This window comes from Stenella coeruleoalba (assembly GCF_951394435.1).
Source record: "Stenella coeruleoalba genome assembly, chromosome: 12".
NCBI lineage: Eukaryota > Metazoa > Chordata > Mammalia > Artiodactyla > Delphinidae > Stenella > Stenella coeruleoalba.
The window spans coordinates 75,730,811-75,874,989 of NC_137158.1; the positions used below are offsets into that span (position 1 = coordinate 75,730,811).

Sequence of the window (144,179 nt, forward strand, 5' to 3'; positions counted from 1 at the left end):
TTAAACCCTAAGTGCCCCCTCCTGTTCTTTCTTTAACTGATCTTTTTTATCTTTCTTTATCTTATAGCTGATATAATATTGCTGGATGCCTATGAGTATTTTGCTAACTAAAGCCATGCTAAATGCTGGTGATGAGAGAAGCAGAAAAGGGAGGGACCTTCGCAGAAACTGTTCTTGAGTCTGAGATGTTCCTTGCTTCATTTCTTGTTTGATCTGGTTCCTTTGAGGCCCTTCAGGAGCAGGAGAATTTGGAAATGATATTGGCCAGGATAATTATAGGTGGGTCCACAAGTACATTGGCAGATGGAGCTAAGGAGTTAAAAGAGTGTATTTACACAGCAGGGCAGAGTCAGGAAATCTATTGTTTCTGTATTTTATCAAGTCTGATTGTTTCAGAGTTAACAAGCTTAGAAGCAAAACAAAATACTAACACTGAGTTGACATCTAATTTGGCTTAGTTTTCATTTTAAAGGGCATTTCAAGGATGCTGGAAAGTTGAGGAGACTGTAAATTGAATAAAAACAGGTATCTTAGACCTTTATTTTAGCCCATCCAAGAATATATATTTTATTGTTCTTTTTTTAAAAAAATTGAATCTTTTTTCTTTTTTTCTTTGCGGTACGCGGGCCTGTCACTGTTGTGGCCTCTCCAGGACTGGGGCACGAACCCGTGTCCCCTGCATAGGCAGGCAGACTCTCAACCACTGAGCCACCAGGGAAGCCCAAACTTTTTTTTTTTTAAGTTAATTGTAGACACAGCAGTTGTAAGAAATAGTACAGGAGAGAGCCCATATACCTTTCACCCAGTTTCCCCCATGGTAACATCTTGCAAAACTGTAGTCTATATCACTCGGGATATTGACATTGATACAGTCAAAGTACAGAACATTCCCAACCCACAAGCACCCCTCTTGTTGCAGTTTTATGGCCATACCCACTCTCTCCTCCCTCACCCCTCCCTAACCCTTGGCTACCGCCAAGCTCTTCTCCATTTCTACAGTTTTGCATTTCAAGACTGTTATATAAATGGAGTCATACAGTATATAACTTTGGGGATTGCTGGTTTTCTTTCAGTATAATTCTCTGGAGATTTGTCCAGATTGCTGCACATATGGGGAGTTTATTTCTTTATACTGTTGGGCAGCGTTTCATGGTGTAGACGTACCACAGTTTATTTAACCATTGAATGTGTTAAAGGATGTCTGGGTTGTTTTTCCTTTGGGGCTATTACAAATAAAGCTGCTATAAACACTCATGTACAGGTTTTGGTGTTAACATAAGTCTGTAAAGGTCCAAGGTGCAGTTGCTGCACCATGTGGTAGTTGCCTGTTTCTTTTTTTTTGTTTTTAATTTATTTTTGGCTGTGTTGGGTCTTTGTTGCTGCGCGCAGCCTTTCTCTAGTTGTGGCGAGCGGGGGCTACTCCTCATTGCAGTGCACAGGCTTCTCAATGCGGTGGCTTCTCTTGTTGCGGAGCACCAGCTCTAGGCACGCAGGCTTCAGTGGTTGTGGCGCGTGGGCTCAGTAGTTGTGTCTTGCAGGGTCTAGAGCGCAGGCTCAGTAGTTATGGTGCACGGGCTTAGTTGCTCCGCAGCATGTGGGATCTTCACGGACCAGGGCTCCAACCCGTGTCCCCTGCACTGGCAGGCGGATTCTTAACCACTGCACCACCAGGGAAGCCTGCAAGTTGCACACTTTTTAATGTATTTATTTGCCATCTTTATATCTTCTTTGGTGAAGTCTCTTCAATTCTTTTGCCCATTTTCTAATTGGATTGTTTGTTTTTTTGTGTGTTGGGTTTTGAGAATTCCTTATACAGGTCTTCCTCAACTCACAATAAACTTACATCCCAATAAACCCATGGTAACTTGAAAATATCATTAGTCAAAAGTGCATTTAGGGCTTCCCTGGTGGTGCAATGGTTGAGAGTTCGCCTGCCGTTGCAGGAGACACGGGTTCGTGCCCCGGTCTGGGAAGATCCCACATGCCGCGGAGCGGCTGGGCCCGCGAGCCATGGCCACTGAGCCCGAGCGCCCGGAGCCTGTGCTCCGCAACGGGAGAGGCCACAACAGTGAGAGGCCCACATACAGCAAAAAAAATAAGTGCATTTAATACACTTTACCTACAGAATATCATAGTTTAGTTCTACTCTAGTCAGTGCAGCTTCCTGCCACTGCCCAGCATCACAAGAGAGGCAGGTACTACGTATTGCTAGCCTGGGAAAATATTAAAATTCAAAATTTGAAGTACAATTTGTACTGAATGCGTGTCACTTTCGCGCTATCATAGAGTCCAAAAATTGTAAGTCGAACCATCATAAGTTGGTGATATCTGTACATCCATATGCTAGTTCTTTATTGGATACGTGGTTTGCAACTATTTTCCCCCAGTCGGTAGCTTATCTTTTCATTCTCTAACTGGGTTTTATGCAGAGCAAAATTTTTAATTTTGAAGAAACATAAATTTATCAGTTTTTCTTCTCATGGATCATGCTTTTTGCGGAGCCCTATGTCCCTAAGATTTTCTCCTATTTTGTTTTCTAAAAGTATTACAGTGTTATGTTTTACATTTACGTCCCCGATCCATTTTGAGTTAATTTTTTTAAGTAAGATATGAGCTTTAGGTCAAGGTTAATACTTTTACCTGTGAATGTCCAATCGTTCCAGCATCATTTGTTGAAAAGGGTATTTTCCCTTCACTGAATTGCTTTTGGACCTTTGTAAAAAGTAGGTTGTTCATATTTGGATGGGTTTACTGAAATTGTTACAAAATTATTTTACATTTATTTTAAAAGCATATTATAGCAAGTCAACTTAAAAGAATACAAAAGAAATGTTAGATGAACTTAGCTGCCTTTCTTCAATTTATTCCTAGTTAAGATGTTTATCAGTTCACACTCTGATTATTTTCATGACTAAAGGCATGTGGGTTTTGGCTGACCAAATATTTTTCTATAGTGATTAAATTCTATATTTAAGAGAAAATATTCAACATTTCATAACCTAATGGTTTTCTCCCTAGGAATATGATAAGTAGTATATAATTGAATATAGATAATTTTATATTTATCTGTAACTATATACTGGAATAACCATCTTCTTTGACATGATTTTAAAAAATAAAGTCTCACTATAAGATATTCCCACTGTAAAACAAAATTCATTATGCCGTGAAACCCTACGTTGGACCCATTCCAGGTGGATTGATTTTCTTGGAAGGATTAGATTGAATATATGTAATTATGATGATTCCAGAGCATAGACCTTCGCCTTCCGTAATGTCATTTAAAAACTGTGCTAAAAGGAACTTGCTTTTCTCCCACATCCTTGCTTATTACAGTTGACTATTAATTCCCATCAGGAAGCCAGGTGGCATCAAGAAAATCGGTTCAATTTCAAGGCCCTGGAGCAGTGGTTCTCAACCTCTGGCTACACATTAGCATCACCTGGGGAGATTTTTACAATCCCAATACCCATGCTGCACCCTGGACCAATTAAATCAGAATCTCTGGGGTTAGGATGCAGGTATTAGTATTTGTTAAAGCTCCCAGGTTATTCCCGTATGCAGCCAAGTCTGAGAATACTGCTCAATTGTTAGGTCTCTTCTTTTGTTTATTTCTTTATGAAACTTTATATTACTATAATTTATCACTCAATACTGTGAATACAGTGTACTGGGTTGTCATAATATACTATGTGAACTTATATCTTTCAGGTTTCACTCTTCCTTGGATAATTTAAAAATTTCTAACATTCTTTTTATTCTGTTGGCAAGAGTAATACATATTCAATGAAGAAAATTTGGGGAAAAAACAGGCAAGCATAATGAAGGGGTAAAAAATCATTTTAAATTCTATCATCCAGAAAGAATTATTGTAACATTCTAGTTTTTTTTATTAGGCATATACACATACATTAACATATATATATATATATATATATATATATATATATACACATTCACCTTTTATTCTTTCAACGTTGAGATGATATTGAAAATATAGCTTTATATGTTATTTTAGAAATCTCATAAATAAATGCAAAAATTAGTATCAATAGCAGAAAGTGTGAAATCAGTATTGGTTTGCAACTGTCATAATTTTTACACTTTCACACACCTTGATCTGTGTCATGGATATAAGCAGGTAAGTCATACCCTTTAATAAGTCATTTTACATTGCTACAAAACAACATTTAAGGCGTATGACTATACTTCCCATAATATTTTCCCCCTAAGTTGACAAAGTACTGCTATCATATGTAGTTTTGGAATTATGCCAAAAATGCATCATTACCAGCCAAACTGATGACTATTGTGTAAAGATAATAAAGTTAATTTTTCTTTCTAAATCCTTCAACTACTCAGACTAGAATAAGAATATGAACCAGGAAAAGCATATAAAGTGAATATGTTTATTAAATGTGACTTATTAAATACAGAATGGAATTGCGTTCCTCTAACTCAGACTCAAATGCCAGTTGAATTTTTATTCTCTAGATTTCAGTGGGAGGAGATATGTATGCATATATCATGAGCATATGCCTAAATCTTTGCATTACAAGGGAAAAAACTGATACATATTCACTATTAAATATTTAGGAAAGTCATAAACAACAAAAAAATTTTTTTTCTTTTTGGCCGCACTGCATGGCATGTGGGATCTTAGTTCCCCGATCAGGGATGGAACCCGTGGAAACGAGTTCCACACTTCCCCCTGCAGTGGAAGCGCGGAGTCTTAACCACTGGACTGCCAGGGAAGTAACCCCCTCAACATTTTTTAAAAATAAAAATCGCCTGTAACTACTGTTAGATGCAACAACTCTATATAATTATGAATGCATCTCAGTATAATTATGCTGAGTAACAGAAGTCAGACAAAGAAGAGCATATAGTAGATTATTCCATTTCTATGAATTCCTATAAAATTGTGGAAAATGCAAATTATTCTATAGTGACGGAAAGCAAGTAAACGGCTGCCTGGAAAGGTGTAGGGCGCGGTCAGCTAACTGCCAGGCAGCAGGAAGCTGAAGTAAGCTGAGTCATCCTTCCTGTGGCCACTGCGCTTGCGCTAAGTATACTAATGAGGTTTTAAAGTAGCGACCTATCCGATGCTGGCTCACAAGTCGCACCATCCGCGAAAGCCAATCACAGAGCGACACATGTTCTTAATCCCTATATAAGCAGACTGCTATAGGATTGCGGGGTCTTCCTTCCATCTTTTCTTTAACCAAGCTGTGCTCCAATAAAGTGTGATACGAGAAGAATCTTGCGTGTGGCGACTCGTCATTCTGCTGGTCGGAGGCGGCTCGCCGCAGAAAGGCAAGATGGGGAATGGGAGGGGCTGAACAGAGGGATTACAAGGACGCACAGAGATGTTTTTGGGTGAATGGTTAGGCCTATTAACTTGATTGTGGTGACGATTTCAAGGATGTATACATTTGTCCTAAAACCCATCAAATTGTACACTTTAAATGTGTGCAGTTCCTTCTATGGCAATTATTCCTCCATAAAGCTGTCAAAACAATAAGGGACTGTTGGCAACTTCCAGTCATGGAATTTGTTCTGTAAAGTTTTGCTTGAAATCCTGGATATTGCAGTCACTTACTGGAGATATTATTTTCACTAACCCATCATTTTTACTCAGGAAAACACCCCATAATTTCACACTCTGAAATAATGAGTGTTTCAAGTTCTCCAACAGAAAGGAAAATTCAAATATTTTACTCATGATTTCTTCCATAGAATTGTCAAAGAGCATAATAACATTCAAAACAACATATCAAGTGATTGTTTCACTTTTCAAAGTTACCATTGACTCTACTACCTCTCCTATAAATACTGCATTTGTAGGAGTGACAGAAGTCATTAAAAGACAAACAAACAAACAAAAAGCAGCTGATAGACTTGAGATCAATCCCAATACAACTGAGATCAATTCAAATACAGAATCTCAGGACAACATCTGAGATTTGGATGGGAGCTCTATAACATGGGATAAGATAGTCAACCTCTCTTCTATACAATTTTAGTAATTCTTTAGATCAAGCATTGGTCTTTTCATTGGGTTCTTAATCACACGCAAAAAATAACTGAAGTATTTTTTAATGTCAGAGACAACATATAACAGATCTAAGATTAAAAATTCATAAAGGTATTCAAGTTAATAGGGGAACATAAAAATCTCTCAATGATTTAAAATGTATGTCTCTATAATGTCTATTTTTCCAGTAAGCAATGTTGACTTATGAAACCAGTTTCCAGCTTTGAAAACCCCCAAGCATTTTTCCTGGCACTTAACTCAATAAAAGTTTGTCGAATTAATAAGTCAAAATATTTTTTTAAATGTTGGATATTTACAGGACCCTTTGAAGAATTTGTGAAGGGATTTGAATTTGTTGCATTATGGTAACTTGATCTGCCCTGGAGTGCAGAAACCTTCCAGATAACTTCAGGCACCTTCCATAAATGTATCCTGAGAAACTCTTCCTCCATATTGGGCACATCATTTACTGTATCTGCGTTCTAGTCACTCCATAATAGGTGGAGAGCAGCCCAACTCTAGAAAAATGAGAAGCCAAAGCTCTATGGGCTTACTGGGGACTACATTTCAATAGTATTCATTTATTTGTTTACATTTAGACACATTTTGAACAAAGTGGTGGGAGCTATGTTAAATCAGTTTTCTGTAAATAATTGCTTCTGGAAAGCCTTCCACAGTGGCTGGAGGGGGAACAAAGGTATATGTATATATACATGACATGAATGAAAGAACTAACTGTCCCCTTCCAACACCCCACCTCCGCAACCCTCAACTCGGCTCCCTCGCTTTGTTACCTTAGAGTAATCTTAGATTTGAGTCAGGAGCCAATTTTCAATCTTGGTAAATGAAATAGATATATGAATAGCAGGCTTTATACTTAAACCCAAAGCAATACATTCCTTAAAAGTTAGAAGAATAATGGTCTTCCCTGGTGGGTGCAGTGGTTGAGAGTCTGCTCGCCGGTGCAGGAGATGCGGGTTTGAGCCCCGGTCTGGGAGGATCCCACATGCCACGGAGCGCCTGGGCCCGTGAGCCATGGCCGCTGAGCCTGCGCGTCCGGAGCCTGTGCTCCGCAACTGGAGAGGCCACAGCAGTGAGAGGCCCGCGTACGACAAAAAAAAAAAAAAAGTTAGAAGAATAATATTTGCCTATATACATAATGTATACTTACCGGAAGATGACCTTTGAACTTAATCTGTATGTTGAACTTTTTCTGTAGTTTCTATACAAATATTGGATTATTAGCTACTCATGAATTGAATAAAGTTGTTAATTTTTCTGGTGTTCTAGTTAATAATCAGCAAATACAGGAGAGGAGAGTAAGAGTTGGGCTCTTAGATAACTTGATGTAAGTAATTGCTTCAGAAAAAAAGTAGACTTTTTATTTAGGGAAAACAAGTGATAAGTGGTAGTTTCAAGGGTGAAGAGTTGCCAGTTTTAAGTGAAATTGTCTGAAGGTAATCGAGAGAATGAATCCGTGGGAGAGTGTTGGTTTTAGATTCTGTTTTAATCACTATAGTTATTATTGTGCTTTCAAGGGGTTGTATTAACATATGTGAATTATTTTCAAACATATTTGAAAATGCTTTGTATGCACAAGATGCCCAGCTATGACTCTAAATTTTATTGGCAAATCTCACGTGACCTGCCTTTCTGGAGAAGTAAGCATTAGACATATAAGTTCAGCCTGCTATATGGGCAATGTGTATTTGTTTCTGAGAAATCTCTGTTTTTATGAGAGCATTAACTCTCTCAGGGAAACGACTCTACCACTAACTGCCCCATGGGAGAAGATGTGCGGGGACACCTGCGTCCTGCTATTTGGAAGAGAAAGGGCTGCTGGTGAGAAATCGGGATAACTGACAGCCTTGGACTGAGAAGTGGAAAACAGAGAACAGCTGCCTTCCTCTCCATCGCTGACACTGATGCAAGCAATTCTGAAGGTGTCTCTAAAACTCTGGAAAAGAAAACCTTGATCAGACTTCCCTGGTGGCGCAGTGGTTAAGAATCCACCTGCCAAACCAGGGGACATGGGTTCGAGCCCTGGTCTGGGAAGATCTCACATGTTGCGGAGCAACTAAGCCCGTGTGCCACAACTACTGAGCTCGTGAGCCACAACTACTGAAGCCTGTGTTCCATAACAAGAGAAGCCACCACAATGAGGAGCCTGCACACAGCAATGAAGACCCAAGGCAGCCAAAAATAAATAAATGAATTTATTTTTTTAAAAATCTTGTAATAACTTATAATGGAAAAGAATCTAAAAAAGTATATATATACATATCTGAATCACTTTGCTGTACACCTGAAACTAACGTATCACAACATTGTAAATCAACTATATTTCAATAAAAATTAAAAAACAACAAAGCTGAATGCATGATCTGATAAAGAAATATTTTTAAGAAAGAATGAAGCATCTTAAAAAAATAAAGAGTAATTCCACAGTCTCTGAGTAAGATGGAAAGGATTCTTTGGTCAGTCTAAAAATCAAAGATACTTAATGTGTGTGTTTGTGTGAATCTACAAAGCAGCCTGTTATCCTTAATACCTCCTTATCATGGTGCTGTTTCAGGAAGAATAGGGAGTACTAGAACATGCACATTTCTTTTTTTTTTTAAATTTAGTTTTAATTTATTTTATTTTTGGCTGCATTGGGTCTTCGTTGCTGCGTGCAGGCTTTCTCTAGTTGCAGCGAGCAGGGGTTACTCTTTGTTGCAGTGCGCAGGCTTCTCATTTCCGTGGCTTCTCCTATTGCCGAGCAGGGCTCTAGGTGCACAGGTTTCAGTAGCTGTGGCATGTGGGCTCAGTAGTTGTGGCTCACAGGCTCTAGAGCTCAGGCTCAGTAGTTGTGGTACACGGGCTTAGTTGCTCCACGGCACGTGGGATCTTCCCGGACCAGGGCTCGAACCCGTGTCCCCTGCATTGGCAGGCAGATTCTTAACCACTGTGCCACCAGGGAAGCCCACATGCACATTTCTTAAAGTAAGACTTTGCAATTAAAAAATAAGTATCTGAGCATTTCACACTGAAAAATAAACACAAAGCAAGCAATTGCTAATCTAATCAGACATTGGCACTGTCTTCTTCAGCATGCGAGTGTACACTGCCAGCTTGAAATCTTTGACCTTGCAATCTCTTCTGAAAATTCAAAGGCTAGTGTGATGTGAAAAGCTTTAAGAATTTCCCAAGAACTGAATAAATATAATCTCACAGAATGGGGAATTTTGAAAGTATTTGTACTACTTAATGGTACATTTTCATATGTGCTGAGGTTAGTCATTCTCAAATAGGTTTTTTTTTGTTTTTTTTTTTAGCGCTACGCGGGCCTCTCACTGTTGTGGCCTCTCCCGTTGCGGAGCACAGGCTCCGGACGCGCAGGCTCAGCGGTCATGGCTCACACGCCCAGCCGCTCCGCGGCATGTGGGATCTTTCCGGACCGGGGCACGAACCCGTGTCCCCTGCATCGGCAGGTGGACTCTCAACCACTGCGCCACCAGGGAAGCCCCTCAAATAGGTTTTAACAGCGTTGTTTTGCTCTTAACATCCCAGGTGAGGTCTAAACGCCACTTTTCACTGACATCCCTGAGAAGAAGAGAGAACATATTCCAAGCTTCCCACAGAATGGGAGTGAAATGTTGCCCAGTGGTTGGCCAGGGAGGAATCTGTCTTCCGTGTACCGGCTCTGAAGCCTTGAAGGCCTGATTTAACCTCTCCGGGCCTACTTTCCCCCACTCCATTGGTAAAATGAGAACAATAGGATCAGCATGGCAGTATTGCTGTAAGGATGAAATGGGATTATACACACAAAGTGTATTCACAATGTCTGGTACTGAGTAAGTACTCAAATGTTTCCGAAATATTTAAGTCAAAATGGGGGAAATGCTTAAAACTTCGGAAAACCAACCATTTTCCAAATATACTGCTTCTTAAGGGATAGATTCCAGAGAAGGTGGCCGTTCTGTACTCCTTTCAAATAAAAATGATAAATTCAGAAAAATTTTATGCTGGATAACTAAGCTATGGTTGCCAAGGAGCCCTTTTACTACATGCAATTAGTTGGGCACAAATATCCTGGTGCTGAACTATTGTTTACATCAGTTCTCTACTAGATTGTCCTAAATCTGGGTATGGGATATTTATCTGGCATCTAGTGGCAATATTCCAAAAGTTTCTTCATTTTTAATGAGCTTCTGTTTGTGAAAACTAAGGCGCTTAGTTGTCGGTTAAAACTGGGATAATTTTTCTTTCAGCCCCACTACCTTCATGCTTACGTCCAGATAATTCAGCTAACATTTTAATTTAGTTCGAATATATAGTGACTGCCTGCTATGTTCATATGACAAGTATTATATTCAAGAGTATGAAGGGACAGAATGCAAGCCACTTAGGCAGTTATTATTGAAAGCCCTTATCTATGGAGAAATACTGACAGCAAACGACGAGCAGATCCATGTCATCCTGTTTCAGCGGTGGCGTGAGGGAGAGGTGGCCTGGACCTCCAGCATCAGGCCCTTAAGGACAGGCACATTTCCAGTAACAGGCTCCATTCCCCAGGTTCCCCGGGGAATGAGGGCAGCCGGTGTTGCCCACGGCATCGCCTGATATCACTTGTTCCGGGTGATAGGAGAGCGTGGGGCTGCCTGGGCCACCTCATCCGTGGTCTGACTGCATTAACCTCTCGGTTCCCGGCTCCTGCCACGTGAGGTGTCCTAATATGGTCAGACTCCGCAGGAGCCCAGGAGCGCTTGCCTTTCTCCTGCTAATGGGGAGGAAGCAAACACTCTGAAGGTAAGCAAACGGGGATCTGGGTTCGCCTCTGGGCCAGCTGAAAGTGGGCTGCAGCAGAAGCCCTGCCTCGGGTCATCAATCATTTAATAAACCCCCAGCGAATCCGATCTCCTCGGGGGGCTTTCTGCCCTGCCCTCTTTCTCGCCCTCCCCTCCCCTTCGTGGAGGCAGCCCTGGGTGGTGGTCCCCCAGCTCCTGTCCCCGTACAGGAACGGGAGGGGTCCTAGGGGTCGGGGTGGGCGGCTCGCCTGGCCCTTGGCTCGAGGCTCTGGCCGCTCCTCGGGTCCTAGCAGCCTAGCAGGAGATGCTGCTGCAAGGCGTGTCTGGGGCTGTGCTCATGTGATGAAGCGAGGGAAAAACAAGGGGGAGGAGGAGGAGGCAAAGAGGTGGCTTTTTTTTTTTTCTTTTAAGGAGTTTGCAGCGAGCGCGTCTCCTTCATTCGCTGTCTGGGCGGGTTCGGAGGAGGACGACGGGAGAGGAAGGCGCTCCTGAGACCTCGCGGGCGCACGGCTCTTGGCTCTTCTCCCCGTCCCTGCTATTTGGGGAAGGCGTAACCCGGCTGCTGGGCGCGGGAGAACCGCAGACAAGCCATGGGCGCCGGGAGCTCCACCGAACAGAGGAGCCCGGAGCAGCCGGAGGCGGGGAGCGCGACGCCGGCCGAGCCCGAGCCCGAGCCCAGCGGCGGAGGCTCTGCGGCGGAGGCGGCGCCCGGATCGTCGGCGGACGCGACCATCGCCGCTGCGGACCCCGCCACCAAGGTACCGGCGCGCGGAGCCACCTGCCCCGGGGTGGCGGAGGGTGGGGTGTGTGTGTGGGTGTGTGTGTGGGAGTCCCTTGATCTCCGCCTGCGATAACTTCCCGGCCGGTCCAGCCCATCTGCAAACTCGGGAGCATGAATCCCTCTTTCTAGGCTTTTCAGGGTCCTTAGCTCCGGGGCGGGACCACAGCAGCGGCGAGCGCGGCGAGGGGCTTGCATCTTTGTAGTGGGTCTCCAGGGGTGGCGACTGCGCCATCCGCAGTAATAAAACCCGCCGGCTGCCCGCCGCTAACTGAGCCTTTCTCCACGCTCTTCCGGTGGGAGCGACCCAGCCCGATACCGGCGAGCTGCTTGGGGGAGTCCGCGGAGAACTGACCCCCGAGCCGAGCGTGTCGAGCCCCCGCCCCGCTATCTCCCCAAGCGGAAAGTCCGCTGTTGGGCCCTGACGCGTGTTGCAGCCTGGCGAGCCCTCCACCCATGGGTTCCCCGCAGCGCACCGTCCGTGATATCAGCTGTGTCTGGAGAGACCCGGGTTTGGTACCCAGTCCTCCTGAGGCAGCGGCTCGAGCAGACACCGCCTTCCTGATGCAGAGAAAGCCTGGGGTGTAGCTCGCTCGGAGCCAAAGAAAATCTGAGCCGACGCTGCATTTCCAAAAGGAATGACAGGTTTCGCAAACACGGCGGCGTCCTCCTTTTTGCTCAGTTCATTGCACTCAGTTGGATAAACAAATACTGGAGGAGTAGTTAGAAGTTCTCAAATGCGGTCAGAGGCGTAAGCCAGCATTCCCTCTACTCTGGTCTCTGGAGGCAGTGCTGAACCTCCTAGACATTTTGCATTTTATAGTCGTAGTCTTCAAGGCTGAAATATTTCTTCTTGGCGACTACAGTCGCCAAGATTGTGACTTGTTCAGATCGTTGTCTTTTAGATCTATTTTCCAGCATCTATGTTCCTTAGCCAGGCTTCACCCAACCCTTTTTGTGATATTTTTATAGAAGATGTGGATAACCACATTTAATACTTAAAAGGAAAAAAGAAAACCCGTTGTGTCAAATTTGAGGGTATACGGAGTACATGAGGACCTTTAGGAGTTATCTCAGGAAGTATAGATGTTTACAGTGCAGGGGGGAAAAAAACAACCCTGAAATCTAGGTAAAAATCACAGAATTATATGACCTAATCGCCTTGACCTTTTAGCTGTCTTAGTTTAGTTTGGGCTGAGAGACCGCTCTTAACTAGATTACCTCTAGTCGTTAACATAACTACTTGTACTAGAGCTGTAGGTGCTCACAGGTACCAACTGTGCCTGGAATGCTTAGATTTTCTGAGATGCCTAAGAAATGTACTATCCTTTTGAGATCTCAGTTAGGTTTTAATATTTACTGTACATCACTTTTTGATGCCAACTACTGTCAAAATGGCTGTATAACCAGTATTTAGAGTCCAGTAATGAAAGCAATTTTAAGGTGTCGTTGCTAAAAGCTTGCAGTTGGGGAATATCTTTTTCCCTGGCTTTTACCAGTCCTTCAGGTCTTATCAACAGTTCACCCTGAGATATGGTACTGATTCCCTTCGCAATAACTTCAGTGTGTTCATTTAAAATATTCCCTCCTTTCTGTTCTCTTTATCTTTCTTCCATAACCTTATCCTCCCTTTTTCTTAGTCACCACCATCTTGAAACAGCCAGATGACCTCCTTTAAAAAATTACCTAAATGACATCCGGAATATCATTGAACTTTTTGGCCTACGGCCCAGTTATCAATTTGGAGACAAATCAATAAACTTACATGTATCCTTAGAAAGTATGTAGTTTTTCATTTCAACTAGCAACATTTATTTCTCAGGTTTTGAAGACCTAAGTCTTTTCACAAAGATGGTCTAATTAAGAACGATTCCGCACATAGCTTTTGCCTCCCCTCCTTGCCCTGTTCAGCCCCAGTTCTTGACCTCTGAGTAATCTCATCTGCCATTCTAGGTTCCCACAGCACCACGGACCCTTCTTTCCAGCAGTTTCCATATTTGTGGGTTTAGTGACTTGTGTTCTTCTGGCTGTTCTGAATGCTCCACAAGGGCAGGGACCATATCTGGTTTGGCTCATAACAGGTGTTGCCCCATGTGTGACATGTGTGGCTGGCCGGGAGGATGAGGCTGGCTCCCTGATTTTGATCGCAGACGGTCAAGTTGGGGAACACCTTGGCCCATCTAGTTGTTCTTTGACTTTCTGATCATCATGGTCTGTGTCACTTATCAGATAGTGACTAAGTCAAAGTGAGTCTGGTTATTCACAGACCAGGTGAATATCTAGCAAGAAACTAAGATTTGGGGACTCTGATTTCTGTTTCTTTAGGAGGGCTTTTTACCGTTGCAATTTCAAATTGCCTTTAATCTCAGATAGACAAATGCATTATAAATGCAGGTTACTCAGAGGAGACCACTTCATACATTGGATTAGTGATGAATTACATCTTGAGCTTTTTTGATTGGGTCTGTGGACATTTGGGGAGGTTTAGACTAATGCTTCCCTCCTCCCCCCAGTAGAATGCTGATCATTAATTAAAGGCTGTTAGATTTTTTTTCTCCATTGGTAAAACTTGATTACTGAAGCCTCACAGTTTAGATGCACTGAGACAAGTCCTGGTTTTATCTGTGATGTATTTTAATGGAAATGGAAGGAGTCTTATCTTCCAGTCAATCTTTTACAATCTTTGTATGTAAATTCTGAAGGGAAATGGTTTGATCAGTTATTTTCCAGGTTTAATTTTGAGAGTTTTCCATTTTGGCCACTGCAGGGTGCAGGAAGATTAGAGCACCTGAACACAGGTGGTAAGCAAAGCCTCGTGCTATTCCTCAGTCATCTGCTTTTAAACATTTGAAGTCATCTGCTTTTAAAAGCTGAAAAGCCTGTTTTCACTCAGGTAGCAGTGTAGGGTGGGGTGGCCAGTGACAAACTTCCCTATCTCTGGCAAATCTTGATTTCTGGAGCCAAGCTTCAGGCTAAATCTGAACAATCCCAATCCTCTAAATTAGCCTTTCTGTCTTTTCTGTTCAGTGACTCAGAGCTAGAAATGGAACAGTTCTCAGTTGCAGCAGTGTGAGGCCTGGGTCCCCGGCAGGTGGGGAGACTGGGACCCTTGTCAGTCTTTCAAGCTGTGATTCCATTTGGTTATAAGAGCTGTGACTCAAACAGATGTGTTCATATAGAAGAATCCACCGTCCCGATGAATAAAGTTGAGGACGCCCTTACCTTTTGTGCATTAAAAGACAATTGATTTGGCCAGCTGCATTTCATAATTCCTCTCCCAACACAAGGTATGTGCTGTTTCCCATTTACCCTGTGTTTACAAAATAGGAATGGAGATGGCTGTAATGTGATTGTCACCAGTTTTACACTAGAAGGGCCAGAATTTAAGATGATTTCGAGAGAATTATATGTTAACAGAGTGGGTTTTTGTGTGTGTGACTACCTGTATTCATATGGATTTCCCTCAGATTATAAGAGGTACTACTTTCTGATTAGAACACAGTCTAGAAATTGGAGCTGTGGGTGTGAAGATGGTCGTTTAGGGTACCGATAACCTGTGGGGACTGCAGTGCCTTCCCTTTAATCCATTATAGCCTTTTAAGCTCTTAGATTTGTGAGATCAGTGAAGATTTCCACTTAAAATACTTCCCTTGGTGAGGAAAAGGCCCCAAACATGCGTCCTCTTTGAATTTGCTGGGCATTGACTAATCTCTGTGCCGGGATAGCTTTAAACTACATTAAAAGGATGATTCCAGCTTGGTATCTTACAGGATAATTAATAAAATGGAAATAAAATGTTTTGTTTTAAAAGGTACAAAGGGGACTTCCCTGGTGGTCCAGTGGTCAAGAATCCACCTTCCAATGCAGGGGACGCCAGTTCGATCCCTGGTTGGAGAACTAAGATCCCACATGCCGCAGGGCAACTAAGCCCACACACTGCAACTAAGACCCTACACAGCCAAATAAATAAATAAATGTTTTTTTTAAATGAAAGAAAAATAAAATAAAAGGCACTAAGAAATGGTTTCTTTTTCTTTACCAGTTTTAACACCTGTTCAGTGTTACAGGAATATCAATGAAAAGAAAATCCAGCTAAATGGTGCTCGTCCTTGGCCTCTATAATTTTTACTGCTGTAGTCATTCATGAAGTGAGAAATTAGAATTTACAGCACTTAGCATTGTGAGAAAAATATATCAGTACTTTTATCACATGAAAAATATAAAACTAAGGGCTTCCCAGGTGGTGCAGTGGTTGAGAGTCCACCTGCCGATGCAGGGGACATGGGTTCGTGTCCTGGTCCGGGAAGATACCACATGCTGCGGAGTGGCTGGGCCCGTGAGCCATGGCTGCTGAGCCTGTGCTCCGCAACGGGAGAGGCTACAACAGTGAGAGGCCGGCATACCGCCAAAAAAAAAAAAAAAAAAAAAAAAATATATATATATATATATATATATATAAAACTAAAACTTCTTGAAGCCAATTCTTAGTTCTCTTATAACCTAAAAAATTATAATTTAGAAGAAGTTTCATTTTAAAATAATACAATAGAAAAATATGGAAAAAGCTGGGTTTGGGAGGGAGATGCATTATGTCTTGTAAATAGGCGAGCTTACTTTCCTTTTTTAAAAATTTATTCTATTTACATTTATTTTTGTCTGCATTGGGTCTTCGTTGCTGCACGCGGGCGGGTGGCCGGGGGCTACTCTTCGTTGTGGTGCGCGGGCTTCTCATTGCAGTGGCTTCTCTTGTTGCGGAGCACGGGCTCTAGGCGCGCGGGCTTCAGTAGTTGTGCCATGCGGGCTCAGTAGTTGTGGCTCGCGGGCTCTAGAGCGCAGGCTCCGTAGTTGTGGCGCTCGGGCTTAGTTGCTCCGCAGTATGTGGTATCTTGCCGGACCAGGGCTGGAACCCCTGTCCCTTGCATTGACAGGTGGGTTCTTAACCACTGCGCCACCAGGGAAGCCCAGCAAGCTTATTTTCAATAAATTCTTTAAAAATCTATAATTATAATTATTTGTCTTGTCTGTTTAGATTTGGGGCTATTTTCCTGTAAGTTAGCACCTTATTAGAGAATGGGTATGGGTTTTATACCTATGTTCTTACTTGTTAGTACATCTAATAAAAGGATTAAGGTGAAGATATTAATCTGTAATAATTTTGATTATATATACATTTTTATTTCTTATCGTGAATAATTAAGTTTACTTATTTAAACCTGACTGTAGACCTGACATCATCATTCTTGAATAATAAAGGCTTTATAAAAGGATGATCAAAAGCACTTGCTTACTCTTATTAAAATGATTTTTATTTAAAGTCATAGCAAACAGGATTCATTTAATGTTTATTTTTCTAAAAACGTTAATGGTTGAGAACCTTAATTTGTAGAGTATGGTAAAAAGGGAAAGCCTCGTGTTCCTCCCCACCCCTTAAAGTACTCACTGTTAACAATAGTTTGAAATCAATGTTGGTTGTTTCTAGCATATTCTTTTAAAACCTTTATGCATGTGCAAGTATATAGATAAGAATAGCTCTATCTTTTGCTTTCAACAAATAAGATCATAACATATATTCTGAAACTTTAGAGTTTGGATATCTTTTCGTATCAGGACATAAAGATCTACCCTCATTCTTATTGGCTACATAAATTTCTCATTTATGGATTGAAGTACCATAATGATTTAAGCAATCCCCCTGTGTTTATATTTAGGTTTTCCTAGTCTTTTGTTATATTAAATTGGCACAGGGAATATCCTAGTTCAGACATCTTTGTATGTGTGCGAATGTATCTCTAGGATATATTTCCGGAAGTGGAATTGCTGGATCACAGGATTTACATGCATTTAAAATTTTGATAGTCCTTGCTAAATTTACTTTCCAAAGAGATTCATCCACTTTGTATCCCTACCCTGTGGAGAGCAGCGCTCACTTTCCCTTGCCCTTGCCTCAGTGGATAGAAGATTTTTCTAGTATTTGCCAATCTGTACCTCAGTTGGCACCTCAGTTTCCTCGATGCATTTTTAATTATGAAGTTGGGTGCCCTGTCAGGTATATTGACCATATGTTTTTTTTCTGTGCACCACTCCATCAGGAACTGGACTGGCTTTTAGAGCATTAAAGGGTATAGTTTATTTTATTGTTAGTTAACTTTAAAAGACTTTTTCCCCTCCAGACATTAATCAAAATTGGGGAAAAGCAAGTTTAGAGTAAAAAGGGGGCTGAGGTATTTTTCCCTTTCCTTCCCAAATTAGCAAACTGTCTTTAATTTTATTTGCTTGGATTGACTTTGCAATGACCTACTTCTTTAGCTATCAGTTTAAAAATTTCTCCTCTGGGAACAATCTAAAATCATCCAGTTGCCAGAAATTTCTTCATACATCTGATCCATGAAATGTTGGAATCAGGGATTGTGGGCAGAAATCCACCTCCTGGGAAAACAGTAGTCCCCTCCCCTGGGTGCTGTTCTCAGTTCTCATAACAAATGACAGCCTGGCTCTGTTAACTGGAATAAATGTGTTTTCCCAGGAAAACGTAGGTGTTCAAAGCACTGGAAACTACAGGGTCTTTCCCAGAAACTGTTAGGCTTCTCTTAATACAAGTATTCATTCAAGTTCAAAGATTTTCATCTTCCCTACAGTTTCTTCATGATGTTATGTAAATGAGATAAGCCAACTTTTAAGAAGGGGAGATAACTATAAATCATTGGCAGATCTTCTGTCCGTCATATGCAGACATTGCAAATTGTGGAGTTTGGAGAGATTAGATTTTCTGTGGTTCCCAAACCTGGTTGTGCAGTTGAGTCACCTGGGGAGCTTTTTAAAGACACCGCTGGGCCCCCTTCTAGATTATTCAGTCAGAATCCCAGGCCACCCCAGCGTCTGAGATTCTGTAGCCTTGATGCTCATCAGGGATCCTAATTTGCCTAGTTAGGCCACTATTGCCTGGAGGAAGCGGTTTGGGGTGTAGACTTGGGCGAGGCATTCAGAGGTAACAGCAGCACAGACTGATTGACATTGGTGCTTGTGTGGGTGGGAGGGAGGGTTTCAGATGATGCTAGAAGAATTAGGTGTTTCCCCTCCTCACAACAGAGGAGAAAATAAACGGAAACATTTCCTACATAATTTCCCTCCTTTATTCTACTGTCTTTTTTTTTTTTTGGCTACACTGGCTCTTCGTTGCTGCACGCGGGCTTTCTCTAGTTGAGGAGAGCAGGGGCTACTCTTCGTTCTGGTGCGCCGGCTTCTCACTGCGGTGGCTTCTCTTGTTGCGGAGCACGGGCTCTAGGTGTGAGGGCTTCAGTAGCTGTGGCTCACGGGCTCAGTAGTTGTGGCACATGGGTGTAGTTGCTCCGCGGCATGTGGGATCTTCCCGGACCAGGACTCGAACCCATGTCCCCTGCATTGGCAGGCGGATTCTTAACCACTGCGCCACCAGAGAAGTCCCTATTCTACTCTCTTGAAACCAAGTGTGCTGCTAGTAGAGGCTTTTTCTTGATGGAATGTGCTCTTCAGGGTAAATAGGTGTGGAATCAAATGCTCTCATCGTTTCTGAGCCAGGAGCTACTTGTCAAAGTTCACTTTTCGTTCCCACCTGATTGCCTCTTAATCCTCAACCCTCATTTATCAATTTAAAACGTCACTTGTGTTGGGTAAGTAGACAGTAGCTGATGGCTTAGTTTATGGCCTTTGGCTGGTCCGAAAATCCGTGAAGAAATCTTAACACCTAACCAAGTTGCTGAAGGTCAGAAGAGGGGGCTGTCTAAAAAAAATTTTTTTTAATTAAAAAAAAAAAGAGGAAGAGGGCTGTGTGGCTTTCCCCACCACTTGATTTCATTCACATTTCTTTACTGGCTCCTGTACTCCAGGAACTGGGGATTGAAGAAGAGAGAAATCCAAGAGCTCGGTGCTAAAAAGAAGGTTAAAGTGTTCCCAGTGCACTAAAATGTATTATTTTCTGTCTAGAGGGAGAAATTTAATTCATTTTCCATACTGGTTGCCTGTTCCAGTACCATTGACTAAATAGTCCCTCCGGTTAAAACTCAAGTTTCCGTATGCATATATGTTTATTGATTTCTTTTTACTTAAAAAGTTTTTCCTACTCTTTATTTGTACACGTAGTTAAAAGCATTAAGAGAGTGGCTAAAAATGTAATCGATTCTAATGGCAGACCCTTGGTTTAAAATACTTTTATATTCACATCTCTGGACTCACCTCTGTCTTGTGGCTATCGTAAGTTTATACACACATAAATATAAAAAAGTGGGGAGCCTGTGTTGTCTTCAGAAGTGAATTTATTTTCTTGGCATGTGATAACATTATGCATTAAAAATAGTCACTCAAGTATTTCCTAACCACTTAGCCTATGAAAGGCCCTGGTCTAGATGCTTCCTGAGGTAAATTACACACAGCATTATCCTTGAGCACCTCAGGATCTAGCTGAAGTATTGGATCCCTCTAGAGGAAAAGATTCAATAAGAAAGATTCAAATAAGTTGGGTAGACAATAGAAGAATTGCCATTAGTTGGTACATGTCTATTCAGTGAATTGTCCAGATAACTGATGTACAAAGAAAAGAAGATCTTGGCAAGTGTTGCAGGCAGATAAAGACCGTTAGTCGGGAGGCCAGGAGGTACAGGGCATATGAAAGAGCTGAATGTTGTAAGAGGATAATGGGAAGATGCCGATAGAATTGCAGCCAATCATGGTAAGAGCTGCACAGGCAGCAGAGAGCCAGTGAAGTGAAGACTTCCGATAAAAAACAAAGCAAAGAGGCAGACCCTCTCACACTCGGCAGAGAGGACACCCCTAGGAGCTTGGGGGGCAGATATTAGCCCATGCGGTGGGATGGGTGTAGGGTGTAGGCTCGGCACGGGGGCAGCCAAAAACAATTGAGGTTTCAAGACTTGGAATACGGAGTGCCTCAGTTTCTCCAGTAGGCAAGGACGTTCCCCTCAGGATGTCGGTTTCAGTTGTCTATTGCTGTGTAACCAACTGTGCCAACCAACTGCTCAAACCGATAGTATCTTTAGAAGAGAGAACATCACTTGATAGTAACAGCTTGGGATTTTTTTTTTTTTAATGTAAAGAAGAGGTTTGCAGCAGAGTCTAGGGAATGACAGAGGGCATCCATGAGATCAATAGGGTTTCTCTAAGTAGTGATGTGCTCAGAGCCCAGATCACTGGCACTGTGAGCAATCCAGGCTTGCAGAGTCGGGGGCACAGGGAAAGATTAAATATCACAGGATAAGAGATGATGACACCGAAGGGGCTGAGAGTGGCGGCTGGGGAGAAGGTGGAACCAACAGTGAATATTAATAGAGGAGAAGACAGATGGCACTGGCTCCACCAGCCATTGGGTCACCGCTTCATCATGCAACAGTGACTGGTTTACCCCAGCACATCTGGGTCCACCTGCAAATGAAAGAGACTGATGGTTGACTAGCATTTCTTCCATTTGTAGGCAAAGAATCTAGGTGGCTTGGGGAAGGTTTATCTTCACTTTCAAAGCAGATACTTCTTCTTCGCAATTTTTTCCATCTCCAGTGTATGCCCTTTGGTGTGTCGTTCGGAGGACGATTTATGGTTTGCTATTTTTCTTCATGTCTGAGCGTATGATTTCTTACTGAATTGAACCATTACATAAGGCTCTGGCTTTTGTCTGCTTCATGATCAATTTTCTGTCCTTGCTCAGATATTGACCACCCTTATTGAAGCCATGCTCCATCATGTCCTTGATGGTTTTCCTTACTCTTTGAAATACATATTGTCGTGATGCATAAAACAAGATTGTTGATGTATGTTATAGTTGTTAGCTTTTTTTTACATTTTCAGTTCTGGGTGTTAATTTTTCACTAAGGTAACAAACTGCTTGCATAATGCTTTTTAAGAAACTTTTGTTTGAAATTATCCTTCACTTGGGTATGTATGTAAAACAGTCTATTCCACACCAGTAACGTTGAATGCTATGCAAACTTCAACCTTAGATGTGGTTGAATTTACAATTGATATACACTGCAGTACCAACTGGGGCGGGATGGGGGAGGTGGAGAAGGGATTGAAATCTACAGGAAATTGCTAAAAATTAGACAGTCTCTCTATGACGAATTTTTCTTAATTATTTCAGAAATGACACGTTTAACCAATATTTAGACATGAGTTCCTGACTCCTATAATGTTAATCTAAATATTTGAGTGGAAATTTTTGTTCTTGTTCTGCTCTGTTTTATATGAAGTAGGTTACTGAAAAGCAGTGGAAAATGTCACCACTAAAGTTTACTAAATCAGTCCTGATTATTAAGATCCTTTCTCCAATCCTGACAAAAGTGTATAAAATTTAAACAAAAAATTCTTGACAGTACCGGGAGCAAAACTCAAATTGATTTGATTTTATATCTGATTTTTTTTTAAACCTTCAGGAGTTTAAGTTTCCTTTAAATTCAGTGTGATGGCAGTGTTAGATCTGTTCGTTTTGTTTGCAATATAGGAAATTTGTTTTACTTCAATTACAATGCAGATTGGTTGTTCTTTTGTTATTAATTAAAGGCACACTAAGGTCTTTTGAATGCTGAAAGAATGCTGAAAAGATTTTTGTCCTAAATGGAGCTAAGAGAACCTACAATGTTATCTAGAATTGCAACAGTGACAGAGATTTCAAGTCACTTCTGGAACTGTGCCTGATAAACAGTCCTCCAGGACAGGGAGGAATGCGAAGAATGCATTCTACTTCAGGGAAGTAGGTCATGGTTTAAAGCCTTACATTTGTCAGAGAACTTTTCTCAAGCAGTCCTTATGATTGCTGGGTCCCCGCTAACTCCGTACTCAGGGTTCTTTAGTCTTAGGCAAATTAGGTGGCTAAATTAACTTGTTAGTTTCTGGGAGGGCTGGACTAAAAGTAACAGATTCACCACATGCGCCTGTACTTCTAACACCAAAAAGAGTTAGGGCTATAGACTAGTGACTGGAAAACCACAGACGTGGGCTTCCCTTGTGGCACAGTGGTTAAGAATCTGCCTGCCAATGCAGGGGACACGGGTTCGAGCTCTGGTCCGGGAAGATCCCACACGCCACGGAGCAGCTGGGCCCGTGAGCCATGGCCGCTGAGGCTGCGCGTCCGGAGCCTCTGCTCCGCAACGGGAGAGGCCACAACAGTGAGAGGCCCGCGTACCGCAAAAAAAAAAAAAAAAAAAAATTTTTTTAAATAGTAAATAGGCAGATGATGTGTAAGTTTACTTAGGAAAATTAGAGAGTACCTTTTAAGTGAACTGGGGGTGTTTCTTTGCTGCCAAGATTAAGCGCTGCAGGAACCAGCTGAGTCCGCTCTACCTAAGTGTGACCATAGTGCCCACAGTTTATTGTGGACTTAAGCCTGTGGAAACCATATCTTGCCCTGGATTGTAGCTGAGTGCTGGACAAAGAGACACTAACATGACAGGGTTCAAAGGCAAGAGAGAGAGCACATACTGGGGTAGCAGGAAAGGTGGCATGGAGGATGGTATGGACTGAGTGTTTGTGTCCTTCAAAATTCATATGTTGAAACTCTAATCCCCAGTGTGATGATATTAGGAGATGGAGTCTTTGGGAGGTAATTAAGTCATGAGGGTGGAACCCTCATTAAGGAATTAGTGCCCTTATAAGAGGAGACACCAGAGAGCTTGCTGCCCTCCCCACCCGCCAAAAGATACCCTCTCCAAAGCAGGAGGAGAACTCTCACTAAGAACTAAATCAGCTTGCACCTTCATCTTGGACTTTCAGTCTCCAGGACTGTGAGAAATAAATGTTAGTTGTCTTGGCTGTCCAGTCTATGGTAATTTGTCATAGCAGTCTGAACTAAGACAGAGGAAATGGAATTTATGGTGAATTGCTGAAGAGTGGAGATGCTTGAGAGAAGGAGGCAAGAAAATAATTAAGTAATTTTTTAAAATAATAAAAATAAATAATGAAATAAGGAGGCAAGAGAGAACCTCATCATGTTGGGACAAATACTGAGTGAAAAATAGTCTAGGAAAAATTGGGTTAAAGATTTTGGTTATTAATTGCAGGACTTTTGCAGAACGTTTATTTATTTAATTAATTAATTTATTTATTATTTTATTTTTTGTGGTATGCGGGCCTCTCACCGCTGTGGCCTCTCCCGTTGCGGAGCAACAGGCTCCGGATGCACAGGCTCAGTGGCCATGGCTCATGGGCCCAGCCGCTCCGCGGCACGTGGGATCCTCCCGGACCGGGGCACGAACCCGTGTCCCCTGCATCAGCAGGCGGACTCTCAACCCCTGCGCCACCAGGGAAGCCCCCAGAACCTTTATTATATTTAATTTTATTTTCTTACAGTTTTTTTTTGATGTGGACCACTTTTAAAGTCTTTATTGAATTTGTTACAATATTGCTTCTGTTTTATGTTTTAGTTTTTTGGCCGTGATGCACGTGGGATCTTAGCTCCCTGACCAGGGATCGAACCCACATCCCCTGCATTGGAAGGCAAAATCTTAACCACTGGACCACCAGGGAAGTCCCAGAACCTTTAATACGTTACTATTGATTATGCTTCTCCCAAAGGAGACATATAGTATGCATCTTTACCCAAATACAACTGGGGAATGCCAGGCTAGTGAAGAGAGCACAATTAGAGAGTGGTGACTGAGAAGCCAGGAGAGGTATCTTGTGGCTCTGCCGTGGAGAATCTGAATACCAGAGTGTGACTTCTACATTTATTGTAATTGGCAGTGTGAAGCCGATAATTAATTGGGATCTACGTCTGTTAGGGTGGAGGCGGGGACTTAACTTTCTGTTTTGAATCTGAGACAAAGAATAATTCTGAGATATTAAGGAAATTTGTTCTCTTTTGGAGGAGGGGAGCAAGGAGGATGGATTTTCATTTCTTTCATATAAAAATGATAGCATTTTCATATCTAATTTTTAAATGAACCACATGTAGAGAGATTCTTACTCTCAGATTAAAATGGAAAAATATGGAATATAGCCCTGCTTTTAAATGTACATTATTGGGAAATGCCTCAGATTATCCTGAGATGAAATATTTCATATTTTTACATCCTCATTAAGTTATGTTTAGAGTTTCTGATGTATTTTGGGGGGTTGTGTGGAGCAACAATAAGGATGATTAAAAATTTGGAAATTGAATATACTTTGGATTTATTTCATTGTTCAGATAATCCAGATAATTGCATATCAGGTTTAGTTTTCATTTTCGCTGTACATTGAGTCCAATAACTTTATTGACTCAGTTTCTATGGCACTTAATTAATTGCACGTAGAGCTGAGCATCCTGGGACAAGCCACATTATGTCCTGAAACTTTCCCTTAACCAGATTTTCTGGGGCCAAAGACAATCGGACTACTGTGGAGTTAAATGCTGTAAATTATTGTGTTCCTCAAACCCTTTCCAGCTCCTGCAGTGAATACTGGAGGTATTGTAACTGTATGTGAACTTGAACGAAGATCAGGGGAAGGTCAAAGCAGAGCCTTCTTGAATGGAGTTGCAAATTCTTCCTCTGGCAAATAAGAGTAAAGGGAAATGTCACCCATTTGTTGCTTTTTATGGTCATGAAGAAGGAAAAAATCCCAAAGCTTCTGATTCCTTTGCTATGAGCTGACCAGCTGGCTTATTTTGGCTTTGGATAAGAAGCTGGGACGCACACTGATTTCTTTTTTCCTTGAGTCTCATCAAAGCAAATCAAAGCAAATAACTGTTTTCTGGGATTGTTAACGAAGCTAAATTTTTAAGTAAGTCGCTCCTTTGGAAAACCTAAAAATCAATGTAGGGCTGTTCTTGTAAGATTGCTTTAGGCCATTTTTAAGTGGGAGTGACTCAATCTAGGCATAAAGTAATGATTCCTGCTTTTTAGTAAACATTTAGTAAGACTGCATTTACTTTAAAAATTAGCTCATATAGAAACATGTTTAATATACCCACGCATTGACCCTTTTCTTCAGTGTAACTTTCTGTGCTTATTCTCAAACAAAGCACGAACTTTCTGTGAGTGGAAGAGGAGCCTGGCTGTGCCAGTTTTGTGTGCTCTGCCCATGTCCGAGGCTCCTCACACAGTTATTTTACTGTGTGTTTCTGGGTTGATTACATGGGTGAAAGCTGTAGGGGGTGAACTAATGCCAAAGCCTTAAGGGTCAGGTACATGTAGAAATATTAAAAAATATAGTCCCTTCTCTCACTGACTATCAGCTCATTTGTCGGGTTGAGTATCTACCAGGTACCAGACAGTTTTGGGGGCACGTGTACATGCTTTTTCCTACCTTACCAGTCACTTATAACTTCTATGAGCTAAGTGGTGGCATCCCCATTTAAAAAAGGAGCCAACAGGGCTTCCCTGGTGGCGCAGTGGTTGAGAGTCCGCCTGCCGATGCAGGGGACGCGGGTTCGTGCCCCGGTCCGGGAAGATCCCACATGCCGCGGAGCGGCTGGGCCCGTGAGCCATGGCCGCTGAGCCTGCACATCTGGAGCCTGTGCTCCGCAACGGGAGAGGCTGCAACAGTGAGAGGCCCGCGTACCGTAAAAAAAAAAAAAAAAAAAAAAGGAGCCAACAAAGTGAATACTTATGGAGCTTCTGATTCATTAGCTCTTCTTTTGTTGTTTTGTTTTGAATTTTATTTATTTATTTATTTATACAGCAGGTTCTTTTTTTTAACATCTTTATTGGAGTATAATTGCTTTACAATGGTGTGTTAGCTTCTGCTGTATAGCAAAGTGAATCAGCTATGTGTACGCATATATCCCCATATCTCCTCCCTCTTGCTTCTCCCTCCCACCCTCCCTATCCCACCCCTCTAGGTGGTCACAAAGCACCGAGCTGATCTCCCTGTGCTATGCGGCTGCTTCCCACTAGCTATCTAGTTTACATTTGGGAGGATTCACTAGCTCTTGAGGGTACCCGCCTCCCCGCACTCCCCCGGTTTGGTCAGCTCCCGGGCTGGGACTGCTGGGTATGAGACCACTGCAATGTGAAATGGGCCTTGGCTGTGATGCTGAGAAGACGGCTCCTAATAACTTCTGACACACTAGACCCTCCTCAGGTCCCAGGACTCTCTGCCTCTCTAGGTATTTTAGGATGTATCACTCCATCTGCTGTCAAGTAAATGGCAAACGATTCATCTTTGTGGGCCAACCGGTTATTTCAGACCCTGTCCGCACTCTTCCCATCCCATCTGAGAGGGGAGATAGCTGATGCCAGGCTGTAAGGGCTTCTTGGGCTTGGAGGCAAGTCACAGGACCTAAAGAATCGATACCACTCATTCCTCTCTTTCATTTGGGTTTAACTGAATGCCAGGCACTTACAATCACCGTTTTCTCCCTTCCCATTTTGCTCTGCCAACCAGACCTCCCAGGGCATCATCCATCCTACTGTACCCGTGTAAACCCCATTCTATTTCCTCTCTAAGGATATGCCAGCCCAGATCAAGGCTTTGTCCTTCGGGGATACTGTGCTCTCCCAGGGTTTTTTTGTTTTGTTTTGTTTTTTAAAATATTAATTTAATTTTATTTTGATTCTTTTCTCTCTCTCTTTTTAAAAAATATTTATTTATTTATTTTTGGCTGCATTGGGTCTTCGTTGCTGCACGCGGGCTTTCTCTAGTTGCAGCGAGCGGGGGCTATTCTTCGTTGTGGTGCACAGGCTTCTCATTACGGTGGCTTCTCTTGTTGCGGTGCACAGGCTTCAGTAGTTGTAGTTGTGGTGCGCGGGCTCAGTAGTTGTGGCGCACGGGCTTAGTTGCTCCGTGGCATGTGGGATCTTCCCGGACCAGGGCTCGAACCCATGTCCCCTGCATTGGCAGGCAGATTCTTAACCACTGTGCCACCGGGGAAGCCCTCTCCCAGGGTTTTAATACTCAATTATATCCACCAAGTTTCAGTCCCACATATGCACTTATGTACTGGACAAGTTTACCTCAAGAACAGTGTTCTCTTCTGTCCCCTTTGCCTGCCTCCTCTTCTCATAAAACAGTGGTCTCCAACCTTTTTGGTCCCAGGGACCAGTTTCGTGGAAGACAGTTTTTGCATGGACCCAGCGGAGGGGGATGGTTTTGGGATGATTCAAGCATATTACATTTATTGTGCACTTTATATCTATTATTATTACACTGTAATGTATAATGAAATAATTATACAACTCACCATAATGCAGAATCAGTGGGAGCCCTGAGCTTGTTTTCACTTGCCACTCACTGATAGGGTTGTTTTCTCTTTTTTTAAAAAAAATTAATGTATTAATTTATTTTTGGCTGCGTTGGGTCTTTGTTGTTGCATGTGGGCTTTCTCTAGTTGCGGCGAGCGGGGGCTACTCTTTTTTGCAGTGCGCGGGCTTCTCATTGCGGTGGCTTCTCTTGTTGCGGAGCACAGGCTCTAGGCATACGGGCTTCAGTAGTTGTGGCGCACAGGCTTAGTTGCTCCATGGCACTTGGGATCTTCCCGGACCAGGAATCGAACTGGTGTCCCTTGCATTGGCAGGTGGATTCTTAACCACTGTCCCTTAACCAGGGAAGTCCACTGATAGGGTTTTGATATGAGTCTGCAAGCAATCGATTTATTATGGTCTCTGTGCAGTCAAACCTCTCGGCTAATGATAATCTGTATTTGCAGCTGCTCCCCAGCACTAGCATCACCTCAGCTCCACCTCAGATCATCAGGCATTAGATTCTCATAAGGAGCACGCAACCTAGATCCCTCACATGCTCAGTTCACAGTGGGGTTCGAGCTCCTGTGAGAGTCTAATGCCGCCACTGATCTGACAGGAGGTGGAGCTCAGGCGGTAATGTGAGCGATGGGGAGCGGCTGTGAATACAGATGAAGTTTTGCTCGATCACCCGCCGCTCACCTCCAGGACTGGTACCAGTCCGTGGCCCAGGGGTTGGGGACCCCTGCCATAAGAGAGCTCTCTTCTGGTGCCTTTAGCATCTTATAGAATGGTTTTGTCTTACTGGCTTTTCCTTTCACTTGCTTCCTCAGATGTTTTTCTCATTCCCAAATTTTAATTATCTCATGCAATATACTGCAACATTAGTCTTCAAACTAGTCTTCCTGCTTCTAGCCATTTTTCTCTGTGTATGACTGCTTTATAGACGTAGATAGTTAGGTGGTAGAAGTACCTGGAACCCTGCGATCTGAGAGGGTTCTCCAGACTTTTCCTCTTTGCCTCCAGTCACGCACTTATGTATTTGTTATCCTTCATTCCCCAGGTTGCACCTTGAGGGTTGGGAGAGAAGATAAAAACCGGTGGTTGGTTAGATGCTTTCTTTTGCTCTTCTATATATTTTTTTCCCATTCAGTCAGTGAATGTAGCAATAAATGGAAGCTCTTTTCATTGCCTTTGTTTGATTTTAAATACTCTTCCATGTACTGCAGTAACATGGCCTCCGAGAAATGTCTACATAACTGAAGTCAATTTTCTACCACCGCGGGCATCTTAAGATAAATGAAAACTATGGTATCTTCATCATATTTGTATAGAAACATAGTTTGGGCTATAAATTTCTTCCATTCTTGGGTTGGTTTTTATTTTTGGAATTCTATCTGAAGCAGAAACGTGGCCAATTGACTTAAAATGTTCCAGCATTTGGTTTACTGGCATTTTCATTTTCAACGAGCAGGTATCTGGTATGAATTAAATAAAGTTTAGAAATTCTTTGTTTTCCTTCTCCTCTTCCCACCTCCAAAAAAGAGAAAATTCCTAAAGCTTTTTATAATTTTTGTCATAAAACAGTTGAAGCCATTCTTTATCAGGACTATTTCCCAGGAGGACACTATTAACAGTTCTTTTTTTTTTAAGCTAAAGAGACATTTCACAACTTCAAGTCTAAGGCTTTAACAAGTTTTTTGGGTCTTAATTTCCTTTTTCTTCAGAGCTTAAGCCCATTTTCTTTGCCTGGATATAAAAGATAGTTTATTAATTGAAGTTGTTAGCCTTTAGATTTCTTCCTTACAGGTGAAAAATGTGACTTTTTCAGAGTCTTCTCTTAAATTTTCTCTTTGATTCACATGGTGATTCGCTGAGAGTCTGGATAACTTAATGGCAGGAGAATTATCATTACTTCCTGAACTAGTATCACCACTTACTTAATGGGCTTTCTCTAACTCAGTTCTTTTTTAGCTGTATCCATGCAAAACTGGTCACTGGGGCATCCATTCAACACATACTAAACTCCTGTTGCTATTTCTTCAGTTGTTTTTGCTCCACAAGCTCTCGGGAGATATCTTGTGCACCATCTTGGCTTTTGATACAACTACATGCTGTCGAATCCGAATCCTGAAACTAGCCATCTCTCTGCCAAGAACACCTCTAGTTTGTTGTCTTTTGCCCCTTCAAGCTGAGCCCACCTACCCCAAGTCTGTAGCTTCCCTGCTCTCTTCCCTGATGGTCCATGCAGTCTCCAGCTTGGGGCAGGTGGAGAGGAGACTTCTGGGAGAAAAGCCAGTGGTACGCAGAAGGGATTGAGTGACAGAGAGGAAGGGAACAGAGAACATCAGCTTGGCAGATGGCCCAACAGTCTAAGTGCACCAAGAAGAAAGCTCGAGCAAAGTGTGGTCCTGCAAGGAGGCTTGAATGCCTTAAGGACAATAGACAAGAACCTATTAGCTCTAAAATACGTGTTGAAAGCAGTTTACTAGTTTTGCTTGCTAACATCATAAAGGAATAAGATCTATATTGAATGCAAAATTCTAGGTGGTTCTTTTGCCAACAAATTCTACATCAAGATAGTAGGGATCACAAATGCCTGTTAAAGATAGATTTTTATATAATATAAATATGTATGTAATATTTCTGGTAAAAAAAAGTAAATTCAGACTCAAAAATCTCATTTATTTGGATGATACAGACCGAATTTGTCTGTAGTAAATAGAATTTGTGGTAAAAGCTTACGTTTTTAAGGACAAAGTTAAATTTATACATGTAAATGAAAGCATTTTTTTCTTTCTGCAACAGTTTTATTAATATATAATTCACCTAACATACATTTCACCCATTTAAAGTGTTACAGGTCAGGGGAATTCCCTGGTGGTCCAGTGGTTAGGCTTGGCCAAAAAAAAAAGTGTACAATTCAATGGTTTTTAGTAATCAAAACATTCTTTACTGAAGAAATGTTATTGCTGAATGACTAAAAGGAAGTGATATTTGTTAACTGATCTGACTTAGGTCCTTACGACTGTTTAGTACTTTCCTTCATAGGAATCCAGTTGGCCCCTGCTAAAAAATTTTTCAAAAATCGAAGTAGAGGAAGGGAACTCCTATTTACTGTCTGAACTTTAGTCACTGTAGGGATTTCATGACCCATTAAATCAGTTAGCTAAAACAACTTCAACCCAGTAGCTTTCAAGTTCATTTTCTTCTGCTGTATTTTAAATCTAGTAGAGGACTATAGCAGAAGACAAACATTTGAATATATTACCTTTCTGGAGAAAGGCCCACTTAAATTCATGTTTTTAAAATTCAAGAATAATAGTGCTTTTAAAAATCTGATAGTACATACATAACTATATAAAAGCCCTTCTTTCTCCTTACCCATCCATCCCCCCCATCAGTCAGTCTTCCTTATCAGAAGGAACCACAGATAATGGCGATTATAACATCCTTCCCAGCCTAGAATGGATTGCTCAACAGTTGTGTGAGAAAAAGTTGGTGATCATTAGGGGTCAGCTTGGGTTCACTTAATAAAGAATAAACCTAATAATCAAATTAATTTAATTTTTTTTCCTTCCTTTCTTGGTCTTTTATTGTTGTTCAGGTTCCTGAACTATAAGATTTCAGGGGAATGGACTGATGGTGATTCTGGATTTCACGAGAGAGGTCTGACAAAACTGAGTTGTTATAAATGTGGTCTAGTCACACATACAGTTGAATAAACATAATCGATTGATCATCCTGGTAAGAGTTGCCTGCTATTTCATCACCTTGCAGCAGAACTGAAGGCAGATGTCTCAAATTGACAAAAGATTTTTTTAAAAGTTAGGATAGAAAGCAAACGCTGGATGACGTCTTTTTTCAAACATAGGTATGGTGACAGTGTTATGGGATCAAGAAGAGAGCCAGTTTAGCTCAGTGCACTGGAGCAGGCAGACCCAGGACATCCAGTAGAGACAGAGGAGGGCACTGGATCTGTGGAAGAATGGGGAGCAAGGAGGGCCTCTAATACGACAGAAGGAAAACATCTTTGAAACATCCACGAAATGCATCCATTCCCGTGCTTAAAAAGAAAAAATTATAGAGCAATTTGGCAATGCATTGAACCATGTAAGTGTTCACATCCTTTTTGCCAGTGCACCTGGTTCTGGAAATTCAGCAAATAAATAATATAAAGGAAGGTAAACTATGTTACATAAAATGTGTTACAAATGTTTATCGGTTTTGAAAGACCTGTTAAGTGAATTATGTGTGGTACATACACCTGATCCTTTGTCGTTAAAGGATACGTGAAGAGAATTGGTAGCAACTTGGGAAAACGGTTATGGTTTCAAATTGGGGAAAATATGCGGAACTGTATATAATCCAAGTGTATGTATGTGGCTAAAAATTGAAGGGAGCACATGAAAATGAAGAGGTGTTAGGACGACAGTGTTTTAGGTCAACTTTTAAAAACTTTCTTTAATATTTTCCCTTTTTAAGCTTATTGAATAACCAGCAGATAGATCAACATGGGAGAGAATTTAGGATGAAAGAGGATCTAGTTTAAAAACAGAAGGAGGGACTTCCCTGACATCGCAGTGGTTAAGAATCCGCCTGCCAATGCAGGGGACACGGGTTCAATTCCTGGTCCAGGAAGATCCCACATGCCATGGAGCAGCTAAGCCCGTGCACCACAACTACTGAGCCAGCACTCTAAAGCCCACGAGCCACAACTACTGAGCCCATGTGCTGCAACTACTGAAGCCCACGTGCCTAGAGCCCGTGCTCCGCAAAAAGAAAAGCCACTGCAATGAGAAGCCCACGCACTGCAATGAAGAGTAGGCCCCGCTCACTGTAACTAGAGAAAGCCTGCGTGCAGCATCGAAGACCCAATGCAGCCAAAAATTTTTTTTAAAAAACCCCAAAACAGAAGGGAAGTAAAACACTGGGGGTTTAATTGATTTTCTGTTAACTATAGTATTAAATGAGAGCGGGTGGCTAATAAATACCAAATATACTCTTATGCTATATATATATATATAGTAATTAATTAATTAACTTATTTATTTTTTTTTGGCTGCACTGGGTCTTCGTTGCTGGGTGTGGGCTTTCTGTAGTTGTGGCCAGAGGGGGCTACTCTTCGTTGCGGCGCGCGGGCTTCTCATTGAGGTAGCTTCTCTTGTTGCCGAGCACAGGCTCTAGGTGTGCCGGCTTCAGTAGTTGTGGCGCATGGGCTACAGAGAATAGGTTCGGTAGTTGTGGTGCGTGGGCCCAGCCACTCCGCGGCATGTGGAATCTTCCTGGACCAGGGATTGAACCCACATCCCCTGCACTGGCAGGCGGATTCTTAACCACTGCACCACCAGGGAAGTCCCTCTTATGCTATATAAATAGAAATAGTGTACCGTGGTTTGCACTGGTCAGTGTCTACTTGGAGTATAGCACTTAGTCCTCAGAGTCCCATTTTCGTGCCAGATATGCTACATTAAAGCCAGAAGTGTAGGTTTTGGTCCTTAAAAGACTCATGAATATTTTCAGGGCCTTGAGAGACAGTTGTCGCAGCAGAATCCACAAAACCCTGGTGAACAGAGAGCACGCAGGGTTGGGAGCAGGGTTATTTTGAAAAGAGTGTTCTTCAGAGTGCCAGCTTTGTTTCCTGTGATAAGTTTTGCAAGTAAGTTATAGATTTGCAGAACAAGGGCCCTGCTATTGCATCTGTAGTCACTGTATACCATTGTTGATTCCTGTTATCAGGGCCTATTAAACGTCCAGAATGCAACCATGGAAAGACGCCATAACTGTTCTCACAGGTTGGCAAGGTAACATGTCACTGTTAATTTAATAAGGCTTTTGCACAGGCAAACATAACAGGGATAATGGCAGGAACAGAGTGTGACAAGTTCCAGGAAGGTGTGGGATGTGGTTTCTTTTTAGTGGCAGCTGAGATAGTTCAAAGGCAAGGTCTCCAGGCTGCCAGTTTTTTCCATTGCCAATAGGGAGACATCCATTCTTTGGGCTCTCTGAAACTTTCTCTTCAGGTATTGCTGATGGAGAGAGCTAAGTGATCATCCTTTAGGCCTCCCCAGGTACTCTGATTCCTACCCACACTCACTGGGCATCACCTTTCTGCCTGACTGATGCCACCCACTCCTATCCCCCTGCAAGACCCCCACTTTATCTTTTTCTTTTCTACTAAGTGAGATCCAGGAATCTTCATATGGGACCAAGCAAGTAGCCATTATTAAAACAATGGGGCATGTTCTCAAATATGTGTATTTAAAACAAAACTAAAACTTTGGCAGCTATACATATATCTAACTAAATTTAATGTGAATCTGTCAATATTGTTCTTTTTGCTTTACAAGAGAGGGTGTGACATCTAATCAAATACCTACATTATATGGAAACTTACAATTTTGGAACAGACCCATGTTTATAATTTGCAGGGTATTTGACCAGCTTTCAAATCCTTGTTTTAATATTACAGAAAGAAAATTAGAACTTGGGGCATATCGAAGTTTAGTGTAATATGAGTTCTGTGTTAAGAATGCTGGAAGGAAGCTGTCCCCAGTACTAGGTGTGGAAAATATTTAATGTCTAATAACTAAATCTCATGGTCAGGATGAAGGATGTTCGATCTTAAGTGGAAAGATTTCTGGAGGCGTACGAATATAGACGCCACAGGTGGCTTTCTTCAGATTTCACTGTCGTTTTAAAGACACCTATGGCCTGTCAGACAGCCCACTCAAAGATGGATGATAATCCCAAAATGTCACCAGAGTTTTAAGGGTTTTTTTTTGTTTTATATATCCTTCCTAAATTTTTAAAATTTAGTGCAGAATATCTTTCAATGGCACTTTAGACTCATTTGTCATCCTATTCAGTCTTCCCCTCCAAATGTAGTGGAAAAGGAGCTTATTTCTACCCTAAGAACTGGCCAAAACATCTGGGGAGGCTTACATAATTAAAAGGATGTATTTTATTTCCTTCAGGAATCAACACCACTTAACTCTGATTTGTCATGACATTTTACTGTTGCTCAAGAAACATTGTAGATCTTAGCTTGTGATTCATAGGAAATGAACAGATATATTTACCCCAGGAAGACATCCATGGGTAACTTGCCCTCTGAAATATTTCCTAGTCTCAATTGCTGGAAGAATTTATTAAGATATAATTCACATACCCTACAATTTACCATTTATTTATTTATTTATTATTATTTTTGGCTGCGTTGGGTCTTCGTTGCTGCGCGCGGGCTTTCTCTAGTTGTGGCGAGCGGAGGCTACTCTTCATTGCGGTGCACGGGCTTCTCATTGTCGTGGCTTCTCTTGTTGCGGAGCACGGGCTCTAGGCGCACGGGCCTCAGTAGTTGCGGCATGTGGGCTTCAGTAGTTGTGGCTTGCGGGCTCTAGAACGCAGGCTCAATAGTTGTGGCACACGGACTTAGTTGCTCCGCAGCATGTGGGATCTTCCTGGATCTCACGGATCAAACCCATGTCCCCTGCGCTGGCAGGTGGATTCTTAACCACTACGCCTCCAAGGAAGTCCCCAGTTTACCATTTAAAGTGTACCATTCAGTGGTTTTTAGTACATTCACTGTGTTGTGTACACTTACCATCACAACAGTCCATTTTAGAACATTTTGACCCCCCAAATGAACCTCATAGCCATTAGCAATCATTCCCCATTTCCCTTCCCTCCAGTCCCTGGTAACCACTAACCTCCTTTCTATCTGTAAAGATTTTCTTATTCTGGACATTTCTTATAAATGGAATCACATAGTATGTGGCCTTTTGTTTCTGACTTTTTTCACTTACTTTAATGTTTGCCAGGTTCGTCCGTGTTGCAGCGTGTAGCAGTACTTCATTTCTTTTTATTGCCCAATAGTTTTGTACTGTGTGGCTCTACCCCACATTTTATTTATCCACGCATCCATCCACGTTGATGGACATTGGGTTGTTTCCACTTTTTGCTAAGAACATTAGCGTACAAGTTTTTGCTTAGACGTATGTGTTCATTTCTCTTGGGTATTTATCTAGGAGTAGAATCGCTGGGTTATATGTTAACTAGCAGACTGGTTTCCAAGGCAGCGTTTACCTTCCCCCTGGAAATATAAGAGGGTTCCAGTTTCTCCACATCCTCTCCAGTAACTTGTAATCTGTGAAGTGGGATCTCACTGCGGCTTTGATTTGCATTTCCCTGATGGCCAATCATGTTGATCCCATTTGTTTTTAGTGAAATAAATATCTGGTATTCTTTTTTTTTTTTTTTTTGCGGTACGCGGGCCTCTCACTGTTGTGGCCTCTCCCGTTGCGGAGCACAGGCTCCAGACGCGCAGGCTCAGCGGCCATGGCTCACGGGCCCAGCCGCTCTGCGGCATGTGGGATCTTCCCGGACCGGGGCACGAACCCGCGTCCCCTGCATCGGCAGGCGGACTCTCAACCACTGCGCCACCAGGGAAGCCCAATATCTGGTATTCTTATACAGCCAAGTAAAGCTAAAAATTAAAGATGCCTTCTGAAATCAATGTTTGTACAGCAAACAGCACAGCGGATCCAAGGGAACAGTATGCATTGTGCATCCTTGGCAGTTAAAGCACGTTCTGGCTTCTGAAAAATGGTTCTTACGGTCCTGACTTAATAGATAAGAAATACTGTTTCTAGATGGGGGAGTTGATGGAATAATTAAATGTTTCCATGGTGAGAAGGTGGTGAGAATTTCTGTTGGTTAAATATGTTTCTCACCAAATAACGTAGTAGCAGTTACTTGTGTAAATTCACCAGTCATCAACATTTGCCACATTTGCTTGCCCTTGTCTTGTTTGTATACTTTTGTGTGTATGTGTGGTTCCTGAACTCTTTTACACATCAAAATACTTCTAAAGAGTCTAGCCCTGCCTCCTAAGAATAAATCCTTGCATTCTTCTACTTAACCACAGTAGCATGATCACACTTGAGAAATTTAACATAAAATTGATGATATCATCTAATATAGAGTCCGTATTCAAACTTCTGCTATTCCTTAAACATATTTTATACCTGCATTTCAAAAAATTGGATCCGGGATCTAATCAAAAGTCCCATATTGCATTCAGTTATGTTTCTTTTAGTCTCTTAAACTAGAATACTTCTCCTGCCTTTTTGTTTTTTGTGGGATTTTTTTTTTATAAAGAGCCCAGGCCAGTTTATTGGATAGTGGGCTCATTGGATTTGTTTTTCTATGATTAGATTGAGGCTGAACAGTCTTAGCAAGAATACACCTAGGTGTTACTGAGTACCTACTATTACATCACCCCGGGAGTCATATAACGCCTGGCTGCCCGATTATATCAATAGGTGATGCTGAGTTTGATGATTTGATTAATGGTTCCCACCAGATTTCTTCATTAGGAAGGTATGCTTTTCCCTGTGGGACAATATGAGAGCTCGATGCTGATTATTCTGTTGCCAAACAGTGTTTTAGCATCCGTTGATGATCCTCGACTGAATCACATTGGGAGATACAAAATGGTAACGTTCTCATCCATCATTCTTTCTACATTTCTCCATCTGGCGTTCTTCTGTAGAGAAGAGCTTTTCCTTTGTATCCTCTTCTCTCCCTTCGTTTTCCTCTTAAAGGTAAAAAAATTTTTCCCCGTAGAAACGTTATGAGCATATTTATTTAACAGAACAAGAGAATGGTTAGATAGTTATTGCTTAGACTGGTTAAAAAAATGGGATCAAGATGGTCGTTACCCTCAGTTCCTGACGATCACCTGGGTGTGAGTGGTGGTTATGGAAGACGAGGGAGGGGTAGCGTAGCAGGGAAGCAAGGCAGTTGACTAGAATAATAGGCCTTAATTTCATTAAAATGAATTAGAAATATTTTGTCAGAAGTGTTCTTTTTTTTTTTTTTCTTTTCCGGAGGAAGTTGTCAATTATAAAACAAAACAAAAAATTTCTGTCCCGGGCCTCCCTGGTGGTGCAGTGATTGAGAGTCCGCCTGCCGATGCAGGAGACATGGGTTCGTGCCCCGGTCCGGGAAGATCCCACATGCCGCGGAGAGCTGGGCCCGTGAACCATGGCCGCTGAGCCTGCGTGTCCGGAGCCTGTGCTCCGCAACGGGAGAGGCCACAACAGTGAGAGGCCCGCGTACCGCAAAAAAAAAAAAGTTCTGTCCCTGACCAGGTAATGGTCTTTCCGTATTATAAATAAGGAAATTAGAAACTGTAGAAAGATTAAAAAGTAGCAGAGGGGAAAAAAGTGGAAATTCCAAGTTAACACAACCGTTATCTCTTTTGCATATTCTTAGAAAAAAGGAATATTTGTGACTGGGTGCCATTTCACAATTTTATAGTTTCTAACTTCAAAAGCCTTAAAAATACACACACACACACAAACTCAGGTTCATAGAGACAATGTACGAAAGCAGAGGTTAGAATTCCAAGCCAGTTCTCACAAACCTGTTTGACCCAAACGTGGTCCAGCAGTGTTGCGGATGGATCACCCTGACGGCCATTTTGAGCTTCGCAGCAAGGGTGCCTGAACCGTCATCTTCCTAGCTCCTTAGCGTGCTGTGTTTGGAAGGCGTTGGAAAGGGCAGAGGTTTTGCATCTGAGAGAACCTAGAACTGGGTAGTGTCCCTTGTGTCAAGTTTGAGGTCTCCTATGTTATTTGCATTTTGGATGTTGAACCCTCAGAGTAATCCTTGAAGAATGCGTGTACATTTTACATCTAGAAAAGGGGAAACCCTGTTGAAGACTAGATGTTTGCAAAATGAATCTACCCTCCAACAAGGTGATCCAAAAAACTGCCTGACTGAGACCTTCCCTTAGAAACTCCATTATAGGAGATGCCACATTTCCTAGGCTTGTATTTTTGTTGTAGGAGACATTTGAATGAATCAGTAACAGTCTTTTTTAAAAAATCAGAACATTTATACATTTATACGTTTTATATTGATTTAGTACTTTGAATGTTAAAAACAAGAAATCTTATACTATGACTATCGCTGGAAGGAGTAAGATTTTAAATATTTTCCTGGCATCTGTCTCAAAAAACCACCTGCATTTCATTGTCTGCCTGCAAGTTGTGCATTTGTATTTTTCACTCCACTGTGGGGATTGCAGGACTGTTTCTAGTCTTATTTTTGTTGAATGACTTTATGCAGGTTAAACCATCAGAATGCCTCATTGACTTGGAAAACTGTTCTATTTATCTAGATATCTAGACTGGTTTTAAGTGTTTATTAGCATTCACCTTTTCAGGAAGAAAATAGCTACTAAAGGATAAAAATTAGATTGACCATAATATTAATCGATGACACCCCTGACAATTTTTCTTGGTCTAACAATTGTTGGGTAACAAATTGATCAGACTGAAATTTTGTGTATAAACGTCATTAGGGTAGTGGTGAGCTTAAAGAGACCTTGAAATACAATTTTCAGTGTAGAACAATGAATCTCCTATTTTTTTTATCTTTCCATGTTCCTGGAACACTTTTTTTTTTTTTTTTTGGAGTGTAATTGCTTTACATTGTTGTGTTAGTTTCTGCTGTACAACGAAGTGAATCAGCTATATGTACACGTATATCCCCTCCCTCTTGGACCTCCCGAACACTTTTTAAATCTTGCACAGAATTTAAATGTAGCAAAGCTATAGCTGTAAAAGTTCAGTTTAATAGCATGGTGTTCTGCTGGTTAGTCATTGTTGCAAAGTCTTGCTAGCAGAGCCAGGAAGGAATTGAAAATGTAGATTTCTTCCTCCAAATGTTCGCTACACATTGCAAAGTGATGAAGACATTTTCATAGGTGCCAATGCCTTGGATTGCTGTTTCTGTTTTTGCTCAGGGCGTTAGTGGAACTGAGAAAGGATGGCTAATGAAACCAAGTTAGCTTTTTTTTTTTTTGTTTTTACATCTTTATTGGAGTATAATTGCTTTACAATGGTGTGTTAGTTTCTGCTTTATAACAAAGTGAATCAGTTATACATACACATATGTTCCCATATCTCTTCCCTCTTGTGTCTCCCTCCCTCCCACCCTCCCTATCCCACCCCTCTAGGTGGTCACAAAGCACCGAGCTGATCTCCCTGTACTATGCAGCTGTTTCCCACTAGCTATCTATTTTACATTTGGTAGTGTATATATGTCCATGTCACTCTCTCACTTCAACCCATCTTACCCTTCCCCCTCCCCATATCCTCAAGTCCGTTCTCTAGTAGGTCTGTGTCTTTATTCCTGTCTTACCCCTAGGTTCTTCATGACATTTTTTTTTCTTAAATTCCATATATATGTGTTAGCATACGGTATTTGTCTTTCTCTTTCTGACTTACTTCACTTTGTATGACAGACTCTGTGTCCATCCACCTCATTACAAATAGCTCAATTTCGTTTCTTTTCATGGCTGAGTAATGTTCTATTGTATATATGTGCCACATCTTCTTTATCCATTCATCCGATGATGGACACTTAGGTTGTTTCCATCTCCTGGCTATTGTAAATAGAGCTGCAATGAACATTGTGGTACATGACTCCTTTTGAATTATGGTTTTCTCAGGGTATATGCCCAGTAGTGGGATTGCTGGGTCATATGGTGGTTCTATTTGTAGTTTTTTAAGGAACCTCCATACTGTTCTCCACAGTGGCTGTACACATTCCCACCAACAGTGCAAGAGGGTTCCCTTTTCTCCACACCCTCTCCAGCATTTATTGCTTATAGATTTTTTGATGATGGCCATTCTGACTGGTGTGAGATGATATCTCATTGTAGTTTTGATTTGCATTTCTCTAATGATTAATGATGTTGAGCATTCTTTCAAGTTAACTTTGTCAGCGGTCCGGGCAGCTGAAGGGATACGGTTCCCTCCCAGCGCTGAACCTGCCTCACACTCACTGCGTCGCCTCTCCCTGTGGACAGAGCTTCCCGGTGGCTCACACAAAGGGAAGCCAGCGGGGCTGGGAGTGGTTCCAGGAGCACAGTACACCGGGAGATCCGAAGATTTGGAGGAACTTATTTTATTTACTTATCGTTTATTTTACCTTTTCCTCCTAGGAAGTCTCTGATTGTGTTTGATCACAATCTTATCTTTTTGTGAAAGATTTAGATAGCCCTTTTTGTTGATTTATCCAATTAGTAAGAATACAAGGGCACCTGCTGTTTAAAAGACTATCCTTCGTGGATTGATATGGAAGGACTGCCTTTTTCTTGGCGGTTTTGAGGTGGAATTCCTTGTGTGTGCATTTCTACAGGCACATACTCAGTTTAAGCCATTTTAAGCAAATCTTGCTTGTGGTCATTCAGTGAACACGAAAACAAACCTAAAAACAAATACAGCGACTTATAAAATCTCGAAGATACAGAAGAAAATGCATCCGTCCTTTCCTAGGGGTAATTGCTTCTGCAGCTGTTTCAAGGTGGGTTCTGTACGCTGGGGCTCCCGATTTCCGTTGGAGCAGATGGGGATCACTTATTAATCCACGGAGCTACAAGAATCATTTGTCAATTGTAAATGTTACATAGACTGGAGTGCTTTCCTCAGCAATGTGTATGTTCCTAAGTTAAGGGAAAGCCTTGAGTTTTTCTTTGGGGGTGGAATCCTCCTAAGATAACCACACCCAGACAGATAAAACTCATTTTCTGGATCTACTCCTTGAAGAAGGAGAGTTTTTAAAATGCAAAATGGGTGGAAAGAGGACACATATAGTTTCTAAGCATCTAGAGTTTTACAACGAGAGAACTTTGTAGAACTGAAATACTTTGAAAATATTCCCGTTACATTTCTTTAACTGAAAATTTATGCTTGATAAGTAATGGACACTCAGTAGGTATTTATTGAATGAGTTTAATTCTTAGGTCTTAAAAATAACCTGTTTCCTTAATAAAATGAGCAAGCTTAACCTGCAAGTAGACTATTGCCTCCTATTTAAGTATTTTCTTTAGTATACTGTATTTTAACAGGGCTATAAATCCTACTTTTTTAACATTTCCCTTCTGTTCTTTTTGAACAGAGATAAAAGTCATTTTCAATGCTAATAAGAATATACATAGGAACAGATTTTAGGAGTAATGTGTGGACTTTGTAAGAATTTATTCTTCAATTGCATTGGTTTGCCTGGTACTGGTATTTTTGGTAATGTTAAATAAAGCATTAATCACTGGAATATATGAGACTTGCTAAGACTTCCCTTTCAGATCCTTAGGGAACAGCTAATAGGTGTGTGTGTGAGTGTGTGTCTGTGTGTGTGTGTTCCTAGTAGAGAAGAAGCATTTCTTTTTTCTTACTACTGTGAAAGGGGGATAGTAAACACTGTTCATCTTCTCTTTCAGATTTTCATATTTTACTTAACACCTACAATGATGAAAATGAAATGTATCACTTCAGATAGTATTTGAAAAGTTCATGAGTTAGTTGTATGTTAATTTCTTTTTGTTGTTGTTGGCCACGCCACATGGCTTGTGGGATCTTAGTTCCCTGACCAGGGATTGAACCCGGGCCCTCAGCAGTAAAAGTTCAGAGTCCTAACCACTGGACTTCCCGGGAATTCCAATTTCATATTAATTTCTATGTGGAAGGAAATCTTTGGGTCTGTAATGTATGAATGTGGATAGACTCACAATAAGGGAGAATCCAAGAGCCATTTATTATTTTCTTTTTTTTTAAATTTATTTATTTACTTATTTATTTTAATTAATTAATTTATTTTATTTATTGATTTTTGGCTGCGTTGGGTCTTCGTTGCTGCGTGGGCTTTCTCTAGTTGTGGTGAGCGGGGCCTCCTCTTCATTGCGGTGCACGTGGCTTCTCTTGCTGCGGAGCACAGGCTCTAGGCCCGTGGGCTTCAGTAGTTGTGACTCGCGGGCTCTAGAGCGCAGGCTCAGTAGTTGAGGCGCACAGGCTTAGTTGCTCCGTGGCATATGGGATCTTCCCGGACCAGGGCTTGAACCCGTGTCCCCTGCACTGGCAGGCGGATTCTTAACCACTGCGCCATCAGGGAAGCCCAGTGTTACCTTTTTAAAAGAAAGGTAGAGACAGAGAAGGAGATGGGAACAGTGGCCTTGAAGCCGAGAGTGTTTTAGTGTGGTTTCTATTCCTCATGAGGTCTGTGACCTTGGACAAATAGCGTTCTTTCAGGGCTGGGTTCTCAGCAGTGTAATGGAGAGACTGTTCTGGATGGTCTCGAAGATGAACACGTCAAGCTCTAATGTTTCATAATCGTATTCTGTCTCCCTCCTTCTTAAAGATATTATAATATTAGATACTTTAAAAATACTCAGAACACTCCCTCCCTTCTGGCATAAGAATTTTAAATTTATATGTATTCAATATATTTAATCCATAATTTGTGATTCATAAGCATATGAATTTTTATTGCGTTGCAGTTAGCTTGAAAACACTCCCATTTTGCATTCACTTATAGAATTTCCTGTGTTTCCATGTCATTTTAAAAAATACATTACAGCTAACGAAGTCATTCTTTTTATTTGCCAGGGAACACACTGACAGCTGATTTCCATTCTGCAGGGAGTGTCTTTGTTTCTGTGACCTTCTTCTCTTATTTCCTGAGGGTAAACTTCCCAGGTTTCACGAATGGTAGAAACAGCAAATGTTTTGTCATCAAGATATGGATTTGAATCCTCGGTCTGCCACTTACCCAAGATAAGTGGCTTACCTTGTGAGCCTTCCTCTACAAATTGGTGGTTAAGGGCATGCTTTCACAAGTGATGCTAATTTTGATGCCGCTGGGAACAAATAAGTGTTCAGATTTTGCTGCCATGTCACTGATACTGGTAGAGTTTACTTAGACAGGTGAAGGATGGCATCTTAAGTTTGCTTTGGTTTTTGCATTCTTTTACTTGATTAGAGCAGGTGAATATATTTCCATGTGTTGATTTACTGATTTAGTTTCATGTTACGAACGGTATTCTTTGCCCATTTTATCTATTGGGGTCTTATTATATGCTTCAAAACTCACGGTTTCTATTTTCACATCTGTGGGCAGTCCCTCGGCAAACAATTTTTTCTAATATTTTTGGTGAGTTGAATTGCTGGAAGTGTCTTCCCTTAGAAGTTTCCTATACATAAGGATTGGGTTTACAGGCCAAGCCCCCAATCCTGAACTTAACCCTTTGTTATCTAATGATACCATGGATTTTTAAGTCTTGGGTTTTGTGGTTAATGCATTCTTTGTGAGGTTGGGACCTGATTTCCTGTGGCTCCTTTTCTCCACATACGTTTTGTTTCTTTAACAAACTCTTACATAGTGCTGACTATGTCCCAGGGGTTGTTTCAGGAGCTTTACAAATACTAACTCATGTAATCCTTTCAACAACCTTTTGAGATGTAGGTACTATTAGATCCATTTTACAGATGAGGAAACTGAGGCACAGGCTGACTGGTGAAGCAGCTTAGCTAAGGTCACCCAGCTCCAGGAAGCAGAGCCTGAGCAGAATCCTGGAGGTTGGCTCTTCACTCCTCTGGGCTGACTCTAATGGATGGTGCTGGGTTTTTCGCTTTAGGCCTTGGGCTGCTCGTAACCCGGATTTGGTTCTCATAGCTCATCCCTCCTGTTTGCAGGGCCCAGGACAAGAATACAAATGAAGACACATGTACTACATGTCAAAATATTTAAAAACTATTAATCAAGCTAACACATTGTTAAATGAAATGCTATTGTCTTATCTTGAAAAACATACCTTCATAATGACCTGGAAGGCCAGATCTGAGTTTAGAACTCTTAGACCCCTAGACCTTCCCTACCAGACAGGAGGCAGGCTGGAGGGAGGGCCAGCCTCCAGCTTGCCTTCTTCCCACTCCTGGCCGCCCCGAGAGGCCTCAGCACATGGATGTGATTAACCAGCCCACTGTCCAAGCTTTGTCCCTACCCCCCAAACTCCATCATAACAAACAGCCTTTGGCAGGCCCCTGGCCTTGGGGTGCCCTGGGAACTCCACAGTCTTGGGTCCCCGGGCGGGTGGGATGGTAACTTCAGGTAGGTTTGCCCTCTTGCTTCCTGTAGGGGAGGGAAGGGCCAGAGGACTGCCAGAATGGACTGTCCAAAGTGAGAGGCTCTTTGGCCTGGGTCTAATGGTGTTATCGCTCGTAGGGATTCTTTGATGTAATTGCTTTTTCCCTTTTGCCTCTTGTCTGTTGACTAGATTTGTTCCCTGCTGTCTACCTCCAGTTTCTGTTCAAGCTAGTCACACTTGAATTCAATAACTATTTACCTAAAGCGTATCATGTGGAAGGTGCTGGGTGTGTCCCCCATCCTCACGGAGTAGATTTTTTATCTTAGCTTAGCCCTTGAAGCTTCCCACAGCATAGCCTGCATTGTATAAAAATTCAGAGGTGACTGGTGAAGAACGTTGAGAATTTCTTCCTGATTAGCTCAGGGCGGAGCCTTTAAGAAAGAGGGTAGTAGGAAATCATGGAAAGGCAGAGGCTCTTAGATAAGGAGGCTGGGCCTCTGTAGTTGATGGTGGGGAATTACGGTTAGGAACTAAAGGAGGCTGGCGTGACAGATTGAGTTGGAGAACTAACCAGAGTCAGGGAGATCAGCTTTTAAGAGATTAAATCAGACATTGATTCAATGAAACGTTGAAGCCTGAGCCAGGGCAGAGATCAAGGAATGGGCATAGACAGCACTGAAGACATAAGAAATGATGGCAGCTGGTGGAATGGCACTTGGGGATGAAAGAGAAGCAGAAAAGCCCAAGGTGATCCCCAAGTGTCTAGGCTCTTGCATCTGAGATGTTATTCCTCTCCTAGAGAGCAGTGTCGAGAAAAGACATGAATGAACTGTTGGCTAGCAAAACAGAGGGAAGGGGTGACAAATGCATGATTTGTCATTTGTGTAATACTAATAGCTAACATTAATTGAGTGTGTACTACGTGTCAGGTGTTGTCTTAAGTGCTTTGTACAAGTAAACTTGTAAATCCTCTTTCTACCAATGAGGAAACAGGCACTATGTAGAGATTAAGGAACCATGCAGCTAGGGTCTCTTGTCAGGAATAGACATTCTGGCTCAGAGAATGTGTGTGTGTGTAAGAGAGAAAGAGAGAGAAATTCAGTATAAAGACTAAAAGCTCAGGGTTTTAAGCAGTGAACAGGGACAAGTTTTTTTTTCTAAACTTAGGAACTGTCACTGACATAACCCAGCCTCAAGTCCGGGAGTCCTTCTTTTTCCATTGGCAGGTCCTGCTGGCTTCATGTCCATTAGTTCAGGTTGATCCTTCCTGTCCCCAGGGTCTCCTCCCTGCTTCTAGCTCTGCACTGGACGCAGCAGCAGCAGTCTCCCTGCCTCTATTCTTGGCCTCCTTCTTTCCATTGTCCACTGGGCAGCCAGATTGATGGTCTGAGGGTTTTTTTTTTTAACATCTTTATTGAAGTATAATTGCTTTACAATGTGTGTTAGTTTCTGCTTTATAACAAAGTGAATCAGCTATACGTATACATATATCCCCATATCTCCTCCCTCTTGTGTCTCCCTCCCACTCTCCCTATCCCACCCCTCTAGGTGGTCACAAAGCATTGAGCTGATCTCCCTGTGCTATGCAGCTGCTTCCCACTAGCTATCTATTTTACATTGGTAGTATATATATGTCCATGCCACTCTCTCGCTTTGTCCCAGCTCACCCTTCCCCCTCCCCATATCCTCAAGTCCATTCTCTACGTCTGCATCTTTATTCCTGTCCTGCGGTTTGAGGGGGTTTTAGGTTTGTTTGCTTATGGTCCACTTACATCCAGTGAAGCCTACAAACCTTAAGTGTATAGCTTGATGCCTTCTTACAAAATGAACACACGTGTGTAAAGAGCTTCCACGTCAGTTTGTAGACCATTCCCAGCGTCCCAGAAATCTCCCTGTGGCCCCTTCTAGTGATTACTTCCTGCTGTGGACAGACTGCATCCTCCTAAAATTCACGTGTTGAAGGCCTGACCCACGGTGTGACTGTATTTGGAGGTAATTAAGGCTAAATGAGGTCATAGAGTAGGGCCTGAAAGGATTTGTGTCGTTATAAGGAGAGATACCAGGGAGTGCTCTCCCTTCGCCGTGTGAGCGCATGGTGAGAAGGTGGCCACCTACAAGCTAAGAAGCAGGCCCTCACCAGAAATCAAATTGGCTAGGACCTTTATCTTAGACTTCCCAGCCTCCAAAACCATGAGAAATAAATTTCTGTTGTTTAAACCACCCAGTCTGTGGTATTTTGTTATAGCAGCTCAAGAAGACTCATACAATTGACTTTGGAGAGTGAACTTAGAAGGTCAGTCAGGAGACTGCAGTGCAAGATGTGAGTGTGTAGTGGTCTAAGTTATGAGATTCTGTGACCTTAAGAATAATTACTGTGGGACTTCCCTGGTGGCTCAATGGCTGAGAATCCACCTACCAATGCAAGGGACATGGCTTCCAACCCTGGTCCAGGAAGATCCCACATGCTGTGGAGCAACTAAGCCCGTGCGCCACAACTACTGAACCTGTGCTCTAGAGCCCACGAGCCACAACTACTGAGCCCACGAACCACAACTACTGAAGCCCACGTGCCTAGATCCCCTGCTCCACAACAAGAGAAGCCACCACCATAAGAAGCCCGTGCACCACAACCAAGAGTCGCCCCAACTCGCCCCAACTAGAGAAAGCCCGCGTGCAAAAACGAAGACCCAACACAACTAAAAATAAATAAATAAAATAAATAAATTTATATTAAAGAAAGAATAATTACTGTGAAGAACATAATTTATGAAGCAAGAGTGGGGAGTCTACTGAGTTCAAGTAATACTATTCCATCGTAAAAACTTACATATTAAAGCAAAATGTCGTCCCCTATTTCCCAGAGGCAGTAACTAGAGACAGTTTTATAGGATATTTGCTAACCTAATTGATATAAAAACTTTTCAATCTCAAAACAATTCCCCATTATTATATGAATGGATACCAAATAATTTCCCATCCTGGCAATGATTCACATTATTGTTTGCTATTGAACTATTTTTTCCTTGCCAGGAGGTAATAGTACCCATCAGAGAAAACTGCATTTCATTTTCTGTGTGTGTCTTTTTCAAACTACTGATTACCAGAAAGCTTCTGATCCTCAATGGAGAGTTTATGGAAAAGGTGAAAAGGGGATTTTTTTAGAAGAACAATGCACAAGTTTGAGACAAATGAGTCAATCATTTGAGGACAATCAAAAGTGTTTTTTTAATACTAACTTCTCCAGTAGCAATTTACTCTTTTTTAGGGAAAAAAAAAAAGTTTCATGCCAAAAGGGAGGAGTCGATTATGTAAAGAAAACAGAAAAATATTCAAAGTATTACTGTTTACTGTTTGGGTGAGTTGTAGAGGGAAAGGGAAATTGTTTGGACAGTCTATATGGTGAAGAAAGCCATATATATTTTCCAGTTTCTAGTAATTTTTTTTTTTGTTTTTTTTTTTTTGCGGTACGCGGGCCTCTCACTATTGTGGCCTCTCCCGTTGCGGAGCACAGGCTCCGGACGCGCAGGCTCAGCGGCCATGGCTCACGGGCCCAGCCGCTCCGCGGCATGTGGGATCTTCCCGGACCGGGGCACGAACCCGTGTCCCCTGCATCGGCAGGCAGACTCTCAACCACTGCACCACCAGGGAAGCCCTCTAGTAATTTTTGCATGCTGTGAATTTAAAGCAAATTGTTTCATTTAAGTCAGCATTTAGTCCAAAAAGAGCAAAGCCTTTGTGATCATTGACATGTATAATACGATCATCTTTTGTAGGCTGTAATTTAGAAACAATGAAGGCAATTTTGAGAGAGGGCCGCTGATAGGACACTGTTTAGACACAGCTCTCTTCCCTGGGGAAGCAAACTTGTGGAAGAATAGCATCAAGTTGAAAGGATTTTGTTCGTATTTCAAATAAAGTCAGCAGGGAGGGCTGGCACCTGTCTGCCCAGCTCTGTGTCCTGATAGCCAGGTAGTTTCTCCCTTGCTTGCTTTCAAGATTCAAGATCAATGGCACGGTGGGCAAGGCATTTCCCAGAAGCCCTCACTGCTTCATGAGGAGTCCCCACCCTAGTTAGACAAGGTGTTGCTTGCATTCTAAAAAAGCAAAAACAAAGGAGCTTTCCCTCTCTAGTCACTCAGATGGGAGTATTGGAGACTATTTCACCAGCAGTTAAAAGTCTGTACTTCTGGAAACCATTTACTTTGCTTACACATCTTTTGCCAAGTGGTAAAAGAATCAGCCATCTCCACTTAGATGCTCATTTTTATTTATTGAAGCACTTGTGGAGGAAACAAGCCCTTTCCTACTCTTTGTCTATCCAGGTCTCAAAACAGAGTAATTTGCTCCTTTTGACTGAGTCCTGAATAAGATCGGATTCGAATAAGGTTAGAGCTCAGAGCTCAAAGGAGGTCAGGGCTTATATATTTTATAGAACAAAACAATCAAACAAGAACCAGAACTGCAGCTGTTGACTTGATCAAGACACCACCGTTGTTGGGATGGACAGGCTAGCTGAGTTGGGGGTAAATATATTTTCCTAGGTTAAAAGAATCAGGAGCACATTCTTCAAACTGACTTTTCAACAGTAGCTGCTGTGATAAGCTAATTGCTATTCTGAATTTGGAAGTTATAACTCAGGATGACAGAGATCTCCTGAAATAGTTAATTCATATTTTTGTTGCCTTTGCGTTGCACCTGAATTGCCTCTCACTGTTCCCACCCCTCATTCAGAATGGAGAATAGAGTGGTTTCTCCCAAATGAATACCTTCTGCTTCCTGAATTAGGACAGATTCCTTGAGTGTGTTTATGTGCAAAATTAAGCCCACTCTGTGTTCCCCTGTATTACTGATAAAGCAAAAAAAAAAAAAAGAAGAAGAAGAAGAAGAAGTATTAATGGCATTACTAGATGTTCTCTGTAATAACTGGCAGCTCTAAAAGCTATTTTGACAGGTATAACATGAATTATAAATTAGGTTAATGGAATATTTTTTAATGGGAAATGCACTTGTATAAGATCACTTATTCAAGTAGTAGTAAGTACCTACTGCAAGTGCTTTCCCCTCTTAGGCTTGTATTATTCTGGAGGACTTTTTTTTTTTTACTAGGCATGGGGCATTTTTTTTTTCTTCTCTTTGAGTGCAGGTTAAGAGATTCAAGCTGATCTTCTCCACCCCAAATGCTGAGAGAGAGCGTTATACAGCTTTAAGTTCCTCTGCAAATTCACCATGATGCTTGGTTAGACTGTGAATGCATTTTTCATTACGTGATGCTTTTTAGAGTGTTTGTATATTCGTGAATGTGCTGACCACCTGTATGTGTCAGAAGCAGAAGCGTGAGGGAATAGATTTGGTAGCAAAAACCAGTCAAACCAATGCAAAACTCTCCAAATACCTTGTAGTTGATGTGGTATTTACAGGGCTTTGCCAGTGGAAAGGCTCTGTGCGATGCCTACTTCTTTAGAAACACCCTCCCCTTTCCCTTGGGTAGAGTTTGATCCTGATAAGAAAGTTGGTGTTCTGTGCAGTGTAAATAACATACATTTATTGAGTAATTTTTTTTTTTTTTTTTTTTTTTGCGGTACGCGGGCCTCTCACTGTTGTGGCCTCTCCCATTGCGGAGCACAGGCTCCGGATGCGCAGCCTCAGCGGCCATGGCTCACGGGCCCAGCCACTCCGCGGCATGTGGGATCTTCCCGGACCGGGGCACGAACCCGTGTCCCCCGCATTGGCAGGCGGACTCTCAACCACTGCGCCACCAGGGAAGCCCCATATTGAGTAATTTTTAAAACCCAGGAAAATAAGAAAGAAAAGAAACCAGAGCTGCCATTTTTCAGTCTCGGCATTGTCTCTCAAATGACTTCCTTAGTACAGCCTTGGCCAGCCTAGGTTTCCCTGGAGAAAGGGGGCACAAGGGCTGTTGAATGTAGATGCTGCAGCCGGGCCAGTTTTGTAAGTGAGGGCAGTGGGGCTGCCCCCGTCACCTTCCCTCCCGAGGTTTTAGTAACAGGCTTGACACTTAGCTCATTCAGGGTAAAGGCTGAGGGGCTTCCCTGGTGGTGCAGTGGTTAAGAATCCACCTGCCAATGCAGGGGACACAGGGGTTCAAGACCTGGTCCGGGAAGATCCCACATGCTGCCGAGCAACCAAGCCTGTGCGCCACAACTACTGAGCCCATGTGCTGCAACTACTGGGCCCGCGTGCCTAGAGCCCGTGCTCCGCAACAAGAGAAGCCACCACAGTGAGAAGCCTGCGCACCGCAACAAAGAATAGTCCCCGCACGTTGCAACTAGAGAAAGCCTGCGCGCAGCACCGAAGACCCAACGCAGCCAAAAGTAAAAATAAATGAAAAAAATAAATTTACAAAGTAAAGGCTGAGAGATGCTTAACTTGCAGAGACATTGGTTGTGACTCTTTATTCCTTAGGGAGCATGATGACTAGCGTGTTTAGGGTTTGCGTCAGTTTGGGTTTGGTTTTGCTTTGTCTGGTTTGAAGATGCTTTTATTTGTCCAGGAGGCATGGCTGGGGAAGAGGCATCTGAACAAGATGGTTTGAAAGCCTACCACTGAGACCGAAGAAGCGTATGGACCAGCATCAACCTGTTCTTAGAATAGTCACTGTTTCTTTTCTCTTTTTTTTTTGTCTTTACATTTTTTTTTTTTTTTTTTTTTTTTTGCGGTACGCGGGCCTCTCACCGCTGCGGCCCCTCCCGCTGCGGATCACAGGCTCCGGACGCGCAGGCTCAGCGGCCATGGCTCACGGGCCCAGCCGCTCCGCGGCATGTGGGATCTTCCCGGACCGGGGCACGAACCCGTGTCCCCTGCATCGGCAGGCGGACTCTCAACCACTGTGCCACCAAGGAAACCCCTGTCTTTACTTTTTTAATTGAAGTATAGTTGATTCACAATGTTGTGTTAGTTTCTGGTGTCCAGCAAAGGGAATCAGTAATATATACATATTCTTTTTCATATTCTTTTCCATTATGGTCTGTTACAGGATATTGACTATATATAGTTCCCTGTGCTATACAGTAGGACCTTGTTGTTTATCTGTTTTATATATAGTAGTGTGTATCTGCTAATATCCCTCACCCCTTGTTTTCCTTTTGAGAGCTGGGTTCCAGTCTCTGCCAGTGACTGAACCCGGTATCCCCATTCACCAATGATCAGTTTCCTTTGTCAATATTATACTCCCGCGTCCCATTCCCAGAGATGCTGGCCTAACTGAGTTGGGGTGTGGCCACAATGACAACTCTGCATAGTGTTATCGCCATTGTATAGGTGAAGAAACAGAGGCTCAGAGGATGGCAAATGTGCTCAAAGCTCTTACAACTAATAAGCAACGGATCTGGGCACCCCTCCCCATCTGTCTGCTTGTAATGTCCGCTTTTCATTTGCTGCACTGTGCTATGTGGTTCCAGGGAAGCTTTGTAGCATTTCTACCGGTTAAGGAAGGGTTCTGCCGTTAACTGCCTTTATGAATCCGTGGGCCTAGACAAAGGCCTTGTTTCAGTCCGACCAGACTTACTGATAAACAGTAGCCATGCTGCAGTTGCTGCAGGACTGGATCGCGTCACTTCTTCTGGTATGCAGCAGGCCATTTGAATTCCGGGGAGTACAGGGCCAAGCACACACGTCAGAGAAACCCATTTCAATTTATCATTTTAATTCTGCTGTTAACCATCACAGACCCTAAATGGATTCCTCCAGAATGGCATCTGCAAGCCCATTATCAGAGCTAAATGTTTAATAACTTTGTGAAATAATCCATGCCACGGAGTATAGGAAACTTTCTTTAGTGTCTTTCACATAGAAGGAGGCATTTCTGGACGTCCCTGGGGACGGCTTCACATAGCTCTCACTGGCCGCTGGCTGGCCCCCTCCCCTTCCTTCCTTGCTGGGTTGCCTTCTCTCCTAAAAGCTTCAGGCAGGAGAGGTTCTAGCAGTGAAACCCCCTGCTTAGCAGGCTTCAAAAAGAAGCAGATGTGAGGCAGACATTTAATCAATCAAAAAGCAGTTTCGAATTCAGGCCAGGAAGCAATAGATGCTTTTTAGCAAACGCAGCGCGGCTCTTTGTGGAGTAGCAATTGGCAGGTTTGCTATTCTGTATCTTAGCTTTTCCAGTGATTGTGCTAGAAATATTTAGGGTAGAACATTATAGGATAGCAATTGTTGATTCTAAATCATATTATCTTAGATGGGCCATCTTTGCAAATTAAGTTCATTTTACTGAAAATAAGACAAGCAACTTTGCCTGTTTTCTTTTTCAGTCTAATGGATCACAAGCTTAGAACTGAAGTAGCAACGAGATGATCAATATGTTCTCTCTAACTGGATTTTTTTTTTTTAAATCAGCAGTCATTTTAAGCAATGTGGTTCAAAAGCAGTATGGCCACTAAATTTGCATACTGATAAAGTATGCTATTTAACTTTGACGGTGGTCTCAATTATATTCCTAATTAAATGATGTGTCGCTGGGAGTTCCCTGGTGCTTTCACTGCTGAGGGCTTGGGTTCAATCCCTGGTCGGGGAACTAAGATCCTGCAAGCCGCGCGGCGTGGCCAAAAAAAAAAAAAGTATGTTGTTTGTGTTGGGCAAAATTTGGAGTAAACATCTGTTCCATCTCTCTCTACCACAATAACATGGTGTAGAAGTACCTGCCAACGGAGGTGATGCATGCTCCCTTGGGCTACTTAAACGAGCAAATAAACATCTCAGAACAGGAGAAGAGCTTCTTTTTGCGTTACGCGGGCCTCTCACTGTTGTGGCCTCTCCGGTTGCAGAGCACAGGCTCCGGACATGCAGGCTCAGCGGCCATGGCTCACGGAACCAGCCGCTCCGCGGCATGTGGGATCCTTGCGGACCGGGACACGAACCCGTGTCCCCTGCATTGGCAGGCGGGCTCTCAACCACTGCGCCACCAGGGAAGCCCTGAGAAGAGCTTCTTTTAAGAGACTTTCTTGTGTTTCCCCTTTTCTCATCTCTGCCTTCTCTCCTATAACCAGGTAATGATGAGCCTCTACCACTGGACCCGTACTCAATCCCAGATGTGCATCTTGTATTGGCGATTGGAGTTTATTGTGCAAAGTTTGGGCACTGTGTATTTTTGGGACTCCCTCCGTGGTGAAGTTTCTGACGCTTGTGTCTTAGGGACAAGTCTTTCATCAGAAGAAGTAGTATTAGGGAATTCCCTGGCAGTTCAGTGGTTAGGACTTCTCGCTCTCACTGTGGAGGGCTTGGGTTCAATCCCTGGTCGGGGAACTAAGATCCCACAAGCCGTGGGGCGTGGCCAAAAAGAAAAAAGAGAAGTAATATTAGCATCTACAATTTTTTGAACCTTAAAATCTAAACTTTACTTGAGATAACGCTGGTTTCCTCCTTTGTCAAAATTGTTTATCTGTCAGGCTCAGAAACTATTTAGCCTTCCTATGGCATGTGGTGGATTTCAGAACATTTTGTATTATCGAATTCCTAAGCAAGGATGTGACGTCATTATTTTACTACCGAACGCACATCCTTTGAAAGAAGCAGCCATTTAACAAGAGAGTAATTCCCGGAATATGACATGGTGTGTAGGGATTAGGTGGGAATTGGGATCGTGACTTCTAAATCTACAAGAATGAAACTCCGGTGCAAGGGCTCAAAAGGAACTAGACATGCGACAATTGTCAGAAGAGTTTCAAAACACCAATCTTGTGTTTTTAGGCTACTCATTTTCATCGTTCTCTTCACAGTAATATTTTTCTTACTTTGCATTTGGGATTTGTGGAGGCAGGTGCTTTGCCCTGTACATCTTACAGGTGCAACAGGTCAAAAGGGAAGAAAGTAACTTGACATTTGTGCTCTGTCATAACACGAGCATATAAGCTTTCCGGGTCTGTATCCTGAGATGTCTAACTTGACAAGAGCCGTAGAGCCTCATCCTACTGGGGCCACAGTCAAATAACCAACCAACAGATGGTAGGTGCTCACTTTTCTGTAAAACCGGGAACTTCAGCAGGTTTGGGAGCTTACGGAGTAACCCGAGTGGGACGTGTTCCCTGTCCTAACACAAGAATCTTTCGAGTTGGGCTGCTTGTGCTTCGTCTTTTCCCCCAGTTGGACACCTCAGTTCAGCCGTAGTTCACTCAAGTAAGATGGATCGTATCCTTGATCCAACATAATAGAAGAAGGATTGTGTTTTCTTAGTTCAGGACAAGTTGGTGGAGGGAAAAAAAAACAGTTCTTCAAGTTCAATGCTTAGAGTTCATTCCTGATTCTATGAGGCTGAGGACTGGCTGGTTCTTAACGAGTGTTAGCACTACCCCCTGAGGAGAGATGGCACACGTGAGTGTGCTGTGGGGACCATCAGGGAAGCCTCATGTCCTACTTCCTCTGCATAGTTTCCACATAGAGGAGGACGCTGGTGATTCAGAGACTTGGCCTAGGATTCCCAGGTTTCTTTCTTTCTTTTTTTTTTTTCTCATTGCATTTAACAACTTCACTGAGAAATAATTGACAGTGTGCAGTTGGATAAATTTCGACACATATCTACCTCTGTCTAACCATCGTCACCATCAAGATAGTGAGCATATCAAACACATCCCCAAATTGCATGCCTCTTTGTAATCTCCCCCTCCTTTCTGTAACTTCTGATCTTCTTTCTGTTACTGTGATCAGTTTGGATTTTCTAGAAATGTATATAAATGGAATATACCACATGTATAATTTTCTCTTGCTTTTTTCACTCAGCATAATTATTTTAAAATTAATCTATGTTGGGACTTCCCTGATGGTCCAGTGGTTAAGACTTCGCCTTCCAGTGTAGGGGGTGCAGGTTTGATCCCTGGTTGGGGAGCTAAGATTGCACATGCCTCCGGGCCAAAAAACCAAAACATAAAACAGAGACGACGTTGTAACAAATTCAGTAAAGACTTTAAAAATGGTCTACATGAAAAAAAAAAAAACTTAAGAAAAAGTAAATAAAATAAAATTAATCCACGTTGTTCAGTTTGGAAGTTGTTTTTTTTTTTTAATTTATTAAATTTATTTTTGGCTGCGTCGGGTCTTTGATGCTGCGTGTGGGCTTTCTCTAGTTGCAGGCAAGCAGAGGTTACTCTTTGTTGCGGTGCGCAGGCTTCTCATTGTGGTGGCTTTTTTTTTTTTTTTTTTTTTTTTTGTGGTACGCGGGCCTCTCACTGTTGTGGCCTCTCCCGTTGCGGAGCACAGGCTCCGGACGCGCGGGCTCGGCGGCCATGGCTCACACGCCCAGCCGCTCCGCAGCATGTGGGATCTTTCCGGACCGGGGCACGAACCTGCCTCCCCTGCATCGGCAGGTGGACTCTCAACCACTGCGCCGCCAGGGAAGCCCGCGGTGGCTTCTCTTATTGGGGAGCACGGGCTCTAGGCTTGTGGGCTTCAGTAGTTGTGGTACGTGGGCTCAGTATTTGTGGCTTGCAGGCTCTAGAGTGCAGGATCAGTAGTTGTGGCTCACGAGTTTAGTTGCTCTGTGACATGTGGGATCTTCCCTGTCCAGGGCTCGAACCCATGTCCCCTGCATTGGCAGGCGGATTCTTAACCACTGTGCCACCAGGGAAGCTCCGAGTTTGGAAGTTTTTTAACAAGTTGTACATATACCGACAATATAACCTAGGTATATAAATATATAAATACCTAGGAAATACACCTAGGTATTTATCCAGGAGGAATGAAAGCATGTATCTAAACAAAGACTTGTACATGAATGTCCACACAGCTTTATTTGCAAGGGGACATCAGGATTTTCCAGGATCATTTGTTGAGAAGACTCTCCTTTCTCCATTAAGTTGCCTCCGTTGTCAAAGATTAGAATTATATCTGTGTGTGTCTATTTTTGGGCAATTTATTCTGTTCCCATGATTTGTTTGTCTATTCTTTCACCAGTACCATACTGTCTTTTGATTACTGTAGTTTTATATTAAGTTAGGTAGTATCAGTCCTCCGACTTAGCTGTCCACACAGGTTTCTTAAGTTGTGTTTATCAAGCACCTCTCTGTCCTAAGTATGATACAGACCTCAATTGTGTGAGGACTCCAAACAATGCAGGTAGGCGTTTCACGTAATGGAATTGTGGTGACCTATCTTCACTCAGTGAATTGCTATCTTGGGTCGGTGGTGCTTTTCATTTCCTTCATCTCAAGCAGAGATCTTATAAATTCCCTTTGCTTGAAATCAGCATGGCTGATCTCCTACCTCACCAGATTTAGAGCTCTTTGTTTTCTTTTACATACTTTCCCAGAGAACCCAGGAGTTTTAATACTTTTTAAAACAACTATAACTTTTTAATGTAGGGGAATATTTGACTGAAATGTTGTGTGTTAAAACATATTGCATTTATCTTTGTGTCTTTACTTATGGCAGATGTTAATGGATGTGGTTCAAAAAGGGTTCTGTGGGCAAGTCACTTGAGAAAATGCTGTAATGATTTGTTCCTTAGAGGTTCAGAATGCACATTCAAGAGTCTCTAAATTCTAATTAAATCTGCTTAACTGTCTAGGTCAGAGTTTCGCAAGCTGATTTTGAGCCCAGAACGCTTCTGAGAGAAGCCTGCTAATACACAGGTGTTGATATACCTCGTATACTGATATTCTTGGATACCAGTTTGAAAAATGCTGATCTTTGAGATTTACAGGCCTAAATTGTAGACACCATTCCTCATAAAATGACTTCACCTGTAGTGGCCAAGTCCCTTGGGATTTAAATAAATAATATGAGAGATATTACTTTCTAAGACACTCAACAATTTGAATATTTGAGTAGAAACATTCAATTGAATTGAAATTTAATTTCGCAGGCTAAAAGCAAACTAGGGACTTTAATGGATATCTCCTAGTTTTCATTCTTTCTCATGTCTAGGGGTGAGCCTGTGTTATTCCTCCTAAAACTATATTAAGTAATTTTCACAAATTTTACTGAAAACTACGAGAAACAGGAAAATTAGTGATTTGGAGACAATGACCAGAGACTGTCTATCTGGTATGTACACCCTTCACCAAGTGGCATTTAAGGACCCTCATGTGCTGTGCAGATAATGTTCCAGAAACTTTCCATAAATAGGGAGCAATGCAATTTCAAAAGCAAAATAAGATTAATCTTTGTATTCTGAACATCAGAATTTTTTCCACTTTGATTAAATTAAATTAATAAAATAAACAGCAGCACAACAAAACTGCTCTCAGCCAGTTAGGTATAAACTTGGTTAAATGTGGCTTTCTGGCCAATAGTTTTACTTCTGGCCGTGGGTTGGGGGATGTTGTCTAGTTGAACAGCACTGTACAGTCAGATTTCTAAGTAAAGACCAGCAGGATAAATTGGTGGTATGTGCAGGGTCAGACAGCTGGACCACTGTTTTCATTGGGTGAGGCTGGAAGGAAGGGGGCCACACTGACTCTGGGTGATGGTGATGAGATGCCGCCCCCTTTTCTGGTCCTTCAAATTAACTCACTCATGTTTAAAGCAAAGTTACCAGCCAGTAAGGTGGTATTTTTGTTTGTCGGTTTTGTTTTGCTGAATATACGAGTGGAAAAAATGTAGCATGAAATTAAAAATAAACAGAGGTTTTCTTTAAAGATCAGAGGCTTCAGGGCACCAGGATTTTAAGATGTGGGGCAGCTGCCACACTGACCGGAGGGTCTGTCCTCCTTTTCAGGAGGAAAACTGGCATCAGAAAGAGATCTCTAAAGGCCAGTTTCTTGGAGACAAGGACTTCTCCGTTTTAGAGGTTGCTAGAAGCACCCCTGACCTGGGGTACATGCTCTTCTCAATTTCATGTGGTTTGAGAGAGCTTTTGGCCCGATGTTTTGACAATACCTCTGAAACTTGATAAGTAGTTCATATTCTGTCTCTCTGAAAAGTTTTGCAAGTTAAAAGTTCTCAATTTTCTTTTATAGATTGCCTAAAATCTTTTTTCAAATTCATAGACTAGAAATATATCTTTCTTAATATTTAAGAATTGCCTTAGCCCTGCTTACTGTATATCTTGAGCTAATTAGAAATTAGATGATTACCAAGGGGTGAAGCATTTTACTGTTTAAAATATAAAAATTTTGAAATTTTCTCGACTGCACTGAGGTTTTCTTGAGTCTACAGATTTCATCGGCTACACCCCAAAATTTAACTCTGTGAGAAGGTTCACGAAAGAAAATTTTATTTTTTCTTTTAATTTTGGAAGATTTCAAAATGTATGCAAGAGTAGAGAATAACAAGTACCCGTCACCTAGCTGCAACTGTAATCAACATTTTGCCAGTCTTATTTTGTCTAACTTCAATTTTTAAATTTTATTTGCCTATTTTAAGACAAATACAAGATATGTCATCTATAGATCCATTATTATATATCTCTAACAGTTGAGGACCTTTTTTTTAATAAATTTATTTTATTTATTTATTTATTTTTGGCTGCGTTGGGTCGTCGTTGCTGCATGCAGGCTTTCTCTAGTTGCGGCGAGCGGGGGCTACTCTTCCTTGTGGTGGGCGTGCTTCTCATTGTGGTGGCTTCTCTTGTTGCAGAGCATGGGCTCTAGGTGCGTGGGCTTCAGTAGTTGTGGCTCGCAGGGTCTAGAGCGCAGGCTCAGTAGTTGTGGTGCACGGACTTAGCTGCTCTGAGGCCTGTGGGATCTTCCCGGACCACGGGTCGAACCCATGTGCCCTGCATTGGCAGGCAGATTCTTAACCACTGCGCCACCAGGGAAGTCCCCAGTTGAGGACTTTATAAAAACCTAACCACGTTATTGTCACTCTTTATAGAATTAACAATAATTTTTTAGAATCTTAAAGAAAATCTTTAAAAAATTATTTTAACAACTGATGTTTTCATACGGTTTTATTTCTGCATCTCAGAGGAGACGTGTCCTTGTGGTAGAGAGGTTTCATATCAAGACACAGCATCTTAAAGCTAACTCGTTGGATAGCATGGCTGTGTAGGGGAAGGCATAGAGGGATTAAAGAATTCAATCCAGTTTGCTCACAACAGTTAGGACTGTTGCCCCTCTAAAATTCTTATAAACACGGACTGCTGATGGAGTCATCAGTTTCCGCCTTTAGCCTCTTATTTTCAGCCTATTTCTAGAAATTTTAAAATACATTGGAAAATGCTTTGCGTGCCTGTGTTTAAATAAAAGGGGGAATGAAATGCTTTCACCATGGTCCTCATGTTTGCCGTTTGGACAGCGTGGCTCTAGAGTGAATATACTGTTTGGAGCTGTGGCTATTGAACATAGTGAGTCTTCAGCCAAAAGGATGGTCAGCTTTTTAGTCGGTGTTGATGGATGGGCTCCCTCACAGCTCCCACGCAGCTCTGGGTGTGGAGGTGTGGATGCGTGGTATGTCATTTACAGCCCCATTCCCACAGCAGCATAAGTTGCTTTTGCTACCTGAGGGTCAAACCAAGCAGGAATCCTAGGCAGAAAAGGCTACCTCTCTCCAGCCATTGTTTTCTCTTCTTGTGACCAAGCAAGGCTACAGCCATTTTACTGTAGGGCTGCCTGAGTCTTGCGCTACAACCCTGTTCAAGTGCCCGTGAGTGGGTGTAGTGAGATGCGGTCCCTGTACACAGATGTCTCATTTTGTTGGATTTCTTATCGTCTCACATCTAATGCTGCCTCCTTCCAAACCCTCCTTGCGGCGGGGGTTGTCGGGGGGGAATAAATCAGGAGTTTGGGATTAACATACACACACTACCAACAAGGACCTACTGTATAGCACAGGGAATTCGACTCAATATTCTGTGATAACCTATATGAGAAAAGAATCTGAAAAAGCTGTATGAGAAAAGAATCTGAAAATGGAATCACTTTGCTGTACACCTGAAACTAACACAACATTGTAAATCAGCTATAATCCAATCACATTAAAAAAAAGAAAGAAAGAAAGAAACCTTCTTTAACACAAACATGAGGACAATTTTTAAAAGGCATCCTTAGTGTGATATAAGGGCTGGAAAAATACTGGAGTCCAAGCTTTGCCTTGATTTGATCAAGTGGACAGACATAAAATGGCTTCTGAGAGCTTTTCCATTTAGAGAGAGAACTTTCCCAAATATTTCATTTGAATCTCAACCAACCTGAAAATAGAGATGGTATTAGTTTCAATTTATAATTGGGAAAATGAGCTCAGAGATAAGGTTCCATGGCTGACAGGAGCCTGACTGTGCTCTGTCTGCTGCTTCCCCTGTACCTTCTAGGGTTAAGAAAAGAACAAAGAAAAGAAAAAACTCAGGTGGCTCCCCTCCATTTAGACCTTTGTATAAACTGCATTGCTTCTCTTCTCCCACCCAGACCATTAGAAAATTAGAAGAAGTCTAATTAGGAGTCTTCACACCAGATGTTCTATTGGGTGCAGAGCTTGGAGGCAACAGGAAGGAAGTCTTGGAGGTTTCATTTTAGAGGGGAAATGGGCACAGGACAATTCATTCCCATTAGATCGCAGTTGTTGACCAAATGGTAGAACAAAAACTGCTAAAACTTACGTTAGTAGTTGACTTATTAGCCACTTAACATGTGTGGGATGAAGCTGCAGTTATTCATTATGGTAGGTGAAAATGAATTCTTACCCCAGCTTACAGAAGAAGAGAGGAGGCTGTGAGAAGCTAAATAATGTTCCCAAGGCCAAAGATCAAGTAGATGGCAGATCAGACCCTGCTCTCCCAGCCGCCTTCTGTTTGCTGACCTGGAATTACCAAGTTTCAGCCTACGACAGTGATAAAACACCAGATGTGAAGTATTTCATCTTGCCCCAGAGCACCCAGCCCTCCGCTCTGCTTCTGAGTCCACCATGTCCTCCACGGTGGAAGAGTGAGTTTGTATGAAAAGTTAGTTTGTATGAAAAGCCTCCTGAAATATGATCTCAGTGTCAAGTTCCTGTCTTAAAGCAGTTCTCGTTTCCCATGAAAATCCATGTGACTGGCAATCGGTGAAGCAGAATTTTCTGAACTCCCAGCCATACTAACAATAAGCAAACTAAGACAGGATAATGTGTGAAGGAAAAGCTTCTCTCCCACCACCCAGTTATAAAAGTAATCAGGTGTATTAGACAAGGAACAGGACACAGAAAAGTAGAAAAACAAAGGATATGAAAAATTCATAGTTCCCTCCCCGACGATTATTTGGTATACTGTGATACTAACAATTTGGTAATATTGTTATCACCACTTATTTAGCTATTTGGGGTATGTTCTTATATATATTTGTAATCATATTGTACCTATAACTGTTTAGTTTGCCTTTTTTTTTCGGTACGCGGGCCTCTCACTGTTGTGGCCTCTCCCGTTGCAGAGCACAGGCTCTGGACGCACAGGCCCAGCGGCCATGGCTCACAGGCCCAGGCGCTCCGCGGCATGTGGGATCTTCCTGGACCGGGGCACGAACCCGTGTCCCCTGCATCGGCAGGCGGACTCTCAACCACTGCGCCACCAGGGAAGCCCCTAGTTTGCTTTTTAAATTTAATATTACAACATAAAATACATCTGTACACTATTACATGTGCTTTGTTGATACCATTTTTTAAAATTAATTAATTAATTTATTTATTGGCTGCGTTGGGTCTTTGTTGCTGTGCACGGGCTTTCTCTAGTTGCAGAGAGTGGGGGCTACTCTTTGTTGCACTGCGCAGGCTTCTCATTGCAGTGGCTTCTCTTGTTGCGGAGCACGGGCTCTAGGTGCACGGACTTCAGTAGTTGTGGCATGCAGCCTCAGTAGTTGTGACTTGCAGGCTCAGTAGTTGTGGCGCACAGGCTTAGTTGCTCCACAGCATGTGGGATCTTCCTGGACCAGGGCTTGAACCCGTGGCCCCTGTACTGGCAGGCGGATTCTTAACCACTGTGCCACCAGGGAAGTCCCTGAAGAGTCTTCTTTATAAGTTCTGTCATGGGATTTAAAATCATTTCCAGATTATCTTTTTTATTCTCATCATTTGTGCATGTGTTCTCCTTATATTGACAAGGTTCTGGTTCCTTCCTGGTTACAGCCACGTAATAGTTCTGCTTCTTGGGTTTTGCTGTTATTGTTGGGACCAGTGGCACTGCTCAGAGCCTCATCTGCTGTGTGGACTGCAGGGCTCTGGCCGCTCCCACCCGTGCTGGTCCTGCAGTGAGATGGTGGAGCCGGGAGCATCACTCTGTGAGGAAATGGTTCGCAGGCTCACCTCCTTTTCCCCCAGCATCCTGACACATGTCAGGAGCTCACCCGTTTTGTTCATGGTTTAGCATGTTCATTAAAGAACTTGATACCCCTACAGCTTACTCTGCAAAGGGGTTCAGAGCAAGTTGTGGGCCGTCCTGTGGAGAAGGAAAGGGGACAGAGACATCGGGTGGCTTTTCTGCCGTGCCTTAGCTACTATTTTGATGTTTTCTGTTGTTGTCCTTAGAGGAATGAGAGGACAACACTGTTGCTGGAAGCATTCAAGATTTTTTTTTTAAAGCTTGTTTAGTTGTAATGTGGTAATGCTTTACGGGAATAAACTCTGGCTGACCCACTCAAGGGAGATAAGCTTGAAAACATTAGGGTTTTGATTTGCTCAAAGGGGGCGTTTACCGTTTTTGAAGCAGAAATCCAGTGGGAAAATAAGTTTCCCGGTGCTAGCTGTGTTTCAGTGCAAAAAGCATGCCTTTGAAGTCTAGTTCTCATCTCAAAAGACCTAACTGTTCATAAAAGTAAGAACAAGGTGGATGGATAAAGCTATGTGACAGGGCTTCCCTGGTGGCGCAGTGGTTGGGAGTCCGCCTGCCGATGCAGGGGACACGGGTTCGTGCCCTGGTCCGGGAAGATCCCACATGCCACAGAGCGACTGGGCCCGTGAGCCATGGCCGCTGAGCCTGCGTGTCCGGAGCCTGTGCTCCGCAACGGGAGAGGCCACAACAGTGAGAGGCCCAAGTACCGCAAAAAAAAAAAAAAAAAAAAGAAGTTATGTGAGGAAGCTTCAGCATGAACGCGTTTGGAAACTTCAATCCTATACCGATTTCCTCCCCTCGCATCTCATCTGGCTCCAGCCCTTCCCACCCCGTGTGTCACTGAGTTGTGTCTGTACATCTTTCAGGGTCTATCTGGGCTTAACTGAAATCCTTGTCTTCTGTGGGTGTCTGAGTTACAGAAAAAAGAGAGAAAGACTGAGGACGAGCCAGATGTGTGTTTAGTGACAAAGAAATGCATCCACAGTGTACGAAGCAATCAGATTATAAAAGCATGTATTCTCCTTTTTTTTTTAATTAATTAATTTATTTTTGGCCGCATTGGTTCTTCGTTGCTGCACGCAGGTTTTCTCTAGTTGCGGCGAGCGGGGGCTACTCTTCGTTGCGGTGCACAGGCCTCTCACTGTGGTGGCTTCTCTTGTTGCGGAGCACGGGCTCTAGGCACGCAGGTTTCAGTAGTTGTGGCACATGGGCTCAGTAGTTGTGGCTCGTGGGCTCTAGAGCGCAGGCTTAGTAGCTGTGGCGCACGGGCTCAGTGGCTCTGCAGCATGTGGGATCTTCCTGCAGGGCTCAAACCCGTGTCCCCTGCACTGGCAGGCAGATTCTGAACCACTGTGCCACCAGGGAAGCCCCCATTTTTGTTTTTTAAAAAAAGAAAGCTTGTGTGCGTGTAAACACATAGAAAAGACAGAAAGAACGTAAACGTTAAGGAACTGCGGGTTAGGTTCCTTGCCATTTGAGGTGACTTTAACGTGCTGATAACTCTCAGAAGCACCTGAACCCTTAACAATAGTATGAATTATTTAGATGGTTGGGAATGGGAGAAAAGGAAAACAAAAACACCATAGATCGGGTTGGCCAAAAAGTGAATTATCCATGTACAAGAACACGTGAGATTTTGTAAAAAGCATCTCTAAGTGAAACACAGAATGGTGGAAGTGTCTGAGGATGGCTGAAAGGAATGACGTCCCATTGTTGTGTGGAGGGCTGGTGTGTCACGGGCTTTGAGTGCTCAAGACATCACTCATGGGTCAGAGCTTGGGCACGCTTGCTGGACCCAGGCTACACATATAATAAAATAAGCTCAAAACTCAGTTTCAGTAATGTCGCTGTCATAAATTGTCACCAAAGCTAAGTCAGTAAGTGCCTTTCTGAGGTAAAAAGACAGTTGCCCTGTGGTCACGGGGAATAACTAACCCACAATTTACTTATCACGCTGACTCTAAAGGGGGCTGGCAGGTGATCTCAAAGACTCATTTTATTTTATATCATCTAATGTAATACATCATTGTATACGTGTAACAATTCTAAAAGAGTAGATGAAAATTTGTGCCGTGTCCTATAGATCCCTCAAGTTTGAAAATACTCAATTTGACTCCTGCTAAAGATGTCTTGGATTTGACAATTCACGAAGAATTGTGAGAAATAGCTCAAGAATTATAGAAACTCTGTAGAACTCTAGACTCTATAATAAAGTTCAGAGTTCTGGGTCCTAAACTAGGAGCACAGTTGACCAACGTTTTTTGACTTGAAATCGAGGTATTAGAATGGCTGTCTTTCATTCCCCTGCTTAGGTTGCCATGCCATGCTATCTGTGTTAAATTTTTTAGGTTTAAGGTTCATTGGTTGACCATGTAGCCCACAAGAATATGCGTTTCCTGCTTTCCCCCACTAGCTCTTCATCACATTATTAATGAAATCTCAGTCTAACTCGTGCGTAAGACTAGTGGAATTTAGTTAAAATACTCCTAAACGTTGACATTTTTGCGGATGAGCATTGTGGGGATATCCCCCTGCCCCATCTCCTGTGCTTTCGTCTTTAGGTTTCATTTAAAACTCCCATCTTTCGTATTTTGGTAAGAGAAGACTTTAAGTGGAAGTGTAATCTGAGCGTCCTTTCTAATACACTGACTCAGCATGGGCATTTTGAATCTGGCTCTCCCATCTGTAGTGAGAGTATTAGACTACAGTGACTGGTATTTCAGAAGGCAGCTTTTGCAGTTGCAGGGCATCTTTGCTGGGAGCAGGGAACAGCCAGGTGAAATCCATTTCAGCACCGTTCGAACCTTCTGGATTGATCGTCTTGAATTGGATCTACTCCCTTCAAGGCTCTGATGGAAGCCTATGGTTTGGCCAGCATGTTCCATTGGCCTGTAAACGGCATGGAATGATGCCAAACAGAGTGTGCAGCTTTGAGATTACTTTGGCATGATCGGGTCTGCGTACTGTGGGATACTATTTAAGGCATTTTGTCATTGTGCGTAGTAACAGGTCCTCCAACACTTTGTTGTGTTGTGGAAAAATCTCCGGGGGCTTCCCTGGTGGTCCAGTGGTTAAGACTCTGCATTCCCAATGGAGGGTGCCCAGGTTCCATCCCTGGTCAGGGAACTAGATCCCGTATGCCTCAGCTAAAGATCCCGCGTGCCGCAAATAAGACCCAGTGCAGCCAAATAAATAAATACTAAGAAAGAAAGAAAGGAAGAAAGGAAGAAGGGAACCATCTGTGTATTAAAAAAAAAAAGAAGAAAAAGAAAAATCTCTGGAAGTAGTTGGTGGTGAGCCCTGGCCTTCAGGCCATGGCTGAGCTGTGGGACCCGTGGCCGGCCAGCCTTCCCCTCTGTAATCACTTTGAGTCTCAGTGTCTTCATCTGTAAAATGGAAACAGTAGCACCTCGCTAAGTTGGTTTTAAGGAAAATGAGAAATGTATGTGGACCATAAAGCATTGTTGAAATCCTTAGGTTCCTAGCGGTTATTATACGATTTTTTTTTTTTTTTTTTTTTGCGGTACGCGGGCCTCTCACTGTTGTGGCCTCTCCCGTTGCGGAGCACAGGCTCCGCACGCGCAGGCTCAGCGGCCATGGCTCACGGGTCCAGCCGCTCTGAGGCATGTGGGATCTTCCCAGACCGGGGCACGAACCCATGTCCCCTGCATCGGCAGGCGGACTCTCAACCACTGCGCCACCAGGGAAGCCCTATTGTACGATTTTTATTTGGTTTAAAACTTTTAACCTATATTCTCAGGATTTAAAAAATTAGGGCATGTCTTAGGAATTCCTTGGCAGTCCAGTGGTTAGGACTCACGCTTTCACTGCTGTGGGCCCGGGGTTCAATCCCTGGTTGGGGAACTAAGATCCTGCAAGCCCTGGGGCGGAAAAAAAAAAAAGACTGGGCATGTCTATGTGTCTACTGTTTTTGCATCTGATGACGTCAATTGCATGGGCTACCCTATGGGGACGATTGTAAACCACCGTTTTAGTAATATTTTTAAGGAAAATACAATGAGTCATGAACACACATGTTAGGCGTCTCTTCTTTGTTCACTGGGCTCTGGATCCACTGGCGTTTGAACCATGGGGCCTTCTCACTTGCTTCCCCTTTACCTTTTGCTCACATACCCCTTGCTGGCATCTTAGATCTTAGCTTTACCTTTCCTTCCTCCGAGAAGCCTTCACGACACCCTGGCCTAGGTCATGGCCCTCTGTTGTCATTTGCTGTATGTATTCCTTCTTCGTGACCGTTTCCATAGCTGCAATTCAGTAATTATTTATTTAAATGTCTGCCCTCTTCCCCGAGAAGGACACATTGTCGCTTAGATATATATTCCAGCCAAATATGCATATCTTGTGTCTAATCACAAGGAAACATTATTTTAAAGTAAAAAATATTTTTCAGAGGGCTGTCTGCCTTCCACAGTAGTTTGTAAGCTCAAAGTGTCTGGGACCACACCTGACTTAGTCGTTGTGAAATCTCAAACAGGCCTGGAATGATGGGTGTTGTGTGTCAGGCCTATGTCTGGTTTTTCAGAAGAGTGAACGAATGCATGAATGGTGGGTACCTTTATCCAGATACAGAGTCCTATCTGCTTGTTCATAGCTCCTTGTATCTTTTGTAAGATAGCTGGATCATTCACACACACACACACACACACACAAGACTTAACTCTTCACTGTTACTAGCCCTCCAGTTCTCTGTATTTCTCCTCTAAATGATTTATATTCTCGAACTTACAGTATCGTTTCTAACTTGGTTGTGAAGATTGAAATTAAGTTTACATGGTTCTGTCTTCCCCGTAGCTACTACAGAAGAATGGTCAGCTGTCCACTGTGAACGGCTTAGCCGAGCAAGGCCTCCAGGAGGGAGCCCTGAATGGCCAGGAGGAGGAAACTGTCACAGATGGTAAGTCGCCTTGCGGGGGAGTGGGCAGAACCAGGGGCTGGAGGACAAACAACACCTGCAACGGATCCCTGCAGAACAATAAAAACAGGCCTGGATAGAATGGGCGCTGTCATCCTACCTGGGGGTGGGTGATGTTGACAACAAAAGCAGTCAATTGATTGCAAAAAGAAGTATTTATCTGGCCATTTGCATAGCCCCTGGGAGCTTATAGTAACACTTGAGCATGGAAGTGAAGTTGTTTTTCCTTTTTGTTAGGCATCCTTACCTGAAACTTCATGATCTTTTTGTTGTTGTTGTTATTGTTGCCTTATTCCAACTACTTGTCTGATGTCGAACGTGAATTCTTGTTGGAAATGCTTAAGTCTTGGTTGCTTTCAGAGTCAGTATCTCTCACTCTAGAGTAGCCTACTGGCCTTGCGAAGCTTTTTCTGGTAGCGTACATTTCAAGGTGCATACCTCTTTGCCCAAACTATGATATGCGCATGTGTTATAGCTCTTGAGCCCAGAGATCCTTCAGAGGTGTTTACTGGAAAGCAAATCTGTGACCACGCTATCACTGGTCAGCCCGTGGAGGGGCTGGGGACCACACCTGGGGGTCAGAATCAAGCACCTTGACAAGTAGGTCTCTTGCGAAGGCCACGTGTTGGAGAAGAACCTTCCTCTGTTCCTGTTTCTTGTCTCATTGTTCCATTTAGTCATAAAGAAATCATTTAGCCACTGCTGTTGACGAGGCACAGAATGATCATTTTCCATAAGTGAACTCACGCTTACATGTAATGTGAATAAGACAAATGAAGGGAAAGTCTTGTGAAAGGAGACTGGCCATTGCCTCGGTGAGATGAGATTCTTCTAACATGTGGAACCTGTTTCTCCTCGTGTTCAATGCCCCTGTGGAGCTGCTGCAAGCAGGGGGCTGCTTTTGAAGTTGGTGGGAATCCTGATCTTTCTATAGCACCACAGGCACCATATAAAGCTAGAAGTACATACAGCCTCACAGAAAGAGGATCTGCACGACCTAGTGCGAGAGTTTCAAATAATTTCTACCAAAGTAATTGGAACGGCCCCAACCCAAATTCCAGAGTCCCACGCTCTGTCCTTCCCATGATAACGTTTGAATCAAATCAAGCCACAGCCGATTTGGAGCCTTCCCTGGATGGGCAAGCCACCGTGCCCTGTGCTTTGGGGAGGGTGAAGAAAGCTAAGAAACGGTCCACCAGGGGAGACAAGCTAGTCTATGGAAGGCTCCCTAAGATGAAACTAAGGGGGACTTCCCTGGTGGTCCAGTGGTTAAGACTCCAGGCTTCCAACGCAGGGGGCACGGGTTTGATCCTCGGTCGGTTTGATCCCACATGCCGCATGGCCAAAAAGAAAAAAAAGGTTAAGACAAGGCAACGTGTTGATTATCTAATGAATTTTGCAAGAGATGAGAGCTGCTCAGAGTTCTGGAGGAGCCCTCGTTTGAGGTCAGGGTGTGGGGTAAGGTCTGGGGAACTGAGGGGAGGTTAGGTTTAGATTTGTTGGGACAGGGGCTGCCAGCCGGAAGGGAGGATAAGAACAGCCAACACTTCACAAGCTTTTATTGTGGGTCTTGGAACTGTGCTTTTTGTGCATTATGGCCTCTAGCAGTAACCCTGTGAGACAGGTCCTATCTCGATTCAAACCCAGATCAGCAGATTTCCAAGCTCGAGCTCTCACCCGCTGTGCGGGCCATGTCCACAGGCTTGCCCACCGGGATGGCATCTTCTGAGCAAGGGTAGAATGAAAACCCAGAAGGGAAAGTGCGCTGGGTTGGAGGGCTCTTCTGAAAGGCGAGTGGCTTCGGAAAGTATTTTGGCAACGTGGGATCACTGAAATATGCCCCCAAGGGAGTGTCGGGCCAGGCCTTTTCATCTGATCTGGTGTGGAGTGTTGATAAGAGAAGGGAGGGGCTTCAGTGACGCCCTTGTTTCCATACAATCCTAGGTAGCGTGAAAATCCTGTCTAATCTGTGGCCTGTTTACTGGAGATCCGCTGGCTGTCTTCCTTTAGTCCAGATGTAATTTCTTTCACTTTTCAGCCATGTGTTTAAACACTGATTTTTATGGAAAGTGATTCTGTTCCCACCCTGTGATTATTCCATTGTCTCCCTGAGCCTACCATGGCCTTGGGGGTCTGAGCAAATACAGATGCCTCTTGCAGGAAGAGTGGTGATTAATATACCTTGTCCTTCACAAGATCCTGAAAAGGCCTGCGGGCCTAGAAAGGACCCCCGTGTGGCCCAGGGCTGCAGAGGCCACCCCTCCCCCCGGAGGCATTTCCGGAGGCTCTGCCTTTGGGATGAGCTTTTACTGTTTTAAGCAGAACTGTTGTTGCTTTGGCTTGTTAGGGTGTTTCTGAGGCAGCCTGGTACACTTGTTTTTATTATGTTTTCTTTTCCTATTTTGTCTGCAATGCAAATGCAGAAAATTCTCTATGTTAAATTATTAAACAGTATTTTTTCATGCTTTTATTTTGACATAGGTTAGATTTTATGTGTTTCCAGGAATCCGTGTCCTACATGGCGGCTTACTGTAATGTAAATGAAGGCATAATTTGGTATGTGATGCTTATTTGTAGGATTTGGTGGGCCTTGGTTTCTACTCTTGCCCACTTCAGTAAGGAAAGACCTGAGCCACCCTGGTCCCTGGGAGGATTGGCCAGCAGTGGAACTTGGTCCTGCCATAGGTGGATCGTTGGATGGGAGAAAACTACAAATGAGGGGCATTCCTGCATGAGGGGTTTTAATTTAAAGTGACAGACAGGGCTTCCCTGGTAGCGCAGTGGTTGAGAGTCCGCCTGCCGGTGCAGGGGACACGGGTTTGTGCCCCGGTCCGGGAAGACTCCACGTGCTGCGGAGCGGCTCGGCCCGTGAGCCATGGCCGCTGAGCCTGCGTGTCTGGAGCCTGTGCTGTGCAACGGGAGAGGCCACAACGGTGAGAGGCCCGCGTACCGCAAAAGAAAAAAATAAATAAAGTGACAGACAATATTTAGACAAATGTAGAATATGCAAAATGTGCTTCTACCTTGACTTACTCTCTTTCTGAAACCAGAAATCCTGGTAATTCAGAACCAGTCCTCTTCCTATAATGAAAATGAAATCCTATTTCCTTGTAAACTTTCTTTCAATGATAGAAAAAGGGATCTGCTTACTAAATATTTTCAAAACTATGCAGGTAGGGTTCAGATATACACACACACACATATATATCTATATCTATATGTATATATATACACACATATATAGATATAGATGATATAGATACACACACACGTGTGCGTGTGTGTGTGTTTTGGAGGGAGCTTGAAGATTGATTATATAATTTCAGGGACCATCTTTTAGAGAGTATACAGTCAGGCATGAAAACAAATATTTATTAAAATGAAAAAAAAAAGAATTCACAACAAATTACTTTAGCCTTGGAGTTAGTCCCTTTTCTCTGAGCTCTTTTTAGGCGATTTAGCATTTATCACAATGCTTATACAGAAATACAGCCTTTTCCGAACCAGAAGGTTCTATCCAGCCACGCCACGCCTAACACTCACAGGGGCCGCACGAAGTGCGGTTAGTTTTGTGGAAAATCTGCTTCTGCTGATTTTAATCTCTTCTGCTGGAAAGATTAAAGAAAAGGAAGACCCCTCCCAACCCAGATTGTCATTTGTTCTATAGTCTATCGTTTATATGGTTTTCTATGAGTTTCTATGGGTGCCTGAACAAGAATGATTTTAAAAACATTATATCTCAGTCCGGGTCCAACTTTAGATTTCAAATTTTTGCAAATTAAAACTTTTAGATTTTTCTTTTTTTGATTCAGTCTTAGTATCTGTTGGGCAGATTATTTTCTTTCCAAACAGATGGGGAAATTAAGGATTACAAAATCAAAAAACTTAAGACCTCTTTTTTTAAAAAATTAATTAATTTATTTATTTTTGGCTGCGTTGGGTCTTCGTTGCTGCACACGGGCTTTCTCTAGTTGGGGCGAGCTGGGGCTACTCTTCATTGTGTTGCGTGGGCTTCTCATTGAGGTGACTTCTCTTGTTGTGGAGCATGGGCTCTAGGAGCACGGGCTTCAGTAGTTGTGGCATGCGGGCTCAGTAGTTGTGGCTTGCAGGCTCTAGAGCACAGGCTCAGTAGTTGTGGTGCACAGGCTTAGTTGCTTGCGGCATGTGGGATCTTCCTGGACCAGGGCTTGAACCCCTGTCCCTTGCATTGGCAGGTGGATTCTTAACCACTGCACCACCAGGGAAGTCCCAAGACCTCTTTATTTTGATAATAACATATTTGTTAAAGTGCCTACTGAACTCATTGCCATATACGAGTTAATCATGTGACTGTGATCTTAGTACATTTGAATGTATCATTTACAAGACAGTTACTTTTGGGGTTCTTTGAGATTTGTCTTTCTGCAGAGTAGCTACAGCGAACATTGTAAAACCATGAATGTTATGTTTTCTCCATCCGTCACAGGTCACATTTGCTTGTATGAAAGAATAAACACACAATGGTGGTCCTCTCCTTGGTGTTTGAATTTTTGCACACATATGCCTTATACTATTTGCATACCCTGAGTGAGGGCATTTACACCAGCAGCGATGGAGCTGCAGCTGAGAGCTCTGCCCTTGGCATTTGCTACTCTGGGGCCAGCCGCAAGTATCAGCCGGCAAACCGGGGGAACAGGCTTTGCTATGCTGAGCACAACTGTGCGGAGGCTGCTTAAGGAACTGTGCACGTGAATCACTGCACGTGATTTCTCTGACCTGGGAGGCGAGCCTGGAAAACATCCTCTCACCCCCAAGAAAAAATACCCCCCGCGCCAAAAAATTCTTGTCACTTAAAGCAGAAGTCTTTAAGAGAGTGTGTTCCTTATCCTTCTCAAGGTTCTACTTTTCTACATCCTGATATTTTCCCTGCAGATACAGTAACAAAAATGGAGGATCCGTTGCTCAGTTATCTAGAAGCTGAGTCTGCAGCACTGTGGAGAATTTCATGTTTCTAACGGTGCTGAATGTCCTTGTCTTGGCCTTTATTGAATTTGCTGGTGTACAGTGCCTTTGGGATATGATCACAGCCCTCCCCGTGAATCTTGTTACCTTACAGAAAATCCATCTGGGAGTTAAAAGTTGTTCTTCTTTGCTTTTTGATCATTTAAAAACTTGATGTGAAGAATGAGTACCCCAAGTGCTGCTCTAGGATGCTGTTAAAAGATGACCCTCCAAAACACTTGTTTCTCTGTGATACAGTTTTCCCAACTGGGAAGAAATGTTTTTATGAGTCAATCCCTTTTCTCCTTCAATTTGTGACATAATTGGCACCTTGTTAGTATTCTCATGAAGACATGTGTGTTGCACAAATACTACCCTCCGTGCCTCCTTCATTTTTCTCTACATCAGTTGTCAACATCTGGCGTTCAGTCTGCCTGTCTCTTACCTCCCACCTCTGCTAAAATATAAGAACCAAGAGAGCAGAGATTTCTTGGGATGGGGGGGTCAGGGTGGGATCTATATGTTTCAGTGTTGAATCCCCTGAGCCTGGAACAGTGTCTGACACATAGTAAGTGCTCAAAAAAATTTTGAATAAGTGAAGACACAGTTTTAAATTAGAGTTCACAATATTACATTTTCACTCATATGGGAGAGGAGGATCTGTTTGCTTTTCCCTTTATATCAGTTCATTCCCTACGTAAATACCAGAGCTTTCTAGATGTATCCGAGGCTCCCTTTCCTTTGCTGCATCAGCACTGACAAAGCTGGTACTTTCCGGTGCTGGGCTGTCACAGGTGCCCACCATTGGTTATCCAGGTGTTGTTGCCTGGAAACATGAAATCAGACCCTGACCTGCCTGCAATTAAATAAGAACGCCCAGTGATGCTACCAAATACGAGGGCTGGATAGACAGAGAGGGGTCTCCCTTCCAACACTTTGGTACTTCAAATACAATATTAATACATGACATTGTCTCAAGCTGTATCCTGTTTTGTAATGTTTTGAAACACTCACAAAATAGGCCTTGAACTTAGGCAAAAGCCCTACAGTCTGCACTTTCTGGGAACTGGTTTTAATTCAGTCCTCTGCTCCACAGCAATATTTTTAGCGTGCTTCTCTGAAATTAGTTATGTCATTGACAAATTTCTGGTACAAATACTCTACTGCTTTCATCTTTAAAGAAACACAGATTTATTTTTCAGTAACTAACATCCAAGCTATATAGAGCTTTTTTCCCTCTGAAGTCTGTTTAAGTCTGACAGTGCAATGAACCTTTATTTTTGTTCTAACTTGAAAATTTGGGGTGGGGTGGGTGAAGGAAGAAGGAGTAAGACTTCTATCCATCCTCCCTCCCTTTTATAATCAGTTCATTCCAGGAGAGTAAAACACTGGTGAGACTGCTTTTCTCAGTGGTTTTCTGTCTGACCTTGAATACATCCCTTTATCTCATTGAGCAGCAGTTTTCATCTGTAAAATGAACATCCTTGTCCGTCTCTGAAATTCTGTGACTGAGTCACATCAGCAGTACTGGTAATATAGGCATTAAAAAAAAACAATGATGGTTTAACTGTTGAAGATATGCAAGTGACTTTAGGCAGGTGGGAATCTACTTGTCAATTTCATTATGCCTTTTTATAAAAACACTTTTACATTTTTTCGTTTTAGTTTGATCTTAAAAGCCATCTTCTAGATTTGAAGTTTTTACTTTAACGAACAAAAAATTCAAAAGAGGGGCTTCCCTGGTGGCGCAGTGGTTAAGAATCCACCTGCCAATGCAGGGGACATGGGTTCGAGCCCTGGTCCGGGAAGATCCCACATGCCACGGAGCAACTAAGCCCGTGCGCCACAACTACTGAGCCTGCGCTCTAGAGCCCGCGAGTCACAACTACTGAAGCCCACGTGCCACAACTACTGAAGCTCACGCGCCTAGAGCCCGTGCTCCGCAATAAGAGAAGCCACCGCGACGAGAAGCCTGCACGCCGCAGCGAAGAGTAGCCCCCGCTCGCCACAACTAGAGAAAGCTCGCGCACAGCAACGAAGACCCAACGCAGCCAAAAATAAGTACATTAAAACACAAAAAAAAGTTCAGGAGGGGAAAACATTCAAGAATGTCTCCATATGTAATTATTTAGGTATGAAAGAAAGATAAGGAGCTTCATAAATGTGGCCACAAAGTAACGTTTTTCTCTGCCTACATGGGAGGAGATCAGAATCATGTAATAGGGGTTGGTTCTGGCCCAGAATGAGTGCAAGATGTTGATAAGTGCCGTAAAGACTGTCAGTCAATCTTAAATTACTGCAAAGACTTACCTATAAACGGCTGTAATTTTGAGGCTACTCCAGGGCACCCATGAATAGGATGGATGGCCCCCTTGAGGAGCATAGGTAAGAGGGCCTATAGCTTGTCCAAGTAACATACCAAGATTCAGACCCTTTCCCTTGGAGGGATCGAGGCAGTTAATGGTTTTCTAATGGTAACTAAGCCAAGAAAGGAAACATTAAATTTAGCATTTTATTTATTTAATAAAAATCCTTTAGGGGACTTCCCAGGCGGTCCAATGGTTAAGACTCCATGCTTCCACTGCAGGACATACGGGTTCGATCCCTGTTGGGGGAAATAAGATTCCGCATGCTGCGCAGCGCAGCCAAAAAAAAATTTAGGTTTTTGACATTTAGGTCTGAAGGACGTTCTTAAAACAGCTCCAGTTTCACCTAATACAGCAACCCCCAAATGGTCCTGGCAATGTATATTCTAGAGCACAATGTCCCTATATTATATGGAAGGATGCTTTGATAACATAAATCCTCTGATCTATATTTGTGTATATCTCTGGAACGTGTATTCTCTGAGCTTAAGTTCTACAACTTTTTAGCCTATCAATTGAGTCTTATTCTTGAGCACCATACTTTGAATTTTTACAAACTGTTTTCGTAATTAATGTGTCGGTACAATGTGATATCAAGTAGACCCCCCTGCCCCCCAGTTAACAATGCATGCATTAGTTATTTTGGTATATGCTAGATTGAATTAATTGAATGAACTGGTTGCTTTAATGTGTCTTAAACCGGACATGCAGTATTTAGACTGACACCAAGTACCAGGCAGTTATCCTGCTGTATTAGTTTGGTCGGGCTGCCATAATAATATATCACAGAATGGGTGGCTTGAATATCAGAAATTTATTTTCTCACCAAGATCAAGGTGCCCTCAGGTTTAGTTTCTCTGAGGCCTCTTCTTGGCTTGTGGATGCCGGCTTCTCTCTGTGTCCTCATTGTGTCCTCACCACTGGGCCGCCAGGGAATTCCCATGACCTTGGAGTTTATGCAATAAATTTTGGTGAGCAGGACTATGTTTTCTGGAGGGATTAGAAGTAAATTCTGTCATCCAGAATTTGGTCTTTCCTCTGTGTGTGCCCATCCCTGGTGTCTCTATGTGTCCTAATCCCCTTCTATAAGGCACCAGGCAGAGTGGATTCGGGTCCACCCTTACAGTCTCATTTTAACTTAGTCACCTCTTTAGAAACTTTCTCTCCAAATACAGCTACGTTCTTATGTGCTGGGGCTTAAAGCGTCAACATCCAAATTTGGAGAGGATGCAGTTCAGCCCGGGACACCTGCCTTTATGATTGTCAGCTGGAAAGCCAGGTTTGGGACCAGGAAGCCTCCGTGGGAAGGCAGTCTGAGGCTGTCTACGCCAGGCTCCTGCCCCCAGTCAGAAGGCTCTTCTGCTTAAACACGGGAAGGTTTGGGGAGTTTCTCCATAAAAGGAAACCAGTTATTCCACTGGAGTGAGAATATGCCTCCTCCAGCTGCTCCCTGCTTCTGGTGCTGCCTTCTGGGGCTACATAGAACAAACTCACCTCCCTTTTCCACATCGCGGCCCTCTGAGTATTTGAAAACATTTATCGTGTCTTTCCTTTAATCTTTTCTCTTCTAGGCAGCACCTCCCCAGAGAAGACAAGCTGTCTCACATTCAAAGAAAAATGCCAGGGCTGATATATATATTTCAGATATGGATGTGCTTGATGGAAGCTTGCCAAGCATAACGGGGTATTAATTTCAATATTCCCACTTTTAAAGAAGAGTTTATTTCTCAGACTCTTTAAAACACGAGAACAGCTTAGTTTGCTTTAAACCAAGGATTACGTACTGGAGGAATTGATTGGAGGCCAGAAGTAAATTGATTCAGAAGTATATAAAGGAGTTCCCCTATCAAGGATGTTGCTAAAGGAGCTACTGCCACATAGAATGAAGACAATAGAAGAAAATACTCATACACGTGGGTATTTCTAACGCTGGAATCCTTAGTCACCCTTTCGGTACTTCACCCAGCATGATCATAAGCAGACAGCCTTTACATGATAACAGTAGCTAGAGATAAGAATAAGAGAAACCCCACTTTTCAAGTCATTGTTAGCTGTAAATAAAGTGGAAGGTCGAAAAGGTCCCCTTAGCAGAGCCACGGTTTGCCCCTAAGCAGCCTCTTGCAGAGAGCCCCCGGGATTCATCCCAAGCTCTGTGGCCTCACTTAGTAAAGCTCAGTGTATGGAAATGTGATGCCTTCCTCACGCTTGTCAAATCTTGGCCCTGACCGTTCCCCCAGTTGTGTTAATTTCTGATCAGTGTTCTAACACAGTAGGATTCTATCAGTGTCATCTTGATAAATGTATTACTATTGACATCTGATGCTATTCTGATCTTAATCCCTTGGATAGCCCATTATCTCACGGAGTCCTTTTTGTCCTCCGTGTTCGGAAGATCTAACAATGATGGATCTTCACGTGAATCCACTTATTCAACATGCTGGGTTCGTGTGACCTCTTTCCGTCTAGAAACTCAAGCACTTCATTTGTAGGAAGTTATGTCTTCCATTTCCCCCTTTTTCTTTGCTCTCTTTTCGAGATTACTATTGCTCAGATTTTAGAACTTCTAGAATGATTCTAAGTAGAACTTTTTTTTCCTCTAGTTTGTATCTCTTTATTCTTGGAGAACGTCCTCGAGAATAGATTTCATCTTGTCACTATATTTTTAATTTCTAAGAACTGATTTTTTTGTTCTAAACATTCATTCCTTTTTTTTTTTTTGGACTATGCTGAGTAGCTTGCGGGATCTTAGTTCCCCGACCAGGGAGATTGAACCTGGGCCCTCAGCAGTGAAAGCTGGGAGTTCTAACCACTGGACCGCCAGGGAATTCCCATGACCTTGGGGTTTATGCAATAAATTTTGGTGAGCAGGACTATGTTTTCTGGAGGGATTAGAAGTAAATTCTGTCATCCAGAATTTACTCTTTGTCTAGGCAGTGAATTCCACCTTGACTTTAAAAAAAGATATACTTTTAAAGATCACACTCTAGATTTGCAGAAAAGTTGTCTTTACAAGTAAATTTTAATTCATGTGACTACAGGTTAAATAAATGTATTACTCTTGCAAGTGTAAATTTTTGCTTTGCAATTATTTTTGAAGCCAGTCTAAATATACTAGCTGACCTTTTAAGTTAAAAAAAAGAAAGTCATTTTAAGCACTTTATCATTGTGTATGATTACAGTAAAAGTTGCTGGGAAAATAATAGATTCAAATATATTCACTCAAATTAAGAGATAATGAAAGAGACAGATGTACCAATTAAATCTATCAATGGCAATTTAATTCCTTGCCGCTTAGAGACCAGCAGGAACTCATGTGTAGTCAAACCAAGTTAGGTTTATTTAGCCTCTGCTGCACCGAGGGAGGATTCTAGGCATGGGTGGCTCAGTAATGGAGTAATGTGGGAGGTGGGAGGACTTTTATTATAGGATTTGGGCTTATGCTGGATGATTCTGAGAAAACAAAGGAGTCATCTCTAGATTGGATGCTGAAGTAAGGGCAATTCTGTGATTGGATAGCTTGGTTGTTTCTGTCCAGGAGGCAAGGAGATGGAAGCAGGGCTAGAATTGTCATTGTGGGGGACTTCCCTGGTGGTCCAGTAGTTAAGACTCCACGCTTCCAGTGCAGGGGGTGCAGGTTGCACCCCTGGTCGGGGAACTAAGATCCCACATGAATTGTCATTGGGAAATGAGTTAGCCTAAAGGAGGGATGTTCAGTTATTTCTGTAGTTTTAGAAGTTGTGCCCTGGCCATATGTGGCTGTTGAACCCTTGGAATGTGGCTGATCCTATTTGAGATGTGTTCTACATGTGAAATAGTACAGAAAAGGAAAGGAAAGTATTTCCCTAATAATTTTTCTTATTGAGTACCTATTGACGTAACCGGACATACTGGGTTTGATAAAATATATTAAAATTAACCTCAAGTGTTTATTTTTATTCTTTTTAATGTGACTACCGGAAAATTTAAAGTCAGGAATTCCCTGGCAGTCCAGTGGTTAGGACTTGGCGCTTTCACTGCCCGGGCGGCAACTAAGATCCTGCAAGTCATGCTGGGCGCCCAAAAAAAGAAAGAAAATTTAAAGCCTTGCATGTGGCTCGCTGACGGGCTCACATCACAATTCAGATGGACAGCTGTGGAATGTCAGTGGGTCTTGGGTAGGTAATTATCATTATTTCTTCCCAGTGTGAACCTTCAGCTGGCCCCTCGCTCCCACTCCTTTTGAGAAAGACTTCAGGCAAATCAAAGATTGTCTCATTCTCTTCTGAAAAATCGAGAGGGAGCCTCAGGTTAATTACTTTTAGTGCAAGATGATGCTTCTCTTATTAGGATGCATTTCTGAGAAATTGATGATAAAGGGTATTCTTGCTTTTTATAGAAGTATTTTTCAAAGGACTTTTTAAAATGAGACTTAACTATATTTAAAGCAGTATTTCTCAACCTTCTTTTCGTTACCGCTGCCCTGCCCTGCTGAGTCTTTTCAGACATTTTTTTCCCTAACGGTCCCTGCCCCCCACCTAAAATTTTAATAGAAGAGATATACTGTATATCAGTTTATGTAATATCTATATCTATATCTATCTAAATATGTATGTATGTATATATATACATATACACGCACATACACATATATACATATATATATATATATATATATATAAAATCTGTGCTTCATATATAAAGAGTAAGATGAACTATGAACTAATTTTTACCCCATGGGAGAATGTATAGTTTAAAGTAAGCACAATAGCTAACATTTATTATGCTTTTAGAATACACTCAGTAGTGCTGAGGCTAAACTTCATTTGCACCTCAGAATAACATTAACATGGGTGGTGTATTTATTCCCCCGTCAGTTGAAGCCCAGAGCCCAGAGATTTAAAAGAATATTTTACCCCGGCCACATTGCTATCAGAAGAACCAGAACTACAATTAGTTTCTCAACACTTTGGAATCTTCTTTAGACTAAACCAAAGATGAGAGTTCAGAGTCCTAAGAGGAATAGAAGAGTTGAACACAAAGCACTCAGGAAAGAATTTGAAATCTGTGCAGTTACTTGACCAAATTTGGTAGTGAAACATCTTTTTGCTTATTTCCTAATTTTTAAAAGATCACACTTTGACTTTAATCTGCTTGCTAATTTATATATTCCATGATCGGGAGTTGATCATGGTTTAGACTGCCTTGCATTTTTAATGGAAAATCGGAGGTATTGCTCTAAGGTTCAAAGTCCAGCAGTGCTGGACCACCCCGTGCAACCCCATGCTGGATGTCAAAGGTGCCTGCATTCTAACCGTGAAAGTAACAGAGGTTGTTGTAGAAGATGTGTAAAGTGTTGGAGGATATCAGGGCAGAAATTACCCATAATTCCACTGTGGTTGGCTTTTGTTAGTCTTCCTTCTGGGCTCTTTTCTTCCTCACCCTCGCTTATGTGCAGATATATATGCATTTTAGAAAGCAAAGATTCTATTGAATATATAGTTTATATACTGAACAAAGAGGTGTGTGGCTTTCAATATCCATGTAAGCATTTCTCCTTGTCATTAACTGCTTCAAACATGTTGCTTTGCCAGATAGTCCACTGAAGAGTTAAATGTGCTATTTTCCTAGTATTGGGACACTTAGGTTCTTTAAATATTATATGTCCCAAGCAGTTAAATTTTCATACATAAATCTATACTTTCATTTGGTATAGCTAATAAAAGCAGAATTGCCAAAGCAAAAAATATAAAAACATGTGAACTCAGTAAGAGGAGAAATAAACTTATTCTGCATCACTTTTATTACTTGGATTGAGTTTTTTAATAATTTTCCCCTTGACTCGTTTTTTTTCTTCTTTTTTCTTTTTTTTGGGTAAATTATCTTAAGTGACTTTTAAATCCCCCTTAGCTTTTCTATTGTATTACAATAGTCCCTTTGAGGAGCTAGTCTTCAGATTATTTGTCTTGAGGATTTTGAATCAAAATAACCATGTCTACACAAACATGTCCAACTCAACTGGACCGTAAAATCCAATTAGCTGGTATTTGTCTGTGTTCATAGCAGAGCAGCAGAGACTTGAAAATACACTGAGCCCAGGAGAGCCTGCCCAGTGCATGTAATTCAGTGTATATATTCATCTTCTTCATGGTTATTAGTTTGCAGCGGCTTCTAACTCAACCTGAGATTATCTCTGAAGCATTTTAAAGGGGTAACAGTGCATAGATGCTCCTTTAGATCTCGCCTGCCCTTTGCAGCCAGAGGAAAAGTGACCTCACTGGGTTTGGGTTTATCTTCCTCCGAGTGTAAAACTGGGGTGAAAAGAAAACGGAAGGATGGGGTGATGGGCGGGGGCTGGATTTGGTGTGAGTCCAAGTCAACAGTTCCCGATGATGCTCAGTTTTGGGTTAAGTACTCACGCCTCCTTGGAAGAAGTTAATGAACATAGTGTCAGTGCTAATCCTGGTGTCTTGGTCCTTGTCTTTATTGCAGCGTTTTGTCCACTAGTCCAGCCTCCCCTGACTGCGAGGCTTCCTCAGCTCTCATCCTGAGTCACCACTTTGTGAGTTGTGTCCGAATGTTTCCACTATTTCCATCTCCTAATCCTCTCCACTCCGGGCTTCTGATGCCATTTTCTCCTTGATGGCCACTAATCTCTGTCCATTCTCAGAGCCCTTCTTCAGATTCCTCTTCCTCAGGGTTCCAGACCTTTGATTTCACCTGCCTCATACCATTCCGATGATCTCAGAGATGCACGTGGCTGCTGCTGCCTTCCTGCATCCAACAGTGGGTGATGTAACTTTTGACTCCTTCCTCTCCTTGGTCACCACGGTTTCCATCAATTTTATTTCTAGAGCATCTTCCTCCTTGTCATTACTGCCTGCTTACTTTTTCTAAATCACAGTTCAAATTTTGTGCCACCAACTCTACTCTAAAACCTCCAATGATTCCCTGCAGCCTCCAGAACTCATACAAAATTCTTTTTTTTTTCTTAAAAAGACAGCTTTAATGGAATATTCACATACCATGCAATTGATCCATTTAAAGTATAATGTCTGGAACTTCCCTGGTGCACAGTGGTTAAGAATCCGCCTGCCAGTGCAGGGGACACGGGTTCAAGCCCTGGTCCGGGAAGATCCCACATGCTGCGGAGCAATTAAGCCCGTGCGCCACAACTAATGAGCCTGCAAGCCACAACTATTGAGCCCACGTGTCACAACTACTGACGCCTGCGCACCTAGAGCCCGTGTTTCACGACAAAAGAAGCCACCACAATGAGAAGCCTGCGCACCGCATCGAAGAGTAACCCCTGCTCGCCGCAACTAGAAAAAGCCTGCATGCATCAATGAAGACCCAAGGCGGCCAAAAAAAAAAAGAAGTATACATGTCAGTGGTTTTTAGTATATTCACAGAATTGTATCACCATCACCACAATCAATTTTAGCACATTTTCATTTCCTCGTAAAGAGCCCCCTTACCTGTTAGCAGTCTTTCCAACTCTTTGGTTCTGAGTAACTGATACTCCACTTTATGTCTTTATAGATTTGCCTGTTTCTAATGGAATTAAATAATATGACACTGTGTGCTCTTTTGTGACTAGCTTCTTTCACTTAGCAATATTTTTTCAGTGGTTCTCCATGTTACAACATGTATAAATAGTCCATTTCTTTTTGTTACTGAATAATGTTCCATTGGAAAGATAAACCAGATTTTATTCTTCATGCATCAGTTGATGGACATTTGGGTTGCTTCTACTTTTATGCCTGCTATAAATAATGCTGCTACCAATATTCTTGTACAAGTTTTTGTGTGGACGTAGGTTTTCACTTTTCTTGGGTATATATCTAGGAGTAGAATTGCTGGGTCATACGGTAAATCTATGTTTAACATTTTGAGGAATTGCCAGACTGTTTTCCAAAGCAGCTGCACCTTTCACCTTCCCACTACCAATGTATGAGGGTCCAGTTTCTCCTTTCTTTGTTATATTGTCTGTCTTTCTGATTACAGCCATCCTAGTGAGTGTGAATCGGTATCTCATTGTGGGGTTTGATTTGCATTTCCCTAATGGCTCACGATGTTGAGCATCTTTTCACGTGCTCATCAGTCATTTGTGTTATCTACCTTAGAGGAACATCAGCTCAGATCCTTCATCCTTTCTTTTTTTGGCCACGCCGCACAGCTTGTGGGATTTTAGTTCTCTGACCAGGGATTGAACCCGGGCCACAGGAGTGAAAGCGCTGAGTCCTAACCACTGGACCACTGAGGAATTCCTGATCCATTTTTTAATTTGGTTATTTGTTACAAAGTTCTTAAGATGTCATTCAAAGCCCTTCATAATCTGGCCTCCAATGTAATCTTTCTTGTCTCATTTCCGGTTATCACCTCGGTCCCTCCCTTCTCCTGGTCTCCCCAAGTAGACTCTGAGCCTGTAGCTATAAAGAACTCACTTATATTCCCTAAATGTTGTGTTCCGTCGTGCCTTTCCGCATGCTGTTCGTTCCCTCTGTGGGACTGCCTTCCTCTGTGCCTCAGGTAGGGCTATCCCCTCACATCCCCCATCCTTTCAGAGGCTAGCAGAGATGATACCTGAGGTGGGTTAAACTGGAGCGCGCGTGCTTCATCCTTTGGTGTGTCTACCACCCAAGACTGAGCTCCCCGAGGTCAAGGACAGTATCCAATTGTATCCCTAGGGGCTTAGCATAATTAACATGGAGTAAGAACTTGGTAAATATTTGTTGAATGAACCATGAAGTTTTGGGAAAACACGTTTTTTGTCATCCACCTATTTATGATATTGGTAAACATTTTCCCATCATTTTTGCTTTGGGTGATGACGTCTTCCTCTAAAAATTCTGATATAACAAAAACAAGCAAATAAGGAATGAAAGTAGTAACCAGAGAAAGTTGCCTGCATTGTACACTGACCTCACGTCTGATCTTTACTCCAGCTTTTATCCTGATTGATGACCTTTCTTTGTAAATCCAAGACACACAGCGGCTTATCGGGCAGCCTGCCACATGCCCTGTCCTTGATTACTCTTCAAGGTGGATGGAGGTCAAAGGAGGACTGTCTGCTAAGAGAGGCAACAACTTGCCACGTGATCCCTTGCTCTGCTTTCTGGTTTAAACCACCACTCCAAGAATATCAAACGGGCTGTGTCACTGTCTTCACCAATGTCTTGAAAAGAAACAGAAAGTTTATGCACCAAAGCTGAATAGTGATACATTTACCTTTTTAAATGTTGTTGTTGTTTTTTAATTTTATTTTTTATTTATTTATTTTTGGCTGCGTTGGGTCTTCGTTGCTGCACACGGGCTTTCTCTAGTTGTGGCGAGCAGGGACTACTCTTCATTGTGGCGAGCGGGGGCTACTCTTCATTGCGGTGTGCGGGCTTCTCATTGCAGTGGCTTCTCTTGTTGCGGAGCATGGGCTCTAGGTGTGCGGGCTTCAGTAGTTGTGGCTCACAGGCTCTGGGCACGCAGGCTCAGTAGTTGTGGCGCACGGGCTTAGTTGCTCCGCAGCACGTGTGATCTTCCGGGACCAGGGCTCAAACCCATGTCCCCTGCATTGGCAGGCAGATTCTTAACCACTGTGCCACCAGGGAAGCCCTGGACCTTGCATTTGTAACTAGTGATGTTTCTTCCATTCAGCTCAGGCGAACAGCTGATGCCTGTCCTATTGTTAGAATTTGGACTTTTTAGAAAGGAAAGGAGCTGGTGGCACAGCCAAGCAAGGGGAGAATCAACAGATGCACCCAGAACTTGAATATGTGTATTTCAGGCGGCGCCGGATGATAGCCATCTGTGGTCCCCAACTGCTGGTGCTGAGAAATGATGCAGAGCTGGGAGGTCAGATCCTGGAGGTAGCCCAGGCCGATACACGCGCTTGGGAAGGCTGTAGACCACTCATTTAATGTACAGTGGTCTACATTAAATGCAGCCTTCAGGGTCGGCTTTATCCGTGATTTGCACAGCTAGGACTCTCGAGAGTTGGGGGTGGGGTGGCGGAGAGAGGAATGTGGAGCTGCCCAGACCCCTTAACTCTGTGGACTGCACAGGGACCATTAACACCAGCAATGTTTCAGCTAGGGAAGATAAAGGTTAGGAAACTGCTAAGTGGCTCACTCTGGGAATCAGCTCCCAGGCCTCAGGACAAGGCGCATCACTCCCTGTTCCCACTTGGACGTATGGCCAGGCTGGGCGTTCGCCAGAACATGAGGGAAATCCAATCTATGGAGGCTGAACTGATTTCTGTAACAAGGTCTGGTTGCCAGAAACGGTGCCGCCTTAACCTTGCTCGGTGTAGGCCTGATAGGGGGTGCGTAGCGGCCCCTGGTGGCCAGAGGGAGCAACTACGTGCCATGCCAGCCAACAAGTCTGTCCTCATTAGCATTTTCTTTTCTTTTCTTTTCTTTTCTTTTCTTTTCTTTTCTTTTCTTTTCTTTTTCTTTTAATTCTTGACCGCGTTGGGTCTTCATTGCTGCACGCGGGCCTTTTCTAGTTGCAGCAAGTGGGGACTACTCTTCGTTGCGGTGCACAGGCTTCTCATTGCGGTGGCTTCTCTTGTTGCGGAGCATGGGCTCTAGGCACACAGGCTTCAGTAGTTGTGGCACGTGGGAGTAGTGTGGCTCGCGGGCTCTAGAGTGCAGGCTCAGTAATTGTGGCGCACGGGCTTAGTTGCTCCACGGCATGTGGGATCTTCCCGGATCAGGGCTTGAACCCGTGTCCCCTGCATTGGCAGGCGGATTCCTAACCACTGCACCACCAGGGAAGCCCTTATTAGCCTTTCTTGATAATTCTGTTCCCCTCCCCCCTCCTCTTTCCTGTGCCCACTCTGGTCCACTCCAAGCTCCCCACCTTCCTCCCTGCCCCCGAGCAATGATGAACAAAATCTTCACTGCCTGAAGAAAAAAAGCAATAGTAAACCTTTCTTTTGTTTACTTAGGGGGAGAGCCTGTGCTAATGGGGTCAGACAGGTAAAGCATGAAGAGATAAAGAGAAAAAGGATGAAAAAAGAAACAAACCCAGGAGGGCCTACATGGAAATAGTGTGTCAAAATCGTAAGAACCCCCCAACTTATCCTGTGTCTTTATATAGAACAAATCTGAAGTTTTAGTGAAAAAAAGATTTTACAAATTTAGGGCTGCTTGAAAATTTCTGAACTTTAAATGTCGGCTCTGACTGATTTTCATGCTGTGTGCCTGTACGTTAGAGATGCCATAGTGTCTCTAAGTTGGAATACGGCGTAGTTTGAAAGTTAACTAACTTCTACCATGGCTTGGCGTGGGGCGGGGAGGGGCGGGGAACAGACGTAATGCTCATGTATTTGGACTTCGAAAAAGTTGCCTGGACCAAGTGTTGAAGACACATGTTCGCCTTGTAACAGCCCTTCTCAGAGTTCAGGAAACAGGGCAGCTGAGGGTTGCCAACCCCGGATCAGCGCAGTGTGTGTGCCTGTGTGAGAAGCAGGTGGTGAAAATATAAAAAGCTATAGGTACTAAAAAGGAAAGAGCATTTTTCCACCTCATCAGCCTCTAAACAAACATAAGGGTACGGAACACAGTCTTTTTTTTAATGGCAGTGGGATTTAATATCTGTGTGGTTATTTCCTTTAAGTAATGTTAAGAGCTAAGAGACAAGTAAGTCGGTGCCAGGAATGAAGTAACGGTTTAGATAACATGCCGCTGACTCTGGTCTTATTCATCCCAGCAACTCGGAAACCCTCCCTGGGTCTCTCTGCAGAGCCTTACTGACCACGAACAGAGGCCGGCTACAGGGAGGGCTCCTCTCCTTTAAAGCGAAACACATGACTGGAGAGCGCCGAGCCCAGTCCCGGAGCGCAGGGAGGGCGGGCCAGCCCCGGGCCCCCAGCCCGCCGGCCCGGATGGGTGGGTGAGTCCTTGCATAATTAGCCAGGGAAATGCAGCCTCAGTCCGCTTCCGGCTGCAGCTCCGCAGGCACCTCTGGCTCTCCCAGGTCTTCCGAAGGTGGCCTGGCGCTTCGTTCTTGCGGATCACAGCGTAGACCGCCGGGGGAGGGGGAGGGGCGCCGGCAAGACCCCGTGCGGCCCCAGCCAACCGCCCGAAGAGGCCGAGAGCGGCCGCTCTTCCCGCTCGGAGTGCGCCGTCCAGGATGCTGGGGATCATCACCATCACAGGTAAGGCGGAAGCCGGGTCAGCTGTGTCCTGCCTCCGTGGCAGGTGGAGGAACCTGCATTTGGACACGGGCGGGTCGGGGGCCGCAGGGCAGCGGCTGGACATCCTGATGGGCGTTTAACGCTCTCACTGTGCTGACTTTTTGATCAGAAGATCATTCTCTTTTGGGCTGAGCAGGCAGCAAGCAAACCCAACGTTTTCTTTTTGCCTCTGCAGGAATCTTCCTGACCCGGGCCCAAGGGAGACCTGGAATGCATTTTGGGAGGGGTTGCACCTCTTCCCCTGGTGGAGGGGAACGACAACCCCACCCCAACAGATGCATGTTAGATTGGGGTGAATTTGAAAACAGGTTGTGAAAGCCTAATTGCTTGCTATAGTCATTTAAAAAAGGTAAATTCCTGCAGTATTTGACATTTTGACCTGCTTATTAGGAACTGGCAACGAAGGTACACTTGGCCATTTAGGGGATGAAAATGTTCTCTCTGGTTTGTGTGGTGGGTGTTTTTTTTGGGGGGGGGGAGTAGAAAGGGATAGCTTTATTGCTTTGGTAGGCAAAAGGGGACACATCAGGTCTTGCCTTGAAAAACTGTGTCCCAACCCGGGACAGAATTTAATGAGGAGCTTCATGGATACTTCACGAGCGGGGCTGCTGACAAGATGAGGGTGTGCGCAGGGTCTCGGGTGGCTGGTTTCCTAATCTTGAGGAGCTTCTCTGGTTCCTTCAATCTGGCCTCGGATGGTTTCTTGGCTGTGCTGATCAGCAACTGTTCGAATCCACCCTTTGGAACTCAGGGAAGGTCATGGAGGCTGGAGTCTTGCCTGGTCTCAGGACTTAATGAAGCCCAGGTTCTTGATGTCTCATCGCAGAACGAATTCAGTGAGAGACAAAGTGATAGGTAAGAAGCGGATTTATTTAGAGGGAAACACACTCCACAGGACAGAGTGTGGCCCATCTCAGAAGGTGAGAAAGGCCTGTGTGGTGGTTCTCATAAAGAAAGCCATAGTTACTGTAAAATAGGTGACTAACAGGCCACAGTATTTGGGCAGTGAATAATAAAATGTGTGTTTCTTAAGCTTGCTTTCTAGAAATCTGGCTGTTGAGTGTGAATGATAATATTTAATACCTACCTCCAGCAAATAAGTTACAGACATCAAACTTGTGGCACGTACTCAGAGCCCCTCTTGCTTGTCATGTGATCTTCTCATGCTGATGTACTGTAGCCTGAATCCTTAGGAACCTGCCTGTTTTCTCCTCCTTTCTGCCTTTTGCCCTCATCAAAATTCAACTCCATTTGCTAATTTAGGTTTATAAGACCAGCTCTTCTCTAAATATTTGAAATCTTTGTTCTCCAAATACATGTTTTCTTAAAAGGGCAGCATAGAATTTCTAGGACTTAAAATTTTTCTCCGTATCTCTCACGTCCTATAGATGAGCTTGTTTACTTGGAAATTTCCTTAAAATTCCTTCCCCAAGTTAACTCAACTTGCCTTTCTACCCTGTACGTAGCATGAAAATTTACACGATACCTAGAAAGTATTATTAGACTACACAAAACTTAAAAATTAAAAACACAAAACTCATTTTTTCCCCAGATCATTAATTTTTCTATGAGTGAGATACATAAATGCTCAACCCTGAGATAACCTGCCTGGGGGCGTGGTTTGTGCGGTGTCACAGCTGGGGGTGGGGCTTCTATGATCATGACTTTTTCCAGGTGCTTTTTGTGTACAGTATAATCTTTATTATATTCACTATTTGATGAGTTTAGCACATGCTCAGTTTCTTATGGGAAAGGAAGGTGATCCTTTTTAAGCAGAAGTTAACAAACTTGAGATACTTGGGGGCTTTAAAAAATTGGTTCAGATAATCCTAATGGGATGCTACATGAATGGAAACAGTTGCAAGGGCTGTCTGATTTTTAAGGCAGCTTTAAATAATTGGGTCAATTGCCTTCTGAGTTTTATTACAATGTTGGTATGAAGGATGTGGCAAAATATTGCGTTTTTTCCTGGTAAAAAGAACGTGTGCAGAAAATCTTAAACTCCAAAAGGTTCATAGCAAATAAACATTTCATAATGGAAGAAGTAAAAATTAAAAAGGAGTTTCAACCATCTTTTTTTTTTTTCCTCTGCAAGTTATTCTGATGAGGAAGATTTACAATCAATAGTCTTTAAATAACTGGTCAGAATCTTGAAAAGCAATGAAGGCTTTTAAAATTGGCATTCAGGATTAATTGAATAGCAAAGGTTTTTGTAACTTCGGGATTGCTCATTTAAATAATGTAGGAGAGGGACTTCCCTGACGGTTCAGTGGTTAGAACCCCTCGCTGCCAATGCAGGGGGCCTGGGTTCCATCCCTGGTAGGGGAACTAGATCCCCCCATGCTGCAACTAAGAGCCTGAATGCCACAACTAAAGATCCCGCATGCAGCAACTAAGATCCAGCATAGCCTAAATAAATAAATAAAAATATTTTTTAAATAATATAGGAGAAAGTTATTCTCGGCTGCTTTAGTAGGACTGCCTTACGTGAGAATGTGTTTCAGTTTCACAATTAATAGGAAGGGAGCAGGATTGATGACATTTTTGTAGAACTGCTTAGGAATGAGTTTTCATTTTGTGAAGCACGGAAAGCTGTCACCTAATACTGACCATTATTCTCCCCTCCTCAGACCCTGTGCGCACAACCCCCTGAAGTGAACACAGCAGACCTTCAAGTAGGAGATGGTCGATTATTCACATCACATTCTGTTGCCTTTACTGAAGTCTTTCCCTCACATCATGTTAGCAGTAGCTTAGTTTAAGAACTAGAAAATAAGTGATTGGACACGATGATGAAAGAGGTATCCCCCCCCACCCCTGTATCAGTGGCATGCCAGCAAAAAAAACCAAAAAAACGCCACCTTTTTGAATTAGGAAAATCTCTTTCCTGTTTTCCCTAACTCACACAGTATTGAGACAAATATAGAGTTATCATGAGGAATCAGGGCAACAGTATTCTTTATCTCTAAAGTAAACTGGGAAGAAAGAATCCTCCAATATTCACAAAAGTTCTAGATGATTGATAATGCACTTCTTTATGCAAATCACTTTACAAGATTAAAAATATCCCCCCCCACATGGCTGCTTCTCTCTGCTGTGCAGGCAGACTAGTTATCAAGGGATTTGTGAGACCTGAAATTAATACCCTCACAACTCTGGCCCAGTAACTGCCGTGTACTGAGTGCCCACTCTGAGGTGGCCATTATCATGATTTCCCACAAAAATCCTGCAAAAAGTGGTTTTTGTAACCCTCTTTTTAACATGAAAACTAAGTTTCTCTGTGTTCCACAGCTACTAAGAAGCACAGCTGTGGGCTTCCCTGGTGGCGCAGTGGTTGAGAGTCCGCCTGCCAATGCAGGCGACACGGGTTCGTGCCCCGGTCCGGGAAGATCCCACCTGCCGCGGAGCGGCTGGGCCCATGAGCCATGGCCCCTGAGCCTGTGCGTCCGGAGCCTGTGCTCCGCAACGGGAGAGGCCACAACAGTGAGAGGCCCGCGTACCGCAAAAAAAAAAAAAAAGCACAGCTGTAGAATAGCTTGTAAAGGACCTCTTTCTCGTTGTGTAACGGATGCTGATTTGACTTCGTGGTGCCCACAGTTTTACGTGCCTACCCAGGTGTATAAGCGACCACGGGACGTCACTGTCAAGGCCAGGGCCGACGATGAGCATCACCTGTATGCTCCTGTGTGGGGTTCTGCTTCTCTGAGTTTCAACCCCAGTTACACATCTCCCCTTGGAGGTTTCGTGGTTGATCAGAATGAGAATAGTTGGTTGGGTGTGTAAGATATAGAGATGGATTTAGAATGTGGAGAATTCCTGGAAAAATTTCAGGGCAACGCTGCAAATCATGGGGGAAAGTTAACCAGTTCCAGATGTCACAGCAAGCAGCCCCAATTTGCGTGGGGAACGGAGAGCATGGGTTATACTAAACTGAAAAAAAGAATCAATGTTATAGCTGTTTACAATATTGCACTTTTTATTTGACAAACATATCTAAGTTTGGATAAAAACATTAACATTTTGTAATCTATAATATGACATGTTCCTTAAAGGTTTTTTTTTTCTTTTAAACCTCTAAAGTAAAAGAAAACAAGTCATACTTTTATCTCTTAATCTCTGAGTATTTGGAAGAGTGAGAAAAGAATGCTGATCTTGCAGCTTTTGGACCCACAAATGGTTGTTGCATTTTGTGGAGCTTGGGAGCAGGGTGTCTGCATGGGAAGCAGGGTTCAGTACAGGACCTTTAACCTCTTGTGATCATGGACCCTTTGGGACTTGGAAGGTGGAGGATTATGAAATTATTCACAGGGAAAATGTATATTCGCCCATACTCATAGATCTCCTGTGCTTGATTTTATAAATTGGCATTGACTGGACATTTATCTGCAGATAAGCATAGTTTAGTAGACGATAACACCGAAAAAGGAAAAGCTTTGACAATTCTCTTCCAAAGTGGAATTTCTGTCCACGAAATGCTTTCAAGTTTTGGTTTCTTTCGACGCTGCTGAAGGTATAACTATTCGTATATTTTCACAGTTATTTGTCTTCATTAATGTTCGGTAGTTTTTTTTAGCCTTGGAAGGGCTTGTTAAGCTGTTCAAAACATTAAACAACTCATAGGTTATTACTGTTACAGATATGCTATAAGTTTTCCTATTATGTAGTACCTAAGGATAGTTTATACTTTTAAAAGTAAAAATATAGGGGCAGAAAGTATGTACTACCAGCTGTCATTTTTCTTCTCCGTTTCACTTTCCACACTTTTTACTTTAAGGAGACCTTTCGGGACTTCCCTGGCGGTCCAGTGGTTAAGACTCCGCACTTCCACTGCCTGGGGCCAGGGTTCGATCCCTGGTTGGGGAACTAAGATCCCACAAGCGGCGCAGTGTGACTAAAAAAAGAAAAGAAAAGGAGACCTTTCATTTGTCTTAGAAAAACATAAAGACAAACAAAAAGCTTATTCAAAGTCTTTGATAAAACTTCAGAAGCTGCACCATCGCTTCACCCGTCACTCGCCTTTATCTTTTCTGCATCTATAAAGCTCTATGTCCACCCTAAAGAGGCTCCTTCTGGGGCATATGCAGAAAATTAAGTGAGTGAAAGCACTTCCTATGTCATTTTTAAATCATCTTTTTCTTTTCCAAGTAATGTTTCCAACGTAGTAACACTCACTCACAAAGGCATATGACTAGAATCTCCTCCCAGAAAAAGGGACTAGAAATATTTGGTTTCTATGTTGATGTTTATTTACGAAGCAAGACTTATGATGTTGATGCCACTAACGGTTTTAGTGGAAAACCATGCTGACACAAATCACGTGTCCAGGTAAGACTATGTTTAGGGTGCTGCCGATGAGTGTGGGGATCCTTGCAAGAACTGTAGTATTTTCTTGCCCTTTGAAGTGTCTGCGGGGTGGGGAGAGGACCAGTGACGAGCAGGACTGCATGGAGATGAAGCATTTGCTGGTTCCGCCTCCTAGAGCTTTCCCAGTTGACACATTGACCGACTCCCTTTCCCAACCTTTTGGCCATCTTTGATGACTGGCGAGAACGTGGAGTTTCTAGGTAAACCGCAGCATCACTGAATATGTGAGCACTGTGTTTGGACTTTATGGGTATCTGAGAAACTTGCAGGATTAATAGCAGCGTTCTGCAAAATGGCTGGATAATTCAAAGCCCCACATGCGGGATAATTATACATTGTATCAGAAAGGCCCACCCTAAACCAGTTATTTTGTGGAAGGTCTTTTTGGATGCCAAGAAAGTGCATCCCCAAATCAGTGATGCTTAGATGATGAAGCTTTTTGATTTTCCTCTTCCTATCCACCTGGACAAATCTAAGGCAAACAGCAATTCCATAGGGAGCTGATGTGTCAGATTAGAGCAGAGGAGGTTTTAAAGTCATTTAAAAGTAAACGTATTAATGAAATGCTTGTAAGTGTGGTTGTGAGTAGATTCTGCTATGCTAAGTCTGAACAGGTGAACACTGGACTATCTTCCCCGAAAGCCGTCTCCACCATTATTATCTGCTTCCTGTCACTCATCTGCTTCTTCCACTCCCAACAGCTGGACCTGCTGGCGTGGTCCGCCCCTCCCTACCACCCCACGTTTTTTTTTTTTTTTTTTTTGCGCTACGCGGGCCTCTCACTGTTGGTAGCCTCTCCCGTTGCGGAGCACAGGCTCCGGATGCGCAGGCTCAGCGGCCATGGCTCACGGGCCCAGCCGCTCCGCGGCAGGTGGGATCTTCCCGGACCGGGGCACGAACCCGCGTCCCCTGCATCGGCAGGCGGACTCTCAACCACTGCGCCAGCAGGGAAGCCCCACCCCACATTTTTTGGCTGTTATTCTTTTTTCTTTTTTTTTTTTTTTTTGATAAGTTGATTATAATTTCATGGATTATAAGCTGTATTGTTACATTTTTACACTGATATTTATTTATTTATCTGTTCTTTTATGCGTTTAACAGCCTCCTTGTTTGCTCACCAAGCTGAGATCTTTGAACTCACTTAGAACCTGCATGCAGACAGCTCATAGAAACACCTTTAAAGAGCTTTCTGCTAACCACAAACTGGAACGTGGGTGGGACGGATGATGGTCTGGGAGTCTCTGCCTTCAGCCGGAACCTGGGAAATGTGGGGTGATTTTGCTGTACTGTGTACAGCTGGGCTGGGAAAGCAGGGAAGGGGAGGAAGGGAGTTCCAGACAGAAAGTAGAGCTCATCTACGTGTGACCTTAACTTGGTCCAAAATCGGGGAAAAGGATCTAGATCTGGGTGCAAATAAACAAGAAGAGAGCAGACAGGGAGCTAACTCAGAATGCCCATTTTCCCCCTTGAAGTGTTTATGCTGGGAGTCGAAGAGGTAAAAACAGGTGTGATATGACTTCACAGAACTTGAAAGAGCACCTAAACTTCATGTATTGATGGGTTTCTGCAGCGTCTTGTGGTGCTGAAGGTCTAGGAGTGTCTCAAGGCTGCCAGGAGAGCTGAAGGCTGCTCAAGACTGCCCTCTTCTGTTCAAAAACTCCTTCCCGGGTTTGGGCAATGGCTTTATACATGTGAGTGTGATAATGAAAAACTGGACCAACATAAATTGTCTAAAAACAAGGGGACATAAAAAGAAATTATGCAACCAGTATGTCATAGTTGTGAAGACTATTAGATAATTTATCCAGAAGAAAATACAGATATTAATAGCCGTCATCACTGGACATAGTCTTTATGGATGTTACTCCCAATTTTCTGTATTTTTAAATCTTCTGCAATTCATATAGATCACTGTTGGAATTGGTAAAAAGTAATTAAAAGCAAGTATTTCTGTTCTGAGGAAAACGTGAAGCAAAAAAAAAAAAAGCCGTTCTAATGGCTTTTGTTTTATTTTTATTCTAGACTGCCAGTTGATGTTTTACCCTCCTAACTAACCTTTGCTAGTAGCGGAGGGGACCTATGTTACAGGTGAGGGCACTGAGAACAGAAACTTCAAGAGATGTGCCCCAAGGGCCCAGTGCTAGTAGGTGGTGCAGTTGAAATTTAAACACCAGTCTGTCTCTAGAACTTCTGGTCTTTAATCTTCTTCCTTTCTACCTGAATTCTGTCTCTTCTTTGAGGGGTAGGGGAAGAGTTTTTCTGTTATTTAATTCATTGGTAAAAATTTGTTTTATGGTATATAATGTGAGGCAAAGAGCCGCTAAAATCAGGTAGGGTGAATCGTTACCGTCTCCATTTTTGTTGTTCTCTATATTTTCATTAGTCATCTGCACTCGTTCATTCTTCTGATTGTTTAAAACAATAACTTCAAACTTAGAGGAAGTAACAAAAATAAAAATGGTACAGGGCACATCATGTACTCTTCACCTAGATTCACTTCTTAACATTTGCCTCATTTGTTTCATTATTTACTCTCTCGCTCTATGTTGGAAAACAAAACAAAATAAAAAACCAATATACAGGTTCCTGTTATGTCTTATGTAGGCATGAGATGTGGAGCTTTCTGAATCATCTGAGGAAAGGTTATGTACATCATGGTCCTTCACTCTTAAATGCTTCAGTGTGTGTTTCCTAAGAATAGAGATATTTCCTTTCATAATCATAGTACCGTTATCAATGTCAGATATTTACATTATCACAATACTTATTTTATAATCTACCATTCTTTTTTCCATCTTGTCAGTTATCTAATAAGGTCCTTCTTAGCATTCTCCCCTTGCACTGCAAGAGCCGTCCTCAGGTCAGGTATTACATCATAATCTGTTTAGCCTCTTAATCTGGAACATCTGTATAACCTTTGTCTTTTAGATATTGGCATGTTCCAAGCATATAGTTCTTTTCCCATTTCTACCACATTCCTTATTTTGTGTTTGTTTTCTCCTAATTGAATTTAGGTTGTGCATTCTTAGCCGCAGATGACATTGTTTCCTTCTCAAGGTATTGTACACAATGTCCATCTGTCCCTCGTAAGTTGATGTTGAGCTGTTCGATTTCACCACCCTTTCGACTATTAGGCATGTAAGTATCCAGCCCAACTCCCCCTCTCCCCCATTTAGCGCCCATTGATTCTTTTTTATTTATTTATTTATTTACGGCCAAGTTGGGTCTTCGTGGCTACATGCGGACTTTCTCTAGTTGCGGCGAGTGGGGCTACTCTTCGTTGCAGTGCAGTGGCTTCTCTTGTTGCAGACCACAGGCTCTAGGGCTCGTGGGCTTCAGGAGTTGCGGCACGCGGGCTCAGTAGTTGTGGCGCACAGGCTTAGTTGCTCCGCGGCATGTTGCTCCACGGGATCTTCCTGGACCAGGGATTGAACCCGTGTCCCCTGCATTGGCAGGCGGATTCTTAACCACTGCACCACCAGGGAAGTCCAGCACCCATTGATTCTTGCTTTTATCCAGTCTTTACCTTGACAAAGTGACAAAATGATGGTCAGGTGATCTTACAACATTTTTAAAAATTTTTTTATTGAAGTAGAGTTGATGTACAATGTTATATAAGTTACAGGTGTACTCAGGTGATCTTTTGAATCATTATCTTTGAGTGGGTGTATAGGATATATGTGTTATTTCTTTTTTTAAAGCATGACTGTAACCATGAAAAAAACGCTTTTTACACTGAAATAGAATTTGAATTGCTGTCCACATCAGACATATAGCAATTTTTCTCTTAAGTGTAGGTGTTGACATGTCTAAATAATTTTCCTTGTCATAAGTGGCATTTACAAATTGTAAAGTTACAGTGTTTGGAGAATAAGAATTTTAATGCTTTGAGAGTACATGGAGTTTATTTTTCTTTTACCATTTTGTAAAACGTAGACTTTATTTCTTAGAGCAGTTTTAGGGTCACAGCAAGAAAGAGTGGAAAGTACAGTTCCTATACACTCCCTAACCCCACACATGCCTAGCCTCTCCCACTATCAGCGTCCCACACCAGAGCGGTACATTTGTTGCCATCCATGAGCCTACGCTGACATCGTTATCACTCAAAGTCGATAGTTTACATTGGTGTGGGTTCGTTTACATTGGTTCACTCTTGGTGGTGTACATTCTGTGGGTTTGAACAAATGTATAATGACATGTATCTAGAGGATCATGCAGAGTATTTCACCGTCCTAAAAAGTCCTCCCTGCTCTGCCTGTGCATCCCTCCCACCTCCCTACCCCCGTAACACTGATCTTTTTATTGTCTCCACAGTTGTGCGTTTTCCAGAATGCCGTGGAGTTGCAATCGTACAGTATGTAGCCTTTTCAGTTCGGCTTCTTTCACTTAGCCCTATGCGCTTGTTAAGGCTCCTCCATGTCTTCGCGATTTGCTAGCTTGTCTTTAGTGCTGAATAATATTTTATTGCCTGGATATACCACCATAGTGTATTTATCCATTCACCTATGAAGATTGGTTGCTTCCGAGTTTTTGCAATTGTGAGTAAAGCTGCTATAAACATCCATGTGTGGGTTCTTGTGTGGACATGTTTTCAACTCATACCAAATGTGGGTATGAGTAAATACCAAGAATATTTAGGGAAAAACCAAGGAGCATAATTGCTGGATCAGATGGTAAGAGTGTGTTTGGTTTTGCAAGAAACTGCCCCACTGTCTTCCCAAGTGGCTATACCGTTTTGCATTTCCCACATACAACCATGTTTGAAGTCAGTTTATTCCCCTGTAAACCAGCTGGGGGGACCAGGTGACCTCTGCTTTCCAGCTCTAAGGCTCTATGATTGGAGATGATAGCTTCGTAATGGGAACCCAGTTCTTATTCTAATACTTAGGAAGTTAAAGTACCTACAAACAAACCCACCCAGGCACAGGTGCCTGCCATGCCCTGGGCCACTGATAGGCAATGCGGGTTTTGGATCAACTACTCGATGGACTGTTGTGCGGATAAGAGAGGCAGTACAGGAACGCTGCGGCAGTGAGGTTTGGCCGCCTTTGGCCAGGGAGGTTTGGCTGGTTTCCGGCATCTAGTGTGCTTCGCCTGGAAGAGGGGCCCCTGGGGGTGATGTTCAGGGCCTCCTGGCTTTCCCTTGCAGGCTGACGAGGAGGCTGAGCCCTCTGAGACGTGCGCGACTCTCCCAGGGGCGTCTCCATGCAGCGATGGGGCAGCTGGCAGAGGAAGGCTGGGGCCTCCGGAGCCTCTGTCGGATTGCCCCTGCCGGCCAGCGGCGCGCGCCAGGCCCTGGTGGAGTATCCTCTGCTGTGAGTAGCGTGCGCCCCCAGCGGCGGTTCACCCCGGGGCCTGGCGGGCCGGATCGCCGGGAGCGCCCCCTGAAGTGTCAGTTAGATGGGTGTGTGGGTTTCCATCCTTCCTCCTTTCCCTTGCTTTCATCACCCTGCCGGCACAGGAGCGCGCAGGGTGGGGGGGGGGGGTGTTAGGGAGGGACACCACAGGACACCATGCCCAGGGCTGCAGAGCCACCCTCTGGGCTCCATACGGTTCGCTGAGGCCCGTGGAGCATGTGCCCGAACCCTGCGCTCTCCGAGCCAGCACCTCGCCCGGAAACTGAAAAACAGAACCGCAGCTCAAGGGAGGCCCTAGGCTGCACGTCGCTTCTTGCCAGAAAGAGGCACATCGGGAAGACAATGACCTAGAAGGAGGGGCGTGAGGATTGGGATAGAGATTGTGCGGGCTGGGGTCACCTGGGAAGGTCTTTGCCCGGCAGGCGGGCGAGGTAGAAAACGATACAGGCCTCGAAAAATCACAAGGATTTAGCCAAGACCAGAAAGTTGCCCCCCACCCCTCCCCAAGAGCCCAGAGACAGGCGAGCAAAATGGGGGATGCAGAACAGGACGGAGCAGGCCTTGCTACTCGGGCTGCAGCACGCCGAGCGCCTGGCCCAGTCATCGGGAACGAGGCTGAAAAAAAAGGATCTAAGTTTCACTACCTGAGGGTTCCCAGCTGAGTGGGTAGCCACGTGGTCGCACGTGGTTTGAGGCAGGTTACAGACCTCTAAAGTGCAAGTGTGCGATCAAAGTTGGCTTATTTTTATTGGAGTATAGTTGATTTACAATGTTGTGTTAGTTTCAGGTATACAGCAAAGTGAATCAGTTATACATATGCATATATCCGATAAAAAAAATTTTTTTTTAAGTTGGCTTATATGTTAGAATGTAATTTAGACAGCCTTGGCTGCCAGGTTAGTAGTGTAGAAGACACTCCCCTAGATGCTGGAACGCTTAGGGATGTTTGGTAGCTAGCTGCATGGTGTGATCCAAGGGGTATTTTAGGAAACAGGGCCTCTCTGTAAGGTCTGTACAGGTCTAGCTGGTACAGAAGGCAAGTGGAAATCAGAGCTGAGTTGGGTTTGTCCAGCCTTGTGCACAAAGCACAAAGGCGCCATCTGGGCCCGCGGGGGCCTTGCCCAGTCTGGAAGATTGTTCTGACAATAGTAGCTCCTAGGATTACTTAGGTCAAAAGAGACTGCAGACCAGTTGACCAGTTAGGATTTTAAATTTTCCTGTGATCTTAAATACTTTTCTTTTTTAATGGGTTCAGCCGTATAACACTCTAAAGAGAACATCTGGATATTGCTAAGCTATAAGGAACCACCAGTAGTTGTTTTGTGATACCAGTTAGCAGCTGTTCAGCTTTGTGTCCCGAGCTTTGACTGTAAACATTCCAGTCATCCCAGAGTTTTATAAAAGGTGTTTCAAATTGAAACACAGATTTAGGAGCCTGGAGGGGAAACGGGGGAAATGGTGTGTTACACCTACTTTCTCCTACTATGTTAGCAAAATGTCTCTGCATTTTCTAATGGTTTCTAGAGAGGTTAGTTAATGAGTGTTTTTACCTCCTGCTTGCTGGCAGGAAATTTAATTTTTATATGTGTGCATTACTAGTAAATTTATAGTAGAATAGAGTTTACTTTTGGGCTTTGACTTTTTCCTCTAGTGTATTTCCAATGATATCATCCATCTTTAAAAAAAAGAAGGTCACATCTCTTGTGTTGCATTAGAAGTGTTTGCAGAAAGTTCTCTGAAGAGTATGCTTTTATAATTGGGAAAATTTGTAAAGTAGTTCATCGAAATGCACTTAACTTCAAGAAACCCTTAGACTTAACTGTATAAACTGGATTATAATAGGAACAAATGGAAACTTACAGCATATTTTTTTCACACACACTGTATTTTATTTTTACAAGAGATAAATAAACAGCATATTCTTATTTCAGAAGATTATACATACTTTTAAATAAATAATGGGGAGAGAGTGTTCCCAGAAGGAAAGGAATGTCAGGGTTGGATACTCTGAACAGTCTATCACATATGTCTGAATTTTTCTTTCTCTTGGGATATTTGCCTCAGTATTTAATGTGGGTTGTAATTTTTCCTTTATTTTTTAAAAATAAATTTATTTAGTTTTGGCTGCGTTGGGTCTTTTTTTAAAATTAATTAATTTAATTTTGGCTGCATTGGGTCTTCGTTGCTGGGCAGGGGCTTTCTCTTGTTGTGGCGAGCGGGGCTACTCTTCTTTGCAGTGCGCGGGCTTCTCATTGCAGTGGCTTTTCATGTGGCGGAGCACGGGCTCTAGCCGCGCAGGTTTCAGTAGTTGTGGCACGCAGGCTCAGTAGTTGTGGTGCAAGGGCTTAGTTGCTCCGCGGCATGTGGGGTCTTCCGGGACCAAGGATCGAACCCATGTCCCCTGCATTGGTAGGCGGATTCTTAACCACTGCACCACCAGGGAAGTCCTCCTTTATTGTTTATAAAGTCTAAAGTTGGTCACAAATGTGTATTTCAAAGTGATTTTTTTTTTATCACCTGGGGAGCTTTTCCCCCCAAATTTATTTATGAAAAATTTTAAGATATGAAAAAGTTGAAAGAAAAGTGAATATTAGACATGTATATTTATCTAGATTGTATAATTAATGTTTTACCATAATTGCCTTCTCACATATCTCTTCAACTATCCATCCTTGTATCTGTTCATGAGTCCGTCTTACTTCTCTTTTATGCATTTCAAAGTAAGCTGCAGGCATCAGTATGCTTCACCGCTAAACACTTCACCATGCATGTTATTAACTAGAGTTCAGTGTTTGGTTCTCAAATTGATTTTTTTAAAAAAGGAAAGGAAAAATTTCCCTTTAAGAAGCATACTTGAAAGTAATCAAGTTGGTTTTTCTTCAAACCTTCTTTATCTAAAATGTTCAGTTTGGGGGGCTTCCCTGGTGGCGCAGTGGTTAAGAATCTGCCTGCCAGTGTGGGAGACGTAGGTTCTAACCTTAGTCTGGGAAGAGCCCACATGCCGCGGAGCAACTAAAGCCTGTGCACCACAACTACTCAGCCTGCGCTCTAGAGTCGGCAAGCCACAACTACTGAAGCCCGTGTGCCACAACTACTGAATCCCATGCTCCTAGAGCCTGTGCTCCGCAACAAGAGAAGCCACTGCAATGAGAAGCCCGTGTACTGCGACGAAGAGTAGCCCCCACTCACCGCAACTAGAGAAAGGCCACGGGCAGCAACGAAGACCCAACGCAGCCAAAAATAAATAAATTAATAAATGAATTTTTTAAAAAAATGTTCAGTTTGGGGAGTTCCCTGGTTGCCTAGTGGTTAGGAGTCCGAGCTTTCACTGGCGTGGCCTGGGTTCAATCCCTGGTCGGGGAACTGAGATCCCGCAAGCCTTGTGGCGAGGCCAAAAAAGTATATAAATGTTCAGTTCGGTTTTATTATTATTATTTTTTAATGCTACCTTAGATGCTGATATCAGTTAGAAAAAAATGAAAATTGGCTGAAACTCCCAAAACTCTTACAGAGACAGCTACGCACTGTCACCAAAGCCGAGGCCCCGCCCAGCCCTGTAAGTACGTGGGTAGCGTTAGAGCGCCTCCTCAGTATCCTTCCTTCCTCTCTGCAGAAGAGGAGGTCCAGATGGTCACAGGTTTTATCTGTGATTATCCATAAATCTGGTAACGTTAGAAAAGAAAAAGGAAGGGGCAAAGGACTTTAGGTTGATTTCTAGCACAGTACAAGGCATGTTCAAACAGGGCTCTGCACGCGGGCTCTGGTCTTCACTTGGGTGGTACTTTGGACAGCTTTTCAGTGAACTTTCTAGGCTTCGCTTTCAAAATGAAACCCAATAAATAGTAAAATGGAAATTTGTAGACATAGGTTTGTAATATTTCACATAAAGTATAAAATTATTTTCTTGGAGGAATTTATGGATTTGGATATGCACATGGTTTCTGTATTTCCACATTGTTCTGTATTTCAAATACTTATTGCCACGTTCTAAGCACTGGTATTGGAACTGGTTATAATTATTAAGCTTCATTTTGTGCAGCAGGCATTAAGTATGTTGTTCCAACATTATTGGGACCTTTTTGTGCGTCAGTTTTAATTGACCTTTTTGTTTATTACAGAAAGCAATACTAAATAGAAAATGAAAAAATTCAGATAAGCAAAACTAAACTATATCACATTCCCATCCTCCAGAAGTCGTATGTGAGGGGTGTGTGTGTGAGAGAGAGAGAGAGAAAGAGAGAGAGAGAGAGAGACAGTGATGCTCTGCATTTTCAAGGCTGAACGGCTGTTTGCTGGAGCCTAGAGAGAGAGGGAGAGAGAGAGAGAGTTTTTAAACCAAAATGAGGTCATAGTACATACACTGTTTGGTAACCTGCTTTTCTTCAGTCAAAATTTCTACCCTTTCATTTTGGTAAGAATTCATCTCCTCTAATCTGACATCGAGTATCCCAAGTAGACCCAAAAATGTCATTAAGCTGCCTTGCCCTAACAAATACCAACCCAGGACCGTGCCTGGTGTCTCTGGTTGTTATGTTTCTTAAATTTTTAAATTTAGCACAGAATCCCACCCTTTATTAAATAACATTGACTTGCTTCTTTAACCCCCAAGTTTTAAAATTCAAACCTAAATTATAAAACAGAAACTAACACACCATTGTAAAGCAATTATACTGCAATAAACATGTTAAAAAAAAACACACAAAAAATTCAAACCCGGGCTTCCCTGGTGGCGCAGTGGTTGAGAGTCCGCCTGCTGATGCAGGGGACACAGGTTCGTGCCCCGGTCTGGGAAGATCCCACATGCCGCGGAGCGGCTGGGCCCGTGAGCCGTGGCCACTGAGCCTGCACGTCTGGAGCCTGTGCTCCGCAACGGGAGAGGCCCGCATACCGCAAAAAAAAACAGAAAAAAATTCAAACCTAAAGAAAAATACAGTGAACACCCATATACACTTGACTTTATTCACCATTCACTGATACTTTACCACATTTTCTTTCTCCTCTAGCCGTACCCCGTCATTCTCTCCCCTTAAACTTTTTGAAAGTTACTTGCAGACAATCCATTTGTATTTATGTTTGATTTTTGTCCTTTGCGACATTTATATTTCAGGCCAGGCTTCCATGTGGGCTGTTGTCTGACTGTTTCCACACGATTCAATTCTGTTAAACATTTTTGTCAGGAGTACTGTGTAGCTGACTTATTGGCCTTCTCAGTGCCTCACATCATGAAGCATGATGACAGTTTTGTCCCATTATTGGAGATGTTAATTCTGATCGCTTGGTTAAGGTGGTGCCTGGCAGGTTTCTGCATTATAAAGGGAGTTGTTGCTTTTGAAACGAAGTAATCTGTGTGTTGATACTCTAAAACTGTAAGTGTGCTGGAAACCTTTCATCCCAAAGTTTTAGCATCTCTTGATTCTTGACTGAATGAGTTATTAGAATGGTGTTATTAGTAAACGTGGTTTTTCTAAGTCTACTGATGAACAGCCAACTAGGCTTTACCAAATAAGGCAACCGCTTAAGCTACAGCCAATTTCCTTGCTTTGCTTCCAAGTCTCATCTATTAAAAACTTTCCCCCTAATTCCTGTCTTTTTAAAATGTGTTTCTGAATAGCTGATTTTAATAGTGATATGACTAGTTCCAAATGCCTTCAGTCAGGCCCACATTCAAAAGAGTAACCTCATTGGCCATGAAACAGTGTTGCATTTATTTTATATAATGAGAAATTATTTTTATTTTTCTAAGCAATTGAAAAAGTTCAGTTCAGTTGACCCTACAGTTGAAGCGAATTAAAACATGGCTTTCTCCTCTCCAAATTAACTGCAAGCGAAAATCCACTTATATTATTTCCTTTAAGTTAATTGTTTGATGAATGATACAAATACGTGTTTAGAGACAGTGATGCTCTGCGTTTTCAAGGCTGAACGGCTGTTTGCTGTGGCCTAGGAAGAGCCTGGACAACTGTCTATAAAAGAACCGTTTTTCTTAACTCTCGTCCTTAATAAATATGAATCTTGATGTGGTAGAATTCTAAATTCTAAAGAAATAGCCCTACGGATCAAAGTGCAAGTTATATCTAAATTCATTGATTGGCGTTTTTTCATAAGGGAGTATCCCCTACTCCTCACTTAATTTTTTGGTATGACTCTTTTATAATTGAAGTATAGTCGATTTACAATGTTGTATTTGTAGTGTCACTCTTGGTTCATAGATTCTATTTTTAGTCAATGTATTATAACCTATCATTGTTATTTTTTTACGCTTCAATGTTTGGCCAGCAGGAGCCCTTTCAAGCTGGCTCCTGTGTCCTTTGGATATGCCCCCACCACACACACACACAAGCTTTTGAGCACCCCCTTTTGTCGCAATAAAATGTTCCTTGTACTTTCCCTGACCTAGTCCAGAATTTCCCCAAGGAGCTCTGGTCGCCTTTGGGGACTTGTTGAAGAGGCCAGGTAGTTATCACATAGAATGCCCCTCCTTTAGATTTGTCTAGGTACTTATTTAGCTTAGTTTCTCTAACCCTATATTTCCTATAAAGTGGAAGTCATCTTTAAAGCTTGATGGATTCTAGATCCTAGGTGTGATGTGTGATTCCATTTTGCATACGCCGTCTGGTTGACCTACCCTTAGTGATGTTGTGGCCACTTACCTATAACTAATTTTTTGCCTAATCTACTGGTAAGACCGTTACCCGATCTTGGAACTGCCTGATGTTAAAGAAAGTATTCATTGGCCGTGTTTTTTAAATATTTAATTTTCTTGAATTGTAATCATTTTCAATCTTTTTCTTCCCCACCCCCACCCCCTCTTTTTTTTTTTTTTTTCTGTTAATAGTTGGACAGAGAGAGTCTGAAGATGTGACTGAAAGGGACTCAGACAAAGACATGGCTGCTAACTCAGCGGCGGTGCAAGACATCACGAAGGAGGGGCAGGAGGAAATGCCTGAGATGATGGAACAGATCCCTGCCTCAGAAAGCAGTGTAGACGAGCTGATGCAACCCGCTGAGCCCCAGGCTAACGACGTAGGATTTAAGAAGGTGTTTAAGTTTGTCGGCTTCAAATTCACTGTGAGAAAGGATAAGACAGAGAAGTCTGACACTGTGCAGCTTCTCACCGTCAAAAAGGATGAAGGCGGAGGGCCAGGGGGGTCCGACGAGGCTGGTGACCGCCTGGAGCCCAGCCGGGAGACGGGGGACGCGACACCCACAGACACTGTACTCAAACAGTCCACAGAGAAGCCCGAAGAGACGCCCAGACACGAGCTGAGCCGCCCAGAAGTCTCCCTTCAGGCGGAGTCCGGTCCACCAGCCGAGGAAGGCAAAGATGAAGGAGAAGAAAAACAAGAGAAAGAACCCGCCAGATCTCCAGATTCTCCGACTAGTCCAGTGGCCAGCGAAACCGCATCGCCCTTCAAAAAATTCTTCACTCAAGGTTGGGCCGGCTGGCGAAAAAAGACCAGTTTCAGGAAGCCTCGGGAGGATGAGCTGGAGGCTTCAGAGAAGAAAAAGGAACAAGAGGCAGAAAAGGCAGACACAGAAGAAAACGAGAAGACGGAAGATCTCTCCGAGCAGCCGTCCTCACAGGAGGCCCGCGAGAGCACCCAGGATGCCAGGCTGTCGGCCGAGTATGAAAAGGTGGAGCTGCCCCCCGAAGACCAAGGGCAAGCACCTCCCGAAGAGAAACCCGCCCCATTAGCAACAGAAGTGTTCGATGAAAAAGTAGAGATCGTCGCGGAGGTCCACGTCAGCACTGCAGAGAAGGGCACGGAGGCGCAGAAAGCCGAGGTAGAAGAGGCAGTAGAGCCCTCGCCACCTGAGCGATCGCTTGAAACGGACGCCGACCTTCCGGACGCCGAGCCCCCGGAGGCGCTGCTGAAGATGCAGGAAGAGGCGGGCGCCCCCAGCGGGGACCACGCCCAGCCGGAGCTCTGCGCAGCCGCAAAAGCGCCTCCCACGCCCCCTGAGGGCGTCGCGGGGGAGGTGGAAGTGCCGTCCTCGCAGGAGAGAACTAAGGTGCAGGGAAGCCCTTTAAAGAAACTGTTCACTAGCAGCGGCTTAAAAAAGCTCTCCGGAAAGAAACAGAAAGGGAAAAGAGGAGGAGATGAGGAGTCCGGGGAGCAGCATCCAGCCTCAGCGGATTCTCCCGACAGCCCAGACGAACCCAAGGGTGAGAGCTCGGCCTCGTCCCCCGAAGAGCCCGAGGAGATCACGTGCCTGGAGAAAGGTGTGGCCGAGGCCCCCCAGGACGGGGAGACGGAGGAAGGGACCACTTCCGACGGAGAGAAGAAGAGGGAAGGTGTTACCCCCTGGGCATCTTTCAAAAAGATGGTGACACCCAAGAAACGCGTGAGAAGGCTCTCTGAAAGTGACAAGGAGGACGAAGTGGACAAGGTTAAGAGCGCCACTCTGTCCTCCACGGAGAGCACCACCTCTGAAATGCAGGAGGAGGGGAAAGGAAACGGAGAGGAGCAGAAGCCGGAAGAGCCAAAGCGCAAGGTTGACACCTCTGTGTCCTGGGAAGCTCTGATTTGTGTGGGGTCATCCAAGAAAAGAGCAAGGAAAGCATCCTCTTCTGACGACGAAGGGGGACCAAAACCCCCGGGAGGAGACAGCCAAAAACCAGAGGAAGCAGGGAGAGATAGGGAGTCGGGCCCAGACGCGCCCCCTGCCGGCTCCCAAGACCACGACCAACCCCCAGGAAGTTCCTCACCCGAGCAGGCCGGCAGCCCCTCCGAAGGGGAGGGGGTCTCCACCTGGGAGTCATTTAAAAGATTAGTCACCTCGAGAAAAAAACCAAAGTCAAAACTGGAAGAGAAAAACGAAGACTTGGTAGCTGGGTCCAGCCTAGAATATTCAGCCTCAGATGCTGAGCTGGGTAAAGAAGAGTCTTGGGTTTCAATCAGGAAGTTTATTCCTGGGCGAAGGAAGAAAAGGCTGGATGGGAAACAAGAACAAGCGGCGATGGAAGATACGGGGCCAACGGAGGTCAACGAGGACGATTCGGACGTCCCAGCCGTGGTGCCTCTGTCCGAGTACGATGCGGTGGAAAGGGAGAAAACAGAAGCACAGCAGGCTCCGAAGAGCGAGGAGGGCCCCGAGCAGAAGGTGGCTGTCGACGTGTCGGAGGAGCTCAGTAAGAGTCTGGTTCACACCGTGACTGTGGCTGTCATGGACGGGACAAGGGCCGTTACTAGCATTGAAGAAAGGGCACCTTCCTGGATCTCTGCTTCGGTGACAGAACCTCTTGAACAAGCAGAAGACGAAGACAAGCCACCATCTGGGGAGGTGTTTGAAAAAGAAGTCGTTGCAGAGGAAACCCCCGTCGATACCAAAACGCTGCCAGAGAGCCAGGAGGCCGCTGATGACATAGTCGCCAGCAAGGTGGAATTGACCCCTGAAGCTCTGACGGCCGCAGAAACCACAGAGGCGTTCTGTGCTGAAGAAGCCACAGAAGCCTCTGGTGCTGAAGAGACCACCGACATGGTTTCGGCTGTTTCCCAGTTAACCGACTTTCCAGATACCACCGAGGAAGCAACACCGGTTCAGGAGGTGGAGGGCAGCATGCCCGACATGGAAGCCCAGGCGAAGAGGACCCGAGAGGTGCTGCAGGCCGTTGCAGAAAAAGTTAAACAGGAATCACAGCTGCCAGACGCCAGAGGGCTAGACGACACCATCCAGACAACCCAGAAAGGACAAGCGAAAATACTGGAGCAGGTGGAGGAAGCAGAAGAGGATTCTCACGCACTCGATCAGAAGGAAGCAATGGATGGAGCACCCAGAGTACGTGTACAAGAAACGAAAACTGAGACTTTGACACAGGGGACGGCGATGGTACAGGCCACCCCGGAAAGCTTGGAAGAAATTCCTCCAGGCACAGAGAGTGCAGAGGCCAGGGAGCTTACAAGCACTTGTCCAGCTGAAACCGTGGCTGCAGTAAAACCAGAGACTGTCCCAGAACAGGCTGTTGCTCCTGACTCAGCTGAAACCCTCACAGACAGTGAGACCAATGGAAGCACCCCAGTAGCAGATTTTGAAGCTACAAATATAAGCCAGCAGACCACGATCATGGAAATCGATGAAGATGGTGAGGTTCCATCCGGTACCCAATACCAGGTCACAGAAGGTGAGGCACTTCCTGAACTGAAAGAGATGCCTCCAGAACCTTCCAATTTTCAATCCCAGGAAGAAAAGCATTCAAAAATGGAAGAGGTTCTAGAACGTACAGATAAAGAGGTAACAGTGGAAACTGTACCCATCCTTTCAAAGACTGAGGTGATTCAAGAGGCTGGCCGATGTGCTGATGAGGAAGCCAAAGAGGAACCATCTGTCGAAGGACTTGTGGTGTCCGCTGACACAGAAACAACCGAGAAAAAGATAACTGAAGTTGCCCTTGAGGATGAAGTTACGAAAAAAGCTGAGTTTCAAAAGAATGATGATCTCAAACTCCAGAGACCTGCTAAGTCTCTTCCAACCCCAGTGGAGAGAGAGAGGGTAGTTCAAGTGGAAAGGGACAAAACGGAATTAGAGCCAACTCAAGTAAATGAAGAGAAACTTGAGTGCAAACCAGCTGTTACCACATGTGAAGAGCTCAGTAAGCAACTGGTTCAGGCAGTGAATGTAACCGTCATAGACGGGGAAAAGGAAGTCATCAGTTTTGAAGGAAGTTCTCTGCCCGTTCACGAGGAAGAGGCATGCACAGAAATTCAAGTTCAGAGCTCTGAGGCACCATTAGCTCTAACAGCTGCAGCAGTGGGGGAGAAGATCTTAGGAGAAGCTATCAAGATTTTAGAAACAGCGGAAACTTTGGAATCTGCAGAGGCACGTTTAGTACCGGAAGAAAAGTCCTCAGAAAAAGACGAAGGCTCTCCTGCTCAGCCAGGGGAAGACGCGGTGCCCACAGGGACTGAGTCTCAGGCCAAACTAATCCCGGTAATAGTATCTGTTATGCCTGAAAAAGGCATCAGCGCAGACCTGGAAGGAGATAAAACCACATCACAGAAATGGGAGTCAGATGGAGACGGTGAGCAGGCTGGTTGTCAGGAAGGCGGAGTAAGCAAAACAAGAGAGGAAGATTTAAAGGCTGAAGATGAGATTTTGAAACTTGAGACAGAGAGCTGCAAGCTTGTACAAAACGTAATTCAGACAGTTGTTGACCAGTTGGGGAGTACAGAAGAAACGGCCTCTGCTTTCCAGACCCAGGCTCAACTGACGGAAGCCGACAGCCAGGAAGCTGGGCAGAAAATCGAGAAAGAAGAAAGCAAACTTCAGCCCTGCACGTTGGGTGAAACACAAACCATCGAAGCCAAAGAGGAGTCCCCGCTAAGTGCCGGGGAACACGCACATCCAGATGTTTCCGGAGATGTGAATGAAGCTTTAGAGAAGATGGCGGCCACTAGGGTAGAAAGTTCCCCGGTAGATGGCCAGCAGCTTGAAGAGGTAGCTTCCCCATCCAAGGAAAAGAGAGAAGCCCCTGAAACAAAGTCTGTGCCAGAAGACGACGGTGGTGCCGGGTTTGGAGAAAGAACAGAGAAGTCACCGTTTGAATCCCGAGAAGATGAAAAAGGTGATGCTGCTGTTGACCCCGGGAACCAAACCTCAGCCCCGGAAGATGCTGAGGCATCAGGAGGCTCGACCAAAGAGCCTCCAGATACAATTGGACCCAAACTGAAAGAGAAGGGAGATGGCCAGGAAGTAGAATTTCAGGAAGAAAAAGTGCAGAGCGAGTCAGAAAAAGAGATCAAAACACAAACACAGGAGGAGACACAGGACCAAGAGAGAGCACCGGCAAAACCCGAGCCCACAGAATCCTAAAATGTCACGTAAGTAACTTCCTTTCCTTTAAAAGTAATTTTGCCCTCTTTTCTGTCATCTGGTGGCAGATTTGTTATGAGGGAAGCAGGAATTCAAATAATTAGGATTTTATGCAGAACCTACATCTGGGGAAATAACCATCAACCAGACTAGGAGATCCAGGTTAGTTTCCCTTTTTAAATATTTATTTATTTATTTATTTATTGGCTGCATTGGGTTTCGTTGCTGCGCGTGGGATTTCCCTAGTTGCGGCGAATGGGGCTACTCTTCGTCGCGGTGCGCGGGCTTCTCTTGTTGCGGAGCACAGGCTCTAGGCGTGCGGGCTTCACGCGGGCTCAGTAGTTGCGGCTCGTGGGCTCCAGAGCGCAGGCTCAGTAGTCATGGTGCACGGGCTTAGTTGCTCCATGGCATGTGGGATCTTCCTGGACCAGGGCTCGAACCCATGTCCGCTGCATTGGCAGGCAGATTCTTAACCACTGCACCACCAGGGAAGCCCCCAGGGTTAGCTTCCTTTTTGTCATTGACATGCTCTTCAGTCTTACTGGTGTCCTGAAAGTAATGACTTCGTTTTACCCCCAGTGTGACTGTGTGTGTGTTTGGCTCAAAGACATAAGAAATACGTTGTGCTCACGGCTGCTTTGTTGCATTTTTTTTAATAACTAGAAGTCCAAAGTAGGTTTATAAAGTAGTGCTTGAAATTTATAGTTTATAGCTCACTGGGAAAAAATTGGATTTCTTCCCGCAGTAGTAAGAAGCATTTAAAAAAATTTCCAGTGCATGTGAGATCCTGCCTACTGGTGTTCAAGTAGCAAAGGATGCTGTATTATGGACCTTCACCATCTTTCTTTCTCACACAGTTAAACCGTGGTTCTCACTAGGGCTCCCATTGGCTGCAACTCACTTTCACAGCTCTTCTGTTGTTGAATAAATGAGGGAGGTGAAGGATATGTTATTTACTTTTGATTCTGGCTTCCTCCTACAGTTACTGTTGTGTATTTGCAAGACCAGAATGTGAAGACGAGTGGGAGAAGAAAACGAATGCTGCTGACGAGACCAATCTTACAGAACTTTGGGAACGGAAGAACAGACACATCAACTGCTCTCATTTCTAGAGAACCCCTGACAATCCTGAGGCTTCATCGGGAGCTGTAGCCAGATAACATTTCTTCCTTTCAAGACCACCCTGATATTTTCCCTCGGTACCATATAATGTTTCTGATTCAAGGTCCTTAATTCTTAGCCCGGAACTGGAGTTGGCAATACCTAGTTCTGCTTCTCAAACTGGAGTATCATTCTTTATGTATTTATATGTATGTTTTAAGTAATTCTCCTGTATCTATTGTATATTTTTTTTCTTAATGTTTAAGGAAATTACAGTATAGTGCATTCCTTCTGTATCACACAATATACGACGGGGCATGCAACCACGGTGAAGTCTCAGGAGCTGTCTGCCTCAGTTACAACCTTTGAAAACAGAGCTTCCTAGAAATAACATTCCTGATCAGAAGCTACACTTCTTGTTTTAAAATTCACTAAGAATTAGGTCCTTTCAGAGTGTTTAGTATCACTCTGAAATTGGTCACTTTCCTATTATGCACAGTGCACTAAAAATAGAAAGTGCTTTTTGGAGGGAAACATACAGAATGTTCCACTGTTACTGGGAAATTTTTCTTTCTATCCCCCAGTGGAGGTTGGAAGGAAGTTTTCTTCAGTAGCAGATTAATTTAAAGTCTTCTCCGTTAATTGTTATACGGTTGTTACGGACAGATGAGTGTGCTTAATTTTGAGGCAAAGTAGTGAAATGTTTTTCATGTTATCAAGAAACAAATCGACTGGTTTTGAGGCAGAATAGTGAAATGTTTTTCATGTTATCAAGAAAAAAAACGACTGGTTTTGAGTCTACCTTCTATGCTGGACCACGTCCACACACAGCACGAAATAAGTCAGGTTCTTTACAGATGGTATTTTGATAGATGCTGGATTGTGTCCGTGCCATACTTGTGCCCACTCTTTTAAGAACAATGTAGCATTGTCATTTGGATAAATTGTGATTTGACAACTGATTTCAATAAAACATTTGCTTCACTTAGATTTGTTGGATTTATTAGATAATAGGAAGCCTGGGACATATGTTTACTGCATTCTAAAAGCAGAGAAGCTAGAAGTTTCTAACGTAGTCACTACACGCTGTCACCACTTTACACCAGTTTGAGTTGGGGATCAGAGGAAGTCAAAGGCAGAGGGGGATCCGCTGGAATAAACCAGGAGCGTTTTAGATTGACGGTACTGAAACAATGCTACCATCTGGTGGTGCCTTCCTGAAAAAGTCAGTTTTCTTTGTTATATCTGTTCATGACAAATGTCTCTAGAATGACATTTTAAGAAGGCTTAGTGGTAAAAATGCCTTACCTAACAGGTGATCTTGGAAAAAAATTTTTAAGTGTCAAAATGATTTCTGATTCACGTTAACACCTAAAGGATTCTGTCAGACAGGTGCCACACAAAGGACAGTCCCCCATCTACCTGAAAGTCCCACTTTTTCATGGGTAGCACTGGCCTGGTGTGCACACTTCTTAAATTGTACTCACACTCAGTACTCCAGTTTGAGAACTTAAATTTCAACTGCCAATTAAATTATCTTGAAGTATAACATTCTAGCAAAACTAGAACAGTCTTTTAGCAGAAAGACAGTTTTCTGTCAAAACTGGAAAGTAGTTTCTCATAAACCAACAAACCTGACTACGATAAAAAATTGGCCATTATTAGAAAGACCCCCTCATGGTAAGAGCATATGGTAGTTGGACAACATTTAGTATCTTGTAGTTGGAAAACATTTAGTATCTTTTTGGGAGTTTTTCACACATATAATAGCCACTTACTTGTGCTTAATTACTAAACTTTAAAATCCCCAAATTAAAAAAATCACCCTCTGATCTAAAGATATTTCTTTTCACCAACTTGATACTTTAAAAAAATCCGAATGCTGGTGTCAATTTTTGAAGATCAACTGAAATTTGGAGATGGTAGCAGTTTTTAAGGAGTTCATTACACTTCTAAATATCAACTAACTTCCTTTCTACGGCAGGAAGTAACTTCGTGCTATTTTGAACAGATTAAAGATTTGTGTAGTTTGTGGTAATCATTTTTGGGGGGTTTAAATTCCATCCTGCCACTTCATCCCATTTGTATTTGGTCTTGTCTTATTACACGTGGCCAGGTCATTCTGGCCATCACGATTGGTCTTCCAGTAGTGGTTGCTTCATGATTGTGCCCTCAATGTGCCCTGGATTACTTCCGTACAAGCTCTGGACCTATGTCCATTAAGCATCATTGTTTTATTAACAGGAGGAATGCTATTAACAGTAGCATGAAATACAATTCTGTATTATAACTGTAAAGCTGCTGTTAATTTGTGAAGTACATAATAATCAAATGCAAACTGCAGAAGTTGGAGCAAGTGCCTAAACTTTGCTATTTTTGGCATTACTGTGGAGACATGTTCAATAGAAAGCAATGCAAGACTTGTAAACTCTCGCCATTTCTTGTAATCGAAGAATATAAAATGTTCCCCCTCAGGTTCTTTTGCTAATGGTACACCCAAGTTGCCTCTCTCTGTCACACAGATACTTTTTTCCGGTATTTTCCTTTGATGTTTGGAACTACAGGTAGTGAAGGGCTGGAAATTTTAGCTTTTCAGTGTAAGCTTCAAGCTTAGCAGTTTCCTTTTTAATCTGAGACAGTATTTGATTCCTAGTTCTGTTTGGGGGGTAAATTTTCGTTTATCTAAATAAAATGCAACCTAATTAAATGCCATGGATTTTCTTTCTATAATTGCACCATAATTCCGTTTTGATTGCTCTTAACTGTTATGAGATTCATCACACATTTCACTTCTACTTTTAACTACATAATCATCCTTTGAGACACTGGCCACAAAGCTTCGTGGGAGTTTGGAATGTATCTGGGATTCTGAGTGCACAGAAGTCTCTATCAGTGATTCTTCACCTTTTTGGGTCAGGGCCCCTTTAATTAGACTCTCCTTAAAGCTCTGGCTCACCTCCAACTCCCTAAAATGAACACAGTTTCAGGTCGTTTTTGGATAGCCACACTCTGAAATCCCAACGGTAACCAGAACCAGAGTTAGAAACCCCTCATCCAACTGTAAGAAAGGAAATGGACACAGTCCAAGGATTCCCAGGAAGAAGTTGGCACCTGAACGTGACCAATGTCACATGACTTCATTTGTAATGTGACGCTGGAGATGAATCTGATGGATAGCGTGTGTGCAAATGCAAGTTTCCTCCTCACCACCGAATTCCTTACCATCTCTTACAATTAGGAAAATGACCTGGCTCTCCTTTTATAAATAAGGAAGTTGAGCTATAGATCACCGGCCCTTATGTGGTAGCACAGGTTTTAGCTAAGGTGACCAGGACGTGGGGGTGGCATGGTGGTGAAGATAAAGATAATCATGACTTTTTTTTTTTTAGTGCTGTCACAGCTTAGAAATCAACCCCCTTTTTTGATATTTAAATATAACAGGCCATCTGTACAGTATCCTACACTTAGGACTGAGGTAATCTCATGACTTTGCGTATTCTCCCATTTCTTGTTGACATGAAAAATTTTAACACAAGAGAAGTATAACATGTAACTTAAGAGAAGCTTCCTTATAGATAGTACTCATATTTGGAGACCAGAGGTAGAGTAACATTTCATAAATGATGAAATTAGGACCCAAGGTGTTATTTTCCCACAACAGGATATTGAGTGCTAAGTCCTAGCTCTAACTCACCCCTGTGCGTTTTCTTGTTTGTTCTAATAATCCCAAATAACTTGGTATAATTGTGAGTACAACGACAATCCTTTAAATTAGGCCAATTTAAAAACCTCATTGTGGGGCTTCCCTGGTGGCGCAGTGGTTGAGAGTCCGCCTGCCGATGCAGGGGACGCGGGTTCGTGCCCCGGGCCGGGAAGATCCCACATGCCGCGGAGCGGCTGGGCCCGTGAGCCATGGCTGCTGAGCCTGCGCGTCCGGAGCCTGTGCTCCGCAACGGGAGAGGCCACAGCAGTGAGAGGCCCGTGTACCCAATCCCCCGAAAAAAATAACAAAAAACCCCACATTGTGCTTGATGCTACTTAACCACTGTCAGCCTCAGGAGCTCACCTGATTCCTGGAAAAGCAGGTGGGGTTGCCTCTAGGACTTGAGACCTGGATACAGTTAGGGTTCTTTGTAAAGGCCTTTTGGAAAGGGTACTACAGTGTTGGCCAGCGGGCCATTTTAAGGAGTGGGATTTATCCTAAGATATCATTACTTTAGCAGAGAAATGATGCTGTCCTTCTGCCATTCCCAAGGCAGTGTTAGCGGTTGTGATTCTGCCCCACTCCCCTGTAGAGTTTTTGCTTATCGCAATGGCTAGGGTATTACTGAATTTTAATGAGTTGGGACCAAACGCTTGTGATGCTGCAAGGTCCAGAACAGCCCTTCTTAAAAAGAGAGTTTCTACCTAAAATGCCAAGCATTCTAGAGAATTGCTTCTAGAGAATGAAAAACCAGAGGTTGGGAGGAGACTAGCTAACATGTTACTATGATAACCTAGCAAGAGCTGAAAATGGCCTACATTAAAGTAGCGACACTTTGGCTGGAGGGGTGTGAGGGGGTCGACAGATGTTAGGAGGTGGCCTCAGGGCAGGATACCTGATTATTTGTCATAGGATCAGCTTGGCCTGAAGAAAGAAGTTTCCGGGGAATTGCCTGGTGGTCCAGTGGTTAAGACTCGGCGCTTTCACTGCAGGAGCCTGGGTTCAATCCCTGGTTGGGGAACTAAGATCCTGCAAGCCACGAAGTGCAGCCAAAAACCCCAAATAAACAACCAACCCCCACCCCTCGCCCCAAAACACACACCGCCGTCCCCCGAGCAATAAAATGACAAACTTTTTTTTTTTTAAATGAAGTTTCTATGTTGACAGCCTGGGTGTGGAGCCATGTACCGACATGGGTAGAGGTAGGTGATGATATTTGTTTGGGTAATGTTCAATTTGAGAGGCCTGTGAGATCCCCAAGGGAAAATGCAGGACCAGTAGCTGGCTATATGGGTCTTATAAACAGAAAAGGGTTCAGAACAGAGACATCAATGGCTCTTCTGTCCTCTTTACGTCCGTGGAGACGCAGAGGGGGAGATAACCTACACAGATCCCTACGACATTTCCTAAAAGCTCATGCACCAACACTGGTGACTAAGAAAGGTGAGGCTGTTGCGTTCACTTACCCTGTCACAGCCGTTTCCTCATTTCAGAATCCATGACAAGGTGCTTCACAAGATTTTCCTCTTGTGAAGGTGCTTGACAAAGTAAAAAGCAAAATCCACCATAGTACATTAATATTAGTAATTAGAGGAGAAGTTTTAGTAAAACCACCCTGATGACTGTTGTGCCCTTGAGTATTTTGGAAGATTCAGAGTAATGATACTGATCTTTCTAAAAATATCATAAACGTCTTTTTCAGACATGCTCTCTTTGTGTGTCATCTGCATTTCTTAACTTTCCTCCTCTCCTTGTTGCCTTTTCAGCTTTTGTGGCCTGCTGGCACATCTCCCCAGGGAGACTGGGGTGGGGGGCATGCAACATGGGGTGGGGCGCATGCAACGTGGGGTAGGGGACTCTGGCTGGGAGGGGACCAAACCTGCAGTCTCTTCCCGGTCACTCCCGGGACTCCCTAGACCATGCATCCTCCTGGCGCCCACTTCTCTCTGGCTGGCTACCTTGTGACCTTTGTCTGCTTCTGGGCATCTTAATCTGAATGGAAAGATAAAAGGACTCTTTAGTCTTTTTTCTTTTGCTAATCAAAAAAATTATAGAAATGAATTTAAATGACTGACGGCAAGGAAGGGTTTCCTAGGCAGAGTAACGATAGCAGAAAGAGCCCTGGATTGGGAGACGTGGACTCTGTAATTACCACCATTTTGTTTCCTCATCCAGATCCTTGCCTCTCTTAGAGTAAGGAGGATGGTCTAGGTGACCTCCTCAAAAGCTAGTTAGGGTATTTGGTTACTATGGCTATGATCTTTTCTGTACTCAGAGATTACAAAGGCATTTAGAATGAGAACAGGGAGGTTTAAAATAAATTCTAGGGCCTCTCAAACATGCATTTTTAAGGGTTCATGCACCAATCTGTACGTTGCACACATCTCATTAAGGAGCACTTTGCTTCAAAGAGAGAAGCATGCTAGACATGGCACAGACCCCTTTCTGGCCCTTTATTAGCTCCCCTGGTTACTTATTTATTTATTTTGGCTGCGCCGGGTCTTAGTTGCAGCATGCAGGATCTTTAGTTGTGGCACGCAGACTTCTTAGTTGCGGCATGTGAACTCTTAGTTGCAGCACGCATGCGGGATCTAGTTCCTTGACCAGGGATCGAACCTGGACCCCCTGTATTGGGAGCGTGGAGTCTTACCCACTGGCCCACCAGGGAAGTCCCTCCCCTGGTTATTTCAATTCTGAGAAGAAAGTAGAACCAAGAAAAGGCAGTAACACTACGACACAAATTGTATAGCGATGCTGTTGTTCTCAAAACGTTGCTTCTGGCATCATCATCTCCATCATCATCTTTTGGGAACCTGTTTAAAGCGCAAATTCTTCAGCCCCACCCTGAACCGACTGAATCAGACACTCTGCAGGCTGTTTTATCGAGCCCGCCAAAAGATTCTGATGTGCTGAAGTTTTAGGACTACTGTAGTAAAGGCAATAAAACAGAATTAAGTTAATCGCCTCAATAGCAGAATGAATAGGTTAACAGGTGGAAAAGGTTTCCCCTTCCAGATTCCCACCCCTCTCCTGACATACCTTCCCCCCAGTTGCTTCTAGCCCACAGAAATATTTGCACATTGGGGAATATAGCATCTGAGCCACATGGGAGTTTGAATCCTGTCTGGGTGACCTCAGAAATTTTAGTTAATTTCTTTGGGCCTCAATTCCCTCAACTGTAAACATGGGACACATGTCTGACAGTATTGTTGGGAGGAGCACACAGACACCCTATAAAGGATCTTGCTTCCCCATCAGCTCGGTGCTTTGTGACCAGCTAGAGGGGTGGGATAGGGAGGGTGGGAGGGAGGGAGAGCCAAGAGGGAAGAGATACCGGGATATATGTATATGTATAACTGATTCACTTTGTTATAAAGCAGAAACTAACACACCATTGTAAAGCAATTATACTCCAATAAAGATGTTAAAAAAATAAAAATAAAAATAAGGATCTTGCTTCCCCAGGTTCAGCCCTTCAGTTTGTAATGCCTTCTTCATAAGGATCGATCTTCACAACAACCAGGGAATTTAGGTAGGGTAGGTTTTGAATATTTTCCAGAGAATAGCACAAGCTTGAGTCAAAAATTTAATAAGTATTCCTTATGTTAAAAAATATTTTGGGAATTCCCTGGTGGTCCAGTGGTTAGGACTCTGCACTTCCACGGCAGGGGGCCGGGGTTCGATCCCTGGTGGGGGAATTAAGATCCGGCATGCCGCACAAGGCGCCAAAAAAAAATTTCTTTTTTGATCTGCCTGAGGAGAATGAAGCCACAATATCATTTCATCCTGATCCATTTTTTTCCCACACTGAGATTCTCAGTCTCAGTTTTTTTAATTTATTTATTTTTAATTTAAAAAAATATTTTATTTTTGGCTGCATTGCGTCTTTGGTTGCTGTGCGCGGGCTTTCTCTAGTTGCGGTGAGCAGGGGCTACTCTTCTTGCGGTGCCTGGGCTTCTCATTGCGGTGGCTTCTCTTGTTGCGGAGCACGGGCTCTAGGCGCGGGGGCTTCAGTAGCTGTGGTGCGTGGGCTTCAATAGTTGTGGCTTGTGGGCTCTAGAGCGCAGGCTCAAGTTGTGGCACGCGGGCTTAGTTACTCCGCGGCATGTGGGATCTTCCTGGACCAGGGCTCGAACCCGTGTCCCCTGTATTGGCAGGCGGATTCTTAACCACTGCACCACCAGGGAAGCCCCTAGTCTTTCTTTTATTTAGAGAGCTATTACACAGTTTAGTGATTATCACAGGTTAGTGATAGTCTTCCAGTTGTGTTTTACGAGCTAGTTCTAGAAAAAGGAGTTTCATTGATCATATCTTAAGATAATTAGTTTTTTATTTACTTAAAGATTTCCAAGCCTAAATCTTGCTTACCCGCAAGTGATATATAGCAATAATTTGTTCTAGACCAAAATGGAGGACTAAACCAAAGCAAAAATTGTCATAAAAATGCAAAGTCAACCCGAAGAGCAAGTTAAATTTCATTACAATAAACTGTACTCACTGTACACATAATTTTGTCTTAGAATTCACTCCTAGTGAATTAGTACGAGAGGGCTCCCCCTCGCCCATCTCAATTCCTAGCCAAATTTCAGGAGGTACCACGCACATACCATCCTCCACAATCATCCTTCTAAGTGCCTATATCTTTTTTTTTTTTTTTTTTTTTCGGTACCCGGGCCTCTCACTGTTGTGGCCTCTTCCGTTGCGGAGCACAGGCTCCGGACGCGCAGGCTCAGCGGCCATGGCTCACGGGCCCAGCCGCTCCGCAGCACGCGGGATCTCCCCGGACCGGGGCACGAACCCGCGTCCCCTGCATTGGCAGGCGGATTCCCAACCACTGCACCACCAGGGAAGCCCCCTATACCTTTTTAAACGAAGCAATTTAGTATTTTACCTGAAACGCGTGACTGAGGTCTGACGTTTTGAACTTGAAATGTTTATTTTGGATGTCTCAGCTCTTCCTCTCTCTTGCAAGGTGAAACTACAAAAAAGAATGGTGGCTAGTTCTTAATGACTTTAACAAGGAGGTTTGGGGTCCACTCTACTCTCCATTCTTCTATCATTATCCAGCTACCTTGTTTATTTATTTTTCAGCTTTATTGAAGAATAATTGATAAATATATTTTAATGGAATGCTTTCTTCCTATTAAAGCCATATTTCCTATGGTAAAATAAAATCCTACAGCTCTTTATGAATCTATCATTTAGCAACATCGGTTGAATGAGTCGTTTTTTGTTTTCCCTAAGAAAGGAAAAGTAATAGAACCAGTGGGGTTAATAAGGGCTAAAGCATGGAGAAGGACACTCGAATTAATTCTAAAGCTTAGGTGTTCAGATTGCTCCTAATGAAACAGGAGGAAAGGGGGAAGGGCACAACCTTTAAAAGAATGACATAGCCATAGGACATGACAAAAACTGGTTAGAAGAAACTAGGTCCAAGATGGCAGAAGATTTGACTTCCAGAGGACTTTGTACCTCATTATACGCTCATTGTAATACATTAGCATATGCTAAATGACACACCCACCAACGCCATGACAGTTTTGAGGCCAACCATAAAAGGCCAAAAAGTGGGCGATGGCCCATTCATGGAAATCCCTGCCCCTTCCCCCAAATAATTGGAATAATCCTCCCACTCATTAGCCTATAAAATTACCCAGCCCATAAAAATTGACGACGTTGTATTTCAGGGCCCTCTTGCCTTCTGAGATGGCCCACACTCTGTCTGTGGAGTGTGTTTCTCTAAATAAATCCACTTCCTATCTGTAACTCTGCCTCTCATTGAATTCTTTCTGCGACGAGACGTCAAGAAGCTCAAAATCACCAGGAACAATACCATCAACTGAAATGTCCAAAGCTTATTTAAACTGGTACCATCAAAAATTCAGAATAAATTATTAGTTTATAACCTCTTGGGATTAAATAGGTACCGAGTATCCCAGGGTAGGGTGGGCTTCCTTATCTGTACTCAGCTTTTGGTTTGGGGAGGCAACTGGCATTGTCCAGGTCTGCCACATGGAGGAGGTGGCCGCAAGCTGCTAAGAGCCCCTGCACCCCAGCATGAGTAGGTGAACACAACACCTACCCTTCCTTCTCCATCAGGGTGCAGGCACTCACCCCTCTCTCTTCATCCACCAGATCCTTTGTGATTCCCATGACTTTCTGGTCTTCAAGACCCCGTCTGCCTGAAGGGCTGTGGAGGCACACCTTGATTATCCCTTTCAGATATATTCAGAGGAGTTGACTAGGCACAAGACTCTCATCTAAGTTGGGAGATGTGAAGATACAGTAGTACCCTTATCCGAGGTTTCACTTTCTGCCGTCAACTTCCATCTGAATAAATGGAAAATTCCAGAAATAAACAATTTATAAGTTTTAAATTGTGGCCGTCTGAGTAGCAGGATGAAATACTGTGCCGTCAATTCCATCTCTCCTGGGACGTCAATCACCCCTTTGCCTAGCATATGCCCCTTGTTAGTCATTTAGCAGCCGTCTGCGTTATCAAATCGACTGTCAGGGTATTGCGGTGCTTGTGTTCAAATAACTCTTATTTTACTAAAAAGAGCCCCAAAACGCAAGAGCAGTGATGCTGGTAATTTAGATATTCTCTTACTGTGTCTAATTTGTAAATTAGACCTAAGTATGTATGTATAGGAAAAAACATAGGGTATATGGGGTTTGGTACTGTCTACAGTTTCAGGTTCTTGGAACGTATCCCCTGAAGATAAGTGGAGACTACAGTAGTTTTTTTAAAAAAAGATGAAATTGGTAGAAACCTCTTAATATTTAATAATCTAGGTTTATATAGTCTGTATTTGTGTCATCTTTAGGTAAACACCTTAGCCTCTTTTCTACCTCCTTGTAAAAAAAGTTGGATAAGACAATATCTAGACCCATTTGTGGTCAAACCCTGATTCTTCATAGCATCTTCTTATATCGTTGACTCATCTGATTCTCACAATCTTATGATCCAATGGAGTTATTGTCTTCATTTTACAAGTAGAGACAGTACCACTCAGGGTAGGGGAATTGCCCAAAGTTCAACAGATAGAGAGAGGCGGAGACACAGCAAGAAATTGACTCTTGGAGCAATGCTCTCTACTTGGCCTTCCTGCATCTTTTTGGGTAAACAAAGTAATGCATAGATAAAATCATGTACCCATTTAGTCAAATGTTTATTCAATGAAAGTATGTATAAAAACTTACAAATCTGAGAACTCAACTATACATGAAATAGGATGACGGGATATTCAGTTTTTAACATATACGTACAGCACAGTTATTAACTGTTCTTCCCTTTCCCCTTCGGTCCGTATTTCTGGCTCCTGTTTTATCCTGTGAGACCATTCTGTTACTGGCCTAAAGGAAGATTAATGGACAACTTTTACTGCTTTCAGGCAGATGGAGGAAATTTGTGTTTAAAAAAAAACAACTGGAGACTAAACATCAAAATTAAGTTTTTTCCCAAACAGCACAGTTAAGTGTTTTGTCCTGATTTCTCTTTGCCATTTTTGATGCTTCAGTGAATGTTGCCAGTAAACTATTAGCAGTAACATTTAAAGTCATTGAAGTTGCTACATCTGCTCACAAGTTTCCCTGTAAGATGCATATTCCTGTATCCTTGTCCCCACATACACACACTGATTTAAAAGCAGCTGACTGGTGCTAAAAACAAATTTACCACTGGCAACTGCTAGAATGGCATGTTGTTTTCTATTCAGAAAGACAATCTATAGAACAGTACTTTCAAATGTGATTTTTAAAACAACTGACACATTTGTCAGAAACTAAAACACAGTATTTTCTTGTTGTTCAACTTTGAAAGAAGCCAGCAATTAGATAAGGCATTTGCATTAATTCACCTGTTTACATCAAGTATCCACACATTTTCTCTTCCAGACACACAAACTCACAGCTTGTCATGTTTTATCCAAAAATTAAGATTGCCATCACATTATTACTTTTTCTCTTTTGTGTTTTGTTCAAGTAGATTTCTTAACTAATAATTTTTCTTAACTGGACATAATCTCAAAGGATGCATTCTGAAATAAGACCTCTGGAGGATAAATACTAACAACGTTTTCTTGGACTTAAAGTTTCCCCACACCTCTAGATTTTGCATAGTACAGAGCCCCACTGTATCTCTAAGCAGCATGCTGTATTTTCAGACATTGTCTTTCTGAGAAGGAAGACTTATTACCCAGGGAAAGTCATAATTTTAGCTTACCAAATTGCATTCGAATTGTTTTGTTTTGTTATCTACCCTTCATTAGTTCCAATCATCCAAGACTTCTCGAAGTCTATTTGAGCTTATAAGTACTACTGACCATTATCTTTCCAATATCCCCTGAATTAAAGTAAATATGTTCCAGGTTTATAATGCACAAAGCCTTTACGGAGGAGGGGGCGCTGGGGACAGGGCAGGGGGAGGGGGAGGGACCTGTTTGTATCATGCCACGGAGAACAAGAGTTCTGACTTGGGGAAAGGGAAGGAAGATAGTCTTTGTAAAAATGACAGTTTTTTAAAAAGATAAGTAACATTCAGTCTAACAACACTGTTTCCTGCTCCTTTTTGATGGAAGCTAACACTGGGCGGTCGGGCTCCGTCACTTCAGAGTCCCCACTGCCCAGGAGAATGGACCGCCCCTCGTCTAGGGCGAAAACGTCTGAGTTCTGGTTTTGGCATGAATGTTTAACAACCTCATTGGGAGTTGAGAACGTTTTGTCACACAGGTTGCATTTGTAGGGTTTGTTCGTCTGTACCAACATGTTGTCCATCTGACTGCCTTCCTCAAAGGTGCAGAGTTCCAGAGTCTGTTTGTCCACCATGGTGTACGTGTCGATGCTCTGGTTGAGGCACACGTGCCGGGCAGCCTGGTTGGCCCTGCAGAAGCTCTTGTCACAAGTGCTGCATTTGAAAGGCTTCCCGGTGTGTATGTACATGTGCTCCCGCCAGTGGCTCTTCTGGATGAACTTGCGACCGCAGATCGTGCACTCGTACTTGCGCCTCTTGACCTCCCTCTCCTGGTCCGCCTGCTCCAGGTTGTCAATGTCCGCGATGTCTGAGGGCGGCGGCGTCTCCGAGTGCGGCTGCCCGTCGATGATGGGCGAGTCCGAGATGTGCCGCAGCTCACTGTCGCTGATCATCCCCGCTTCAGGCACCTCCATGGCCTCTTTTCCTAGGTCCGCCGTGTTGCTGCAGAGAGAGAGGGGCACGCGGCTCTCTCCGGGCTGGCTGGCTGTGAAGGGGACCCCCGTGTGAATCTGGAGGTGCTCCCGCAAACTGCTCCGGAGGGTGAAGCGCCGCCCACACAGGTGGCAGGCGTAGTACTTGGGGAAGCTTCCGTTCCTCTTCATGATGCTGGGCTTGACGTGGGCTATGGTGAGGGGCGCAGGCTGCTCGTCCGAGGAAGAGGCTTCCAGGTTGGTCTCCTCCCCGGGGGGCGGGGGAGGAACAGGAGTGGAGACGAGGTCGGGCGACAGTGAGGTCTGCAGCGGGTCCGAGGGGGTCATGTGTGTCCGATTCACCTGGGTCAGGTTCGAGGGCAGCTGGGAGAGCTGGGAGGCCTCAGGCACCTGCTCCTGGCTCATCCTGGACGCCTGTGGCCGTGGCTCTCGGCCCAGTTTCTCCGGCGCTGAAGCAATCTTGGTGGCTTGCCTCAACTGATGGTCTGCAATCTGAATGCCATACAAGGAAGACGCCAGCGGAAAGACCTGGTCAGGATGAGAAAAGGCTCCTTGACTGGCCAGGCTGGCCTCCTGGATCAGCGGGTAAGCGTGGAGAAACTTGATCCCCTGCTCTAACCGCACCGGGTCGATCAGCTGAGGGGCCATCTTCCCTGTGTACATCAGATGCAGGAGGTAGCTGAAGATGTCGGGCTGGATGTCAGTGGGTTTCAAACGGACACACTCACTGCAAGAAACAGGCCAAAAACAAGCCTGTGAGTGAACGTCAATTCATGACTCAAACGACAACATAAAGCCTGGGGGAAAAACCCGGTACTTATAAAGGCAAAAGAAACAAGACCATCTCACGTATATCTTACTGTTCATTTCATGAACTAGAATACTGGAGCCTATATAATTTAACTCTAATCCTATTAAGAACAGAGAGAAATACAATAAAGATATTTTAAAGGACCGAGAAAGGAAAATTCATGTTAAACAAATGTGGTATCTTAACTCAGACTCCTGAAGCAGTTTTTCTCCTAGTAATCTACGTAAAATTATATCATATATAAAAAGCTTTGTGTTTTATGGAGAGGATCCATTGCTTTCTATCTGAAGGTGGCCTGTGACCCAGTAGATGGTTAAGAACCACTGACCTGCAGATCTTTTAGCTAAATGTCTAGGACTCTGTATTGATCCAGGGCCATCCAGAGCTCAGCAGATCTTTCAAGGTAAGAGTCAAACAATATAACATGGAGGAGCTGGACTAGTGCCTAAGAGCAAGACAACAAAAGCGAGAAAAAGGAAAACCTCATTTTACCCCCGCTCTGCAACCCTCTGCTCTCGCCAGCATGGGGATGGGGTGCTGTAGAGCTGGGAAGAACAGGAACGGCAAAGCACATTCTAGCCCGAATGGAGTCAGATCACTGCCCCAGCATTGCTAGATTGCATGAAAAGCAGCTCTGGGACAACTCAGTTCCTTAACAAATGTAATCATCCTCATCATTAGAACTGTAGCTGGGATTTTTTTTAAAAAATTGTTTCTAATATTCTCCAGTTATCTTTAAAAGAATTAATTAATAATTATTTATTGGCTGCTTTGGGTCTTCATTGCTGCGCGTGGGCTTTCTCTAGTTGTGGAGCACGGGCTCTAGGTGCGTGAGCTTCAGTAGTTGCAGCACATGGGCTCAACAGTTGTGGCTTGCAGGCTCTAGAGCGCAGGCTCAGTAGTTGTGGCGCACGGGCTTAGCTGCTCCGCGGCATGTGGGATCTTCCCGGACCTGGGATCGAACCTGTGTCCCCTGCATTGGCAGGCGGATTCTTAACCACTGCGCCACCAGGGATGTCCCTGCAGCTGGGATTTATAGGCATTTTCTCATTTAATTGCCATTAATTCTCATTTTACAGATAAGGAGTTAAGGTTCAAAGGGATTTATACCTTGCTCAGTATCAGAGTTAGTAAGCAACGGAACTGGGATTTGAATTTGAGTCTAACTCCTAAGCCAAAGCACCAAGAGTCTTCGGAGCATGAAGACAACCCTGTGGAGTAGATGAGGCAGATCTGACTATTCCCATCTGACAGACATGGAAACTGAGGTCCCCCAAAGTTAAATGATTTATCTGAGGTAGCTAAAGCAGTTGTGGCAAAATTGATTTTAGAACTTTTAGACTTTAGTGTTTGCATCATCCCAGAAACAGCATTCTGATTCAAGCAACAATAATAAAAAGGTCCCAAGAACTCTCCCTGGGCCCTTAGGGAAATGCTAATGCATCATTATCAATCAGTGAGATGTATATCTACATATTATGAGGTGTGTGTGCTATCACACACTGAGTGAATATATTCTATAGACAGTGCATTTAAAAAAAATTTTTATTTATTTAATTAATTTATTTTTGGCTGTGTTGGGTCTTTGTTGCTGTGCACGGGCTTTTCTCTAGTTGCGGCGAGCGGGGGCTAACTCTTCGTTGTGGTGCGTGGGCTTCTCATTGCGGTGACTTCTCTTGTTGTGGAGCACGGGCTCTAGGCACCCGGGCTTCAGGCGTTGTAGCACGAGGGCTCAGTAGTTGTGGCTCATGGGCTGTAGAGCGCAGGCTCAGTAGTTGTGGTGCACGGGCTTAGTTGCTCCACAGCACGTGGGATCTTCCCGGACCAGGGCTCGAACCCGTGTCCCCTGCATTGGCAGGCGGATTCTTAACCACTGCGCCACCAGGGAAGCCCGACAGTGCATTTTTAAACTTTAAAGACACCTTCCTTGAATTCCTTTAGAATTTACAATCATTTTTGATTATACCACTTATTACTATTAGATTTACTATTACTATTAAGCTATTTATCTTATTAACAAATATTTCCCAATATGCTAAAATAGTATCAGTATATTCTGCTCTTCTAAATTTAATATTTTATTCTGTTAAAAAAAGGGGGGAAAGTGACTTTAATAGCAATTTGTGACAAAATAGATTTGGATAACTACTGCATCGCTATCAATGTGTGTATATTTCAACATGACGGCATACAAATAATCATGTGGAAAATGTTTGACTATAAAGTATGGAAGCCAAAGAATAAAGATCAAGCCTAAAAACCAGCACCCCTTTGACGGTAGAAAGAGGAAGAGTTTATGTCACTCTGTTTTTAAAAAAGACACACAGATCATTCGTGTCTTTATTGGGTGGGCCTCCCTTTAAGCACAAGGTAAGTGCCAACAATATTATGTGAATACTAGAACATATTTAGATGCTTTAGGGAAATGCAACATTCAAAAGAAAGCTGCAGGGATTAGGTGTGCTGAAGGACACTTCCATAATGTAAGCAGTCAACTCCTGATTGAAGACTTAACTACTGGGGATCTTTCCAGGGCCAGGCAAAGGCCTAATGAACCGGAAAGCCACAGGCCTGCAGAGATGCAAATCACCCCCAGGAGACCATAGGGCACCTTTTGTTCTGTGGGTAGGAATGCTCCTCCGGGCAGGAGGAGGGGAGAGAGAGCCCCGCCGCCCCCAGGGCAGAGAAGAGGGAAGGGCAGAAACCCAAAGCAGGGCTACATTTTTCAGCATCCATGAGAGGTAAATACAAAGCAGGGCCCCTTTCCAGAAAAACTCTGTTGTAAGTTTTATAATTTCCCCTTATTTGTTATTGTATAGGTTGTCCTCTGTCTACGACTGTGAATGGAGGTGACTGGACAGTAAATCTCTCAAATTTTAAAGAACTTCATACAGTTTCTGATGGCAAAGAAGGGATGGGGCTGGGGAGGCCCCGTCCACACTTCAGCCAGGCTTAGAGGGAGAAGGAAGGACTCCAGGGGCCGCAGAGCTAGTGAGGAGCCCCCAGGGAGAGGAAAGGGCTTGTCCCTGGGGTTTACTGCAAGTGCCCAGGGCTCTGGGAGGTTTCCAGATGCCAATTTATCCTGATTTGTTCACTTTTTTTTCTTTTCTTAAAGCAGAAGCACATAGACACACTCAAGACACTTCAGAAGTTATTTTAAAAGCTCCTTAGGGCTTCCCTAGTGGCGCAGTGGTTGGGAGTCCACCTGCCAATGCAGGGGACACGAGTTCAAGCCCTGGTCCGGGAGGGTCTCGTATGCCGCGGAACAGCTGGGCCCGGAGCCACAACTACTGAGCGTGCGCTCTAGAGCCCGTGAGCCTGGAGCCCGTGCTCCGCAGCGGGAGAGGCTACCGCGATGAGAGGCCTGCACACTGCAGCGAGGAGTGGCCACCTGCTCGCCGCAACTGGAGAGAGCCCGTGCGCAGCAACGAAGACCCAACGCAGCCAAAAAAAAAAAAAAAAAAAAAAGTTAGCAACCAATTAAAAAAAACCCCAAAAACTCCTTATGTTACTTTCCAGCCATTGCTGTCCTTGACGGCTCTCCCTCCCAGTCAGCCAGACCTCCTGTCGATTCTCTCAAGCTTGCTCTGGGCCACTCTGGTCATTTGCAAGTGCTCTGGGAAGGACACAGCTCTCTACAATATGCTTACACCTAAGTGGTTTGATTTGCAGATGTCTGTTTGACGTAACACTTTTATGGAGGAAAATTTTAGCACAGCTACAAGCCCTTCCTGTAAACTTTCACAGTCATTTACATTTTCAATCTTTCCTTCACTAGACCCTTCAAGTAAAAGTTGGGCTTAAAGAACTTTGAAAGTAAAGATTTTAAAATAACGTTAGATGTTGTCAGAGGTTGTACTTAGCAAGGCCTGTCTCTGTTTTATTTTTGAGAGCTCCAAGTCTACATGATTTACAACTTTCACTTAGAGAGTGTCCATAAGACAGAGACATCTAGTGGTAACTGCAGACATAAAACACTCTTCTTAAGTGTGAAAAAACTGTATTCTTGGTCTATCTCTACAGTAGCCAGCAGTTAAAAGCATGGCTGTGGTCTTCGCGCAGTATTCTCCTCTCACCAGAGGTGGTCAAGGCCTCAGGCAGCCCAAATGGCACGCGCCAGCTCTGGGGCAATAACACACTGTTGCTGAAACTTGGCTCCTCTCTGCACCAACATCACATTCCTTTGTTAGAAAGGTATTTGCTTACTGTTCTACACTTAAGTTTCCTGCATCTATTTAAAACTCGTTACATTATATTCTTTTATGCCTCAAAATGAAAACCTGTCCCTTTGCAAGACAATTTCATTCACTGCGTAGAGACTTCCAGTGCCTATTAGCTGTGATGTCTCTGACAATGAAGGAAACAGAAGCATCCTTAGTGTCCCAAGATAAAGCAAGCTCCGCCTGCCATTAATCCTACTAATCCCCCATTCTGCTCCTCTAGACATTTATCAAGTGTCTATTATGTACAAATCCCCGAACTATTGGCTGCAAATGTTCAAAAACATTTGTAAAACCCAGCCTTTGCCCTCAAGCATCTTACAAATGAGGAGGGGTGGTAAGTAAGTATGCAAATAACAACAACAAAGGGAAAATATGTTGCTCGTACAAAACGGCATAAATAAAGCGCTATTGAGAGAGGAAGAGACTGCTTTTCATCATTTCCGCTCACTTGACTGTTGAGGGGGCGGAGGTCACGGAAGAGGTGATGTGTAAACTAGAACTCAGGGAGTGGGCAGAAGGCCAGCAAAGCGTGGTCCAGGTGGGGCGTGCGGTCGGGAGACAGGCTGGAAGGAGGTCAGGCTTCATGCCTGCAGGGCTTTGAAAGACAGAATGAGGAATCTGTGTGCTATTTTGATGTGTGATGGGTGTCCTCTTGGTTTCCAATCAAAGGAGTAACACAATCTGGTAGGTTTCGGATCAAAGGCACACTCCAATCAAAGCAATGCTTAGGAATATTAATCTGACAGTAACGTGGAAAATGATTAGGAAATGGAAGTGAGAAGGGAAGGAAAGAACTAATGTGAGAGGTAATTATGAAGAAAACATGATTTGGGCACTGACAGGATACGATTTTAGAGAGATTTTTAGTATGGTTTACTTGAAGATAAAAAAAATAGGGAAGTCAGAAGGGACTTCAGGGAAGACTTAATTCAGTTTTAGGCATGCAAAATGAGATAAAAGAGGATATTCAATTCTAGATGTCCAGCAGTCAGCCTGTGGCCTTGGGAAACAGAGTTCTGGAGACAGAGAAAGATCAAGCCCAGAGCTGTCAACGGGTTTCCAGCAGAGGCAAGACCCAGGAAAAGATGAGCGCCCATCAGGAGAGGCAGAGAGAAAGCAGCGTGGAGACCCCACTCACCAAAAGTGCAGGAGGCGCCTGTGGAGAAGGCAGAAAAACAAGGGGGATTCAGAGTCATCAAAATGCAGGTGACAGCCCTTCAGAAGGAAGAAAACAGTCGCAAAGGCTGCAGAGGTCAGGGACGACAGAGACTGGGAAGAGGCAGTGATTCTGATGAAGAGGCGACCTTGGAAAAACGATGCCAGTGGAGCGATGGGTGGAAACCACAGTGCCAACGGAGAGGAAGAGTGTGGGATGAGGAGAGCGGAAGCGAGGCCATCGGTCATCCTTTGTAGAACTTTCACAGTGAAACAAAGGAAAAGCAGCACCATCTCGCAGGTAGACAGCCGTGTCGCGGAAGGGCTGAGCCTCCACAGGCTTGGGGATGGCAATGGGGGCACAAGTATGAAATGGAAAGTACAGAATGAAAACTACAGGGTAGGATCTGGGAGCATAAGGGCAGGAGGAAGATTGTTTTCCTTAGACAACCAGGGGCCCTTTTCCCCAAGACAGAGAGATGGGAAGAAAAAAACTGTGCAAAGATAAGGAGACTGAGACATTTTAAGAGAGAAAAGAAGGAAATTGTGGGAATTCAGGCTGCCAAGCTTCTCATTAGGAGACAAGGATAAATACTCAAAGCCTGGGCGACAGCCGGGACGGGGCCGGAGGAGTGAGAGGAAGCTGCCTTCGTAGTGGACCCGACCCTGCCGCTCCTGACTGTGTAGGTGACCCCCAGCGTGGCTACCCGGAGGTGGAGGGGCTGCTCGGGGCAAGCGAGGTGATGAGGGACTGGAACCTGGGGAGAGGCGGCGAGACCCCCGGTGGTGATGAGGGCAAAGCGCATGTTCACGGGAAAGAGGGCCACGGAAGTTCAGAGTCTACAGTCATTAGATTATTATCAACCACGTTAGTTACCTGGTCTGATGGACAAACAACATCTTAAAGTAATTGGAGAATGAAGCAAGAACTGATTTGTGTGCCTTGAAGTACACATCGCCGATGGCAACCGTGCAGTCACACAGGAAACCAAACTCTCGCTGAGCGTTTAACTGTTGCAGAAGAATAAGTCCATGGTTGGCCAAATCCATTTTTTAAAAAATCTGCAAAGCAAACAATTTTGTTTTAAGAAAGATGATTCACAAATAAGTAGTGTCTTTATAGTCACCAACAGTAATGGTCACGGCTAATATGTCAGGCACTGCTAGAAACGTTACATAAATTCACTCAGTCTTCACAACAGCCCTGTGAAGTAGTTCTGTTGTTACTCCCATTTTACAGATGATGAAATTTATGGTGAATTCGGGGACTGCGTGCTTTGCCCAAGTTTATACAGATGGTAAGTGGAGGAACCAGGAAATGGGCCTGAGCCATCAGCCCGCCAGACAGCAAACATTCCTGGATCTTTTGTCTTTGAGTTTAAGATTCCAAACGCAAATTCTAATGATCCATCAGAAGTTGTCCAACCTTCCAGAGAGAGAAGTAAATTGAGGTGCTGGGGTGTGGCCACAGCAGGGTAGGGCCAAGATCTCACCAAGTCTGGACAATCCTCCAGCTCCTGCCGTGGACAGGAGCTGCAGCCGGCAGGGCTATAATAACTCCACATGGTTACTCCTCAAGGGTGAGGGCTCAGGACTGGTCCTCTTCTCCATCTTTTGTGGAGGAGGAAATGGGCTTCGAGAGGTGCAAGTAGTTAGCCTGGCCCATCTGGCCAGAAGGTGGGGGGAGTCAAAACTTAAATCTGAATGTTCTGACTCCAAGGTTCTAACCTCTTTAATTCCTCATACTTCACTCCAGCAAACCACATGGCCTCAATCTATTTGTAGTAGGGGAACTGCCTCTGGGGGAGCCGGTGTATCAAATCCTGATGTGTTCCTTCCCACAGGCAAACAGCATTTATAAAAGCCCAGCACACAAATATCAACATTATACTCAACAGTGTACTTAATGGGGAGAAAGAGCGAATGCTTTCTCCTTAAGACTGAGAACAACGCAAGGATGTCCATTCTCACTATTCAATATAGTACTGGATATTCTAGTTAGAGCAATAAAGCAAGAAAGGAAATAAAACGCATACTGACAGGAAAGGAAGAAATAAAACTGTCCCTATTTGTGGATGACATGACTTTTATATACACAGAAAATCCCAAGGTATCTACAAAACCTGGAATTACTGAACGACTTTGGCCATGCCACAGGATACAAGATAAACATATAAAAACCAATTGTAGGGCTTCCATGGTGGTGCAGTGGTTAAGACGCCACCTGCCAACGCAGGGGACACAGGTTCGACCCCTGGTCCGGGAAGATCCCACATGCCGCGCAGCAGCAAAGACCCAACGCAGCCAAAAACAAACAAACAAACCCAATCGTAATTCTATATACTAACACTGAACACGTGGACACTGAAATTAGAAATATATCATTTATAATCATACAAAAAATGAAATACATAGATTTAAATCTAACAAAACACATATAGGACTTGTATACTGAAAACTACAAAATGCTGGTGAAAGAAATCAAAGAAGATCTAAATAAATGAAGAGACATACTGTATTTATGTTTAGGAACACATAAGATAAATCAATTTTTTCTAAATTGATATATGGGTTTGATATAATTCTTTTCAAAATCCCAGCAAGATTTTCTTTGTAGATACAGACGAGAATATTCTAAAATGTTTATGCAAAGGCAAAGAAACTAGCATAGCTAAAACAGTTCTTAAAAAGAGTAATAAAGCGGGAGGAATCAGTCTATCCAATTTCGAGATGTATTATATAGCTACAGTATTCAAGGCTGTATGGTACTGACGGAGGGATAAACACACAGATCAATGGAACAGAATAGAGAAACCCACATAATTATGTACAGTAGATTTTTGACAAAGGCACAAAAATAATTCACTGGAGAAAGAACAGTTTTCAACAAATGGTGCTGGATCAACTGGACTTCCATAGACAAAAAAAAAAAAGGAAAAGGAAAAAAGAAAAGAAAAAGAACTTTGATCTCTAAGTCTCATATCTTACATAAAAATTAACTCAAAATGCATCACAGACTTAAATGTAGAACACCAAAACTATAATTTTTGGGGAAAAAAATGGGATAAAATGTTAGAGAATCTAGGATTCATCCAAAGTACAAAGCATAAAAGGAGAAATTGATAAACTGTACTTCATAAAAATTAAAAACTTTTGTTCTGAGGAAGACCCTGGTAAGAGGATGAAAAGACAAGCTAAAAAGTAGGAGAAAAGAATGTGATAAAGGACTAGTATCTAGAATATATAAAGAATTCTCAAAAGTCAACAGTACAAAAACAATCGGATTAGAAACCTAATGGGCAAAATACCTGAAGTGAGGATATGCAGATGGCAAACAAACACATGAAAAGACAGTTCAATAGCGATTAGGGAAAAGCAGATTAAAACCACAGTGAGATTCACCACATGCCTAGCAAGGTGGCCAAATATAAAAGAACAACAATCAAGTGCTGGCAAGGATGCGGAGAAATGGACTGCTCATGCCATTGCTGGTGGGAAGGTGAAACGGTGCAGCCGCTCTGGAAAAGTAAGCAGTTTCTTTAAAAATTAAATATGTAACTACCATACTACCCAGCAATTGCACACATGGACGTTTATCCCAGAGAAATGAAAACTTAGGTTCACACAAAAATCTGCACCTGTATATCCACAGCAGCTTTACTCCTCAGTTAAAAACCAGAAGTGACCCAGATGCCCTTCGATGGCTGAACAGTTAAAACAATGTGGTATGCCCAAACCACAGGAAACTACTCAGCCTTAAGACGAAATGAACTACAGAAACAGGCAACAACCTGGGTGAATTATGTGCCCAAAGATTACATACTGTATGATTCCATTTACATAACATTCTTGAAAATTATGGAAGTAGAGAACAGATTAGTGGTGGAGGGGCGAGGGGAGAGGACAATGATGCTTGGCTGTATAGAAGGGCAACAGGAGGGAGCCCTGTGGTGACAGAAATGTTCTGCAGCTCAACGGTGTCAATGTCAATACCCTGGTTGTGATGGAGCAGAATTTTGCAAGATGTTTCCATTAGAGGAAACTGGGTAAAGGGTACATGAGATCTTTCTGTATTATTTCTTGTAAATCTACAGTTATCTCAAAATAAAAAGTTAAAAAAGGAAAGCCCATCACACATTAATTAATTAGATTAAAAATGGATAACCACGATGCTTAACTTCAGAATCAGGGAAGCGACTGTGGAGAGAGCATTACCAGTAAGCTTAAAAACAAATATAGAAACAGAAACACATCGATTCTTACTCAGCTGGTGCTCAACGCCTCACCCTCCTGTTCTAGGGTTAGGGTTAGGTTCTGGGGATGAGCTGGCAGATACAGAAATTGACAAGTGTGCCCTAAAGTAAACGAACAAAGTGGAATGATTCTTTAGGAGACTGATCTGGTCACAGAGCAAGACTCCAGAATGTCAAGTACCGTGTTTTCTACCAAGAGCTATATATCCAAGCATGAGGGGCAGGAGAGCCATCCCTGTTTGCAGGAGTTTGAGTGTGAAGAGACCTGGACTGTAGTCTTGCTTGCAGGTGAACATCAGTGGCGTGGATCGGGAACTTAGTTCCCCAGTGTTTTCTGCGTATGTCAGAGAAGGCGAAAGCATGAAGATCAGGAAGGAGAGACAGGGACATTGCCAGGTGGCAAAGTAACCGGGATGACTAAGAAATATCGCTCTCATCTGACCTCCACCAAGATATAACTTTAGAAACTTGCCTTCAAGGCTGTTCTCTGGAAAGCGCCAGAACACTTCCTTTCCCATCTTACTAACTTGCCTTTCTCTACAAAAAGTATAATACCTATATGTCATTCATTTACTTTCACACTGACTTGAGCTATTTGAGGTTTTGCTAACCACATTTTACAAATGAGGAATCAGGCTTAGGGAAGTCAGGTAGCTTGCCCAAGATTATAGAATACCTAAGAACAAGAAGTAGGGTTTAAACTGGGGTTCATTTGATTTTTTGGAGCACACTACATACAAGTATGTCTGTTTAAAATTAATAGGGGATTCTTAATGTCTACTTTAAAGTGTATATACTTGTTATAAGAGATTCAAATATTATGGACACACAATAGTGTCCATCCACCCCACCCATTTCCCCACACTCTGGCCAACACTGGGTATTATCACTTTTTAAAGAATCTTTGCCAATATCGCTTTTTACCTTCTATGGATTTAATGATGAGCTGAAGTATATTTTTATGTCCTCTTGCTTCTCTTCATGAGCTTTGCCCATTTTCTATCAGGTTATTTGTTCTTTTTTCTTACCTGTAAAACCCTTTGTATATAAAGAAAACGAGCCCTTTGTCACATATGTTGCTAATATTTTTCTCTCTTTTGTTTTAGAGAGATTTTTGACATATAAAATTTTCATCAAATTTATCAGCATTTTATAGGACGATTTTGAGGTTTGGGATTTTTACATGAATGGCTATATATCATCTCTTCGATTTAGCAAAATGTATGGCTCTCCCCTTGTTCCAAAACGGACTAACGTAAGTATCTTATTCAGATCATAAGAATAAAACTATGATAAAACTGCAAAACGTTTATTTTTAAAGAGGGTCTACTAGTTATTTTAGGATCTCAATTTAGGGGCATCTAGAATAGGAAATGAACTGAATGTGTCTTTCAAATACAGAAGGCAGAACACATGTCTGGAGTCTCTGAAAAGTGGAAAAACCAAATGAAAGGAGAAACAAAGAAAATGTGTCATATGTTCATATTTCACATGGGGGGAAAATCCCATACAGATCAATTTTTGAAAATCTTCTTTACTCTAGAGACCAAAAAGCCTTTCTCAGTGGGAAAAAGAAAAACAACCCCCTAGATTCTCACATATATAAGTGAACCTGAGAAAACGGGGTAAGAGGGTAGAGGGAGGAGAGGGTACCGGGCTTGGAGCATCTCAGGGAGCTCCTGCCCCACCCCCATCCAGCGGACAGTACCGCCCTTTCACCAATCTTCTTTCCTTATCACGGCCCCCTTCATAATCATTTCCATGAGGCTTTGCTTGCACAGTGCTGCGTAGGCTGAAGATGCAGCGTCTTCACGGGCTGGCTCTGCTCCAGGCTACCCCCCCCTTGAGGAAATGGACATCTGCTCTTCCCACCGCCATCAACTGCTCACCCAACCATATTGCTGCTGCCCGCGAGCACTGAAATGGCCCTGCACTGCCCACCAAAGTCACTGATGGCCTCTTGCTCCCCAGCCCAATGGAAAAGTAGTTTATTCGACCTCTCTGCCGCATTTAATACCCTTCTTCCTGCTCCATAAATATTTGGGCCCTGCTTCCAGGCCGCCGCACTTTGGTTTTCATCTCACCTCTGGCTATTCTATTTTAATCCCCATCAAGATTCCTCTTTTGCTCCTCTGCTTTTGGTCCACAGCCCACTTCTCACTCTGCAGACTCTCTGCGGTGATCTGGTCCACTCCCACTTGGCTGTCCCAAAGGAACCTTAAATTCAGTCTAGGCAAAACAACTCAGATCCCAAAGGGACAATAAAAGCGATAGACATAAACCTGTTCCATCTGTATCCCCAGCTCAGCGCATGGCTCCATCATCTACCCCTCGACCAAGCCAGGAACCCCGACTCCCCTTTCAGCCCTCTACCTCTCACTCCCCATATGCCACCCACGTGCCACCAATTTAAACTCTTTATCCCACCCCACGCCTTAACTCTACCTCCCTACTCATCTCCCCGTTTCCAGCTCTAGACTCTCCAACCTATCCGTATGAAAGAGCTAGAACCATCTTTTCAAGGCAAATCTGATGTTACCATCCTGCTGAAAATCCTCCTCTTGTTTCCCCACCGCCTTCAGGATGAATCCCAGATTCCTCAACATGGCTTACAGGTGACCTCACCGCTGCTCACTCTGCATTCCATGCTCTAGTGCTAATCTAAACTATTGGTTTCCAGACTTCTGGGCTGCCAAGACCTACTAAAAACAAACCAAGCAACCTTGAAACTGGGGGTCCAACAGAGTGTGCTCCCTCTTTATTTTGAAAGAAAAGACATAAAATATTTACATACCTGCTAGGAATGGAGGGCTTTTCAACATAAAAAGGTAGATAGGACATAACTTCAGAATATACTTCTAGAGGAAGTACAGTGGCACTACATTCAACATATGGAAAAAAAAATTTTTCTAATGCAAAAAAAATTACAACATAAAGTTTTACTTTATGACATTAAGTTGTGCCTAATTGTTTTCTTGATACAAGACTGTCCGTTTGGTGGTCTTTACCAAGCGATCAACAAGTGTCCCATTGTTCTGAAGTCCAGGTATGATCACAAATCCAGTTTTATCTGAGTATGTTGACGATAACGAAGACAGAATGATGTATTTCACTCACTTGGGAAATTCTGGGTGAACAGATAAACTGCAGTTTTCTTTGCCCAGAAAATGTCCTGAATGCCCAGGCCATTCTTGGGCTCCTAACAGAACATAACACTCACTGCTCAGGGGCCTCCCTCTCAAAGCTGAGCAGCTCAGCAACCTGATTTCTACTCACATGGTCAGGAGACGGGGCCTGTTTGAACTGGGCCTTGGAACTTCTGTGCAGGACCTTTGAATGTGCCACTTGCAGAGGGACCACCACTGACCGCCTGCCCCTCCCCCCCAGCTCCACTTGTCCTTTGCAAAATTTCCCTGACCTTCAAGACTGGAGGGTCTTCTTACCTCCAGAGCCTCTGCGAACCTGCCTGATGCTTCTGGAAAGCCAGCATTGAGGGCTACTTATCATCTATTACTTTATCCCATGTGCCTAAGCATACTGTCTGAGGTTCAATATTTGTTAAATAAATTAAAAACTACATGTTTAGAGAGGAGAAGAGTGTTGAGTTCCAATCATCGGTTGGCCCCTGACTAGTTGGGTGATTTGGGGGTAAAAGTTCAGTTTCTGTTTTTCCTAGATTAACTCCAAAATTCTCATCAATTTAATGTGTGCTATACTTTGCAACAATTTTTCAATTTTAAAATGTCACCTCGTGTTTCTTCATGCTAATAATTATGTTCTTAATAGTGCTTTATAGTTTGTAATAACCCTTCACACACATCATTTAATCCTGGTCAATACCATGGTATATTGTCTTTTACTATTTGTTTCATTATTAATTATAATAATAACCACAGCATTAATAATAAATGACCACTTGTGTGTCAAGGATTAATTAGCCTTTTTCCAGAAGAAATTTAGACTTAGGGAAGTTAAGTAACTTGCCCACATGCAGAGCCAGCTCTTAAGAAGCAGACCTGGGAAGTGGTCATGCACATGATGAGAGCTTCCTAAGGTGCCAGGGGCAGTGGATACAAGTATGAAGAATACACAGAGTTCAAGGGTATAATCAAGTAAGTGCACAGATTTCTAATAGCCAACTCTGATAAGAACTATCAAAGAAAAATATAAGGAACTATGAGGTCATAAAACTAGGGTCTAATTTGGGGATTGTGGGTCAGGGAAGGTGTTTGTGAAGAAATACAAGTTAAGAAGATATTTAAAGAACGAGAAGAGTTAACTGGGCAAAGGTAGAGTATTCCAGGCAGAGGGATCAGCATTTGCAAAGGCCTTAAGGCAGGAGGGAACAAGATGCAACTGAGGAACTAAAAGAAGGTCAATGTGGCTGAAGGGCAAAGAGCCAGAGACGAATGAGGCAGGTGAAGCTGAAGACTCGGGTTTTGTTAAGGATTCTGGTCCATATCTTAAGAGCAGTGAGGAGCTCCCAAAGGGAATTTGAAGAAAGGTGACATGACCAGAGGTGTACGATATAAATATCATTCTGAGCTGATCTACATGATCAGATGGCTGCAGCTGAAGGGCCAACCAAACAGGGGATGGTGGCAAAGAGGTGGGCAAGGGGAGGCCTGTTAGAAGTGGTTGAGAGGGGAGGTCTTCCAGTGGTTTAGAAGAGAGATGACAGATCGGGTGGTGGCGATGAAGATGGACAGAATTTGAAAAACAGAAGATAAAAAAATCAGCAGAACTGGTTGTTGGTGGATTCAATGGAGGAGGGTGGGGGAGATTAAGGTGTCCTAGGTAATCCCCAGATTTCTAACTTGTGTAACTGGATAGAGCATGGGGCTCCCCCCAGTGGTGGGAGCACAGGCAGAAACCCAGTTTTGTGGGGGAAGATCATGAGGTTAGGTCCAGACACGTTGGGATTGAGATGCTTTTGAGACATGCCAGGTAGGGATGTAGGGTACTTGTCGGTCAGTAATGTTGGTCTGGAACTCCGAAGTCTTGTCTGTAATTTATGTCAGAGAGTCTTTGGAGAAGCCAGGTGTGTCTGACTCTAGAAGTCACATCCTTAAATCATTACATGATAGCTCAAAGAGGTTAAAACTAACAGGAGTCCACTGAACCCTGGTCTTCTGGGTGTAAATTTCACACTCCTTCCACGACACTACCTTGCTCTACAGGTCATTCCTAAAAGTTCTTACCAGTCGTAGTCACAGAGGGCCAACAACCTGACATAAAACTGAAGACCTATATAAAGCCCCCACCCATTCAACACTATAAATGGAACGTTAAAAAAAAAAATCATTTGTCTTTCCTAAATCAGAATAGTGAGCAGAGAGGAACTGAAGACAAGTAGAGATAAAGAGGGGAGTCAATTGTTAAAAGTGAGATTGCACAGAATGCCTTCTTATGTACGTACAGGTGTACAAAGTGGCTTTTTTCTTAAGCAAATTCAGAGACTGTAAGATGTAACATGTTGAAATAAATTAAAAACACTTTCCAAAGCCAAATACAAAGAATCATTTATATTATTTAATGCTTTGGGTTTTGCCTTCACCACTGTATCACTCTGAAAATGGGCTACTACCTAGATGCCGAGTGCTGTCAGCTGCCATCACACAGCACACGGTGGGCTGATCCTTAAGTAAATGACTCATCTTCTGGAGGAACAGCTGAATGGGACGTATGTAATCACATTATATTTTGACAACCCAAGTTCCTCCTTCATTTTTGGTATAAGAACAGGAGACCAAAACAGCTTTTGGGAATTGATGATTCACTTTTTAAAGATAATAGCCCTTCTAAGATACTAAATACCACTTAGATTACCCATTTCAAGGGCACTAAAAGGGTCCTCTGGAGTCCTTGATTTTATTTAAGTGAAACATAAATGAATATTGTAATGCACAGGACACCTCAGTAATAGAAAAAGCACTACCCACAAGTAAGATTGATTCTTTCAAGTAGTAGTTTAGACCACTTACCAGGAGGAAAAAACTGCTTTTTCAATTAGTATTATTAATAATTAATATTTGAGGGCCTATAAAGTAAACTTGAATGAGGCTGGTTGTTTGAATTTTAATATATTTTAAAACCGTACTTCGAGGCTAGGAAATGTCTTTAGTTGTGATGATAGGTTGACATAGTTTTCTTAACATTTCTTTAGTCAATCCTCCCCATAGTAATTAGGAAAAGGAGGGACATACACTTACCACTGGCACTTATTCTGACTTTGGAAAGCATTGCATTTGTAAAAGATTTCTTTTTAATTGTATTTTGCTTAAGTTAACATTAAAATTAGTTTTTAATTTCTGAGTATAAGTTGAGGTCAGAAGGAGGGAGTTCAGGGATAGTTCAGATGTCAAGGAGAAGCAGGTCAGAGATTTATGGCTAAAAAGAGTTGATATTTAAGTGATAATTTGAAAGGTATTATGCTACAACCAACTTTAAGGAAACGTAGATGTGGATGTGACCACACAGCAAAATTTAAAACCTAACCTAATTTGCTTCTAATAACCCTCCAAAGTAGAGATTGCCTTCCTTTTTCATATGTTGTATGATTGATTAGTAAAATGAATCTGAAGAAAACATAATCACCTATAGGTGCAGCTCCATGTATGCCAGAGAGGAGCTCCAAATATATTTTAACTCAAAGACTTAACTGACTAATTCACTTCAATATTTTATTTCAGGGTTCTCAAACTTTTTGGTATTAGGACCCCTTCACACTCTTTACAATTACTGATGATATCAAGAGCTTTTGTTTATATGGAATATAACTATTGAGATTTATATTAGAAATTAAAACTGAGAAATTTAAAAACATTTATTAGTTCAATTAGACATAGCAATAACAAGCCCGTTGCATGTTAATATAAATAACACATTTTTGTGAAAAAAAATTATATCTTCCAAAATAACAAAAAAATAGTGAAGTGGCATCTTTTTATATTTTTACAAATCTCTTTGATAGAAGACAACTGGATTCTGCATTCACCCTGCTTCTCCATTTACTCTGCTGTGATGTCTGTTCTGGTTGAGTATTAAAGAAAATCTAGTCTCACCCACATACGCAGTTAAAAAAAAAACAGAAAGCATTTAAGTAAACTTTTCAGGTAATTGTGGATATTCTTCTTTGATATTACACCAAAACTTGACAAGTGGTAGTTTCTTAAAGGTTAGTTGTGCGATCTAAAAGTTTTATACATCAATGAATGAAATTTACCTGCTCAATTACAGTAAAATTCATTGCTGTCTCTTACACTTTGAATGGATCGTTTACCCATTCATGACTTTTAACACTGCCTATTGGTTATTTGGAAAATGTCAGTTCATTGAGTTATGCAGATCTCCCCAATGTTGACACATTTGGTCAACAGTGAAAAAGGCCAGTAACATCTTAGTATCATTAGGAAAATAGCTTTGACCTTATGGAACCCTGAAAGGGTCCTGGGGATTCACAAGGGACCGTAGACCACACTTAGACAATCCCTGTTCAGAATCACTCTGGGGACATGGAGAATCTAAATGACTAGGCGGGGCATAGAAGAACATGTGTACGCTCTGAAATTGTTCTCACATTATTTTGAAGTTCACCCTTGCTTCATGCAGAACTTAGGGGTGCACAATATTTAAAGAAACTGTACACGAAAGCCTCTTGTAAAGTAAAAGATTTGTTTGATAAGTACTTAACCAGATACAGTAAAGTGTTTTACAAATTCCTATCTTTGCATACTGAGCTTTCTTGATGTGAGAATGTCACATGATGCAAACCTCAATGCGTGTGAGCTGGGGATTCTGCATTTGAGCATAAATACCAGCCTCAAACTTGCCTAAAGTCTTCACCGTCTTGGCCAGCCAACTCCTTGTAAGTGTTCTTTCTGTGGCTACTGACTGCATCAAGGGCATATCAGCACTGTAAAACACAACCGTATTTACTATGGATTCAAAGAAATATTTAATTATTTAAGTTTAATTTGTTAATAAAAATTACAACCTACTTGAGCATAAAAAAGGTTAAGAAGTATTCTTGACCTAATGCTTAGAATGTTAAATTTCTTTTTCTAGGAGGAAAAAAAATTCTCAATTCCCTTTTTGGTTTTCAGGGTCATGCTTTGTGACCCAAAGATCATAAGGAAGTAGGAAAAGTGACCAATGCCCTTTTGTCAGGTGGATTTTGAAATTTATGGTAAAGTCTCCGGCTGACCAGCAGTTCCTCCCTTACTGTGATGGCCTGGCGCTACACTACTTGCCCGGTCTCAAAAGTTACTTCACAGAAAGGTGAGTAGGTCTAGGGATGAAGCCACAAGCCACAGGTAAGAAATGGTAGGAGAGTCTCCCAACTCCAAAGCAGCTGACCCCAAGCCAACGCCACAGGTCAGCCCTAGACATCTCCTTCACTTCCCACCTCTATGTTGGTGATTCTCAAGCCGGGGAAAAAGCATATCCCCTTACACAGGGACATGTATCTTCTTGGAGGAACTGGGGTAAATGCAATTTTATATAATTTAATAAAAATTTTATATCACAAAAGTGCAGATTTTGGAGGACAGTGCAAAGTTCATATTAACCATTAAGATAAGAAAGAAACTGTCATAGCTTTTATTCTATGACCTAATACATCTAGTGTTTATTCTCTGTTGCTGGTGTATTCCACGGGAAGAGGTGGCGGAGCACCGGGTATTTACGTCCTCTCTGAAGAGAAGCTTTGAAACTGGCAAGTAAGCAGCTGGACTGTACAGCAAAGCTTTAGGGGTGGTTTATCTGCCATCCCGTAACAGGGTTCCTCCACTGTTGACTATCTGTGGCACCGATACCATTGGTATGCCACTTCTTGTACTTTGAGATCTGGTGATGGTTTCAACACAGGTCAAGTCTTTGGCTAGAAAATAAACTTATACAAACCACACATTTATTAAGTGAGAAACGCCCAGTTTACAGGAATGTATTATTAGTCGTAAACTTCCTTCTTCAAAATTACTTTTAACAGTTTGAAAATGCCCTGGACACATACCAAGATCACTTAGAATGCAAAATAAAAATTTCCTTTAACAATTAATTTTGGCTTGTAATAAATCAGAGAAATTAGGGTTTAAAATGTCTTAGTTCTGATTTCCTAATAAAATCTCAGGCCCCTCAGACTAAAATGCTCGTGATATTTATACCCTGCTCCAGTGACCCATTAGGGGTCAACATAGAGGGTCGGTCCTAGGAAGGACTGGGTTTAAGGAAACCCAGAGCACCTTGGAATTCTGCTTGAGCCCGTGATTCCGATCTTTTTAATGCTTTATTTTACTAAAACAATAACCTATGAAAATGAATAGACCTGAGACTCACACGCCAAGGGGGCCCATTGTATGATGAAGAGCTAAGAACACCGCAAACTGGGGGCGGGGCAACGAGCCTGGGTTATTTCCCTACGGCATAATTAGGAGTTCAGCAGTTGAAGTTCTCGCAGTAAATGGCGTAGCAATAACTACATTTTCACTCTGCCCAACCACTTTCTTGCCCGCTCTGCTACCCCTGCTTTCTTTACTGCCGTCTTAATTCACTACCAGCTAAAAGGAACAAAAACCTCGCTTCCTAAGCACCTTTTGCATCACCATGTCTCTTTGCAGCCTTGTTTAAAAATGAATGGAAAAAAAATGAAAAAAAAAAAATGAATGGTTTGGGGGTTTCGCTACACCGAGGAAACGACTCTGGCCCCAGGAAGCAGCCTCCGCGCCCCAACCTCCCCTCCGCGAAGCCCTACACGGGTGTGAAGGCCGCATCGGCCGGGAGCGCGGCTCGGAGGCCGGCCTCAAGGCCAAGCAGCCAGCAACCACAGCGCAGCTCTGGGCTAGCCTCGGCCTTACCGGAGGCGTAGAGCGCCCGTGGAGCGGAAGCTGGAAGCCGCCGCTCAGCGCGCCCACCCCC

At 43.2% G+C, this 144,179-nt stretch overlaps 2 protein-coding genes across 3 annotated transcripts in view; one reads left to right on the plus strand and one right to left on the minus strand.

Moving 5' to 3' along the window:
• The first annotated feature begins 10,734 nt into the window (after positions 1 to 10,734).
• AKAP12 (A-kinase anchoring protein 12) lies at positions 10,735 to 113,778 on the plus strand. The gene is made up of 5 exons (XM_079938852.1): positions 10,735 to 10,828; positions 11,239 to 11,585; positions 67,665 to 67,767; positions 104,860 to 109,843; positions 110,818 to 113,778. Exons 2-4 carry the CDS (start codon positions 11,418 to 11,420, stop codon positions 109,833 to 109,835), a joined length of 5,247 nt encoding a protein of 1,748 aa, XP_079794978.1. The 5' UTR covers positions 10,735 to 10,828; positions 11,239 to 11,417; the 3' UTR covers positions 109,836 to 109,843; positions 110,818 to 113,778.
• Positions 113,779 to 121,800: 8,022 nt separating this feature from the next.
• The window catches only part of ZBTB2 (zinc finger and BTB domain containing 2), a 23,709-nt gene continuing 1,330 nt past the window's right edge, over positions 121,801 to 144,179 (minus strand). Inside the window, exons 1-3 of one of the 2 annotated variants that reach the window (XM_079939271.1) lie at positions 135,189 to 135,250; positions 130,889 to 131,073; positions 121,801 to 124,549 (exon numbers count right to left, since the gene is read on the minus strand). In XM_079939271.1, coding sequence (XP_079795397.1) covers positions 123,178 to 124,549; positions 130,889 to 131,061 — 1,545 coding nt within the window. In that variant the 5' untranslated portion in view covers positions 131,062 to 131,073; positions 135,189 to 135,250 and the 3' untranslated portion in view covers positions 121,801 to 123,177. Of the gene's footprint in view, positions 124,550 to 130,888; positions 131,074 to 135,188; positions 135,251 to 144,179 lie in introns of those variants that run through there. The other variant, XM_079939270.1, reaches the window with a different exon arrangement.

Coding starts and splice junctions, on each gene's coding strand:
- AKAP12 (XM_079938852.1), top strand. CDS start 11,418: ATGGGCGCCGGGAGCTCCACCGAACAGAGGAGCCCGGAGCAGCCGGAG. Junction 11,586..67,664: donor CTGCGGACCCCGCCACCAAG/GTACCGGCGCGC, acceptor TCTTCCCCGTAG/CTACTACAGAAGAATGGTCA. Junction 67,768..104,859: donor GGAGGAAACTGTCACAGATG/GTAAGTCGCCTT, acceptor TTCTGTTAATAG/TTGGACAGAGAGAGTCTGAA.